The sequence below is a fragment of the Diadema setosum genome, chromosome 19 (genome assembly GCF_964275005.1).
Source record: "Diadema setosum chromosome 19, eeDiaSeto1, whole genome shotgun sequence".
Taxonomy (NCBI): Eukaryota; Metazoa; Echinodermata; class Echinoidea; order Diadematoida; family Diadematidae; genus Diadema; species Diadema setosum.
The window spans coordinates 23,556,343-23,700,521 of NC_092703.1; the positions used below are offsets into that span (position 1 = coordinate 23,556,343).

Here is a 144,179-nt window from a genome sequence, read left to right on the forward strand (position 1 = left end):
ACGCAATTAGAAGACACTATAAAAGCTTACAAAAGACACTTATCACGATCTATGCGTGTATATTCAAGAGTGTTGATCATCAATTAGCCCCAACTTTGATGAGAGCGTCATAAAGGCCTAATGATTTTTGAAGTTGCGACGAAATGTCTGCAATGTCAATTAACATCAAAGAAAGTGTATAGGCTCGAGATCATCAATTGAAAACAGCAAACAAAATGAGGAAATAGACTGTTCGTGCTTACGTGGACCCTTTATGGTCATAGACAAGAATATAGCATGGATATTGGCATTAAATACACATCTATGTCTTTATGCCCAAAATTACAGGGGCGCCCGTGTCCCCTTTCATTTTTCTTCTTATTTCTTTAACAAAAAATAAAGGGGGCGCGCACCTGGAGCATCCCCCCCCCCCACCCCCCACTGTCATTGCGACAGCTCCGTGGATGCTCTGTACAACCAGGGAGGTGAGACTCACCTCCCTGGTACAACTGTTACAGGCATGTGCCGCGATACATTTCCTAGGCGTTATTTCCGCAGGGCCACACTGACTTCCGTGTTTTGATGTTATTTTTAGTCAATTACGTCATGAATAAGTGTCGTGTTCAGTTTTACGACTACTAGTACACTCAACACTGCGATCATGACGCACAGGCAACGTACAGCAGTGCTACAACTAGGTAGCTAGCTGGAAGTGGACGGACGGACTACAGCTTGCGTGTTCGGTGTCTGCTTGCTTCTTGCAAAGAACATTCAACCGAGAACTGTGTATACCGGGTACATGTTTCGAATGATTTCCAAGTAAGTATATAATAGTAAGCGGTGCTTGGAGGGTGTGGGTACCCATGAGGCAGCTGTTCAGCTGTGTACTAATATTTATAGGCAATTTGTACCAACTGGCCCTAGCTAGCTGGAATCTCGCTCCACCACAGTGCAGTGGTAAATGGCACTGGTCGCCGGCCGTGACCGGACTGCAACGACGCGGGGCCTACGTTGGAAGACAGCCCCAGCCCTGATCACACCTCAGTGCATGCATGGAGCACAACCCCAGAGACGAGAGTCGAGTCCCAGGTCTAACCATAACTATGTTACTTGTTCAATCACTGTGATACTGACTGATCACATAACCCAGCTCATGAGCTAACGAGGTTTACAACGAACGGTTCGGTTCTGCTTTTACAATTAAATCCCACAACTGATACTCACAGAGCAGCTGGTGCACAGTGCAGTGAGTGGAGTGTGTACATTATGACAGTATTAACGTGTTCAATTTGTGGTCATCGGGATGATGTCATTCCCGAAAGGGGAAACTTCAGGGTATAGCTCTTGCGTTAGTGTTGATGCTCAGCTAAACCAATACACAGTCAATAGACAGGCAAGCCTGGGTACAAGTCGTATTCTGTGCTTGTGAGCAGGTAGTGCATACTCTAGTATGTTTTTGATGATGAATGTCTAGTAGGCCCTAGTATACGAGACATACTACGTGCCGTGCTGTGTAAGCATAAAGTCTAAAGACATTTTGTTGGACATTTCACCGAAACTACCATATTTCGTATATAAAATGGCGAAGACCATCCTACAAATCATGCTGGACAGATTCAAGTCTTGTGTAGCTGTGATTATGAATGCTCTGTCCAGTGTTGCATCTGAATGTATGGTAAACTTTACCGGTATTACATGCTGGACAAATTCATGACCTTATGAATTTAATGTTTGTGATCTATAAATTCTGAACATGGTCTTGGAAATATTATCATCTGTGAGATTGATTTCATGTCTTCTCCCATTCAGTTATTTATTTGTTTTATTGATTAATCTATTTTCACACTCACAGTAAACTTTAAAAATAGACCTCTCGAGTCTCATCTACAAAAGTTTGTTCATCTTGCTGTTGTCATGATTCAGTTTGCTATAGACATTAAGAAAATTGTAGACCTCAATAGACATGGAAAGCAACGAAATTTTACTCCAGCAGTGAAATGGAGATATAAGCTCAAAATGGGCTCTTATTCCATGTTTGATCCAAGCCTTGGTAATGTTTGGGTGTGATAAATTCACACAACTTTCTCTGAATTCTTGGCAGTGTGACATTGTCCAGACAAATCTGTCAAGCATGCAATGTATTTTATAATTTATTTGTGAATTTCTGTTCAGAAAAGTTGCATACTACATAGACCTTAGTTAGTTACAATGTATATCAATGAGTTGTGTATGGGGAGGAGAATAACATTGAGTTATGATGACCACAGTTGTACTGACTATTGCAAACTGCAATGAATTGTGATTTGCTGAGAGAGTTGTTGTCTTTCCTGTTCACATCTTTGTGTTTTCTCGTGCTTGCACCATCTTGACAGTCACATGACACCTGAGAAATCCGGAACGTCTTGTGACAGAAGCGACAATGGAGGTGTTCCACAAGTGCCAGTTTGTGCTGGATTTCGACGCCAGCAGGGTGAGCTACAAAGTGCGCCAGGGGCTGAAGAACAAGATTTTGCAGGATGGCGGAACGATAGGCTACACAGTATCACGGAAGGTAATGATAATGTTACTAGCCACTTACAGTATAGCGCACAAGTCCACCTTTCGGTGCTCAATTATGGCGCTTCAATAAAAACACATGTACAATGTACAATACACAAGAGAGCAGGGGAAAAATAACAGACAAACAGACAAGCAAACAAAGAACACAATTCTCCTTTACATAGTAGATTACAGTTATGTGTATGTACCATAAATGGTTAATGCAAGAGGAACAAATACATTTTCAGTTTGGATATGAATGAAAGTTCTGTGAATGAAAGTTGATGTAATGAGTATTGTAGATGGTGTCAAGGTACAGTGAGAATTAAGTTCACTTCGAATGGCAGCAAGCAATTTGCCATTGCTCCATCAAGTGTGGAGTCAAGTTTTGTATTGTTTGTTTGTTTTAATTATTTGACTCTTATCCCATCGGTTCTTTTTATCAGAATTGTAAGTAACTCAGTGATATTGTAAAAGTGTAGAATCCATAAACTGCTAGGGTGGTCCATGAATTAAGGGTTTCAGCATGTCGCTGCAACGTGCTCAAATTCTTGTGCAACATCCTCAAAAAGCCAGCAACATGTTGTACAACATCCTCAAAAATTTACAACAAGCTCAAAATAAAATGTATTCAAACATGTGGAAAACATGTGCAAAATACTGTATAAGAAGCATCAAACTGCCTGGTACTTTGATATTTATGTGCAAGACATGAGAGAGAACATTGAATGTAAGCAACACAAACAGAAATAAGCTGTGAAATATTGTGTACTACTGTACTCGCTTGTGAAGTGTACTCTGTGCACATACAATTTGTGCAATATTCTCAGATTCTGAGCTTGCAACGTGCTCACCCTGACGAGCTCACGTGGACCACCCTGAACTGCTGCAGTAAACATCCTGCAGGTTTAACACCATGGGCTCTTGAGTGTAGAATCAACACCACTGCCCTGTTTTGTTTTGTTTTTTGTTTTTTCACGTTTTTAATATAATACCTATATGTCAAAGAAACCACATTTTTTTTTCACATTTTTGATATAATATATGTCAAAGAAACCACAGTACTAACAGAGCTAGTAAACTAGGCCATGCTTCAAAGCCACAGAGCCCATTCAAGGTCATTTTAAAAACATATCACTGGTTTCCTGTGTGGTTTTCTCTCAACATTCAACACAACTCATCTCGTTAATCTCGTTAATCTCCACAAAAATGATGATTTAAAAATGTACGTACAAATTACCTCCAGGGTGAAGTGTCAATTAGATATTTGTGGAGAGTGTACTATGATCTGTGCCAAACAAGAATATATGCATGCACAATATTGCACATCTTTTTAAAAGCCAATAAGTATGTAAGTTGCCAAACAGAAACCAGCAAGATTTCCATAAAGTTTAGCATTTAAAGCCCCCTCCCCCCCCCCAAAAAAAAAAAAAAAAAAAAAAAAATCCTGTTTGCCTTTCTACCACCAACACCCCAATAAATATGATCCATAGAAATCAAGTGATAAAGTGATTTAGATAGTTATCTTTGATACGAGCACAGGTCTTTATCACTCATGGTTGCCTCGTTCCACAAGTGAATCATTGCACAATGATTCCAAAGTTTCCCAATCTGTTGATTTTGTGAATAAAGCCATCACTCGTTAAATTATCAGAGGCTTCTGTGTTACATATAAATGCCAGTTTTCTTAGTCTGCCTTGATCCGCAAGTTCCTGGGAGTTTAGAAATGTGGGAAACAACAAAAGGTATCCATCATTTATAATATTTCCCTGGCCTGCAAGGCCAAAGGGCTAGGGAGGGAGTCATGTAAGAATACAAAGAAAATGTATAACTTTTTTGGCTTCTTTCTTTCTTTCTTTCTTCTTCCTTTTCTATTTTTCCCCATAGCGCTTCTTAAAGAGACATTTCATGTTATAATGTGCTGTATAGATATTGTGAATTATTAATTATTAATCTCTTTCTCTCACTGGTGGCAGAACTGTAAGAGTGCAGTTTGGTGAATGCCCAACATGTTTGTCTTTTTTGGTTTTGATTGATTGAATTAGTTTATTGTCCACATTGGAATTTTTTAAATCAAAAGAAAGACAAAGACAAAAAAGAAAGAAAAACAAAGACATTATCCACAGTGGAATTGAAACTGAAACATACTGACATTCAATATGGAACACCATCACGGCTTGATGCATTAAACCAACATTTACGGTATATTATTATGGCATTGGCTATTAGTATTGTACATGTGCGATTTTTGTACAATAATCTGGCCTATCACAATGTTCATCAATATTATTCTATATGAAGGTATAGACCGATTCGGGTTCGTTGAGGGCAGCAGACAATTTGTTGGAACTGGGCGCAGCCATTAGCTCAAACTGCGGTGTCCCAGCCTACCCCCCTCCTCTCCCCCACCTCTGGGCAACATGTTTATCGCGCACTAAGCAAGCATTCGCGCACTCAGTACGAGACGCCTTTTGGCTAAAACAACCATGCATCAGTTTTTCATTCCGTGCACGTGCTAATGTAGGGAGGGGGGTGGGGGTGGGGGTCGGCCGGGACACCGCAGTAATGGCGCTGCCCATGCCGATAATACACAAACCGCCTCACAGAATCGGTCAATAGGAAATATAAATAAATAGTAAAGGTTTATATCCCACCATAGAACAAAAAACAGAGGTTAATAGTTTCACAAGTATAAGCCAGCAGAGCCAAAGAATTGAACATACAAAGTATTCCCACATAAAAGGATTTGAAATGCGATCAGAAAAGGTCATAGGGCTCTGCTAATTTTGTGGAACACTGACAACCTCCATTAACCCGTTCCATACTGAATTCTGAAATCCCGGACTTAATACACAGGCCACCAGGTTCCCGCAGGAAACAGGTTATATTTCAGAATTTAAAACTCTATTGTTGTAGACTTCCAGCATCAAAAGTTGCAGAATCCGCCCCCCCCCCTCGACGTTTCGCGCTATAATTCTGTAACGCGAGAAGGCCTCGTCGCGAGGCTTCTTGACTTTCTTCATTCAAGTCTCGCGCAACTTTTGAGACCAAATTTGCAACGTCCGCGCATACTTTTGCGAAGCCACGCCCATTTTTGTAATGGAATGTCGCCCCAAAATGGGCACAATTTTGTGATTTTGTGTACATTTCCTATGCAAAACAGTGCTCTGTCATGAAAGGCATAAAAACCTGATTATTTTTACAATTAATCACTTTCATTGATTAATTTTGTGCTAATTATGGTAGAAAAGTGGTCAGTGACAATTTCCAATGAAAAACCAAAGAAAAAACAAAAGTTGAAAAACAAAGAAATACATAAGAAATTCTGAAAACAATAAAATACATAAGAATTGAAATGAGTTTTGGAAGTTTTCGTGATGTATAATTGTTGAATATGCTAAAACAGATTTACAGATCAAAAGTTAGACTCTCAATGCTTTTAATTAGGCTAAAATATCACCTTGAGCTTAATTTGCATAATTAATTAATTAAAATTAGAAATTGATTGTTTCAAAAAATCTTATGACACAATCTTGTAGATTATGACGCGGGTCTCACGCATGCAAAATTTCATCGCGATCGCACCTGCGATGGCCGAGATCTCAGGGGGGGGCGGAATCCATCCCCCTCCGGCCTGAGCATAGCCAAAAAAGCCCGGCCCCTTTAGGGTTAAAAGCATGACCCTTTAAACTTGTGACAGTCCAAAGTAGACATTTGTACAGCATCACTACCAACAAAAGAAAACACTGGCACTTACATGAATTTATTGTGCGCTACTTCCTCAGCTAAATCACATCACAAGTCACAAGTCATTGCTTTATTCAAGTGTAAAATTTAAACAAAGTGGAAACCGATTTATTCTATTCATTAGGCTATTGTAACATCATTGTTCTGTTATTTTGTAGTGTATGTCATCAATACAAAAATGTTTTCCCAACAGTAAGCATATATTGTAAAACCAGAAACATTTGTGGCATGAAACTTTCGCGGATCGCTACTGGCACCCAATGCATTGTGTAGACAAACACTCTAACGTGCATTTTGCTTTTGCAAATCTTGGCTCCTTGCAAAATTTGTTAAAGTTTTATGTATGCAAATATATCTGGTTTCACAGTGGACTTAACAAAATATTCTGCCCATTGGGAAACACAATAAATGTTCCACTATCATGTGGTCTTGTTTATCCAACCCCTGACTGGTATTTTACAAACCCTGCACTTCAGTTGATGTTATTACAAATGTACCATATGGTTTACATATAATATTATACATATATCTTCATGTATTTTGTGTTCCAGACTACCCACATGGTTATCGATGAGGGTTCCAAGGCCAGCTTCAGCTACAAAACTCGCAAGGCCCAGAAACTCAACATCCCCATCGTAGGGTTGTCGTACATCGATGACTGCCTGTCATCCTCGAGGCTCCTTAACCCAGCCTCGTACCTCATCGTGGATACACAGGCCCAGGCCGGCTTTGGACTCGGCAAGATCGTTGGTGAGCATGCTGGAAGTGCCTTTACAAATACAGTCCGACCTCTCCTATCCGTCCTCCTTTTACCTGGATCTCTCTATTATCCGGATGTGATCTCGGCGACATCTTTATTTATTTTTTTTTTTTTCATTCTCATAATTACGGGGGAAAGGGGGATTCCAAACTCAAACACAATTCCTGCACAAACTCACATGAATTACATGTTATTCTCAACAAAATGAACATACACTCACATCTAATTTTTCATCTAAATGACATGCATTCAGACATTCATGATCTAATTTTCGGCTAAATAACATGCTTTCAGACATTCACTACTCTCAAGTTAGCGCAAGAACGTGGACAGAAAACTTTTCATCATCAGGGCACGGCACAGGTGACCGTTTTTCGGCAGCTGCGTGTATTAAACATTGGGCCTCCCATATCCGGCCAAATCCGTATCCAAATTAGTGCCGGTCCCGACTTGTCCGGATATAAGAGATCGGACTGTACAGTATTCAGTCACAAATGGCCCCTTTACATCATGGCTCCTACAGTACTTTGAACAATTTACATCGGTTGTGGTTACCATGACTACAGCAGCTGGACCATGGCTAATCACCAGTGATAATTTGAGCTGTTGCCATGGAAATTATATATCAATTTCTAAAGCACAGAACCTACATTGTAGATGTACTTGTACCGTAAGAACTCCTGATAACTGCATATTATTGTCACATAATGATACAAAAATGGCAAACATTCATATTGGTGTACCCCTGAGGGGCATTTCATGAAGTGTTTGATCAGATATTTTTTCTGACAAACTGTTATAAGCTACTTGAAATCCTTGCATCTGATTGGCTGAGAGCAAATTTGTCGGACAAAACCCTTGTGCCATGCCATATTACAGCTGCTCTCTGGTGCTTTCTTTGCCCAAGTTTCGAACCTTTGATAATGACAGTGGATGAGCTGTAACCAAGTCTGAAATCCTCGGCCAGTTGTTTTGGAAGTTTTGTTGACACACTTGACTCATTTACAAATACATTGTACAATGTATCTTGCTATTGCCCTGTCAGAGTGCTTCAGAATACCTTTCAGAAAGTTGCAAACTGTTAATGCATCACTATGACACTTTGAAAAAAAAAAATAACAACAACAACAACCCTTAGCAGACCCAACCCCCTTGTGTATTGATGTACGTAGCGAAATTTTCTTCTTTCATCCAGGCATTGGACAGAAGAAGGACCGTAAGACTGTGATTAGGAAGAGGGCGTTACATGTGGATCTCTTTTCTGTCAAGTAAGTCTTACCAGGCAAACTGGATGAGGTTTGTTCTTCTGGGTAAATAATGAGATACGGTCATGAGAGTATTACAGTGTAGATACCCAGGAGCACTGGGATCACTGCAGTGCTGGTGACATGAAATTTGCTCCTGCAACACTTGCTCTGGTCTTATCTTCTCCAAGGACGTGGAGGTAGAATTAGGGTTGTGATAGGGTTTTAGGTTTAGTTTGATGTGAGGAGTAGTTAGGGTTAGAGTGTATGTTCATGTTTATTCATAGAATTTATGTTTGGCGGAGCATGCAAATATTTCTTGTGAGCAATTGTCGCAGGAGCAAACATGAAATTGCTATACTGGGCTACAGTCTTATGAATATTTTTGTTTCTTTGTTTTGTTTCAATTTGTTTGAACAAATAGATTGTTTGAATAGCCATATTGTAGTATATTGAACAGTACATCAGTGTAAGCGTATTTGATAGCTTTGAGCATTAGCCACTGCAGTGCAGAGCTACAGTTTAATCATTTAATTTTTTGTAAAAGGTTTTTCATTGTTTGCCATATGGTGGAATATTAAAGAGTCGTGTGTTAACATAATGCTGGATAGTTTCAGGTTTCATCATGTTACATATTAACCCTTTACATGCTGTGTTTTAATATTCACTCTCAATGGAGCGCCATGTTCTTCATTTTTCATGTTCAGCCCTCGGTTTTTTCTTCTCATCAGCTTACAGCACATTTAAGTAAAACTGCTTACCTGGTCTGTCTGAGTCATGCTCATGGAGCTAGCTTTGTGCGATTAAGGTCTTGTGCCTAAAACTTTGTGCACGGTTGCTCTCACAATGGAATTGCTAAGATATGCAAAGTCTTTCTCTTCACAGATAGAGTATGTGACTTAATCACTTTTCAGGGGGTTTGCCAAGACAAATATGCTATCCTCATGATTTGAAACCTGCAACTTCCTACAATAACGAAAATGATACTACACAGTATGTACTACTACTAATGATGATGATGATAATAGTATTAATAATAACAACAGTAATAATAATTGATAACATTAAGCACTTAATACTGGTATTTCTAAATGCATTAATAGAAAACAAAGAATTTAAATTAAGATACAGTATATTATTATCAATATTGTGATATATTATATACAGCGTACAGTGTATATTTTTTATACACATATACAACTGTATACATATAACACAAAACATAACTGTATAAGGCACAACTGTACTTCTTCAGCTGCCTTCTTTGATCACTGAGTATATTGAGTATATTTATACCATAGATCGTTTTATCATACTTTTCATATTTCTTACCTTGTAGAGTCTATCCTTGGAATTCAGGGGAATCCCCAAATTTTCCAGGAGAAGGAGGCTATCATCTGGCCAGGAGTGTTCTCCTGGATGTAAGTATTTTTTTAACCCCTTCAGGACTGGCTTCTTCAAATAGTTATGGACATTGCAAACAGATACGGTGTTGATAGTAATGTGTGTGTTAACCTCTACCACTACCTACCAATCGCTCTTTTAAAGTAGGATGAAACCCAGTTATTGTGTGCATTTTGAGTGAATGTAGAATAGTAGTAGAACACATCAACAAAATATGAGGAAATCAGAAAATCCATTAAAAAGGTATGAATTGTTAAAGTGTTTTCTGCTGGCATTGCTGGATGAGAAGATTCCTACAGTTCATAATGTCACTGCGGGACAACGGTGTGAATGACGTATAAAGAGAATTCCACAAAATTTCATTTTATGAAAAATACACATTTCCTTGACTTGTTCCTGGCATATGTTAAGGGTAACATAATTCCCCTGCTTTCTGAAAGAACTATGTCAGTTGCTCTATTATAATGCTGGAAAAGTAAAAATATGTTTAGTTTTCTTTGTATTATTGTCCAGGTGTGACATCACAAAATGTTCTCATCCAGAGGTGCGGCACAAATACTTCAAAAAACTTTTCAGTGGATTGTAAAATTAAGTTTTCTCAAACGTAGCTGATGTGTTCTATTCATATTGCTTCATTCACTCAATCTACAAATATCTTTTTTTTGGATTTCATTCTCGTTCAAGCACTTACAGGTGTAAAGCTTCCATGATGAAAAAGGGTTTGGGTTAAATGTGAAGGTTACTGTATCCATAGCACTTTCACTTGTGTGATCTTAGCCAAAATCAGTAACGCATTGAAGAAATCCTGACTTAGTGGATGCCATCCTCAAAGTACAATATATGTGCAACTCTTTAGCATGCACCATACATCATTATGACACATTTTCGTATCTCCCCTTTTCTTTCTTCAACAGTCAATCAAAGATGAGAAGAGTGGTAGGCGCATCTTCTACCAGCTTGAGTTGCATGCCGCTGAGAAGAAGGTTGGAGAAAGAAGTGAGGATGAACCAGACTCTGCCTGCCGGTTCAGAGTGTTCTCTCACTATGGGGATGTCAGTGAGCTGAAGGTATGGTATTTCTATAGTCTTATGTTTGTTTGCTTGTTGTTGTTGTTGGGGGGGGGGGGGAGGGGGGCAGTAGGCCTCCTCTTTTTGTGGTTTTATGCTGTTTTGATGGCCCTTGCCTTAAAGTTACATGTAAAATGTTTGAGAAGCTTGCGCAATGCAGCCATGTTTGTGCATTTGCTTGATTGTGGAGATTGTAGAGAAGATGATAAATCAATCAGTCAGTCAATAGATAGATAGATACATACATACATAAATAGATAGAGATAGTTACCATATATGAAATACCAAAACATTGGCCAAAATTCATGCGACACCCCATCAGGAGTTAGCCAAAAAACTGAATTGAAACAGGTTAGTTCCCAATGCCACTCTCTTCATCAGTTGCTGGGGGGCGTATTTTCACATCTGCACATCTTCTCTTTCTCTCCCTCAATCTCCAAACATTTTTTTACATCATCACTCAGATGAGCTGTTGATGATATATTCAGTCATGATAGTGGCTTTGAAATGACATTTTGGAATATCTGGTATTTGTTTTGTTTTGTTTTGTTTCTGTTAAATAACAGAATGACGAGAGCGGGGTCCGAGAGTGCCGCTACCTGAAGACGAGCGCCGAGGCGGTGGATGTTTTTCGCCAACTGTACGAGCAGCGGATCAAGCCCCCATGGAAGATGAAGAGGTGCAAGCAGGTTTTCTCCCGGTGGATCGGATCGCCAACTTTCAGGAGGGTGAGTCATCGGTGTGGCGTCCCAAAGATTTGGGGCTCCCGTTCCTCTCGCAAGGGGATACAAAAATAGTTTTCCAGTTTGCAGGAACAATAAAAGGTATAATTTACCATTTACAGATAAAACAAAAACCCAGCATTAGTGCTTCAGAATAGTTCTAAAATGTGAGTTAGGGATATAAACAACCAGTGTAAAAATTTGAATCAGTATAATCGCAGTTGGGTATTGTTAAATATGCAAAATGTGAACAATAGTTATGATTTTAAGATAAAAAGGGTTACAGACTAAACTGTCTACAGTTATGGTTTAATTAGAAAAATAGTGATATCTCCTTATATTTTAGGCTTTATTGCAAAATGCTATATGGTAGGTTGTTTTGTGCTACAACTGACCTACACATATGTATCAAAAGTGATATCTTAAACTTTCTTAAAATCACTGCTCCCAAAGGTAAACAGGACCTTTAAACAGTACTTGCAAAGTGTAATTCTACACACTCCTCAAGTTGGCTTTTGTAGACAAAGTAAAAAATAGATGGAACATTAGAGGTATCTGAAAAATGCCATGTAGAGTAAGAAAATTATAGTAAGTTACAATGTCATGTTTAAGTGTTATTAGGAGCAACCACATGTGCAAACTAAATTAGAAGAGGTGATGTCTTCATTTCACATTTGATATTGTTCACAAAAGTGTTATAAAAATCATGTGCATGGTCGATAATTTGGCGACTTCAACCCCTTTCCCCCTAAAAGACGTCTCTTTTTTAATATCAGCATTCACAAGACTACCATACAGCTTCTCTTTGTTAATTGTAAAGAAAATGTGAGTGAAGATTTGGGCACAGATCATAGGGAGGCGTGAGAATATTGTATAAAGATTATATGAATTTTCTGACTTACCAAACAAAAATAATATTTGTACAATGTGCTGAACATCTTGCTACCATAGTATTTTTTTTTTTCATTACATCTAAATTTGTTAAAAGATGTCAATTTGTGGGAATTTACAAAATGATCTTTCATTTCTGATTTGACTTTACAAGAATTCTATGGGACTGATCACAGGCTGAAGGGAAAATTGTGTTTTTGGGGAAAAAAAACTATAACATCAGGGAAATGCGACACCGAGCAATCTTTTGATATCCTTTTATATGCGCCTAGACCAAGTTTGAGGCTGGATCCCTGGGAAGCGAGAAACTGGAGCCAGAAGTGTGCGCGATGGTGGAGCAAATCTGGCAGGAGGCGGTCGGTCAGCTGACGGAGATCCTGGCAGGCCCCATGGAGAGGGTCTCCCTGGAAAAGGTGGGTGGTCAGAATGGGGGGCAAAGAGTTGTCGGTCAGCCCACGAGCTTAGGCCTCTCCTTTACAGCCGTCGTGGTCTAGTGTGATATGGCTATTTCCATAAAATAGGAACCCATTGGCTGTGTTTGGTGTCCCTGCATTTATATCAATGTTTTATTCACTACAATGCTACTAATTTGAGTTTCCTTAGGTAGTATGTGTGCACTGTGTTTCATAATGTCCGTATACAAGTTTTGGGGCACGGAAAAAATTATAATTGGCTTGCCACGAGCAAGAAGTATGGTTGTTGCATTAGGTTTTTCCTAATGTCGGCGTGACATTTTTTACATTAAATTTTAATACATTGTTTGTGTATTTAAAAGTCCTTTTTTTTAATTTATTTTTATTGGAAGTAATGTCTATCAACAATTGTTTAAAATGCTATGCAACTTTTCCACAAATCGGGTGCTAATTTGCTTTCCAAAATATTGGACTTTTAGCCTCACGACGTAAGCGTTGGTGTCCCCGTCCTCACGTATGATAGGTATTGCTTTGGTGAAATATTACTAAGCAAAAACATGTTTTTTGCCGGCAAATATTTCATTTTTTAGCATTAATGAACGAAAATGTAATTTTCATCACATTTTTTTTGTATAATAAGTACAATACATCGTAATTTCTTGAGTTTCTTGGATGACGCGTTCATATTGTGTCCCTTCGATATCCTAACGTCGGTCACGAGTTTATTACTCCGCCAAGCACACTCCCAATAAATTCATGAACGAAATGTACCCTACGTCATATCTCAGGCCCGATCTACGTCATATATCAGGCTCGATGAAAGTAGATCTTTTCAGCGCGCTACAAACCACGATGTGTACTCTGTGTCCCTCCCTAACGTCGGTGGCACTTTCACTGCAAATTACGCCGGAATCATCATCGAGCTCTCAAAAGTAATGTAAGCACGATTTTCTGTAGATTTTAAACATTATGATTATGAATTTTTATTGTTTCGATTATTACGAAAAGCGTAAAATATCGGGACAGTTTTGTGCTCGGTGGTGAAACCTTCACACATGCAATGTTGCTGTTAATGGGAAACCATATTCACCGTGTCCCCGCTAACGAAGTACGAGTATTGACGATGAAAACACTCCGTCTTTCATTGTAGCGGCATAATTTTGCAAGCAACACCTGTCGCAATTACTACTTGCAAATACCGTATCGTTTCATATCCAATATTATGCTTAGATTGCCGTAATCAACATGGTAATACTAGTCATTTGTGGAGCACTGTACACCCAACGTTAGCATGACGACGGGGACGCCTTGAAGTGCAGTGTCCCTTATGCGTCGTGCCGCGTTAGTCCCACATGTGTTAAATGGTGTATTGTGTATGTGAGTTCGTATTTTCAAGTCTTAACTTGCGATATTGGCGGTAATTTTCTGCACTTGAAAATGATAAATCTGACCATCAAAGTGTCATAGGAGATTCAGAAATAATATTTGTGTTTTTAAGTGGATTTAAAGAGGGATACTTGGTCAAAAAGTGGCAAATTTAGCAGCTGGAAACATAGCTATGTGACCCATTCAGTCACAGAATAATCCCCTGAACTCTGGGGTTGGAAGATGGCAGGCGTGGTGTCCAGTTCCCTGGCTGGGGTAGTGGTTTTATGAAGAACTTTGTTACTAAATATTTCCCAAGTAGTGTACTCTATCTAATAAATTCTGATTAGGTAGGCCTAACCATTTCAAAGATTTTGAATAAGATAAGTGTAATATTCTAAGCAAGTTTGGGTGAAAGTGAAATGGAGAATAGACACTAAAACTTTAGTTTATGCTGGTCTACATTTTCCTTTTTTTTTTTTGTTTTGAAGTACCGGGTTTGGGAATCAATTATGCATTCCTAAGAGGATAATATATTTGAGACTACCATGAAGTTTTAAATGTCCAGAAATTAACTCTTGGTTGCATAGGCAGTGATCCGGTGTGGTGTTACCTTACCCACCCCCATAGGCGGCGGAAGCGGGGGGGGATGGGGGGGGGGGGTTGCGTCCCCCCCAAATTTTTTTGGGTGATAAAAATTTTTTTGGGTGATAAAAATTTTTTTATTGAAACCCCCAACAGACAACAATCGGGGGCAATTTTTTTTTCCTGGATCCCCCTCTTAATTTTGGTTGATAACCTTTTTTTTTTGCTTGTCAAATTTTTTTCCGCCGCGTCCCCCCCTAAATTTTTTTGCTTCCGCCGCCAATGCCCACCCCCTCATGGGAGGGGGTTATCCCCCTTGATTTTTTGAGCTTAATTTTCCAGAATTTGCCAGCACTTTTGATAAATTTTACAGACACTGAAAATGTACTGAACACTTTTCTTTATAAACACTTGAACATTTTTGTCTGGAAACATATATAGCTGAAATTATGTTATGATACCAAAAGTTTAGGGTTATTTCTAGAACACTTCATTAACACTTAAACAAATTTAATATGAAATCATAACCACTACCAATCCCTTTATACTTCATTTTTATTTAACTATTCACTTACCGTATTTACAGGGATGAGATTTCTCCGTGGATTTTGAGTCTGGGATTTTTTTTTTTTTTTTTTCCGCTCCCTCAGACAAGTGTTTCCTCTTTTTTGAAATTTCTGTTTCACACCTGATATTTTTTAAAATTATGCTTTAAACCATATTACGATTTATGAAGTCAATTCTTTTTCATTTAACAGGGTTCACTATTGAAGATGGCTCGCCAATTCAAAGAGAGAGGGGTGGCCTGCAGAGGCGAAGCAAAAAGGTCACCACGCAAAGGCAAAAGGTCACCGTGCAAAAGCAAAGTGAAAGAAACTAAAAAAAAAATCAAACTGCCCTTTGCTCTCCGCATTCGATGCCAAAATCGAGAGGATAGTGGTCAATCAAGTGGGGCCAGTCAGACAAAGAGAAAAAGTAGAAGTGCCAGTACAAGTTGGAGACATAAACTGAAGCAAAATGACCCCCAAAAATACCAAAAAGTGCAACAAAGTGGAAAGTTGTACAGCCAGATGTACCGCCTAAACATGGCATTGGCCGAAAAGACTTTAAGAAAAAGAAACCTCAAATCAGAGGAAAGAGAAGAAGCTGAAGAGTGGCTAGAGAAAAAGAAGAAGTACAATGAGAAAAGTAGAATCCGCCAGCGAAGATTTGCTGAGAAAAAGAAAAAAGAAAGGGAAGAGAACAAGAACAAGCCACACATTCCTGTGACGAGGAAACAAGCTGATAAAAAAAAAAGAGTATGAAAGAAACAAAAAACGGAAGCAGCGTGAAGCATACTCAGTCGAAAGACATGAAGCAGTTAAAGCGAGGAGAAGAGAATTATACGCACAGAAGCGGCAATGTGAAAAAGATGTCATCTTACAGGAAAGAGAAAAGAAATTAAAAGCTGACGAGGAGCACCTTAGGGCAATGGAAGCGGAGATAAGAGAGAGAGAAAGGCAACTCCAACTGCATGAAAGAGATGGAGACATAGAGGCAAGAAAACGCCAAATGAAAGAATTTAAAGATGCTGAAGGGAACGATGTACGATCAAACCCAGCTAGACGACAGAGCTTGAAAAGGGCATTACATGCTTTACCCAGCAAGACATCACACTTTGTTGGTACTGTTGTTGACATTCTTAACAAAGCTTCTCCTACAAAACAAGCAGCCTTTACAGGAGCAGGTGTAAAACTTACCAAAACAGCGAGGAGACAGCCTAATCTTGAAGAGGTAGTCACTAAAGGACTGTCATCAAGGCTCAAAGAAGAAAAGAAAAGTCGGAAAATTCTAGCATCGACGCTTCACCTCATGAAAAAATACCGTCTGCAAAGACAGGCCTGTAAGCGGTTTGGTGTAAACAAGAAATTGATAAACAAGAAATTGTCAAAGCAAGGAAGGCCAAAGGTCAACTTGGAAACCGTAAAGCAGGTTCATGAGTTTTATGAAGTTAACTCGTCAGAAATGCCAGACAAGCGACTTGTAAGCAAAAAAACCAGAAAGCCTAGACGCATTATTGATACCTCCATTGCCATTTTACATGAACAATACAACAAGACCTATCCAGATCAACAAGTGTGCTCTTCCAGTTTCTATGCACTCAGACCTAAACATGTAAGCACCAAGAGACAGGCAAAATATCATGGCTGTCTTTGCGAATACTGCGAAAATCTGCAACTAAAATTGGAGGTACTAGCCAACGTGAAATTGAGAACAGTGTATGACGTTGCTAATGCAACTCTCTGTCCAAAGCCAAGTGCATCAGCATTTCATAGGCCAACCTGTTTGGAAAGAAAGTGTGGCAACTGTGGTATCCACAAACTGGACGATATATTTCATGACAAAGAGCCACATGAGGAAGTTGAATGGAAAGTTTGGAAAATGGTCAACCATACCTGTCACACCAAATCAAACAAGACAAAAGAAGTGAAGAAGCGTTCGCTTGTCACCGAGAAGGGCACTGTAGCTGATCTCATAAAGCAGCTTAAGGATGAAGCCAATGACATTGCTGTACATCTGTTCAATAAAGACTGGCAGCAACAGCAGTTCTCAAAACTGAAGACAAACCTACCAGAAGGAGCAGTGCTGAGCATTGTAGATTTCTCAGAAAATTACAAATGCGGTTTCCAGAGAGAAGTGCAAACTGCATACTATGCCCAAAATTCAGCTACTTTGCACCCAATGGTGAACTACTACAGGTGCGAGACTTGCCGTGAAGTTGTGCAAGAATCTTGCATTGTAATCAGTGATGACCTTCGGCATGATTATCATTTAGTGCATGCCATGCAAGCAAAAGTCTGTAAACACCTAGCAGAAAAGAGAGGGCTGAATATCAAAGTTATGTACAGATACTCCGATGGTTGTGCTAGCCAGTACAAATCGAAAGGACCTTTCTCAGATGTGAGTTACTTCACAGAAGATTTTGGCTTCCCAGTCATCCACAACTACTTCGGCAGCAGACATGGTAAAGGCCCGAGCGATGGAGAGGGTGCGGTCGTGAAATCTCAAGCGTCAACAGCAGTTCTAACTAGCAAGGTAGTAATCAGTGATGCAAAAGCGCTGTATGAGTTTTCCAAGAAGCATCTAGACAAGCAAAGCGAAGGCGGCCAATGTTGCAAGAAATTTCTGCGCACATCATTCTTTGTTTCACATGCAGAGGTTAATAGAGACAGGGAAAACAGATCTACAAAGTTGGTGAAAGGTTCAAGAAAGCTACACTGTGTTAAGACCGTGGAGAGTGGAGTAATTTCAACTCGAAATTTAACTTGTGTGTGTGACACCTGTCTACTTGGCCATGGAAACTGCAGAAACAATACCTATGTCGAGAACTGGAAGAAGGTGGACCTGAGAGCTGCAAATAAGCAAGGTAGGGGTCAGGGCCAGTATTCTGAAACTTTAAAAAAATATATACATCTGCATCACTAAAAATGTTATTAGCAGATGAGATTGTCATGTTTTCCTAGGTTGCATAATGAATCCCAGTATACAGTATCTACAATTGTTTTATCTATATGTCACATTTTTTTTGTAAGTTTCAGCATATGGGCCTAGAATGTTTCATGAAGATATTTGCATGATGATTACTTAAATCACCCTGACCATGGTCTCATTTGAGGCTAGAAATTACTGCAGTTTGATTCAGATTTGACTCTTGCAGAGATTAAATCATGTCAATCCCATCTATACATTTAGGGAACAGATTCTCAAAGAGATCCTGTCACCTGAAAATTCCATTTGGGAGTTTAAAGAACACCTACAGCTATCTCATATTTTATAAGCAACATGTCATTCACTACAAACCCATGTAATGTCATCCCTCACAGGTATGAGACTGAGAGCAAATACCACTGCAGCCCCAGCTGACCCAACCAGTGACGTTCTCACAGCTGTTGTCCCAGATGATGTCACAGAAACACTAGAACCCCCCACAGCTGTTGTCTTACATGGTGCCGGTACGCCTGCCACAGCACATAGAGATGATCCCCCTGATACTATGAACATGACAGAACCACAGAGCTCTGATGATAGTGAGAGGTAAAACATCTATCATGTTGGGAAATATTTGGCCTGAAGGCGTATGAAAGTATCTATGTTTATCACAACAGGTAAAAACAAGAAATGGATATTTGTTGAATGTGCTGTACAATAATATTCATCTTGAAATTTAAAGCTCTTCATCAACACTAACATTTATTGATCTGGATATTTCAGAAATGTCCCATTTAAAATATTTATTTCATGTCTTCTATCATGAGATCTAAGTAAATTCATTTGCAATATTAATCTTGGGATATTTTCTTTTTTTTTTCTTTATGCATTACAGGTACAAAGTTAATACCTATGTTGCAGTGCGTTTTGAAGTATGTGGCAAGAAGACGGATAGTACCAAAGGATTGGTTTACATGGCATTGGTAAGTTTGCTGGCTTGGTTTGTGGGTATTCTCTTACTCTTCTCTGATTGTAATTTTAAACATTCGGTATTTCAAGAAAAACAAGTCAGAGCATTGAGGAAAGTAAACTGATACTTGCTGTACCAAGCTGTACACATATGCATTGTACTTGTGTTTCACATCATGTGGATAAACTATGTACCTTTGCAGTAGATTTACCCGTTATCTGAGACATCACCAAGTGGTACAGTGGAACCTCATTATAAAGAGGTCGGATATAACAAATCCCTCTTATAACAAGGTAATTTTGTTGGTCCCAGCTCTTCTTTGTTTTTTGCTTTTTACCCTGATGTAATGAGAAACCTATATAACAAGGTAATTTTCATGGTCCAAGGACCTCGTTGCAAAGAGGTTCCTCTGTATTGCATTTCTTACCTGTATAATTTACATTGTACTTGATTTTGTGCTTGATTTTTACAGATAACTGCTGTTAGAGGTGATGTCGTACAAGTCAAATTCCTGAAACGTACAACCGACGGTTTATACAGCTTCTCGCCGGAGCCAGAGGCTGCTCATCCGAAGTCAGACATAGTGGGAAAGCTGCCAGTACCAGTTATGCATCCTGTTGGCAGAAAATTTTTGTATGAATTTGATCAAACAGTGCTGTCAACCTTATCAGGAAAATATGGACTGGAGTAAATTGGACAAGTGGTGCACTGTACTATACTGAGAAGAACAAATTCTTCCAACATTTTATTTCTTGCATTTGCAGGCTGCTAGACCATCTGCCATAACACGCTCATATCGAGCAAGCATACACTGCACAGAATTTTTATTTCCAGGAGCAGTGACTGTTGATACTTTTTGCTTACATACTGGACTGTAGGTAGAATGGTTGCAACCTCAGCAATAAACGTGTAGGCCTCAGGTTTCAATTGGTGTGGCGTCAGAGTTTGTCATCTCATTCATTTTGCAAAAGCAACAGCAATAGGGACCTGAAAATGACATGTTAAGGCCGGGCCACACTAAGCGGTTTCATGCGACGCAATGCAACTGGACGTTTCCATGCCATTGTTTCAGTGTGACATGGCAGTTTTCCCTCGTTGCAATGCAGTTTTGTCGCGTTGGACCTCGGTGCAGACGATAGAACATGTTCTCTCGCAGTTGTCTGCCGTTGCGTCAGACAGGCAAACCGTCCAGCTGCGTTGGGTCACGTCGCGGCAGCTCAGTGTGGCCTGGCCATTACAAGGTCCCCCTCCCCTTGCTTTTACAAGTTATGTTAACAAGGTTCCACTGCATAAGTGTCTCATAATTGTGAATCAAAGGTACTGGGTAAGAGTTTAGGAGGGTAGAATCACTCTTACCCAGTACCTTTAAATTGTGGCAAGAACAGTTGCCCCACGACCAGCACTTTGCCTTGAACTAATAATAAACTTGTTTAAATGTATAATTTGCCATATTTTGAAGTTACTTCCAGGGTTGGTTCAATTACATTTTTAGTTACTTCCAATTATTTTTGGATTTTCCTGAATTAAATATTTTCCCTTTCATTTGCACACAATTACAGTAATTGCAATCGAATTTGAAAAAGTAATTAATCACACGAAAAATGAAATTGAACCCAACCCTGACTGTTTCTCTTTGAGAAGTGTTACAAGTTCAATTTTCTTATCAGAAAGAATCTACCTCATTTCTAAAGTGCCCTACTAATGTTGTGGAGATAGGCATCGTGCTCGTTTCGATCCCTTCCTTGATTAGTATGAGGCAGTTTACATCCAGGATCTTCCGTGAAAGTTCACTAAATGGTCTGTAAACATTCACAGAACAGCATGCGTGCTGTCGTCAGGTGGGAAATGTAAACCTTCAGCCTCAACACAACTTGTAAAACAACTTGTTAGTGAGAAACTATAAGGAATAACAACTTTTTCGTAAGAAGCTATAAATTAGAATTCAAACAAAATCATACTGAAAATGTATGTAAATTCAATTGAACAAATGTGGAAACAGCACATGCATAGTTTGTGTTGAATTCTATGGAGTACTGCAGGCTGAGCAAAATAAAACATTATGTGATGCTTGGAGGCCTCCTTTCGTCTTTGGTAGACACTTCATAGGTTCCTGGTAAGAATGAGTAATGTGGAACATTTGGTGTTAAGGCAATTTTTATGTAGTTTGTACATTGTTGGTAAATTTAAGAGTTCATTAAAGGGAGTGCATGGGGAGCTGGAAGTGAGAGTATGCCCATGTCGTAGCTGCCATCTTGTGCACCTGGCGAGTTTAGTCTCCTTTTTGCCCCAACCCCATGGAATGACCCAGATCTTAGATTTTTGAGATTTTTAAGAATTTGAATTTAAGAATTTGACAATTTTGAGAATTTGAAGATTTAAATATTTGGTGTCCTCCCAGAAGTTTGGAACCTCATTGTAGGTGACTTTGAGAGTGTTTCTATTGTTGAAAGTGTATCTCAATGAGTAGAATGTAAGTTTAAACTAAACATGATACTTATCACTCACTTGTAATCATTATTTTGGGCTTGTGGTCACTATGTAATTGTGGCAAGAACAGTTGCCCCACGACCAGCACTTTGCCTTGAACTAATAATACATTTGTTTAAATGTATAATTTGCCATATTTTGAAGTTACTTCCAGGGTTGGTTCAATTACATTTTTAGTTACTTCCAATTATTTTTGGATTTTCCTGAATTAAATATTTTCCCTTTCATTTGCACACAATTACAGTAATTGCAATCGAATTTGAAAAAGTAATTAATCACACGAAAAATGAAATTGAACCCAACCCTGACTGTTTCTCTTTGAGAAGTGTTACAAGTTCAATTTTCTTATCAGAAAGAATCTACCTCATTTCTAAAGTGCCCTACTAATGTTGTGGAGATAGGCATCGTGCTCGTTTCGATCCCTTCCTTGATTAGTATGAGGCAGTTTACATCCAGGATCTTCCGTGAAAGTTCACTAAATGGTCTGTAAACATTCACAGAACAGCATGCGTGCTGTCGTCAGGTGGGAAATGTAAACCTTCAGCCTCAACACAACTTGTAAAACAACTTGTTAGTGAGAAACTATAAGGAATAACAACTTTTTCGTAAGAAGCTATAAATTAGAATTCAAACAAAATCATACTGAAAAGGTACGTAAATTCAATTGAACAAATGTGGAAACAGCACATGCATAGTTTGTGTTGAATTCTATGGAGTACTGCAGGCTGAGCAAAATAAAACAATATGTGATGCTTGGAGGCCTCCTTTCGTCTTTGGTAGACACTTCATAGGTTCCTGGTAAGAATGAGTAATGTGGAACATTTGGTGTTAAGGCAATTTTTATGTAGTTTGTACATTGTTGGTAAATTTAAGAGTTCATTAAAGGGAGTGCATGGGGAGCTGGAAGTGAGAGTATGCCCATGTCGTAGCTGCTATCTTGTGCACCTGGCGAGTTTAGTCTCCTTTTTGCCCCAACCCCATGGAATGACCCAGATCTTAGATTTTTGAGATTTTTAAGAATTTGAATTTAAGAATTTGACAATTTTGAGAATTTGAAGATTTAAATATTTGGTGTCCTCCCAGAAGTTTGGAACCTCATTGTATGTGACTTTGAGAGTGTTTCTATTGTTGAAAGTGTATCTCAATGAGTAGAATGTAAGTTTAAACTAAACATGATACTTATCACTCACTTGTAATCACCATTTTGGGCTTGTGGTCACTATGTAAGGGGGACACCATTTTTGGTGTCCCCCTTACGCGTGAAATTAGAATTACATCTTCGGGCAATAAAAATCAGGAATTTTATCTGACTTTGAGTAAGGAAGAGTGTTTCTATTGTTGAAAGTGTATCTCAATGAGTAGAGTGTAAGTTTAAACTAAACATGAATGATACTTATTACTCACTTGTAATCACCATTTCGAGCTTGTGGTCACTATGTAAGGGGGACACCATTTTTTGGTGTCCCCCTTACGCGTGAAATTAGAATGACATTTTCGGGCAATAAACATTTGTTGTGTATTTTTGCATGCAATTGTTTAAGAAGAAGATTCAGTGCTTCATATATTGTGTTTGAGATTAAATTATTCTTAAGAGTGGCAAGAATTGTTATGTCCACAGAGTTTCTTCTACCATATGTCTCAAAATTTCAAATTTTACAGTATAATGGGTAAGCTGTTGAGATTTTTTATTTTTTTTGTATTGAAATGATCCAAACAAAAAGTTGTTCAATGTGAAATGGCATCAAAAACAGACATGAAAACAGAAAAAAAAATTAGAAATGTATACCTCTTGAAACCAGTCTGACACATAAACACCTTGGGTTTGGTGTCCCCCTTACACGTGAAATCTGTTAGGAGCGTGCATGTTTTGGACCAGCCCCACTTTGATGAATTGTACAAAATGGTGAGAATTTTGTTATTTTCCAAAAATTAAGCTATATAGGAAATAAAAAATAATACTTTGATGAATTAATAAATGAATCTAGAATTTGACCCCTATGTCACACATTGAGGTCCTATTTTATGGAAATAGCCATATTAACTATTCTAAATCCACAAACAGGACTTCTGACTTGTTTCATGATGATGTTTGAATGATTACACTAGCTGTTTGCTTGTGTTTGTTTTGTTTTGTTTTTTATTTAGAATAACAATCTTTTACTGAAATTGGGTGAATGGTAACAGATCGCATGTCAATGAACTCTGATCTACGTTCCTCAAAGTATACTCCTGAAGCCTATCAAGCTGCTCTTTTTCCTTCTCTCTTTTTTTCCTGTCTACTTCTTTATTCACTTTGAGGACACAACTGCATTGTCCAGAAAGTGCAAAAAAAGACTGTAACACTTGCTATTTTGGTGAACAACAAAAAGCACAGATATGAGAAGAAAAAGTGTTACAAATTGAGAATACACTGCGAGAGAGAATTGTTTCAATCAAGAGTTGCAATACCAGGGCAGAAAATTACCAACGAGTTGTGCAGAATTGGGCAAATACAGATTGTAACAAAAACAGTCTGTACAGTCAGTAATCATTCCTTGAACATGGAAACTAAGGTCATTACCACAACTTTTGTACATCTTGTATGTGTGTAGCTTGTTATTATAAATTTTCATTTTATATTTTTTTATAATAAATGGAAATACAGGGAAGCAGTTGCTACCTTTGTTTTTTATTATGAAAGCCCAAAAGTTAGTCACTCCAGAGCTGCGTGGATAGATTCTAAATACATGTCATTCTTGGGTTGTCTAACCTCACTGAAGTCAATAAAATGATTTTCTGTTTGTTTTGTTTGATTCCTGTAAGGTTGAGAAAGGAGAATCTTTGTTGCTACAGCTGAGGGAGTGTCTTGACAAGAAGAGTTCCAGCAAGCAGATTGAGGAGCTCAGTCAGGAATACTACTCCCAGATCCCTCACAAGAAACAGCTGGGCATCAAGACTAAGCAGGATATCACTAGAGAGCAAGGGATATGTCAGGTAAAGCCAGAGATGATTAAACCCCCCCCCCCCCCCCCCACATCCAGCTTTACATGTCTCCTTGGTCCGGTCTGACAGTAGGCATTCAACATAAAGTGTTTGATATTGTGGGTGTGGATGAAAGACGATGAGCAAAACAACTGTGCAAGGTGGTTCCATGACATTTGCTCCTGCAACAATGCTCCCGTAAAATATTTGCACACTAGGCCAAACATTAATTCTACCCCACAAACATAACCCTTATTCTAACCCTAATCCTGATCCTCACACTCGCATCCATCTAAACCTAAAACCCTATCACAACCCTAACCCTAACCTTCAGTCCTTGGAGAAAATAAGACTAGAGCAGTTGTCACAGGAACAGATGTTGTGTCACCATGCAAGAAATGAGAGGAATGATTAATAGGAGTTAGCATACTAGTGTGACAGTGTCAGATATTGATCCACTTATTCTTTTATGGTATATACTCTTTGGGAACTCTTAAGAAAGAACAAACTCAAAGTGAGGGAAATTGTTTAAGCGTACACAGTTTACAAGTGCATCTATCATATACATATTTATACAGCTTGTGCAATATTTTGCATCATACCTGAGACAAGTAACTATTCTATCCTGATACTCAATGAAACCACTCTGAATTTGCAGTCAATAGTGATTATTTACATGTATCATAGACCCCAAATAGGCTTTTGAAGTCATTATGGATATATGCATCATCTGTCTTCAAAGCTTTGCAATGCCCTAATGCATTCCATGTGCAGTATCTGTGAGGGGGACATGATTTACTTGCCATGGACACATTATTTCATGATTGAAGAGCAGAGTGTGTACCGTACATGCGAAATATTTAGCGATTCCACAAACATTCCAAACATTGCTACTTCAGGCAAACTGATGCATTACATGTATCGTCGCTGGGGTGACAAGACCTTGTATCTGCAATTTTGGTGAAAATGACTTTTTTGGATTAATAGTCAAATAATGGGTTAAGTGATGTCCTGTCCAAATCCAAACTGTCTTACTCCAAAAATGAAGCCACCATGGCATGTCAAAGGAAAGGCTATCCCATTCGATATAGTGCTTTGGCTGCCATGTTTTTTGGCTCTCCTGAACATTTGACATTTTGTAGATACAAGGTCTTGTCGCCCCAGCGACGGTATGTTACTTTGGAAACGAGTGTAATGCCTAACCAACTGAGAAAAAAGAAAGGTAATTTGTACCTATGAGGAAACTCCGAACTGGCTTATTTGAAATCTATGACTTCATGAGACAGTGTCTTGTTGAGTCACCTCTGTACTTTCTTTTAAGGACAACTGGTTTAATTGGTGTGTGAGAAAGACTTCCAAAGTAACCCCCCCCCCCATAACTTAAACTCAAGGTATATCCGTCAGTCATATAAATCTTGTCCTCTTGCTCACCATTCAAACGTCCAGTTGATTCGAGACATCCGCAGCGTGAGCGAGGCCACTGACTGGTCAGTTCGGGGGAGGATCGAGGCCAAATACCGCACCCTCAGATGTCACATGGAGCTGTTGGGGGAGGGCTCCCCGGAGAGGACTGACGTCGTCGAGCACATAGAGGGCAGCCTTGCAGGGTAAGCGATGTGCTTGGGAAAGGAAACTGATTTTGATTCTCTGCCGTGATCATTTCACAAGAAGTACACCATATACAGTGGACTCCCATTATAACGAAGTCCTTGGGACCAGTAGTTTTTCTTTCATTATATCGAAATTGCACTGTACATACACGTGTGCAGTTTCCCATGCTAAGCCTTGTTTATGACATCAGCTTCCAGCTGCCGGGCGCCTTGCCCGAGCAGAGCATGCGCTTTAGTGCTCTTATTTACAGTGCTTATTTACATCTCACATATGTGCAGCTTGAACTCCCAAGTTCATTGACCTTATATGCAAAAAAAAAAAGAAGAAAAGATCCTTAGCATCGCTACAAAAATTTAATCATCTGTTCCTTGTGTATTATCGACTTTTCTTGCAAGATTCATTCAAGTCAGTCCCAACTTTTTGAGAAATTTTGCCCACAGGTAGACAGACAAACTAACAAACAAACAAACCAACCAATGCTGGTACAAACATAACCTCCTTATGTAGAGGTAATATTAATAAGAATCAGTTAACATCAAGTTCTCTTTGTAGCTTTGAATTTATCCTGTCAGATTATGGATATTACTTTGTGGATGCCAATGATGTTGATAACACAGAGAGATTTTAATAAGCTTGAAAGCTTTGACATGGACATATTGTATTTGTATAATATACAGGAACCAGTCCATAACTGTGAGGAAGGTGTTTGCTATCAGCCGATTTGTGGAAGATGCAAACTTTGCCCGTCACCTTGGCAACCAGAAGCTCCTCTTCCACGCCTCCAAACCGTCCAGCTTCCTGGGAATCCTTTCCAGGTGTGGTTTGCCTGTCTGGATTCAGACAATACCTTAATGTTTGAATGGTGGTGATGGTGATGATGGTGGTGATGATGAGGATGATGAGGATGATGATGAGGATGATAATAATGTAATAATGGTAATGGTAATGGTAATGACAGCTTCTGTGTTATTAGTGATGATAATGTTGATGACTGTAGTGATGATAAAAGTGATGGTGGTATTGTGATGGTGATGATCGTGGTGTTTAGTGATGAGGATGATGATGGTGATTGTGTTACTGATGATATGGATGGTGATGGTAATAGCGATGATGATTATGATGGTGGTAGTGGTGATGATTGTGATTGTGGGCTTACAGTGGTAGTGATAGGGGTGAAGGTGATGGTGATTGTGGTGGTGTTGGTTGTGGTAATGACTGTGGTGCATATGATGATGATGGTGGTGGTGGTAGTGGCTATGGTAATGATAGACCTGCTGATGGTGGTGACAGTGATGAATGTCGTACTGATGTTGGTGATGTAGTGATGTTGGTGGCATTGTCATGAATGTGATGATGGTAGTGGTATTGATTATTATGGTGATAATGACATCACATTTCTTTCTGCTGTCCATGGTAAGAGAAACAAAAATGTGTCTGCTTTACATGATATCACCCCAATTTCTAACACATAATATTCCAGTTACTTCCTTTGTCTAAGAGTTACCCCTCTTGAAGGGAGCTACCTGCCATGATTACTAGAATCTTAATCTAGCAAGGACTGTGTGATATGATTTTGTACATCAAATCACCTATCTGTTTGGATTATATGAAGAGATAATTTAAAAATTTCCTAAAGGACAAAAAAAAAAAAAATGAAAATAGGACAGTTCAGTGTGGTTTCTAGTCAAGCTGAAATAAAAAAAAATGAAAAAGAAGTGCACATGTGGTTTGCTGTTTAGGGGATAGAATTTGTTACAAAGATGTGGCCTTCATACACATTTGTGTTCATCCTGTGCAAAGGAACAGTGTGATGAAATTTGCTTTCGCTTGGTATTCGCGGTTACAGAGGACTCCTGATGCCCAGGATTGTGGTCGATGACCTCGGGGGAGGAAGAACTGATGCGGGAATGCTGGGACATGGCATCTACTTTGCTGACAGTGCCAGGTAAGGGACTTTTCAGGCCAGTGAATGGAAATTTGCGGTGAGCGTGACTTTGGTACCACCACACGCTGAAGTATACATTATGCAGTGCATGTGATGTATATAGTTGCCCCATGACATATTATTTGGAGTCAATACAATGAAAAGTAGTCTGATCAAACAGTCCTGAAACATAAAGGTGTTTTAGAAATGGAATTTCTGTCGGGCAAGTAATGTAAGTCATCGAACAGTATGACCTTCCTAGATATTAATCAGACCATGCGTAAGGATGACTATTAGCACTTAAAAAGACATGCACTTAGCATCTTCATTGCATCCACAAATTTTTTCTAGAAAAACATATTATATGTTTACTTTCAGTATGTCTGCTCAAGTAGATCCTCAATGTCAATGTTCATAGAACTATGGCAGACTGAGAGATAATGATGCCTCCCTCTTCACCCTCTGCAGAGGAAATGTTTACTTTAGACCTCCCAATCATTCTAAATTTGGAGGAAAGAATCTGGATTTTGACCATTCCAAGCTCTTGTTTCAATAGGAATTTCCTACACTGTAAAAGTGGAAATTTTTGCAGCATTGAAATATTCACGCATTTCGCGCAACCAGAAACAAGCATGATGATAAAAGCAAGCAAATATTCTTGCTTCCTGTATGTTGCAGTAGCTTGTGTCTTGATTCCACAGAATTGAAAACATGCAAAACTAATCTTACTTGGCCGAGCGAGAAAGATTACTCATACGAAAATATCCACTTTTACAGTATTTCTTGATGATTTTACTACCCACATTTATGGAAACTGCTCTCTCTATTTCCCTCTTCTGAGCCAAATTATCCCTGTTTTTTAGTCAGAAAGGCTTGAAGGTCTGTTATGTGAATTATTCTTGCAACAAAGTCAAATTGCAATGATTTTATACTCATTAACAAGATATTAGAATAATGTAAACAGTTCATAATTCAATTGTAAATTCATACCGTAAAGATGCATTTGTATTGGTCACCAAAAGACAACTAATGCGAAGACCTGTATTATATGCCATTGTGAAATGATGATGTGGAGTCAACCTTTGACCCATAACTGCCCCCGTTATCTGTCCCTACCTGCAGCACCAGTGGCAAGTATGCGGCCAGGAGTGGTCTCAGCCACACCCGTTTCATGGTCCTGTGCGACGTGGCCCTCGGCAGGACCATGGCTGTCACCAGGTACCAGCCTGACCTGACGTGCCCTCCGGAGGGCTTCGACAGCGTCCAGGGAGTCGGGGCAAGGCAGGGCGACGCCCAGTCAGATTTTGGCGTAAGTGGAGAAGTCAGATACTTGGTATTAGGAGTAATACCAAACGAGAAAAGAGCCATGCTGTCATAGAAACTTTGGACTGTGGATGTTTGTATTAACTCTCTAGCCTGTAAACTACCTGCAAGCCATCCCTTTTCAAAAATCACTGACCTTTCTCACAGCTGCTCTCATGTGTGTGTGGACATGTCTGTGTGTGTTCATGTGGGGTGAAGTGTTTGAAAATGAGTTTGTTTCTCAGTCTGTTTCATGCTATCCTTTCCCACCAATTTCCTACTAAAAGAGATAATTTTTAAAAAAATTATTTAAAAAATATATATATACATAAATGTTAACACATAATCTTGAATGAAAGAAAACACACCTTTTCGCTGTTTTACTGACATTTCCGAGTATACAGCAAAATCCAAATGACATTTGTCTTTTGGTTAGTGTTCCAATTGTTAAGCTTTGTATTTGAGATAACTGGTCTAAAACATAATGGGATGACCATTATATCATCGTGAAATGAGATAAACTGGATGACATACTCCTAGAGTAGTATGTGACTCCTCTCCCAAATTTAATAAAATGTGCCATTTATCCAATCCATTCTTTTGTACTCCACAGGACAATGAATTCACCATCTACAATGTGGACCAACAAAGACTGCGTTACCTTGTGGAGTTCTCTCTCCCAGAGGATGAGCTGGAGGGCATCCCTCATCTTCCGCCTCCTCTGATGCCCGAACCTGTTCCCATGGAAACCACGGATGACTACACTTCACCCCCGTCAACAGCTGCACCTGTTGGTAAGTGGTGCAGCCATATGAGGTTGCCATTTGAAAGTTCACTTGACGTAAGATGTGACGTTTGATAACATGTTCATGCACTGTACTGTAAAACATTTTGGCGGCATGAAATTTTCGCAAATTGGAGTCGACGGCCTTTTTCGCAGCATGAAATTTTTCGCGAAGTGCTTCCTGGCATTCAATGCATATGGTGTAGACAAGAGCGTTAGTGTGCATTTTAATTTCGCGAATCTTGGCTCTCGCGAAATTTGTGAAATTAAAATGCACGCATACATTCCTCGGTTTACAGTAATCAAGAATTCTTGCATGTGGAATCAGTGGCATAGAAATTTCTGTCTTGACTATAACAAGTGATGCATGCTCAATCAGGCATTAATCTAGTCTGGATACACTCCAGATTGGGAGTGATCCCTCATGCAATTTTTTTTTTTTCACCTTGAACTCTGGCTTCAGTGAAAATACAACTACGCTTTAGAGGCCAATTTGTAGGCATGCACCATGCATGTAATGTAGTTTAGTGAAATGTAAATCATACACCAACTGTAGAATGTATGTAGATCGCAGCACGAGAATGAATCCCACTCAGAAGGCCATGTTCTAATTTTTTTTTTGCAGATCTGACGGATGTAATGGCGGTCCCGAACCCCAACGACAAAGTGACCACTGGACTACAGACAAAGGGTAACAAGCCCATCCCCCTGAAGAAGGTCTTTGTCAAGGCCAAAATGATGGACCTGGCTGCTCAGGTATGAAAACTTCAATCTATGAAAAGGTCATAAGGTTAGAGAAATAGAGACACGCAAACGCTGCTCATTGTTCACAGTGTATTCAAGGTACTGTAAAACACGATATTTTTGCGGCATGAAATTTTCGCTAATTGGAGCCGACAGCCTTTTTCGCAGCATGAAATTTTCGCATACAGTCTAGACAAGAACTTTTTACACGCATTTTAATTTCATGAATCTTGGCTCTCGCGAAATTTGCGAAACTAAGATACACACGAACATTCCTCGTTTTACAGTAGTCCTCGCCATTTTTTTAGGAGTTGCACTTGTGGTAGAGGTATTAAGACTGAAAGACTCTAAAATAAAATAAAAAAAATGTTTCTGACTTGTATCCTGTAACTAAGTTATTCTATTAACTTGGTCATCCTCCACAATCTCCTGTGATTGTTTTGCATCGTGGCCACCAATTGCACCATTGGCCTTATTGTCCCGCATGTCATACATGTATGTAGTCAGATGGAGTGTTGGGAATGTACTTGTTATGTACGATAGTAGTAGAGGCAATATATGGAATTATGCACAATTTTGCAATATGTCATAAAATGAAAAGAAATTACATAGATAGGCAAATGAAGTGCTATTACGATGTTCCATCTGCATGTATTGTAGTATATGATAAAATGAACAGGGAGTGCTAGTAATCTGCATATTTGTATAATGGTTTTACCAGTATGTTTTATTGCTCACTGATATACAACATGTCAATGACACCTATTTTCAAAATAGAAAAAAAAAATCATATATTTGCCTGCCTTCAGTATGAAGAGTTTCATGAATTGAGGAAAAATTGATTTGTGGCATTTATTGAATCCATACCTTAGGTGGTGATTCTACAGGAGTATGACAATGTCAACAGGGTGCCCATCGAGGCCAAGTACGTCTTTCCCCTGGAGGACTCAGCAGCGGTCTGCGGCTTTGAGGCCTTCATCGCTGACAAGCACATCGTCGGCAAGGTGAAGGAGAAGGAGAAGGCGCACAAGGAATACCGGGAGGCCATTAGCAAGGGACACGGAGCATATCTTATGGATGAGGAGGCGCCGGTGAGACCCCCACGGGAGATAGAAAATTACATGGATGGATAGATGAATAGCGAAAAAGATCTGTAGATAGAGATAGATGGATGGATAGATAGATAGATAGAGATCAGCAAGGGACATGGGGCATACCTGATGGCGGGGGAGATAAGGAAGGAGAGAGAATTTGTAGAAGGTGGTAGAACAAAATAGATAGATGGATGGGTATATAGAGATGGAGAGATGGATGGATGGACAGATATCAGTAAGGGACACAGGGCGTACCTGATGGACGATGAGGCGCTGGTGAGACCCCCGTGGGAGATAGAAAATGAGATGGATGGATAACTGGAAAGATAGATAAAGAGATAGATGGATAGGGAGAGAGAGAGTTAGATGGATGGGTATACAGAGAGATAGAAGGATGAATAGATAGATATCAGCAAGGAACACAGAGCGTACCTGATGGACGAGGAGGAGCCATTGAGACCCCATGGGAGATAAGGAGGGAGAGAGAATTGTAGAAGGTAATAGAAAAGGGATTGATGGATGGGTATGTAGAGAGATAGAGAGATAGATTGATATACTGATGTTTGTGATGAATGAATAAAATTGGATCTTTTACGTGCATGGATTGTGACTCTCCCATACATGGGATCGCTCTCTCTTATGCCCTATCAGAGGGAAGAGTGTTTTTGCCTCCTACTAGAGGAGACAACATAATTGCACACAACATTGCTCAACCAGACTCACTTAGCTTTAGACCTAAGCCATTTTATTGCAAAGTAGATACACTACCAACACAACTGAGCCACCTCCCCACCCAATGTTGTTAAAAAATGTTATTTCCCCTCACTCTTTTAATCTAGGACGTATTCACTGTCAGCGTCGGGAACCTCCCTCCCAAGGTTTCCGTCGTCATCAAGATCACGTACGTTGTCGAGCTGTCAGTAGAGGGCGACAAAATTGCCTTCAACATTCCCGGAAGTGTCGCACCGTGGCGCAAGGACTCGGCAATGGCTGAAGAGACACAGAAGCATGTTACTACTCTGAAGATCAAAGATTCTTCTCCGATGTGAGTTAATTATCACAATGAGAATATATTGCCCCCTGCAATCACAAGCATTGCTTAGCATGTTAGGTACTAGGTTACTATGATATTATGTACTGTACGAGCTGAAATTTTTGCGTACAGATATTTTCGCAAATTGCTACTAGGAGGACATTTTCATGTGTTGTTAATTTCGCGGTTACGAGGTCTAACTGTACTTATCCTATTCGCACGCTGTTATTTTCGCGTGTTGTTATTTTCGCGGTTCAAAGGCGATTCGCGAAATTCGCGAAAATAAAACCACCGCGAAAATTTCAGCTCGTACAGTATGCTGCTCCTTCTTTTCCAGTTATTTCCTATGAGGTGGTATGCTATGAATACAAGTCATTATGTTGACTAGTGCACACTGTGTATTTCTTTTTATGGGCCAGTCAGAGTATATGTCCTTCAAAGGACTGAATACTCTTATGAAATATACATGTAGTCTTTAGGTGGATTGCCGCAGGCGATATTATTACAGTATCCCCTGTAGAATTAATTCTTAGAGCAGTTGCATAATGGAGAGGTTCACAGAGTGATAATTTTCCCCAGAATGCATAAACATTTTTTGTATTATACTGCAGACAGCATAAAGGGGAAATATGCAGAAATAATGCAAACAATATTGCAACAGTTTATACACTTTAGTTGTGAAATGTCCTATGCAATGTACAAATCAGTCTTTCTTGCAGAGAGGTTAAAGATTCAGTGTTTGTAAACTTAGCATCAGCTAGAATTTGATTAAGAGGTAAGTTTAATGATACAGTGTACTCTATAAACACAGCAAATTTTGTAATTTCCAGGGCAATATGTAGTGTGAGCATTGATAATCTGTTTCTCCAAGCCCCAATTGACATGATTATGTTTCTCTGTGGATGGTCCAATGGTGACAATTGTTGCCATGATAAGGAAAGGTAATGAAATGTCATGTCTGTTTTATTTTGTGGTAAATGTCAAACTATTGTCAAAAGAGATAATAGAAATAGGAGCAGCACATATGTCAGAGAGAAAAGATGGAGTACAAAGATGAATGTTTGAATTATAATCATCTGCTCATTCCCCCAGATTCTTTTCTGTGGACGTTTCCATGGAGATGGCAGCAGACATCACATCCATTGAATCTCCAACACATCCGCTGAAAATCAAGGTAAACTTGAAAGACAAAAGTATGAAAAGCTGAAACATGCTCTTACATTTCTGAATACCTGAAAGAAAATATTTCTTTTTTTTTTGTAGTACAATGTAAACTGATTGCTCTATTACAATTCAATAGTAAACGAGGCTGTTCTCTACCACAATACAATGCACCACAAACTTCCGATGACGTACGACCCTCACTTCTACAGTCGCTGCGAGCGAGCTTATTCACTCGATTGTGAATCCCGTGTGCTGTCAGTGCGTAGCGTTTAGCGTGTGTACTACTGCTCATCCATACCACTTGTGCAGTGTATGTTCATGTGTGTACACAAGGTCCTTGTGTATGATACACACAGATCTACGCTGTTGCCGTATCATCGCGATCAAGTGTGCATTCGTTTCGCCTGTGTAATAGATCTAGATATTAATTTTGTGTTACGATATTGATCTGCATTTACCCTGCATTTTGTGGTGAGCGGTATCATCATCATAAAAAATCATGTCAGGTCCACCTGGATATGCTTCCCGGTGACATGACATTTGCTCTTATGATAATTGCTCTTGTCTAATTTTCTCCAAGGACTTAGGGTTAGGATTAGGGTTGTGATAGGGTTTTAGGTTTAGTTTGATGTTAGGTTAGGATTATGTTTATGTTTGCAGGCAAAATTCATGTTTGGCGTAGCGTGCCAACATTTCATGGGAGAACTTGTCGCAGGAGCAGATGTCATGGAACAAAGAAGAGAGTTAAAGGAGGATGACAGAGCTGCCACTGCTGCTGCTGCTGCTGGGCTCAAAGGTGATCAGCGGGTTGACGATCGCCTACTAGCCACGGTGCCCGATGCAAGGCTGGCCAGCATTGGCTGGTGCGAGTTGGAGTGTGGCAACTGTCCAGTAATGACAACGGCCAGAGAATGCATATGTTGCACGAAAATTGGCTTCTGACAAAGTTTGCAACCCAATGGAGGCACCATTGATGAGGACTTCTACAGTTGTGTTGCATGTACAGGTATTCCAAGTAGCAAGAAGGTACATGTACATGCCAAGGGGCAGACCTGGGCCCCGTTTCATAAAAAGTTGATATGATAACAACTCTTGCTGGAATGTCAATTGTCATGGTAATGACAAGAATGGAGCTTCCTGATTGGCTGTTGCTATGGGAAGTTGTCATTCCCGAAAGAGTTGACATCCGAACATCTTTTATGAAACGGGGACAAGGTGATCATAACAGAGAACAGAAGAGTTTGACAGCAAGTACTGGGTAAGTTAGTCATTTTTTTTTTTTCTAAATAGACTTGCAATAACATTTTACAAGTGATATGATCTGTTTCTATGTTATTGAAAGTGAAAATTTTTGAAATTGATTCTCCATTTCATGAAAATCAAAAATATACAAGTCAACGTAATTGCAACAAATTTCATGTGATTGATTTCTCTTCTGAGTGTAACTACAGAGTTGTATCCATAGTGTAGCTGGCAACCCTGCCTCTTGCAGGGCACTACATGTATATGAGTCAAAGTCTTTATGTTACCAGTGGTGCCATAATTGTTTGTATACGTGCATGCTTCAGACTTTGTAGGATGCTGGTTATATCACACAATCTACAAATTGTAAATTAGCATTTGTAATCTACATCTTGCTTTACACTACATTCATGTACTTTGTTGATTGGTTCATGATCTTCTGGAGTCAAAACTCACATGAAACAGCAAGTATGCAAGACACATGATGCATGTATTGCTTCAAGTAGAAGAGCATGGTTTATTCATGTATTCTGTGTTACAGTTTTGGATAACTGTTCTTTTCAAATGCCAAGACACATTTATCTCATACGGTACATCTAAGAACTGAGCTTACATCACAATTTTGCTGCTTGTTTTATATGTTAAATCAATTCCTCTTCAATTGATAGGAATGAATATAATAATACACGTAGATGGACACAGTCCACATTTTAATTAAAAAGATATTGTTACATGTATGTACAACCTTCATGACCTTCTGTAGTCAAAGGTCACTTTGTCGAGGTGCATAGATCAGCGAGGCACACAACTTGTGCATCATTTTCATCAGCAGAGCATGGTTTATAGCCTGTGGTACAGTCTAAATTGCTCACATCAGCTGCAAGGTGGCACATACCTCCATGAAAAGAACAGTTGTTTAGCCAAGCGAAAATCACAGCAAGTTACGTAACATACATTCACTTGGAAATCAGTGGTACAGTTGACTTTTCACAGAAATGCATGTAGTATAAACTAGATAAAGACACATAGATTCCTGAACAAACTTTTGGCACAATTGCACAGTATACGATGTACTTCTTTGAAAATGGCAAGGAAAAACATTTTGGGAAAATATGCATACTCCAAATCTCTACCCATGACCACAGGTTTCACACATACTACAGCAAGCTTGCCTTTATTCATGACCTCACAGCATTCTCACTTTCAAAGAATAACACAAATGGAATGTATTTGTCATAGTTTGAGCATGCAAGCAGATAGCATATGGGAAAGAGATGCACATTTTTTTTACAAGACATGCATAAGGTCATGCTTGATTAAAGGATTTCTCACAGATTCAAAAGGAAGATTGTTTTAACCTTATTCAATCATTGATGATTCTGTTAAAGTTAATGTTCTCAGATTTAAAAAACAAACAAAACATAGAACCATACAAGGGTACCTAGACACATAGAAAAAAGGAAGATCTCAAAGTCACAGTAATGTTTCTTTATGAGACATTACAAATGAGCATGTACTGGTCCATACATTTTTTACTACTCGTACACAAAGCCGCAAGAATGGCAATGAGGAACAGAGACAATGTCATACATAGTATATAGTGTATTTTCAAACCTGCCAGCAATGCCAGAAAAATCCAGACTGACCTTGATGCTTGAGCCACTTGGAGCAAGAAGTGGCTAATGGGAGTTTAATCTTGAAAATTGCCATGTCCTTCAGGTCCCTGTATATTAAAGGACAAGTCCACCTTCATATACGTAAGGATTGAGAGAATGCAGCAATATCAGTAGAACTCATCAGTGTAAGTTTGAGCAAAATTGGACAGTCTGTTCAAAAGTTATGAATTTTTGAAGTTTCAGTGCCGCTATGGCTGGATGAGAAGACTACCACAGCTTGTGATGTCTTGTGCGTAGAACGATATGAGAAAAGTATAAAGAAAATTCAACATACAACAGTTGTATTTTCACTTTTCTCACATAATAATCAATAATGGAGCACTTGACTTGCCTCTTTCAGAAGGCAGGAGAATATCATTACCCTTAACATATGTCAGTAGCAAGTCGAGGGAATGTGTACTTCTTTCCAAAAAATGAAATTTTTTGGAATTCTCTTAATATTTTCTTTATATCATTCTACGCATGTGACATTATGCACTGTAGTAGGCTTTTCGTCCAGCAGTGATTGTGCAGAAACTTTAAAAATTGTACATTTTGAATGGAATGTCTGATTTTCCTCAAAATTTCATTGAAGTTTATTACTAATTACTGCATTCACTCAATCCTTACGTATATGAAGGTGGACTTGCCATTTAAAAGACATCCAGAGGTCTCCCAGTACACCCTCTATGGTAAATCTCTCGAGGCTTTCCTAGCAGTGAAATACCTACGCGTAGGAGTCAAACTTTTTCTTCAGACCTCGGCTGGAACAATTGACAGCATCTCCAACAAAGCAAACACTATCCTTGCATTTCTTTACAGAAACCTTAGGATCTCCCTCATTTCACTCAAGACCATAGCCGATCATTCTCTCGCAAGACCACTCCTGTAATGTATGTAGCTACTGTCTGGGACCCGTATAAAGAGAGGGACATCCACAAAAATCGAGATGATCCAAAGGAGAGCTCCGAGAATTGTCCTCAATAGCTATCCTAACACCTCATCTGTGACAGACGTGATACATGAACTCCAGTGGCATTTTCTTCAGCAAAGGAGAGAAGTCTTTCATCTTGTCCTGTCCTTCAAAATGCACCACAACCTTGTAGAATTCAGGACTACACCCTACAGTACATCAGATCAGTCCATAAAGCAACCAAACTTGTTCTTGATTACGGCTACAACCTGCGAATCTCTAGAAATTAGCTTCATAGCCTATGAAATGCAGTCCTCCTTCCTACGCACTGTATTATTCTTCAAGCTTGAGGAACTTTGAGATTTTCTGTCCTTCGCTTTGCACAGTGCTTCGATAACCATTACAAATTCAAAAGCTTTGGCCTATAATATCGCAGAGTTAATTGCACCATTATCACTGGGCTTGGGCACTGATGATGGAGGGACAAATTCATCGAGTGACTGGGAGGTAGAGCCAGATGCAGTCATTGGCCAGGGAAGACATCGAAGCTTGTGTCTTGGGATGTTCCACAGTCCAGAATGGCTGCAAATGCAGATATACAATATACTACAATGTAACATCACTTGCACAATGTACAGTACATGCATAATATGTATGTTCAATGTTATAAAGCTATCAAACAACGAACATCATTGATTAATTTTGACATGTATAGGTGACTCCTATTACAACGAAGTCAGCGGGACTGGCAGTTTTCTTTCATGATCATTCATGTATACATGATTGACAGGCGACTCCCGTTAAAGCGAAGTCATTGGAACCGGCAGTTTAATTTTGTTTTACAGTGGACTCCTGTTATAACAAAGTGCTCAGGACCAGCAGTTTTCTTTCGTGATATGGAAATTTTGTTAATACCAAACAAATAAACAATAGACATACATAGAGTGGATAATGTTGCAGCCTGAATTTTTACTTTGTTGTAACAGGAATTTCGTTATAATCGTGTTTGTTATAACGGGAGTGCACTGTATCAAAATTTCACTAAAGCCCCTTTGGAGGACAAACCCATAGAAATGCAGCTGCAAGGAATATCTATGATGTTGAATGACAATGTATGCATATGATGAAGTGTGATACACAGACACACGCAAAATCAGTTTATATCAAAGAGCAACACCATGACTCACCTCAATTTCTGCAGTCTGGGTGACAGGTGGTGCTGTGTAGGTACAGACATAGGCCCAGTGGAAGACTCAGTCCCCAAAATTATTGCATGACGGGGAGGATCAGGCACCGTTTCCTCTGTAGTTTCTTCCTGAAGGTAACAATGTATATGGAGGCCCAATAAGTAGGCGAATTTAAGCGGGATACAAATCTCAATCTCAAGATTTGCATCTTGATCTGATGATTTTTGCATGTGTGAACACAAAAATCCAAACTGCATATTGTGATCGGCATTGCAATGACCATTTGAAAGCTGGAGCAAATAATCTTGGATTTTGTATTCCATAATTCAAAACGCACATCACAACAGTTCGCACACCACAGTACTGTGGCGCGCACAAACGTAGTAGGGGCACGGGTACGCACTGATCATGAAGAGCACTGCGTGCGTGTATACTCTTTGGTCATGATGCGTAGTTCGTTGGCAAATCATTACGATCAGCAATTAGCTGGATATTTCTGTCCATGTGAACGTTTGCAAAAAATTTTAAGATTTGGATCATGATCTTTATCCCGCTAATTTTACTGTGTGAATGCAGCTAATGAGTGAGAGATATACTTTCACGATCAGAAAGAAACAAAACAAAGCATATACATATGACTAGCTGGGGGTAAAAAAACAAAAAACAAGAAATCGTCTTATACAAAACCGTATGTCATAAGGGAAATAGGAAGAATATATTCAACTCTAAAATAATGTGTTTTAATCTACACTAAACAAGTTTATTTTAAACTACTGTAAAAGTAGATATTTTTGCTTGAATAATTCTTTTTTTTTACGCTGGGCCGATTAAGAAGAGTTTCACATGTTTTTAATTCCATGGACTCAAAACATCAACTACTGGAACATAATATGACAAGCAAAAATATTTGCCTGCTTTTACTTAGTCTTTCGCACGAGCTTCTGGTTGTGCGAAATCCCCAAAAATTTCAACACGGTGAAAATTTTACGCTTTTACAGTACTGTAGTATGTTGTTACTAAGTACCAGCGAGAAACTTGTGAATATATAATATTGTTACCTGTATATCACCAATACCCATCTCCATCAAGGGAAAGACATCTGGTGTATCAGAGAGTACCGATGGTCAAATGGTGGAGGAATGGTCTCATCTGGTTCTGGAATCTGACTGCTTCCATCGTAGTATTCAATTTCAGTCAGAGTTGCAGCATGCCTAAATGCACGATAGAGTGTTTGGGTTTGGGTTGCACTGTCTACCATTTCAGGTCCATTTTGCTGAATGGAAACAATAAGATGTGATATTCGAATAACACACTGCAGCTATTACTGGAATAAGCCTCTCATACTTCTGATTCGATCTGGAAGGAATATTCCCATATATCCCTATATGCACTCCTTTATTCCCTAGTATTCAAATCTCATAGACACACTCACAATTTGTGCAGTTCTAAGGACACTCTTCCTTTACAAATTCCAACATGTAAAACAAAAGTAACACTGGGAGACAGAGCATTTGCCTGTGCGGCTCCCAAACTCTGGAATGATCTAGCATTACAAGTCCGGAAATCCCCAACCGTAGCAGTTTTTAAATCACGGCTAAAAACACATCTTTTCATTTAATTGTTCATTATTATCAAGCACATCAGAAGCTTTTGCAGCACATAAGAATATATGTCTATGTATGTCTATAGGTTTTGCGCTTTATGAATCGATATATTATTATTATTATTATTTGCCAACGTAAATTTATATATACGTTATCTATATAATTTAATATAAACACAAATATATTTGGCAAATAGGAATTCCATCTACATATGAATGAATCAATCATATTTGAAAGGAATTGTGTATTTACTTACTGTTTTTAGAACATTTTAACGTGAAAAATTTAAAAAGTTATTAGGCAAAAACTGAAAACAGAACTTTCATGATCACAGCACAACACAATACCGTACCTTTCAAATTGTGTTTACTTGTACACATAGTAATCTTGAGACTATTCAAAAGGAACTCTGGCACTATTATAACTGGCAAAATAAGCACTCAACAAAAAAATGTTGCATGATCAGTTACATCGGTGCAGGAGTATGAACTGGCCCCACGTCAATACTAAAAAGTTACATGATCTGATATACCTTTCTCCTAGGCTTTCTTCTTGAGTTTTCATCTGGAGCGAAGGACTTTCTCTTTTTATATGGTCTGGTAGTAATAGTGACAAACTGAAATAGAAACCAAGAGAGCACAAAATTTTATTAACTATGGCATTACAATCTGTATGCCCACCTTTAAAATAAAAAATGAAGAAATTGATTATAATCAAGTCAAAGCACTGGACACTACCGGGTATAGAATTTATCATTTAGAGTGTGAGTCAAAATCATTAATTTTCACACTTTCATTTGAAAAACACACTGGAAAATTAAAACCTGACAGTAAAAAGAGCAATATTGCAGCAGAATTAATATTAAGACTTACACTTGTTGCACGGTGCAGACCAAGGTGAAAGTATACAAGTAATTTGAATTGTAGACATTCTCAAGAGTTTAACATAAACTCCTTGAATTGGGAGGTAGGGACGAATTTAGAAAATATATCTACAAGTATATCACAAATGATCAAGTAAATTCACATCAATCAACTTTGCCATGTGTGATACTTAACGGTTATCAAGCAAGCTCTGATTTCTTTTTTTTTTTTCCTGACCCGACATGGTTCTGGAATGGCGAGTGGTTCTGAAGGCTGTTGACAGTGTTGTACATCTGGATCTTGTCCAGGAGAAGAGGTCATTGGCAAGCCCAGAATGCCTGACACATCCATATCTCCAGAGTCATCTCTTGATGTGGTCGGGAGATTTGCATGGCATGTTGATGGGGTATCACAAAATGCCCTCTGCAGGATCTACACATTTAAGAGTGAAAAAAAGTGATAAAAGGAATCTGTCATAAGGCTAAGCCCCTTGACTACTGGTGTTCAGTGCAGGGTTGGACAAGCAGCAGCAGCAGCTAGAAATCAATGATTCACAGCAAGTTGAATGAATTCCATTGAGAAATAAGATCTTATGGCACAGATAACCACACATAGAGAGAGAGAAAGAGAGAGACAGACAGACAGACGGATCACAAACACATATACATTTCTCAACCAACTTCTGTCAATCTGCTATAATCATTGATGTTTCATGCCAGAGTTGAGCTACACTATACTTGAAGGATATACGTGTATCGCATCAGTCATACATTGTACTTGCCAACTATACCGCTTTTGGGAGTACCCTGTTTTAACGAGAAATTTCTGTTGCTTTTAATAGACATCGATTGTGAAGCAGAGCAAGACTTTATTCAAATTCATGAAATTCTTCCGTCGAGATGCTTTCATTGCAACTGGTTGACAAATTGCCCTGCATCGACGTAAATATTCATATTCATATTTATATATTTATATTTACGTCGATGCAGGGCAATTTGTCAACCAGTTGCAATGAGAGCAAGACTTTCTCTCCCCATTGTCCCCCTTCTCCCATGACTTCTCTTATTTTTTCCTTCCCCGCTAGAAATGAACAAGATGAGCAGGAAACATTTAAGCATTTTAACATAATGTTTACATTTCCTGTCACAAAGCTGCTTACAGCGGATTTTTTTTTTTGTACCCCTTTTTCCTGTAAATGAATTACCAACACTTTTCAGTACAATGTGTTTTCAAAAGACATCATTCATTGGTATCTCAGTGGACAGAGTGGTTAGATGATTAACATCTACGTACTGGAGCAGTTTTTATTAAAAACAAAATTATATGCTTACAAGACTCAAACAGTATATTATGATTTGCCTCATGAAGCAACTATGCAAATTGTAATACTTGTTGTCATTCGATCATACTGAATGAGGACATGTTAATTCGATTCTGGTCTTGCATGATTGTGACAATTCCTATACGAAAAGTCCAGGCAATGTTCATCATTTCAAATCATGTAGTTAATTTACATTGAGAGCTCCATGTTTAGATTTGTGGAATTAATTCTCGCTATCGCCAATGATGTAAAAAACTCCTGTGCACGCTGAAGAGCTCTGTCACAGGTGCACTGTGGGATTCCTCAGTCCCTTGTTCGCTTCCGGTTGTCTCACGCGAGTCGCAGTTCCCATATGATTCAATGGAGTTCTTTGTCTGCTTTTCCAGTGTTAGCCCTTTTTTTCATGGCTATAATTAAGCTTAAAAGAGCAGGCAACCAGCTTTGAACACTATCTATAGGAATGCATGCATGGGAGCTAATCGATTACCATGTTTTTACAAGAATGAGTAGGAGGTTCACACATTATTTAGAAATGTAGCAGTGCAATTCCATTACAATACCACCTGTGTAGAATTTTTTTTTTTTTTTTTTTTTTGTTCTGCCTTCTTGTGCCCCCCATGATTTCTTCTGGTGAAGTTGCTGTGTCATCATCCTTCGTGTTCACTGTGATTTGTAACACGTCATTCACATATTATGAAAACATTCTTATTCCTTACCCCAAGTACTATAAATTCTGAAACTCTGTACCCAGCATTCTTATATTTTATAACCAACTTGTATTTGTTCAAATGTAAAGGTGAAAATAAGTAGGAGCTAGTATTCAGGATTTTTGAAAGTAAAATCGACTGATGTTTATAACTCCGGGCAAACCAAATAATAGCTTATGGTACTTGGAGTCAAGCTGGAGGAAAAAGAAGAAATCCAGTACTAAGGAATCTTCATCAAGAAAGATGTCCGATGGAATTAAACAATCCCAACACGCCTCTTCTACAGCAACGAGTACCTTTAATTTCATTATGAGGACTTTTCACCACTGCTCCCCCTCTGTTAAGGACAAATTGTATACTTCTTTTGTCTAACCACACTATTAAATTGGAATATGCTAAGAAATCCTGGGATCCATATACAGTTTAAAAAAAAAAACAACAACAACAACAACATCCATGTATTAGAAAAGGTGCAAAGACAGGCAGCAAGATTTGTATCCAATTCATACTGGAGGGATATATTACACTTGTGTGACACATCCTCTGATAGGACAGACAAGAGGCACATTGACTCACATGCCTGTACAAGATCCTCCATGGTCACCTGGACATACAGTACAGTAGCATACTCAGAATTGAGTTCACAAGATAAAGAAGGGGACATACCAAGCAGTTTGTGATGGATCAAACTTCATCTTAAATGTCTACAAGTTTCTTCTTTTTTTTTCCACGCACTGTAAAAGCATGAACAATTTGGCTCCATCTCCTATTATTTTCCCAAAATGATCCTCCCAAGTTTGAACATGCCCTTTTTTGAGGACCCGTCCTTCTCATCCTTTTTCTTAAAGTCCACCCTCTATGCAACCTCGCAGGCAGGAGTTGTTTGGGAGGTCTACTCATCCAAGATCCAAGATCTACCAGTCTCCTCATGTTGATGATCATTGAAATTTAAAAATGGGACCTCAGGGCCGCCGTGGCTGGAGCCATTTTGCTTCTCAAAGTTCACATTTTTCCCGGGCCCCGTCTTATAAAGCCTTCAAATCAATCACAAGTCCCCAAATCAATCGCAACTTGCATTGCAGCTCTCACAAAACTTGTGATTGATTTCTATCACAAGTCTTCAGGCCCGGGCGCCCCTGCTCTAGAACTTGGTGCTAATGGTGGGCCAGTGAACCCCACCCCTCATATAGTCATACATAAGTAGATAATCTACACACACTCTGTTGAACAAACTAATGTAGAAACAATCAAGATGGCACAAATGTAGAAGTTCAACAACAAATGTGGAAATTGCCCACAATTGTAGAAAACGTAAACATCAACCACTAGATTTCTATATTAATGTAGAAATTTTCAACCACATACAATGAAAAATGTTAATGAACAGTGCAAATTAATGCTTTTCTCGTCCTGTGAATTGAATATTTCTAATTCTATGTTATTATTAGTGGAGGTTTCTACACTACCAACGCTACTGGGAATAGATATAATAGGCATTGTGTCCATTTGTGGGCGATTTCCTACATTTAATACCGGTACAGTAATAGATGTAACGCGTTTACTTACACTTGTTACAGTGTGTAAGTAGGCCCTATTTACATCAGCGGGCATTTCTACATTTACGAGCGTTTCTACATTGTGGGTTTAAAACTCCCTCTCTGGCTCTGCTTGTACGTAGCTTCGCTCCCTCGCCTGCATTTCACGGCTTTCTCAAATCGAAATGTTGATATATGTGCATTCAATTATGACTATTAAACAACTCAAGAGAAGTCTAGTTCTATACAGCGTGTATTAATATTACGTAATGGAGCGCGAGCACGCACTACTAGATAACCCAAACTCAGAGCGAAACCACTGCCAACCCGCAGCCCGCGGCCCCGGGTCGGTGCGGTATAGGCGACAAACAAGCTGGCTGCTACTTGTACTCTCGCTGGTATCGAAAATCGAACAGCGACGCGAAGTTAGTGGCCGTACGTACTCTACGCGGCAATATTTTTCAAATATGTAAAGAATTTGGATTAAAATGTAGCTGGACGTACCCTCCCCTTCTTCCTTTCTCCTGTTCTTCTCTTGCTTTTCTTTGTCGATTGGCTGTTTTCTGTAGGTTTCCGAATAAATATGGTCGGGACCGCACCGGGCTTGAGAAGTTTTTTCGTGGGCTCATATCCCATCACACGCGCACGAATGTCCTCTTGAAAGCATTGCGGCTCAAAGTGGTCTTGGCACACCACCCGATTGCGATTGAATTTATATGTTTTCACATCAAATTTATCCGTGCCGATGTTACGTAGCCATTTTGCACACCGTTCCCTTTCTATGGGTTGGGTATCTGAAAGAAGCTCTTTTTCTTGCCTTTTACATGCGTATTCGTACACCCAAACGCTTGACACATCGGCATGATTATAGTATGTCCGCATTTCCGCAATCCAATCGTAGCATAGCAAGTCGAGTACAATGTGTACGCACGTGTAAAACGTTCGAGTATAAACAAGAACGTGAACAACGAAGCTAGTTGTGCAAGTAGAAGAGACACGATGAGCTATTATTTCTCGCGCGCAGTGAGGGTCATACGTCACAGAGAGATATGGAGGTATGCATCACGTACTAAGTATCGTATGCATTCACAGAAGGTGATCCCCCGTTGCTGACAAACGAGGGAACGAAAGGCCTATCTTGCATAGTCTAGTCACAGGAAATGTGATTTCTTTTTGTTTTTGTACATGTATAGCGGCTGGATGGAATTAGTATTCCGCTTAATTATTAAGTTATTTGGTCTGGAAAAAAAAGAAAGATTAATACAGGTGTAATACGTTTCTCATTAATCAGGTCAAGAGGAAGCCAGGGCGCACCAGGTGCGCGCCCCCTCTTTATTTTTTGTTAAACTAAAAAAAAAAAAAAAAAAAAAAAAAAAGGAAAAGAAAAATAAAAGGGGGCGCATATGCGCCCCCGTTTTATTTTTGTTAAGGCGCCTCGGGCCCTCGATCCCCTTTACGGAATTCCTGGATTCACCCCTAGCTGTTTCTATTTTATGTCAGGAGATCTGAGAGATTAGATCCTACCTCAGAGCTATGTCAATTTTTTCAGCTCGACAATACCGCTTCGCAAATGCTATATTTTAATAGAAACTGACGTTTACATAAATTAAGTTGCTATATGTATTAAAATGTAGCCAGTAGCAAGAAACTACCTACACGATGTATTTTTATGCCTCCACTGCGAAGTGTCGCCGGAGGCATTATAGTTTCGGGTTGTCCGTCCGTCTGTCCGTCCTTCCATCCATGGGGCATGATCATTTTTGTGGACAGCATAGCAACAAAATCGTTTGAGGTATAAAACTTGGCATATGTATCTATGAGTGGGTGAAGTTGTGCCTATCAACTTTTTGGTGCACATGCCCAAGGTCAAAAGTCTATAAAGGTCATGGTAAAAGTTAAATGCTCGAAATTTCACTAATGATTTCCCCATAAATAATCTATGCAATGCCTGAAGGTATTTTCTTGAAACTTAGTGCATACATGAACTACCAACGAAATATTCTCCAGAGAGTTGTGTTGAGAGGTCAACGGTCAAATAAGGTCAAGTGAAAATGTTAAAATGTACAATTTTTTTTCTCCATATCTCAAATGGTTCAAGGTATATTAATGGAACTTAGTTTACATATATGTATAGCTAACTGGCAGTAATTATCTAGGTAATTTAGGGGTCAAAGGTCAGGGTCAAAGGTCAAGGTCACCTCGAAATTTCACCATTTTCCTGATATTTATGCAATTCCTTCAGGATTTTTCTGAAAACTTTGTGTATAATGTAGGCTACCTAGGTACCCAATAGAGAATCTCTGGGTATCTTTTTTTTTTTGTGCAATAAGGTCAGAGGTCAAGTGAAAGTGCTAAATTTCACTCGCATCTACTTCCTTAAACTTATAAAACTTGAGGGTCAAAAGTCAAGGCAAAATCCTAAAATCTCCAAATACGTGTACCTGCACTCTTAGACAATCACCATTCATCCAATTGAACCTAGTTCAAGGGAAATGAACATTCAACACATTTGTTATGTGAAACTGTCATCACACATTGTCAAGACATTGTACTATAGACCTATTACGAGAAGCATGCATTATATGACGGAGGCATACCAGTCACCATGGCGACATTTCTTGTTTTTGTGTGTGCATCCACATGATGTGTCACACTGGAGGCATTAAATTTTCGGGTTATCCGCTTGTCCGTCCATCCTTCCGTCCATCGATCTCCGTTCATAAGCTAATCATTTTTTTTTTTTTTGGACATGCAGCACTATCGCACACTTAAAAACCATATTCAGGTATCATAATGAAACTTTGCAACAGTATGTATGTGATATGAATGAACAAAGTTGTGTCTCTCAACTCTAGGGTTCACATGCTTAGGGGCAAAGGTCAAGGTCAAATCCTCAAAATGTCATTATTTTCCCCATATCTATGCAATGCCTGAAGATATTTTCTTAAAACTCATGCATGAATTACGGTACCGGTACCAGATAAAGATTCTCTGATGAAAGTTTGGGACCATGATGAACCGCCAAAGGCCGAAGTTCAAGGGTCGAGTGAAAATGCTAAAATTTCACTTTTTCTCCATGATTTTGAAAATGGTTCAAGGTTTCTTCATGAACTTGGTACATATGTATGTATACTGCTTGGCAGTGATGCTTTTGGGAATTTTGGGGGTCATGGGTCAAAGGTCAAGGTCAAATCCTCACAATGTCACCATTTTCCTCTATATGGAATGCCTGAAGGTATTCTCTTGAAACTTAGTGAATATTTATGCATGTAGGGGCTTATGCCTGACAGTGATTCTCTTGGGAATTTCAGGGTCATATGGGGTCACCAAACGTCAAGGATCAAAGGCCCGTTTTAATTGCTCAGATTTTATATTTTTAATGCTGAAATTACACTTTTTCTCCATACTTTTGAGATTAGTCAATACATAAACTTTTTAAAGGTTCATAAGTCAAATAAAAATCCTCAAATCCCCAAATACCTGCTCTCTTTATTGCCATTCATCCAATCAAACCTAGTGCAAGGAAAGTGAACACTCAACACATTTGTGACGAACATGATGTTTTTTATTTTTGGCCAATTATGTGAAACTGTATAAATCGTCACACATTGTCGAGACGTACATGACTATGGACCTACTGGGAGAACCATGTGTTATCGCAGAGGCATACCAGTGTCACCATAGCAACATTTCTAGTTTGAGTGTAGTTTGTATGGTTTTTTTTTTTTTTTTATGTGAGTCACAGTGAAGAAATCATTGTATATCTGAAGTTATTTGCCCAAAATTAACTTCCTACCATGCCCTCCCCTTTTTCAAAAACTGACTCACTCATGCACACCTGTCCCAATAATGGTTCCTTCCCACAGCAAACATCTACCAAGGCAGTGGTCTGCTTGCCCAAGGACTGTACCACTCTCAGGGAGGGGTTTCAGCTGCTTGTAGGTGTGGCGGATATCCACATGCCCCGCATGTGGGTGGAGCGGGATCCTAAGGATAGTTCAAGCCAGGTGAGCCTGTCAAACCATCACCAACTCACACAGGGCTTGTCTTTTGTATATGTACAGTGCACTCCCATTATAACGAACATGGCTACAACTAATTTAGGCACCAACATTATTTGCTGTATTCTCGTAGGATCTGTTGTTGTTGAATTGTTGGGTTATGAAAAAAAAGTTATATTATGAAAGAAAACTGCCTAACCTGAGGACTTAGTTGTATCGGGAGTTGACTGTAGAGGCTGGAGCTTTAATATATTGATCAATTCCTACAGACAGCAAATCAAAAGATTCACTCCATAGACTAGTACAAATGAAATGCAAAGGGAAAACTGTAACGATGCTGTTTCAAAATTGTTTATGATTTGGGTACATTTAACGCATCAGTGAGTAGATAACTCAGTGGTTTTGGATTAATTTTGTTCTGCATTCATTGTTTGGAAGAAATAGTTTACCCATCTGTATCAAATAAATAAAATTCCACTCAGTTCAAACAGAATCACTTGAAAAGAGATCATAACGTGTTGGCAACTGTAGATCTGGCATCATATTCTTCTTCAAGGTGTTTACCCTTGTCATGTCCCTCCAGGCTTGCATGCTGACATTCTACCCGGACTTTGAGTCGACCAGTCTGGAGAAGCCAGAGATCATACTGTTGCTGGACTGTTCCAATTCCATGAAGGAGGGGCCGCTCAAACAAGCCAAACAGATTCTTCTTTTAGCTCTCCACCACATGCCAGATGACTACCTTTTCAATGTTGTCACTTTTGGGACAGGTAAATGTATATATATATATATGCAACTTTTTTGGCCCATTTTGCAGTTCTGCACATTAATTGCCTTAAATAAAAAAGAAATCAGGGGAGGGCGATATTCCTTGTGTTGACACAGTTTGTGAGTCCAAAGCCAGTTCAGCGTGCTTGGGGACCCTTCATTTTGCAACTGGCTGCCTATGATTTCAACAGAGAAGATCCATCTGTAGATTACACAATAAAAATTATTCAACATCTTTACCTGCCTCTGCTGGGGTCCATTTCATGAAGTCATCACAAAAAAGTATTTTCATATAAATCTCAAAATAGCCAAAGTTGCTCACAGGCTATGAGAGATTTTCAATCAGAAGTAAAATCCACTTCATGAAGAATCTCGTAAGTGCGTCTTTTGAGTAAAAAGTCTCTTGTAAGACTTTAGTGGAAGTGACCCCTTGGGCAGCGTGCACATTACAACCTTATCAATATTCTGCTTTGGTTTGAAAGGGTTAATTACATGCTAGGTTCTACATCAACACTTCACTCCATTCTGTAAAAGTTTAAAGGATATGTCCACCTTCATAAACATGTCTATTGATAGACTGCAGCAATATTAGTAGATCACATTGGTGAAAGCTTGAGTAAAATATTACAAAAAATGTTCAAAAGGTATGAATTTTTGAAGTTTTAGTTCCGGGATCACTGGATGTGAAGACTATTACTGCTTGTGATGTCATATGTGTAGAAGGATAGTAAGAAAATGTAACAAAAATAAACATATTTTCACTTTTCTCTCATGATAAAAGAGCACATGACTTGCCTCTCTCAGAAGGCAGGGGGAGTAATATTACCCTTGCTACCTTTATAATGTATGTCAGTTACAAGCTAGGGAATGGGAACTTTTTTCATGAAATGAAAATTATTGTAATTCTCTTTATATTTTTGCTATAAATGAAAGAAAGAGATTATTCAAAGGGGTGAAGGTTCGGGTGTGAGGAATTTCGTCAATTTGTAGAGTGAGAAAAATTAAAGAATCTCACACCTGAACTTTACTATTGTTCAGTATACTTGAGGCCCCCAAGTTATGTTTAAAACAGATGTTAACAAAAGAAGAAGCAGCCTCCAAACCAAACCAGTCTGTAGCCTACTGTTAAAGTGGAAATTTTCGCAGTGTTGAAATTTTCATGCATTTCGCGCAACCAGAAACCAGCGTGAAAGTAAAAGCACTTGAATGTTCTTGTTTGCCATATATGTTCCAGTAGTTGGTGTCTTGATTTCACAGAATTAAAAACACACAAAACTCTTCTAACCCCACCGAGCATGAAAAATTAGTCATGCGAAAATCACTTTTACAGTATGTAGGTGCCTCTACTTAGTATCTATGTATTCATATGCAATTTGACATTTTTTTTTACACAAGGTTTTGAGGAACTCTTTCCAAACAGCCAGGCCAAGACAGATGCCACGGTTCAAGCTGCCACAACCTTCATCAATGATGCCCAGGCTGTCCAGGGCAACACGGATGCCTGGCGCCCTCTGCAAACATACTTCCTCCTGCGCTCTGACAACGGACTCCAGAACATTTTCCTGGTGTCGGACGGTCACATCAACAGTGAGGGCAGCACGTTGAATGCCATCGCTCAGAATAACCAACATTGTCGTGTCTTCACGTTCGGTGTCAGGTATGTATTCCCACGTCCCATGCTCCCATTTTAAAGGAGTGTTTGTAATGATCGACGGTACAAAAGTGTAGCTGGAACTGCAGTTGCTATGGTAATGACTTACCGGTAATAATACTCACATCTACTTGTTGGCTGAGTGGATGCTGCTAGATAAGTTTGATATATTGGGCCATTTTGAGTGCACCATTTACTGGCATCTATGGCCTTTGTTGTTGCTGTCGTGCATTAAATGATGATTCTCATTATCACCCTCATCTATGAATAATCATTCACAACTCAGTACTGGGCAATATTGTATTGCTGTCCTGTGTAATTTTGTTTTCTTTTTTGCCGATAAATCTCATTTGTTATGCACGCACCTTGATTTTGTACTCAGTAGACATCCTAATGCAAGTAGAGCACTTCAGGTATTGGCTGCAGGTGTTCACAATTGTCATAAACTACAAATATAATCAGATGGTTGAATGAATAGATTAATGAGTGAATAGATAGATAGGCCTACATTACATGGATACTTTGACAGGGGGATGAATTGAATAGACAAGTACATAAAGTGAAAAAATGATCGGATACATGGTAATTAGCTTTATTGTTTGAGAACAATCAATGTTGTTAGAAGGACTTCCACTGGTGATTGAATGACGTAAATGATTATAAAGAGTATTAGGAGGAAGATTCTTGTACAATGCTGATGTGGTGATGATGGTGACGTGGTGATGATGGTGATGTTGATGATGATGATGACAGTGATCTTGACAGTTATAATGATACCGGTAATGGCACTCATTTCGTTCACAATTGTTTTTGCTTTCCTTCAGTGCGAGTGCCAACAAGCACCTCCTGAAGGCCATGGCCCGGGTGGGTTGTGGCGCCTTTGAGTTCTTCGACTCCAGCGCAAAGTCTCGATGGGAGAAGAAGGTAAGGGTGTGGCCCTTGTGGTAAGGGTGTGGCCCTTGTCTTACCACTGGGTGTGGCCCTTGTCTTACCACTGTGTGTTTTGATTTTTACCTCCATCAACGGAGGAGGTTATGTTTTCATCAGCATTTGTTGGTTGGTTGGTTGGTTGGTTGGTTAGTTGGTGGGTTGGTTGGTTGGTTGGTTGGTTGGTTGGTTGGTTGGTTGGTTGGTTGGTTGGTTGATGGGTTGGTAGGTGGGTTGGTTGATGGGTTGGTAGGTGGGTTGGTTGGTTGGTTGGTGGTTTGGTTGGTTGGTTGGTTGGCAAAATAACTCAAAAAGTTGAGAATGGATTTGGTTGAAATTTGCAGGAAAGGTTGAGATTGACACAAGAGAGCAGATAATTGAATTTTGGTAGTGATCCAGGAATTTTCATGGATTTTTATGAAGGATTTTTGTGACATTTTGGCAGCTAGGGTCAATAAACTTGGTAGTTCAAGGTGCACATTTTGAGGTGTTCATACGCGCACGATACGCGCACTAAAGTTGTGTGCTCTATTTTCTGCTAAGGCAAGGCATGTGGTGTAGCTTGGCAACAAAAGGCTTCTATATTGGAAAATCAGGTGACTTTCAGCTTGCATACATATGGGTGGAAATCACTGATCTTATGGAAGAAGCTGTAATGAGTGTCATATTTGTATTTTTATACCCCCGCCAAACGAAGTTTGAAGGGGGTATATAGGAATCAGCGGACGGTCGGGCGGTCGGGCGGTCGGTCGGGCGGTCCGTTGCAAATCCTGCGTCGCGAACTACTTCCTCAGTTTTCAACCGATTCCCATAAAACTTGGCACAGATGTGTGCCTTGGGTTGTAGATGTGCAAGACGTATTTTTTGACAGTACCCAAAAGTACGTTGCCATGGTAACGGCATATTATGGGCAAAAATGGGTACAAATCTTGCGTCGCGAACTCCTCCCACAGTTTTTGATCAATTTTTATGAAATTAGGTACAGATGTTCATCTGAATATGTTAATGTGCAAGACACATATTTCCGCAGTGGCAAAAAGTGCGTTGCCATGGTAACGGCATGTTATTGGTAAAATATAGGGCAAAATGCTTCATGGCAAAACTGCTTCATCAGTGTTCTTCCAATTCTCATGGAATTCATATTGAATGTTTGTCTTAGGATATAGGTCAGCATGACACATTTCTTGACAGTGACAAAAAGTATGTTGCCATGGTAACAGCTCACATATTATGAGCCAAAATGATGGAAAATTTTGTGTTGCAAACTACTTCCTCAGTTTTTGCCCAATTTCCATGAAACTTGGTACAGATGTGTGCCTTTGGTTGTAGATGTGCAAGACGCATTTTTCGACAGTACCCGAAAGTACGTTGCCATGGTAGCGGCATATTAATGGCAGAAGATCAAGGAAAGATCTTGCAGATTTAACTACTTCCTCAGTTTTTTGACCAAAGCTTATGAAATGTTGTTTTGACCAAAGCTTATGAAATGTTGTTTGGCGGGGGTATAACCAGTCGCTGTACCGACATTTCTAGTTGATTTTTGATGATATCGCTATTAAAAAATTGCAAATAATGCCGTACAGAGAATAAATTCATCAAATCAAATCAAATCAAACAGGTGAAGTCCCAGCTGAGCAGGGCCCGACAGCCCTCCGTCTCGACCCTCCACGTGGAGTGGAAGCAGTTTGACGAGAACCCGGAACCTCCCGTCCAGGCGCCCAGGCAGCTCACGGCACTCTTCAGCGGTTCCAGGCTGGTGGTCTACGGCTTTGTGCAGCACTGCACTCAGGTAAGATGAAGTTGTAGCATTATCTCGCTGGTAATGCATGAGTTAGTTAGCCAATAGTGCACCATAAATTTTATGGTGTCTTTGTACAGTAAACCTGTCTTAATGACCACCTGTCTATAGCAGCCACCTGCTGTATACAGCCACTAAAGACAATTCCCTCCGAGAGAAAAAGCATGTTAAAGAGCCACAGAATTTTCGTGGCATGAAATTTTCACAAATTCAAGCCGATGGCCTTCTTCCTGGCATGAAATTTTCTTGAGTTGCCTCTAATGGTCATTGCGTATAGTGTAGACAAGAACTTTTACATGCATTTTAATTTCGCGAGTCTTGACTCTCGCGGAATTTGTGAAATTAAAGTGCACGCGAACATTCCTCGTTTTACAGAATCTATAGCGGTCACCTGACTATAACGGCCACATATTTTGTCTCCCTTTGGTGGCCACACTTTAGACAGGTTTGACCTTTTTCCCACTTTTAGTGATTGGACTGATACTTAGAAAGCTATACAACTTGCCAAGAAGCTGCCTCCAGTAACAGAAATAAATGAATGTCACCGCCAAAGCAGGGAATCACTACATTTGTGTTGTGAGAAGGATACTGTAAAACATGATATATTCGCGGCACGAAATTTTCGCGAATTGGAGCCGACGGCCTTTTTCGTGGCAAGAAATTTTCGCGAATTGCCTCTTGCGTTCTATGCATATAGTGTACATAAGAAATTTCGCGTGCATTTTAATTTTGCGAATCTTGGCTCTCGCGAAATTCGCGAAATTAAAATGCACGCGAACATTTCTCGTTTTACAGTAGTACATAAATATTTCTCATTTTGTCACCATGGTTCATGATTACTTTAATCAGCAGCTCGCTGAAATTGTCTCAGAAGTCCTGATTCATAGAGTATCATGCTTGTATTAAAGTGTGCGGTATTTTCAGAAGACAATATTGTGTATTGGAAGATGACATTGATGCTGAGAGTGATTCTGTGATCTCTGTGTGCAGTGTTGTTGGTGTATATGTTATGAATATCAATCAATGGTAGATGTTGACACACTATGAATGTTATCTGCTATAATGTGAAGTAACATTTAAAATAGGGGCCTACGGTGTATAATGATGGTGATTGTAATTACTGTAATCATTGATTACTATAATGATGATAATGATGATTAACCCTAAAGGGGCCGGGCTTTTTTGGCTATGCTCAGACCGGGGGGGGGATGGATTCCACCCCCCGAGATCTCAGCCATCAGTGGTGCGATCGCGATGAAATTTTGCACGCATGAGACCCACGTCATAATCTACAAGATTGTGTCATAAGATTTTTTGAAACAATCAATTTTTTATTTTAATTAATTAATTATGCAAATTAAGCTCAAGATCATATTTTAGCCTAATTAAAAGCATTGAGAGTCTAATTTTTGATCTTTGTATCTGTTTTAGCATATTCAACAATTATACATCACAAAAAGTTCCAAAACTCATTTCAATTCTTATGTATTTTATTGTTTTCAGAATTTCTTATGTATTTCCTTGTTTTTCAACTTTTGTTTTTTCTTTGTTTTTTCATTGGAAATTGTCACTGACCATTTTTCTACCATAATTAGCACAAAATTAATAAATGAAAGTGATTAATTGTAAAAATAATCAGGTTTTTATGACTTTCATGACAGAGCACTGTTTTCCATAGGAAATGTACACAAAATCACAAAATTGTGCCCGTTTTGGGGCGACATTCCGTTACAAAAATGGGCGTGGCTTCGCAAAAGTATGCACGGACATTGCAAATTTGGTCTCAAAAGTTGCGCGAGACTTGAACAAATAAAGTCAAGAAGCCTCGCAACGAGGCCTTCTCCCGTTACAGAATTATAGCGCGAAACGTCAAGGGGGGGGGGCGGAATCCGCCCCCCCCCCCCCCCCGGCCCTTTTAGGGTTAAGATGATAATAAGAGTATTATTCATTCAGATGATAATAAGAAGAATGTTATTTATTCAGATGATAATAAGAAGAATGTTATTTATTCAAATGATAATAAGAAGAATATTGTTTATTCTGATTACATAATAACGATGGTTAATTCGTTATCACCAGTGTAGTGAGTGTCATCAATGTGATCACTTTCATCATCATTACTCAACAATCCACCATTGATTACAAAGATCTGCTATTGCGTAGTTTGCAGGCACAAACCCTAGTTGGTCGTAAAGGAGTCTGCACCAAGACTACTACTACATGCACCATCCAGGCACTTGCAGCCTCTCCCAGCAAGGAGAAGCTACACAACACGAGGCCTGTGGGACAGTGCCAGGTAGGGTGGTGCATGGAGTAGTCTTGGTGTAGACTCCTTTACGACCAACAAGGGTTTGTGCCTGCAAACTAGCTATTGCCCGTAGTGCCCATTTTGAATGTTCTTCCGGACTGCATCCGATCTCTCCCCAGGCGTGCTTAAAGGCCACCATCAACGGAGAGGAGGTGTCAACTCTCGTCTCTACACCGGACTTGTGTATCACCACAGGACAGGTGAATTTTTGGTAGCCCCTCATGTGGTGTTGAAAGAATTATATCGTCGCTGGGGTGACATGACCTTGTATCTACAAAATGTCAAATGTTCAGGAGAGCAAAAATCATGGCAGCCAAAGCGCTATATCAAATGGAATAGCCTTTCCTTTGACATGCCATGATGGCTTCATTTTGGGGGTGGGACGGCTAGAATTCGGACAGGACATCACTTCACAAAACTGATTATCTGATCAATAATCCCCCCCCCCCAAAAAAAAAAAAAGAAGTAATTTTCATCAAAATTTGAGATACACGGTCTTGTCATCCCAGTGATGATATAGTTTTGCTTGAGATGGGGAACTCATATTTTAACTTTGTGTGAGAAAGTGGGAAACCAGTTATGAAATGTGAAAGAGCATACAATGCTAAGAGCAAGTCAAAGTCTGTTTTACAAAAGTTGGTTTTGAAATGGCTGAGATATCCCAAAACAAAGTGGTCCTAATGAAATGGTGGGACCCACCCTTTGTTAGGACCACTTTGTTTTACTTTTTGAGGGGATATCTCAGCCATTTCATAACTAATGTTCATCAAATAAACTTTGAATATCTCTTATTACTGGGTTCTCGTTATCTCACAAAAAGTTAAAATCTGCATCCCCATCTCAACCAAAACTATACCATTTTTTTAAAGGGACTATGCAATGTAAATGCATGCTGACTTGTATTGATTCATTATACCATGGTCATCACCTTTAAAGTTTGTGGCCAAAAGAATATTATCTAGTTGTGTGTAATGTATTTTATAATAGTTTCGTCTTTCGTCAACTCGTACAACAATATTTTAGTTCACAGTCTTTCGTTTATTTGTTTCACTGTGAGATAAATCAGTACAGAATATTTTCTTGTGCAGTGTACTCCCATTATAATGAAGTCCTCGGGACCTGCGGTTTTCTTTCTTTATATCGAAATTTCATTATAACTGAACAAATAAACCATAAAAATACGTAGAGTGGATAATCTTGCGGCCTGAATTTTTACTTCGTTGTAACCAGACATTTGTTATAACCGTATTCGTTATAACGGGAATGCACTGTATGTGACAAAGGTCCACTATGCTGACCAGCTCTTGTTTGACGAGAAGGCACTGATGAGGGCATACACTAGTCTGTAACAAAAACAGAAATGCAGATTTGTTAGATTAAAAGCTGTTTTTGTGTGATATTCATGAAATGAAAAAGGTGAGCCCTCTGCTTCTGTTATGCAAATTGGCAATGCAGATCGTCCATCGACTAACTGCGCGTGCAGTGATCCGTGACTGGGAGGAAGGCACGCTGGACCCGGACAAAACCCACCACGAGGCCAAGAAGGAGGAACAGAAGCCGTACATCATCGACCTGAGCAAGCAGTACTCCATCGTCACACAACTCACCAGCTTCGTGGCCGTAGAGGAGAGAGAAAAGGTGCAAGTATTTTGTTTTTCCTGGCGGGGTCACTCATGGTATCGACAGGGAATAATTTTCAAACTCAAAATTGGACTAGCAATTTCTGCTGATGAAAAATATCTTCAATGATATCCTGTACACTACTATGTAAGAAAACTGCTGCACAAAAGTTAGTTTGTATAGCAGTGGTGTAAAAATGCATAGCAAATTGTGATGCGATACCAGGAAAATTATTCCCTTATCGATGTCAGCAAGCTTTAGATCTGCGATGCTGATGCTATGACTTCGCAGCCTCTTGGGTTGGATAATGGAAACAGCTACATCGCGCATGTGCAGAACACCAGCTTTTGCCTAATTAGCATTAGCTTAGCATTCGCGTCGCAGATCTTAAGCTCGCTGTTGTTTCCATGACTGGGACAGCTCAGGATACATGTATGTCTAAGCATGTTTAGATTAAAAAGAGTCGGTTGTCAGGTATTAATATGGTCCTCTGATTGAGTTGCTCCTGGTCCACTGGCCACCGCTGTACATTTGAAAAAAAAAAAAACTATGACTAGCTCAGTCATGTACTGTGTGAAATGTGGTTAATGGGTGCTATTTATGGTTTTTTAATGTACCCTGGTGGGCAGTGACTGAAGATGGATTCAATAGGACTGTATCTATTTCCCCATGCATCTGACTCTGTCAGCGGAGATGTCTATGCCCAGATGTGGCAGTCTGTGTTTGGGGATGAGCCTCACCAGTACACTTGTTTTCACCACCCTTCCCCTGGTTAATTTGGAAGGTTCATTATTTATACTTGCCTTCTAAATGTATTTCATTATACAGATTTAAGAACTTCTGGAATAACAGACCATATTCCTTTTCAGATTAATGAACCTTTAGAACAAAGAAACTGTGAATAATGATGCAAATATTATAGTATTAACAGCGGGCTAATTTTGCTACAACACGCATATCCCATTGGCACATGCTGAAGTATACTCTGGACTCGTCCTCAAAGGGTTAAGACACCCTTTTTCATTTTCTCATTAATGAACATCTAGGTGAAAGGAAATTTGTGTGTTTCGAAATAACAAACCTGATTTCATTTTCGTATTAGCAAACCTTCGGAATAACGAACATCACCCTTTTCTCCTCCCCAGGGTGAGGACTTGGCCAAGAAGGGTGGGGTCGACGTCTTGAAGCTAGCGGAGAAAGAGGACGTTGACCTCCTGCCGTACATCGACTGGCAGAAAATGGTCACCCCAGACGGCGAGGCTGCAGAGGAGGTGAGTTGGTCGGCACTCCTGTTCCTTTGCTTTGCCTAGAGTGGTCCATGCCAACTTGAACTGGCAACCAAGAGTGGCGCTCAAGTGGTTGCCACCAATCAGTGTTTGTCTACACTGTAGCTTGCATGGTTGACCCAATGTCTCTTCCCTGTGATATATAATACAGTCAAACCTGCATTAGCGGCCACCTCTCTATATAGCGGTCACTGAAAAATCCCTCCAAGAAAAAAACTGTGTTAAAGACCCTGTGTATAGCATTCACCTGTCTAGCGTGGCCAGCGGCCACAAATTTTGTTTCCCACGGTAGATTTTTTTAACCTGTCTATAGCGGCCACAGACCAGATGGAGCCTTAGTTGAGCTGATAATTCAGCGTGTTTTTCTGCTTAGCAGCTGTGCTAGTCATTTATTGGCAACATTCAGTAATCACCATTGTTGCAGTCATCACTCATTCAGTCATAATAATACACTAGTGTTTAGCTTTCTTCACGACTGTACACATGCTATACTGTGCAACAATTTAAACACCGGCACATGTGTGCATACTGTACATGTAAGTATACAGAAGTATACAACAGTGATACATGTACATGTAGGCAATACACACAAAGTTGGATAACCTGTCTATAGCAGCCACCTGTCAATAACAGCCACTCTTTTGGTTTCCCTTGGGTGGCCACTACATTGTATAGATAGGTTTGACTGTACCACCAAATTGGGCATGAAATTCTAGTGTAGAATAATGCACTTTTGCGCCACGCTGGATCTTGAATGTATTTCTCAGTGCTTCCAAGTTTTAGATGTCAAGAGTGCATGATGTGTATCAGTTTGGATGGATTTTGCGGAGATATGAAATCTTTTCCAGGGTTGACATGCAACGTATTTCACATTTCAGGCGCATTACAACAGTTTGCTTTACATTTCTTACTATCATGTCCAAGGAGATACTGTGAATATTGTGATGTAGACACATTAATAGATTCCCTCTCCTAATTCCTAATTTCCTGCCATCTGATAGTTTATCTATCCTTTGTCCACTCTTTCATAATGGAATAGATTAGATTAAGTATATTTGACTTATCAGCCAGTTGTGACATTGAACTGTACAACAACAAAAAATGAGAACAACTAACAAGAAAAGGAATATCAAAAGAGTACAGGTACATGTGTGTTCAGAGATAAACAGTGGAATGATGAAAAATTAGCCCATTGGTGCTGGGAACATCAGCACCAATGCCTGATACCCCAACCTTGACCTAGCATTTTTTTTAACTCTGAAAATACACAAATATTTGTACTTGTTTATTTTTACCTGACATAATATGTGTCTTTAGTGACACATTCATTTTATTTCACTAGTAGGTCCACTAATAAACCCATGCAGTGTTTTCCTGGTGCCTGATTAGCTATCCCCTCGTTCATATTGTGATCATTGCCCTTGGACCAACCGCAATACTCTCCATATCTCACCCCCTTTCACCCGAGACCACAGCCCATCCTCCGCTCCCACCACAACACACACACACACACACACACACACACACACACACACACACACACATTTAAAAAAGACGTTCCAGGGCCCCTGATATTTGACGCTCCTAAATCTGTCAAGATCGCTACACTGTACAACTGCATCATTTTGAAATCAACTTGAGTAATCTGTGGCTTAGTCTCCCCTCCCACAAGAAGTTGCTTTAATGATTTGGTGGAAATGGCTCAGTTGCGCTCACATAACGGGGCAAATCCAGGAATTCTTAAAACGGTGAGGGAAGGCACCAACAAATGTTTCTGGTGCCACTTCTGGGTTTCATTGGCTGACAAGGAAAAAACATACTTCAGCGCTTAATTTTGTCTGTTTCTTGGGCCACTTCAAGTTTCATCAGCTAACACACACACACACAAAAACAATTTTCTGCTCCCACTACAATCTGCCGACAAATATGCTATCTTCACATTTCAATCTTTTCCTTTTTATCTATTATGTTTTTAACAAAAAAAAAAAAAGATACGCGCATACATAAGCTCACCAAAGAGCTTTTGTCCTGTACTGGAAATTCCAGCATTTTGTGCAAGTTCTTTGTTCCTCGTGTCCGACCATAGGTGGATCCCAAGAAGAAAGTCCAGGACCTCCTGGACAAGGCCAAGACAGAGAGCACGTTCTCCGTCCTGCGAACAGAGGAGTTCTTGGTCCAAGCCTACGACCAAGCCAGGGAACATCTTCCAGCCATGACGGAACTGTTCATCAAGGTAAGGATGCTAGGTCAGTGGTAACTGACCTAGTTAGTCAATGGTAATTTCTCTTCCACTTGAGATGTATCCAGATGGGAAATTTCCTTCTGTGAATGCATGTGCGTGTGTGTGGTTTTTTTTTTTGGGGGGGGGGGGGGGAGTGAGGGGGAGTAGGATGGGGGGGCCTACAATTTTCATCAAAGACGCTGAACTGAAAAGACGGGAAAGTGCGCGCTAATCCTACACGAAACAAATGGACAGCACACGGTCCTCAAGCGTATTACGCACATCACCTGAGATGCGCTGTCATTGAAGTTGTTGTTGTTGTTGACTATCAAGTGTCTTTGATAGTTTTTAGATCGTTTTGTTGCCAAATTTTTACCTCCACAAAATAATCCTTATTACTTTAAAATCTCATTCTTCAAAATTATCCCCTGAATCAAACAAAAAAAACTGCAACTATAATTTTTAAATCTTTTTAAAGATTATAAAAATACAGCTATCTTTGGAATGATGTTTCTAGGTGTACTGAGTTTGTACTTAGCTCTCTTTTGTATCATCATGAAGGGTAGCCATTTTGTTTTGTTTCCATTAGTATCACGCGCCTTCCTATGTTCCTCTATTTAACTGTCTTTGATGTACATCTGAAGAGAAGATGAATTTTCATGAGATTTTCTGTGGATACAATCATTCTCAGGCGACTGCAGCACTGTATGACTTCTTGAAGGACACAAAGCAAGAGACAGACAGGGCGAAAAGGATTTTGCGTCGCTTAAAGTTTCGTCAACTAGATCTGGAATGTCTGGGTGAGTATCCCTCCCCAACAACAGAGGTCATATTTCGGTTCTACACAAAATATCAAAAAATCTTGCATTTGGGTGAAGGATTTCAGAAGTCTGTCTTTATGGAATATTGAGCAAAGAAAATGGGATTCCATCGGGATTCGAACCTGAGACCTCCGGATTGCTAGCCCGGTGCTCTACCAACTGAACTGTAGAAAGCCCTAGTTCAGTGTTCGTCCCAGAAACCCTTAATTCTCAATGCTCGAATGGTCAGAAGCTATATCAGTGTGTTTGTGTGTGACACACACGTACACACTTGAACCCGGCATAAACCCGAAGGATAATTCAACTTGGGGATAAATGCGAGGGATCACCGAAGTGATGCAGCTTTTGAGTATGTAACAAACGCAACCAGAAAAAAACTGACCAGAAATAAATATTTTTTATTAGTGGAAAATTGAGCAAAGAAAATGGGATTTAAGTCTGTCTTTGATCACATTTTTTAATGCCTTGATCACAGGAGGGCAGGCAGATCAAAGTGGATTAAAGCAGATTAAAGTAGATTAAAGCAGGAGGCGCTTCACAGTCCTTTTTCGGACTCTGACATTCTCAAGCAAAAATACTTCTATCGCTTTTTTTCTCGCTTCTTCTTTCTCATCAATTATCTCCTATCTCCTCTTCCAACAGTCCTTTTTTCAGGACTTCCACATGGTGAACCGCAAACCCAATATCCAATATCAACACCACCATGCAAAACCTCCTCCTTCAAAGATCATCTAAAGATAATATATAAAAGAGTCTAGAATCTAGACTAACAGCAGACCAAACAGGAGGTAGGTCGATCAGAATGAAGAGTGACAGGCAATATTGGCACTTTTGTCATTGTGTAGGGTTTTTTGACAAACTCAAAGAGCAACAATCTACAACAAAGCCTGACAAATTTGCACATCATCTACCCATTGCCATGGGAACATATAAACTACACCCTCTGTATGTGTTCAACATGAATTACATGTATATTATTAATGTTATGAATGCATTTGCAGTGGCATGTTTCAGCGATATGTATCCCAACCTTCTACGTCACATGATGTTGTACTACAAAGTTGGAACTTTTGCATTTCGATATACACTGTACAGTGGCGTATCCAGAGGGGGGCGCACCAGGCGCGCACCCTGTGTATCGTTTGTTAAAAGAAATGCAAAGAAACGAATGGGGACATGCGCCCCCCTTTCCATTTATGGAATTCCTAGATCCGCCCCTGATATGTGTGCATGGTTCCCATCCTTGTACTGAATTTTTCCTTTATACACAGATGGTGATTCTTTGACATTGTATGAACGGCTATCTGATGAGGTGAGTGAGCCCACTTTTGTGGCAGCTTTCCTACGCTCTTATTTTTCCTCTTCTGTATACCTGAAGAGTTCTGGAGGCACTAGAGTTTCAGGATTTTGTGTTCACCAATCACAAATATCATAACAATTTAAAAACTCTTTGAAATGGGTTTCTCTTGGCTGTTAGTCCAGGTTTCCATTTCTTAAAAGTGGTTATGGTACCAGCTCTTCCTAGAAAAGCAACTTCTCTTAACAACAGCCATTCGGGAAGCGGTGTTCTTGTACTTTCCAACTTAACACTTGCCATTTCAGTGAGAGTTGGTGTCATAGCAATTTCTTATGAGATGGGGTCGAGGTATTGTACATGAGGTGTAAATGTGAAGATTAGAATTGGCCCTTGTTTTAAATATTTTCCACTGTCCAAGTTTTACTGATCATGTGTACAAAACAGTCATTTGACTATTTACACAAAACTTTATAGTGCCATTCTAGTCTAAATGCTTTCCTGCTCATTCCTTTTAAAATTTCATGATGCTCACCTCATTGGGGCATTTCCAAGAACATTTTCATAAGTGCTTGTTGCAAGAATTTTAAAAGAGCAGACACTGAATCACAATAATGGAAATCCTCACCAATCTGACTTAAAGGACAAGTTCACCTTCATAGACATGTGGGTTGAGTGCATGAAGCAATATTAGTAGAACACATCAGTGGGAGTTTCAGGGGAATTGGACAACCCGTTCGAAAGTTATTAGATTTTGAAGTTTCTCCTCACTCAAGGCTGGATGAGAAGATAACTGTAGCTTGTGATGTCACGTGAGTACAACAATATAAAGAAAGAATAAAGGAAATTTAACATAATTTCACTTTTCTTGCATAACAAAAGAACACTTGACTTCTCTCTTTCAGAAGCCAGGGGGAATAGTATTACCCTTAACATATGTCAGTAACAAGTCGAGGAAATGTGCACTTTATTAAGAAAATTGAAGTTTTGTGAAATTCTCTTTTGATTTTTGATTTTTTTTTTTTGGTAGCGTTGTACGCATATGACATCATACACTGTAGTAGTCTTCTCATCCAGCAGTGACTGTGCAGATACTTTCAAAATTCATAACTTTTAAACAGATTGTTTGATGTGATTTCTCTGATGTGTTCTACTAATATTGTTGCATTCACTCAATCCACATGAATAGAACAATTTTCATTTTTTTTTTCTCTTGTGAGCACACTTGGGAACTGTCAAGTAACTATAACAGGTAGCCAACCGACAAAAGAATCCTGCACGAGTAGGAATTAAACTGAATCAAATAATTCTGCAATTAAAGTTTGTATTTAGAGCTGAGCTGGAGGAGCTAATCATGGCCGCTGGAACGTAACAGACAAAAATCCTATCTATACTGTGTGCACTTGTTACTCGATCAGCAGACTTGCTTCAAACAGGTCAAATGAATGCCTTGTCAATGTAGGTGGGAATATACACGTACTGTGTATTTGCTGGCTACTTGTTACACTGATGCAGTGTATACATACATACAGCCTGTGTACAAAACATTTAAACAGTGAATGTTAAATGTATACACAGTATATAGATGATACCTTGCCATAGGCTCAAGAGTTTGATCATGTCCGGAATAAAAAAAAAAAGAAATGTCTCCAGCATTTCTCTGGGAACCCTTACAAATAGCTAACTAATAAATTGGCTCGATATACTCTGGTTTGACACTCTTGGGAGTTTGGTGATATAAAGGCAATTGATTTGTATGAATACGACAGTAGAAATAGTCAATAGATCAGGGGTCATTCTACACTGGTTAGAAATGTCATTTTCTAGGATAGTGTTAGCTAGGAATTTGTCATTTTGGAAGAAGGATAGAAATGATTTGAATTCTTAGATAGAAGATACCTGTCAAGGTCAGAGATCACACAGCTTTAGCTGAAAATGCACATTTCCGTCTAAAACTTAAACATAAAAAGTCCAAAATGGTGTCATTTAGTAAATTGATAGAATATATTTCTGTTGTGTAGAGCAAATTTGGAGGTCAATCTTCAAGGCTGAGATTAATAAACTTCATTGAAATGTACAGTGACTTCATTGGAAAGCAGCGACATCTTAGACTGTATGCTGCACTCGAGATGCTTTTTTTTTTCTGAAAACCATAGAATATTGCTCCCACAGATTACTTATTTACTGTTTCTTTGTTGTACCTTTCAGCATGCACGAATGTTTGAGGGAATGCAACCTGTAAGGAGCATGCTTTGTGGGTCTGCTGCTGTTGGAGCCTCATCACAGCCACTGCTACAAAGATTTGGTGCTGCACCACTACGTGCCTCATATAAAAGCAGTACTGTGCCACGCCCATTTTTTTGTGCTGCACCACCAGCGGGTGCCCTACCTATGCATGGAAGCCTACCTCTGCCACCACCAGGTACCCCACCCATGCGCAAGAGCCGCGCACCACCACCTCTACCGGGTGCCCCACTCATGTCTAAAAGTGTACCACAACTAGAGCCACTGGGTGCCCCACTCATGGCTGCAAGCCTACCACCACCACCACCAACTGGTGCCCTGCCATTGTCTTGTACCCTACCACCACCACCACCACCGCTGGGTGCCCCACCCATGGCTGCAAGCCTACCACCACCACCGCCACCTGGTGCCATACCCATGCCTGTAGGCCTACCACCACCACCGCCACCATCGGCACATGGTGCCCAACAACCACTCATAGCCATGTCTCTTGGTTTAAACCTATCCAAGTTAAGTGCATCCTCTGGTGCTCCAAAGCTGCATGCCAAAGCAACATACGGTGCTGGACATCCACCATGGGCAGCATCACAAGTACCGCAACAGCAGTCTCTAATGTATTCAGGTGCCCCACCTCCTCCTCCTCCTCCTCCTGCTCCTCTTCCTGGAGCACATGGGCCAGTGCGAGACTCCGTACGTAAGGTGCATGATGACTTGTTAGTTCCCATCAGAGGATTAACATCCCTCCGGCGAACTTCATCAAGCTACTCGCCAACTTCGCCAAGCTACTCGCCAACTTCACCAAGCTATGAACCAACTTCACCAAGCTATGAACCAACTATAAGCTATGATCCAGCTGCACCCACTGAATTCCACTCACTGGAAAAAAGGATTACTCTTCACTCGGAAGCACTAGGCAAGGTAGAATTACATGTAAAAGCAAAGAAGTCTCAGGAAAAAAGACTGTCAGCTTTTGCCCAACCACAAAAGGTTAGTTCAGAATCATGTCCTAACGTGTCAGTTGCTGTGTATGGTGCCCTACATGCAAGAGATCCTGCTTGCCCTACTCAGATTGTCTATGGAGATGTTGACAGTAGTGATGAATTGGGTGATGCTGGTAGTGGTAGTGGTGTTGAGGGCTCTCTGGGAGTCAGGAATGGAAGGAGCATGGTGCATGGTGATGAGAATGAGAGATGTGAGGATAGTGTGAAGTGCGAGCTTGTATCTGACAAATCCAAGTCAAAGATTAGGATTATTAGTCGTGAACCAAATACTGAGGAGCTAGTGTGTATCAGCCAACAAAAGTCTGGGGACAGTGCTTTGTCATTAGGTGAGGGACAGGGAGACTTATCGACAAGTCGTATTGCGGCTGATGGGCTTTGTATGAGGCCTACAATGGCGAGAATGGATAAAACTGCCTTGCTGCTAAAGCCAGAGACTGATGACCTTTTGCAACCAATGTCTCTTCAACAGACCACAGATGCCGATCTCAGTGAACCTCAAAGGTCAATTTCTGAGGGGCAAATGGTGGACGCAGATAAATCAAATACCAATCAGAATAGGGAGTTTATTGGATCGACTGGGACATTTGTAGAAGCATCTCATCAACAGCAGCAACAGCAGCAACAGCTGCAACGAGGACAAGCCCTAAGCCTGGCCCACGGATCAGCATATGATGTAAGTGGTCTCTTTGGCACAACCACGACAAAGGTCTCTCTGTTCTCTGGGTCACCTGCAATGTCACTGGTAGCTGCTGACAGTCAAGCTGGATGCCTATCATTGGAGCCTGTTGAATGTAGCAGCAGCAATTGGTCAGTGTCACAACAGCAAGGCTTCAAAGTGGAGAAAACAATGCCCCGTAATACAAATGGGGAAGCAATTAAAGAAACAGAGATATGTGTGGGAAAACCTGTGGAAGCTGAGGTTGCATTGATACATGTACCTCTTGGAGAATTTACAGGAGCTGATGGGACAGGTGATCTGAAGAACCAAGATGTCACAGCCCTGCTTCGAGCAAACAATGCAGAATCGCACGGAATTGTCACTGACTCAGCACAACACAACAGAGCAAGCAGCATTGTATTTGGTTCCAAACCAAGCAATTTTGGGTCTGAGCCTGCCAGTCAAACTAGATTTGGATCCAAAACAACTGGTCTTGAGATAGAGGCAAGCTGTCAAAAACTATTTGGAATTGAACGGAGTAGTGTGGGACCAATGCCTAACTGTCAAACTGGATTTGAATCTGTGCCAAGTAGTTCGGAGTCTAGGCCAGAGGCAATCAGTGAAAAATTCTTTGAATCCAACCAAACAACTTTTGGATCAGAAGCAAGTAGTCAGAATTTATTAGGATCAAAACCAACAACATTGGAGTCAGAGCCAAACACCCAGAATTTACTCGGAATCAAACCAACAACTTCTAGATCAGAGACAAGCAGTCAGAATTTATTTGGATCCAAACCAACAACGTCTGGGTCAGAGAGAAGCAGACAGAATCTATTTGGATCCAAATCAACTGGTTTTGGGTCAGACGCACAGAGTCAGAAGGTATTTGGATCAAAACCAACCACTTTTGGGTCAGAGGCAAACAGTCAGAATTTATTTGGATCCAAGCCGACAACGTTTGGGTCAGATGCAAGCAGTCAGAATCTATTTGGAACCAAACCAGCAGCTTTTGGGTCAGAGACAAACACTCAGAATCTGTTTGGATCCAAACCAACCCCTTTTGGGTCAGAGCAAGGCACTCAGAATCTATTTGGATCCAAACCAACAATTTCTTGGTCAGAAGCAAGCAATCAGAATGTATTTGGAGCCAAACCAACAGCTTTTGGGTCAGAAGTAAGCAATCAGAATATATTTGGAGCCAAAGTGACAGCTTTTGGGTCTGAGACAAACACTCAGAATCTATTTGGATCCAAACCAACAATTTTTGGGTCAGAAGCAAGCAATCAGAATCTATTTGGATCCAAACCAACAACTTTGCAGTTAGGAGCAAGCAATCAGAATGTATTTGGAGCCAAACCAACAGCTTTTGGGTCAGAGACAAACACTCAGAATCTATTTGCATCCAAACCAACAACTTTTGGGTCAGAAGTGAGCAGTCAGAATGTATTTGGAGCCAAAGCAACAGCTTTTGGGCCAGAAGTAAGCAATCAGAATGTATTTGGAGCCAAAGTGACAGCTTTTGGGTCTGAGAAAAACAGTCAGAATCCATTTGGATCCAAACCAACAGCTTTTGGGTCAGAAGCAAGCAATCAGAATCTATTTGGATCCAAACCAACAACTTTGCAGTTAGGAGCAAGCAATCAGAATGTATTTGGAGCCAAACCAACAGCTTTTGGGTCAGAAGTGAGCAATCAGAATGTATTTGGAGCCAAAGCGACAGCTTTTGGGTCTGAGACAAACACTCAGAATCTATTTGGATCCAAACCAACAACTTTTGGGTCAGAAGGAAGCAATCAGAATGTATTTGGAGCCAAACCAACAGCTTTTGGGTCAGAAGGAAGCAATCAGACTGTATTTGGATCCAAACCAGCAGCTTTTGGATCAGAGACAAGCACTCAGAATCTATTTGGATCCAAACCAACAACTTTTGGGTCAGAAGCAAGCAATCAGAATGTATTTGGATCCAATCCAACAACTTTTAGGTCTGAAACAAGTACTCAGAATCTATTTGGATCCAAACCAAAAGCTTTTGAGTCAGAAGTAAGCAATCAGAACGTTTTTGGAGGCAAACCAACAGCTTTTGGGTCTGAGACAAACACTCAGAATCTATTTGGATCCAAACCAACAACTTTTGGGTCAGAAGCAAGCGATCAGAATGTATTTGGAGCCAAACCAACAGCTTTTGCGTCAGAGCCGAACTCTCAGAATGTATTTGCATCCAAACCAACAACTTTTGGGTTAGAAGTGAGCAATCAGAATGTATTTGAAGCCAAAGCGACAGCTTTTGGGTCAGAGACAAGCACTCAGAGTCTATTTGCATCCAAACCAACAACTTTTGGGTCAGAAGGAAGCAATCAGAATGTATTTGGAGCCAAACCAACAGCTTTTGGGTCAGAAGGAAGCAATCAGACTGTATTTGGATCCAAACCAACAGCTTTTGGATCAGAGACAAGCACTCAGAATCTATTTGGATCCAAACCAACAACTTTTGGGTCAGAAGCAAGCAATCAGAATGTATTTGGATCCAAACCAAAAGCTTTTGAGTCAGAAGTAAGCAATCAGAACGTTTTTGGAGGCAAACCAACAGCTTTTGGGTCTGAGACAAACACTCAGAATCTATTTGGATCCAAACCAACAAATTTTGGGTCAGAGACAAACACTCAGAATCTATTTGGATCCAAACCAACAACTTTAGAGTCAGAAATAAGCAATCGGAATGTTTTTGGAGGCAAACCAACAGCTTTCGGGTCAGAGACAAGCACTCAGAATCTATTTGGAGCCAAACCAACCCCTTTTGGGTCAGAGACAAACACTAAGAATCTATTTGGAGCCAAACCAACAACTTTCGGGTCAGAGACAAACACTCAGAATCTATTTGGAGCCAAACAGACAAATTTTGGGTCAGAAGCAAGCAATCAGAATGTATTTTTAGCCAAACCAACAGCTTTTGGGTCTGAGACAAACACTCAGAATCTATTTGGAGCCAAACCAACAACTTTGGGATCTGAGACAAACTCTCAGAATCTATTTGGATCCAAACCAACCCCTTTTGGGTCAGAGACAAACACTCAGAATCTATTTGGAGCTAAACCAACAACTTTTGGGTCTGAGACAAACACTCAGAATCTATTTGGATCCAAACCAACAATTTTTGGGTCAGAAACAAGCAGTCAAAATGTATTTGGAGCCAAACCAACAACTTTTGGGTCTGAAACAAGCAGTCAGAATCCATTTGGATCCAAACCAACAACTTTTTGGTCAGAAGCAAGTAATCAGAATGTATTTGGAGCCAAACCAACAACTTTTGGGTCTGAAACAAGCACTCAGAATCTGTTTGGATCCAAACCAACAACTTTTGGGTCAGAAGTAAGCAATCAGAATGTATTTGGAGCCAAACCAACAAATTTTGGGTCAGAAGTAAGCAATCAAAATGTATTTGGAGCCAAACCAACAACTTTTGGGTCTGAAACAAGCACTCAGAATCCATTTGGATCCAAACCAACAACTTTTTGGTCAGAAGCAAGTAATCAGAATGTATTTGGAGCCAAACCAACAACTTTTGGGTCTGAAACAAGCACTCAGTATCTGTTTGGATCCAAACCAACAACTTTTTGGTCAGAAGTAAGCAATCATAATGTATTTGGAGCCAAACCAACAACTTTTGGGTCAGAAGTAAGCAATCAGAATGTATTTGGAGCCAAGCCAACAACTTCTGGATCAGAATCAAGCAATCAGAATGTATTTGGAGCCAACCCAACAACTGGATTTGGGTCTCAGCCAAGTAGTTTTGCATTTGGGCCTAGCAGTACAAATTCATTTGGATATAAATTTATAGATTCAACTTCTCAACCTGGCTGTCAAACTGCCCTTTCTTTTAAACCTCACCATCATTGGCAGGAGCAAAGCAATCATGCTATATTTGGGTTTAAGCATAGCAGTCCGAATGTATTTCCATCTAAACCAACTGGGTTTCTATCCCAACCTGACGGTCAAACTGAATTAAGCAGTCCGACTGCATTCAGGTTCAAGCCAAGTGGATTAAAGCCAGCTGGATCCCTGTTCCGTTCTGGATTTGAGGGGAATTCAGTGAGCCAGTCTTTGTTTGGGTCTCCAGGAGGTTCTTTCTCTCTGTTTGGAGCTCAGCTAGATAGGCCATCAAGCTTAGACAACCATCTAGGCCAACCTATACGATACAACTGTGAGAGAAATCCTCAGACAGGATTTCAGCCAGGGTCTGCACCAAATCAGCAGCTTTCATTTGGGTTTCAGACGTGTTTGTGTGGTCGTAGTGGATCTTGGTTGCAGCCACATAAGACTCCAAGACTAGGAAGATTGTCAACTCCGTTTGTAGATCGCTGTATGCCATCACAGCATCCTGTTGATGCGGGGCTGTCTGGATTTGGATTTCCCCTATGGCAGGAACCTCAAAACTCATTTGAAAACATCAATCAACAGGTAGAGTCATCGACAGGCACTGAACCCAGATCTGACGAAACTGGCAGTCCTACAGACGTTCCATGTAGCTATGAGGAGCAACGGCTGTTCTACTTGTCCAGGAGAGGCCCTCCAGTCTCAGCAACAGCCGTCCCATCACCTTGGGGGTCCAGTTTTGGAGGACCAAATAAACGTGAGCAGGTAGAGTCATTGTCAGGTGCTGAACCCAGATCTGACAAAACTGACGATCTTGCAGACCTTCCATACAGCTATGAGGAGCAACGGCTGTTCTACTTGTCGAAAAGTGACCCTCGCGTCTCAGCAGCATCCATCCCGTCACCCTGGGGGTCCAGTTTTGGAGGACCTCTTGGTAAACATGAGCAGACGACCAAAGTTGCCAGCAGCAACACTGAGACAGGAGGTGTCAACACTCTGTTCTCCACTGGGTGTGTTTTTCCCAAGGTGCTCAAGGATCAAGCTTGTCAGACCACGTTTGAGGTCAATCCCATCCACAAACATGAACCCACAGGATCTGCTTCAAACAGCAGTGCCAGGACTTGTAAGACTGGTAAACTTGCAGCGTCACAGGTAAAAGCACATCAGGGAATATGCATGGCTGTTTTTTGGTTTGGTTTGGTTTGCGTGCATGGAATTCACACAGTTAGACTTTCAAGACATAATTTATCTTCCTTCATCATTCAAATGGGATATGCTCACTTCTGCTTATTTCCACTCATAGGAATCCATGATTCCATGTGCACGTTATTCATAATGGCATACAATGGCATGGCATGGCATTGTACTGAAGATGTTCCGCATGTAAATACATGGGAAAACTTCAGGTACAACATGTGGGAAATGAATGCCTTGAATAATTTCAGGATGTTTTTGACTGGCTGTGCTTGAACACATGCACTAAACGGCTTGTTTCTCTTCATCCCATAACAATCACTACTAACATTTGATTCTAACCTTACCATGACAGTGCAAATTACATGTGTATATACCCTGTACATATATGGGGAGAGAGAGAGAGATAAGTCATACAAACATATTTATATTCTTGTGATTATTCTTGATTAAATAGAACACCGTAGGCCTAAATTCAAGACACTTTTTTGGTTATGTGACTATCGATGAAAAATGAATTTGACTGAATTTCACTATGAAGTCTACAAGCGATCTGGCAACCCTGGCCGTTTGGCAGCTAGATGAAAAATGCGTGCAGTTATCAAGCACTGAGCTGCAAGCTATTCTGTCCTATTCTCGATGAGAAAAACACCAAAAGATAATCCATACACTCACAATTTATTTTCCTTTTTTGTGGCCAAATGGGCCCAAACATATAATTTCTGATAAAGTGGCCATCCAACATCTATATTTGGTGGCCCGGGCCACCTGGCTGCTGCAAATGTTGAACCTTGTACATGAGTATATGCACATGCATATATACATGCATACAAAAAGGAGTGCATATGACAATAAAGTTCAAAATCAGTGTCTGTTTGCATATAAATGTGTACACACATACATACACACACACACATTCTTACACACACAAACTTATTTTTCGGTATTTCATCATACATGCACTACTATTTGTAGAAGTGGTTAAGTCCTACAGTGTTCCATTACACTGTGTCCACCGATAGATCTTTCTTCCAATTTAGATGCTTTTACAGATCACAGTGTTTTTAAATCTTTGCGACATGCCAGTCTCTTTGTTGTCTCTCCAACGCCCCCCCCCCATTTATAATTCAGGAAAAAGGAAAGACTGCTCTCAGGGCAGAGCTCTCAGCCCCTCGCATGGCACGTAGATCTGCACCAAGGGTGAGTACACTTCTCAAATATATGATTGTACGGTCTGTCTAGGCATACAAAATCCCCACACCATATTCCCATATCCCCCTATATGAAAGTTGATTCCAACTGATAAAGATGATGAATTGGTCATAATTTACATTTTTGTCACACACTATGCTTGAGCCCTGGGGTGTCGACTGGCAAATTTTCCTTCTTTTGTGAGTTACGACCATAGAAGTATCAACATATATATTGTAACAAAAGAGGTTGAGGAAGAAGCACTACCTACTCCGTGTGTGCAACTGAGCTGTGCAAATTTAAGAAGCCACATGCCATCTTAATCCGGGCAAATAGTCGCGCTCTGCAAAGATTCGCCACACTCAGTATGTTGTAGCATGGCATATTGAGCTCTTATCACAAGCCACAGCTTCCAGTCCATCTGTACTTCTCTCCCAAATTCTGTTTTCTCTATGCACACCCTCATAGCTCTCAATCCATTTTCCAACACGACTAAATAAATCACCCTTGCCCCCACCAAATTCATCCAGTCTTGTTATGCAGGTCCAACTCACTGGCCACTCTACTCCCTGAGACTTCCTCACAGAGCCCCCTAGATTCCTAATTTCATTTTTCTAAAACCCTCCTCCCACACCCTCTGTCCCGCTCGGTCCACCATCATTGGCTTTGCATACAGTGAAGACACAAATTCTGGACTATTTAGGCATTCAAATTTCCCTGAACATGCAGGCCTACTTTTTCTTACATTTTTGATTGAACCCATTTCTAGAACATTGCACCCAAAGTTTGCATGAAGTCGTAGAATTTCAATCCTAGAAATGCAAATCCTTAGTGTGAGAGGAGGGATACCCACTCTCCCGGGCTTGGTTGCTTCGCTTCCTCACACATATTCTCCAAATTTTGCCTACTCCCCCGCCCCCCCCCCCCCCCCTTGAAAATGGATCAACATTTCTTGTTCCCATTCATATATAGGTCGTGTACCCCCTCTCTTTGGAAAACATTCCACCAACTCTGCTATAGTATGTAAAAGGAAACAAATGCCTTGATTATTAAACTCGAGTGTGTTTTTTACTGGTTGTGTTTGACAGCATGTTTTCTCTTCTGACAATAACAGTCACCACTAACATTTGTTTCTTTCCTTTACTGTGACAGTGCAAATTACAATCTTGGCATTCAAAAGTTTTTGCTTTTGTTTTTCTTGTGTGTATGGCTCAAATTACCAAGTCCTTTGGACTGACAGTTTTCCTCTGTTCTATCAAAAATTTGTTGATGTAGCCAAGCAGTTAATTATATGAAGACATACAGATGATCCTTTAGGGCCCTGAATATTCTCTTTGTTTTAACAGGAATTTCATTGTAACTGTCTTCGCTGTAATGGAAGCACAGTGCAAAAGTCCTTTCAATGAAGTCACTGTGATTATTTCTAAGCATTTACTCATCACATATAGACATTGATGGAAGTGTTTTAAGTAAGATATATACCAATATCCAATTAAGTGGTAAAAAAAATGTAAAAAAATTGTTACTTAAAGTGTATCTTTGCCCCAAAAATTATTTTTGATATGTGAAAGAGACACATTTCAGTAGTCCATTGCACCAACTTTCAGAGAAAAGGGGTCGTTAATTAATGAAATAATGCATCTGAAAATTTCTCAACACAATGGGTCTGGGCGGCAAGACTACAGCAAACCCTATTGTTTGCAGTGGGTTACGGAACCACAGCGGTTCCTGAATCTCCCAGACACAGTGTGTTTGGAAACTTTGAGATGCAATATTTCACTAATTAATGACCCATTTTCTCTGAAAGATGGTGCAATGGATTACTGAAATGTGTCTCTTTCACATTATCCAAAATAATTTTTGGCCAAAGATACACTTTAAATTTTATTGGTACTAAGCAGGGTTCACGCTTTACTTCCCGATTATTGAGCAAGCACTGTAATAGCCGTCTTGATGAAAGTCATTGTAATCTGATTAATCAATACTTAATAGAGAGAAATTCTTAAATTCATATTTGTTTGAAGCTTTCTAATGTATCTTTCTTTCATGTTATTTTTCCTTCTGTCAACCAATGGGCAAATCTCTACATGAATTAAAGACGGGTGGCGTGATGGGGTCTTCTCAGGTAAGGTCCTCCCTGTGTAGTAATACAAATCTTGATAGCATGCTTGTTGTGGTGTGGATAATGAAAATAATAATGATAATTATAATAATAATAATAGTAGTAGTAATAATAACAATGATAATAATAATAATAATAATAATAATAATAATAATAATAATAATAAACCCAGTCCAAAATAAAAAGAGACTTTCCGAAACAGTCTACAAAAAAGCACTCAATTTTGGGAAAAATTTGTTCAAAATTGATCCATCAATGTGCAAAAAATGGCATTTTCTACTGAAAATGATGCTCCCAGGTTCGCTAGAAAGCGAACCCTGGCTGCCCTGCCAGGTTCGCCAAAAAGCGAACCTGACTGCTGGGTTTGCCAAAAAGCGAACCTGACTGCTGGGTTTGCCAAAAAGCGAACCTGGCTGCAAGGTTTGCCAAAAAGCGAACTTGGCCACCAGGTTCGCCAAAAAGCAAACCTGGCCGCCAGGTTCGCCAAAAAGCGAACCTGGCTGCAAGGTTCGCCAAAAAGCGAACTTGGCCACCAGGTTCGCCAAAAAGCAAACCTGGCCGCCAGGTTCGCCAAAAAGCGAACCTGGCTGCAAGGTTCGCCAAAAAGCGAACTTGGCCGCCAGGTTCGCCAAAAAGCGAACCTGGCCGCCAGGTTCGCCAAAAAGCGAACCTGGCCGCCAGGTTCGCCAAAAAGCGAACCTGACTGCCAGGTTCGCCAAAAAGCGAACCTGACTGCAAGGTTTGCCAAAAAGCGAACCTGGCCACCAGGTTCGCCAAAAAGCGAACCTTGCCGCAAGGTTCGCCAAAAAGCAAACCTGACTGCCAGGTTCGCCAAAAAGCGAACCTGACTGCCGGGTTTGCCAAAAAGCAAACCTGGCCGCCAGGTTCGCCAAAAAGCGAACCTGGCCGCCAGGTTCGCCAAAAAGCGAACCTGACCGCCAGGTTCGCCAAAAAGCGAACCTGGCCGCCAGGTTCGCCAAAAAGCGAACCTGGCCGCCAGGTTTGCCAAAAAGCGAACCTGGCCGCCAGGTTCGCCAAAAAGCGAACCTGACTGCCAGGTTCGCCAAAAAGCGAACCTGACCAACAGGTTTGACAAAAAGCGAACCTGGCCGCCAGGTTCACCAAAAAGCGAACCTGACTGCCAGGTTCGCCAAAAAGCGAACCTGGCAGCCAGGTTCGCCGAAAAGCGAACCTAGCCGCCAGGTTTGCCAAAAAGCGAACCTGGCATACATCACAAAATTCTTTTCAAACAATACAAAATGTTAGGTGCATTTTGATCTCCAAAAGGCTATTCTAATTGTTTTCATCATATTTTCCTGCAGTAAATGTGAAATTATCACTCTTGGTTTTGTGTATGAAGAGTTTAGATAAGTGAACAAACATTTGTCAGTGACAATCAATTTTACCTGTGTAATTACTCTGTACTAATCGTTAATTTCAGCCCATTGGGCCATGTATGTCTGTAACAAAAAAAAACATGTTTTTTTTAAGTTTTACAAATTAAGCACTCAGTAAAGAAGAACACACTAATTAAATGCAAAGCAAGGTCATAACCCTCTTCCGAAACACTCATAAAGAAACTTCTGCTCTGTAATAATTAAGTAGTCAATTATTGTTAAAAAGTGTACATCTGTAACAGACACATATAGTGTGACTGTATGTGAGCTTTACAATTTCATGAGGATTGATTTGTTGATTTTATTTTCTGATGTTTATATGTGATTTAATTGAAAGGTAGCATGGAACATCTTGATAACTACGATTAAGTTGGAATACTTGTTAATCAAACTAATTAGCAGTGTTTGTTTGTTTTGTTTGTTTGTTGTTGTTTTGTAAATCGCATTGCACACATATTCAAAATTTCCGAGAAAGACCTAAAGTATATGGAAATGCTAAATTGCATAGATCTCTCATCTTTTGGCCACGGTGTATCAGGAGACAGAGAGTAAAACAAAGAGCATTGTTACTGTGTCAGATGAGCTATACAACACAAGCAAAACATCTATACATGTAGATCTATATTATGGAGCATATCTTGATTAGGATTAAACAAAAAATACCTTTAACTACCCACAATCCATGTGGTTTCAGATGTACCCATACCCAGATGAAGCCAAGTCTTCCTTGATACAAAAGTAGAAGGAAACTATCAATGCAGATAATGATAAAGTGGCTTTTTGTCATGGTAAGGGTGCACAACGAAAGTGTGTTCTCAGTGGATGGACAAGATAGTGAGTACTGCAAAAAAAAAAAAAAAAAAAAGAGCAGCTTGGAGATACATGACATATGTGTAAAATGGGCGGGCAGCTATCTTGTACATCAACCCCACAAACAACCTATGAGGTAGAAATACTAAGAATCCCACAAAAGATGTGATTACTAAAGGAAATGATATCAACTGAGAGAGAAGTTGGATTCAAAGGCACCCCTATTTGCAAATAGCTGTACCTGTACCAAATGCTCACACAGTCATTAGGCCTACTAGTATATAAGGAGCATAATGTGAGTATCAAAAGTACCATTGAATGCTTTAGAATACAGGAAAGTCCAATTAGACAGGTTTCAGATCTATGATTCCATTGTCAGTCTAGATGAGAAACCTGAAGATGACACGTCAGTGAATGATAAACTTGATGTAAATGTTGGGGATTTAGTGTTTTAGATGAATATCACATGGAAACATTTCCTGGTGAGGTTCTTTAAATAGGGGCACTAAGGGCAGGAATCTCAGGATCAATGTCAAGCATCCTGCAAGTGGTCACCAGATCACCAGATCAAATATTTTCCTTCAAAAAAAACAAACAAAGCAAAAAAAACCACAAAAAAAAACCACTGCCAGAAAAATCACACTACAAACAGTTGATGGCAGTCGTGGTCAGTTTACACGTAGCTGGAGTCTGGGACTCGCATTCAAACTCTTTGCTCTGTAAATTATGTCCTTCATCCATTAATATCTCAATCATTCCATGTTACACTATTTTTAATACCCCCCCCCCAAAAAAAAAAGTGAAATTATTACTTCAATTTTAACCATACAAACCAGTATAATTTTGTTTTTAACATGCTGAGAAATAGAAGATTTTTGGAATACTCACAATTCATAGAGCAAGGGACACCATGATGTGTTTTCAAAATCCACATTTTCAAAATCCACATTAAGATTATTATTCTGGTGATCATGATAGTTTACTGTCAATTTGTTTTTATGTACAAATGTATCTATTTTTTTATTTATTTCAAAACTTTGATCAGGTATAGAGTCTACAATTCAGATATGTTTGAAAGGATTTTGTTTGAAATGCTTGCAAAATATAGTAGGCCTACACCATCAATTTTTCATGTGTGGCGCAAACCATTTCTGCACTGCTTTGTGTGTACTGCATACATGAGCAATGGATCCCTAGATACTTATATGGTGGCATTAATTAAATCTGATTCCAATATTGAATTAATTTCTTTTCTACAAATTAATATTCTAGACAATAATGTGTTTGTCAAAATGAAATAGGCTACAACATGACCAACTGACAAGCTAATTTACCATGAAAGGATATTTCTTTGGATAATGTAATCATCCTGTTGCTCAGTGAAGCATGAACTGTATGCAAGGTGATGATTTGGGGAAGGTTTTTGCAGATTGCAGTAAAAAAATGTGATTGTCATCTCAAATTATTAAGATTAAGACCCTACAGCATGAGAAGTCACTGAATTCTGGTAAAGGGATCTTAAAATAAATCCATCAAAATAATAAAATTAATAACGATTTCAAAACGTACGTCTGTAATGGAAATTTTGTACGTCTGTAAAATACTGTACGTCCGTAACACAAAAAGGGTGTAATTAATTGCTAATTTTAAAAAAAAAAAATCTTAATTTCTGCACTTTTGGGTTGTTTAACATCTAATTGAAATGAAAAGAATGAATTTCCTGAAAAGTACCCCACAATTCACAGAGTTTTCCACTTTACATTCCAATGTCAGAAATTTCAACTCATGCGAGTACATCTGTAACGGCCCGATTTTCATCATCAAATATCAAGGTCAAAGTATTGATCATATTGAATATAATTTTGTGATCACTTTACCTTCGAGATGGATGTTAGAAATTAGAAGTATCAAATCTTGTGAATGAAATCAAGTCTAGTTGTTAGAGCTTTTTAAAGTGTACGAAATGTACGTTTGTAATTATGGAATTGCCCGTAAAAGACAATGAAAACAAGAGAGAAAGAGATAGATGGCATTTCTCAGCTCAAACACAAACTTTGATGCACTACAGATTGAAAAGTAGTGACATTACTCCAATTTTTTTTAATGTATCAACAGAAAATATACTTCTGCTGATTTTTGAAGCCTGATACGCAGTTTTACCGCTGTGATGTGTCTCCTTAAAATGAAGAAAATGAAAGGAAGGTAGGATTCCCTCCACAGGCTCACGTGTTATGAAGCTTGCGGTTTCATTACTAAAATGGCCGCCGTTGGGCTCCATGTGAGGCCCCATGGCGTACTACATCCATTTTTGTGCGAAATCGCGAGAGTATACGCCCTCCTAGCCTAGCTACAATGTATGTATACTATTTGCTATGAATTAATAAACGAAACTTTTCTGGAAGACGTTTATCACAGGGCTTTGGAAACGACTTTTGATAGTGGGTATGCATGGAAAGCCTTTTTGTAATTCGCGGAAAGATGATAAACGCAGCCTTTAGGCCTATGCTTCTCCTATATTTTCTATATCGCACCTGAGAACTGGATTGTATTCGGCTATTGATAGATAGCCCCGCTTGTGGTGTGTGTGTGAGTGTGTGAACATACATACATGTAATTATCCATACATGGCCTTGCACATGCAAATGCTAGGCTTTGCATTATGCGTAACAAGTTTGAATATTTTGCACACTACACAGCATGCACATGAAGTGGAACATTATCATTTAATGCAATTTACGTGTAATGGTAAAGCAAGAACTGTAACTACCGGTACACAATCAATGTAATATTTTGCAACAACATTCCCGCATGCATATTGATCAGAAGAAAGCTATAGAAAGTTATAGGGCCAGTACCAGGTATCGCACAAACATTTAATACGTACAGTCCAAATAACGTCATTGACAAACACAAGTAAGTCAAATGCTCACAACTCAAAAAAGGATATAGTTCTGGACACTCAATCAAAATGTTTATGCACAGCTCCTAATCATTGCATGATCGCCATCCAGTACACCACTGGCCACATCCTGTGAAGTGAACAGTTTACAAGAGAATATTGGATAGACTTACAGTTGTACAAACTACTATGAAATCCATTTAACAATATTTGTGAGTCAGGACACCGCTCTCTTATCACAGTCGTCATCTTATGGCGAGTGCTCTTCTTCAAATGGCCATGTTCACGTTGAGCAACATATACATGCTGGTTTCAGAGGATTTATATTGTGGGGATAGAAAGTGTGGAACGATGTCTGGCCTATGTCCATCAGTGCAGGGGTCAGAAAAGGTCAAGACCTAGCCAACTGCCAAATCCGCAGAGGGTTCAGTGAGTGGAATGTGATAATTCAGACACACTAGCACAGTGCCTGCACTACATTGTAGCTGTACAGTTCTCATTGCAGTGTGTCTGCAAACCAAGGCCATAGACAATGTTTTGGTGGGACAAAGCCACTTGTATGAAATATATCAAACTAACAATCCCACCTCATCCCTGCTCGTGGATATACAGTTCTGTATCATACACTTGAACATTAAAGGGGATGGCTAGTAACTGTTCAGTGGGAATCAGTGGGAATGCTGGGGGATGATCAAGGATTGCAACAATCACCCCTCAGCATTCCCACTGATTCCCACTGATCAGTTTGGTAAGAGTAGCCATCCCCTGTAAGTATGCATTTCAGTTAATTGAAACAGGTTTGTTTAGTATTAGTTCATGTGTTTGCTTGTTTTGGTGATCATGGCGATCATGGAAATTTATACACGTCATAACCCAAACACAACTGAAACGTGTTTATTTTTTGTGGGCTTGTTTTTGGAGATGGCCTGTGTTCATGGATATTTGACAGAACTACATAATCATACCCAATTTAAGGATAATTGTGAAGATAAAGGCAATTTTTATTTTGATATTTTACATAGAGATAAACATGGTTTTGCTATTGTCCTGTCGCAAATATAACTTTAATTCCCAGTAATTGGTCCTTTTTAAACCTGGTTAAACCCACTTGTGATGTTACTCTATTCCAAATATCAGGATACTCTTTTGCATTTATGCATATGTCAGTGTGCTTTCACTGAACAGGCAGGTCGCGGGCACAGTGCGGCTTGCTGTGGCGAAATTAGTAGTCCCAGAATACTGTATGGTGTCTTCAAGGAGACAAATTGAAAACAGCATCCATATCCATTATCGGCCTGCAATAAACATATGCCTTGTATCAGAACATTGTTTGGGCAATATGCTTTTGGTGAAAAATGATTTAAATATTTCAAAAAAATAATGGTTTGGGTAACTAACAGGAGAATAAATTGGAATTATGAGAATGGTGCAAATTGTACACTACTAGGGTACAAAATGAGTGCTGAATTCACAAATATTATGAAGGCACTAGCATTCAAAATGGGGATCCCAATTGTTTAAACAATGCAGCAAAGATGTGTCGTGTCCAAGATCCAATTCGTATTGGAATTCATGAATGACTAATAACTGTTATGGAGATACATTTAATGTTTTTACCCTCAGGCTGACCTGAAAATCATGATTCAAAGTGGACGGAGGGGCTAATATTCATTATAGACATTGCTTCTGAAAGCTTTGTTTACAAGAGGAGATTCCTAAAGTATCTGTTTGCCTATACTTATTCGTAATCTGTATTTTCTGACATCAGTCTTAACGTTTTTCTGTGTGCGTGTGTTTCTTTTACTTTCACCATTCTGCTTTCCTAAGTTGTGTGTTTGTACTCCTTATAGCGTCTCCGTTTGTTGCAACTTCAATTTTTCTTGATACTGAAATTTAATAGCATTGACTTGATTCTTTGTCATTATTTGATAGCTAACAAGAATTTGAACGTCTACAGTGTAAAAAAAAAAATCATAGTAAATGAAAAGCTGTTCTTGGTTTTTATTTTCGGGCGATTAGCTTCCAATCTGTGTGGATGTAGCTCTTTCTTTTTCTTTCCTTGCTGTCTATCTTAGCTTACCCATCATTTTCTTTGTCCATTCCTATCTCATCTTAGGTTGATTCTGATTTCAGTTCGATGAAGCAATTTGGAGACTGAAGTTGTTTTTTTTTTACATAATAGTCATCAATGGTACCATTTAATGGAATTGTTCAAAAAACAGATAAACGCACCAATTTTCTATCTTACTGACAAGAGTTCATTTTTCTTTTCATATCTTTGAGGTAAGGCAATGTCTGCACGGAGTTATACACCTTGAGCTATACCTTGTTAATCTTTATCCTTTTCCCTATGATATGTCATTCTGTCTCATTATGTTTTATATTATCTTGTCAGTTTCCCACTGTTCCTCCCCTTATGTTATTTACAGTATTGTTTTATTTCATCTCATCTTCCATCTTTCTTATTTCATTTCATCTTCCATCTTTCCTCCCCTTTAATCCTCTGTCAATCATCATTTTCCCTTTTTATGATTCCATCATCTTCTCTTCTTATTCTTTGTTAAGTGTTATTTCTCTCTGTATATCAATTTGAACGGTTTTCATCCCGTGATATGGGCTCTTTTCGATGAGTCCCCTTGAAGACACGCGTATAAAGCTTTTATGGGCTAATTTTGCCCCAGCTAGCCACATCGCACCTGTGATCTGATTGTTTAGCAAAAGCCTGTTTGGAATACGAGAAGTACAGAGGTTACACTCTCGAAAGATATGTTCGTACAGGGTGGGGCGTGACTCAAAAAAAAAAAAAAAGGCCTAACCAGTTTCCCATGGTCAGTTTCTGCAATATTTGTTATCAGTACATTAGATGCGCCATTCTCTACGAAAAACGATACCAAGAATGATCGTCAATTTTGGTCGAGTAGTTTTTGTTTTATGCTACAAATCATACTGTGGAAGGAAGCCCCACCGCCATGCTTATCTACCGATGAACGCCATGGTGGGGCTGAATTCACGAGTAGGTTTAGGCCTATAAAGCAGGCGAGTCGCCGTAGTATTAGTACAGACACGCAGTGGTGGTGGGGCTATCGTGAAATAGGCCCCACCGCAGTGCGCGTGCACCGTACCCGTGTGTTTATAGCAAGCAAAGGGTTGGTCCTAGGGTTTAGGGTTAGGTAGGGTTGTATTTATGGTTAAATTGGCCGTAAAATTAGTCGAGGGACATATTAGGAAGTCATTTTCGCCGCATTCACGAGTATTGACTATGGAAGGCAGCCCCACCGCCGTGCTTACCTACCGATGAACACCACACGGTGGGGCTGAATTCACGAGTATTTAAACAGGCGAGTCGCCGTAGTATTAGTACAGACACGCAGTGGTGGGGCCTATTTCACGAGTTTGCCGAAAATTATGGATATCCAAGCGTACCACAGTTGTAATCTGTATTATTGGCAGTATTAAATCTGATACAATTCATTAAATATTCTTTTGTCTAAAGGCTTAGCCAATGACAATAGTGCAGCGCCTGCTATGCGCTCGCTAGCTCGCTCCCCCGCCAGCGCTAGCCGCCGGCCGGCTGTCGCTGTGCTGCACTAGCATATAGCCTTGCTAGCTCGCTGGCTATCAACCAGACAATCAATATCGACGACTCCGTTCTTAGACGTCATCACAATTTAGAAGTGATAGTGCCAAAGTATAGAAAGTTTTCCAAAACCGAGGAAATTGCATCCATTATGTTAACAAATGTAGAACAAAATTCAGAACAGTAAAAAAACCCGCACGACCATAGAATTACTTAGAATTTAACATTTAATATTATTACATCATTAAGAAAAAAATGTCCAAACCATTTTATTAGGTCTTTAATGTCAGGCCTTGTTTGATATTTTGTATCATATTATAATGCATGTAGTGTTTTGTTCTTGTTTGTATGTTATGTGTTTTCTTCAATAAAAACATTGAAAAAAAAAAGAAAAAAAGTTTTACTAATCAGACTGCAATCAAATACCCTTTCTTGGGTGGCCGGAAGCAGCATACTTTGCATTCGATGACCTGACCTTACCCAAAGACTCCAACCCCAAGCACCTTCTGATCTGGAGATTCTCCCGCCCGAAACCCCTAACAAACGGGAGACTCCAAGTTGATGTGTGCGAAGCGCGAAGTTCCTAGGGTTTTAGATGTTCTCTGGTGCTATCTAAGGCTTATTTTTATGCCTCCGCCACGAAGTGTCGCCGGAGGCATTATGTTTTCGGGTTGTCCGTCCGTCCGTCCGTCCGTCCTTTCCGTCCGTCCGTCCGTCCTTTCGTCCGTCCGTCCGTCCGTAATCAATTTTGTGGACAGCGTATCTAAAAAACTGTGAGAGGTATCCTAATTAAACTTGGCATGTATATGTATGAGTGGGTGAAGTTGTGCCTATCAACTTTTGGGTGCACACGCTTGAGGTCAAAGGTCAAAAGGTCAAGGTCAAATGCTCAGAATTATACTATTTCCCCTATATCTCTGCAATGCCTGGAGGTATTTTCTTGAAACTTGGTGTATACATGAACTATCAAATAAAGATTCCCCAGAGAGAGTTTTGGGTCATGAGGTCAAAGGTCAAGGGTCAAAGGTCAAGTGAAAATGTTAAAATTTCACTTTTTTCTCCATATCTCACAGATTTTTCAAGGTATCTTCATGTAACTTAGTATATATGCATGCACTGACTGGCAGTGATCAATTTAGGGGTCACGGGTCAAAGGTCATGGGTCAAAGGTCAAGGTCCACTCATCAAAATGCCATTATTTCCCTCTTATCTATGCAATGCCAGCAGGATTTTTTCTTGAAACTTAGTGTATGCATTTATTACCCAATACAGATTCTCTGGGAAGTTTCTTGTCAAAAGTCAAAGGCCAAAAGGTCAAAGGTCAAGTGAAAGTGTTAAATTTCACTTCTGCTTTAAACTTATAAAAGGGTCAAAAGTTGGGTACAAATCCCCAGATACCTGCACTCTTATTAGACAGTATAGCCATTAATCCAAATAAACCTAGTTCAAGGAAAGCGAACATTCAATGCATGTGTGACAAACCTGTCATTTTAATATTTTGCCAGTAATGTGAAACTGTCATCACACATTGTCAAGACATTGTGCTTTAGACCTATTTTGAAAACCATGCATTATGGCGGAGGCATACCAGTCGCCATAGCGACATTTCTAGTTTCAACATACGATAGCAATATGTAAGAAATCCTTTCCACCGGGAGACACAGAGCCAGGGCGGGAGAAATCAAATCTCAGTCGGGAGAAGGGGAGATTTTGCGAAAATGGGCTTTCAGCGGGAGATCTCCAGTCGAAAACGGGAGGGTATGGAGTCTCTGCTTACCCAACCCTTTGTATATTAGGCCATGTTATTCATGAAAAGTAGGTAACGCGACCACCTGACACGAATATGATCACCTAATGAAACGATGTAAAGCCTTATAATTGAGGTTTGTTGAAGTCAAGGGTAAATCAAGAAAATATTAATTTCAATTTTAGGGCATAACAATATCACAATGCCAAAACAGTTTAGAACTCTGCTATTAAAGGAAAAAGGGGTAACTGAAAAAATTTTAGCAACTTAAGTATGGAACCTGTTAACAATATTCTTAATCAGGGGTCCTAAGTCAAAACTTGTTATCCGTGACATTAACTACCACATTTCTGTGACAAATTTGTTCTGCGCCAATCCAATCATGTAAGGATTTCATTACAACAGCTATAATAGCAATTTGGCACTCATAACAAGTTTCATGAAAAGGGCCCTGGACACTATACTTTCTCAATGCAGGAAGTTGTATGTTCACAATGAGTGCAGAGATGCCAAGTTCAAAAAACTTTTATGACTCGGCGTCTCGGCGCTCGCGCGCATGCGCACGCGAACGAGGAGGGTGTCCCACTCCCACGGTAGGGAGCTTTTTTAAATTATTAGCTTTTAATGATGCGATCTGGTGCATTTAATAGTGACTATTTTTTACTAATTTTGAAAGGCAAAAGGGAAATATACCTTCAATTGCAACTATCACTTTAATCCTTTGAGCTATGCTCCTTATTTTTGGCCCAAATTGCAGACTTCACCAGATGCGTGAGAAAAATGGGTGCCATGCGTGAGATCGTGAGACAGACCCTAAATGCTACGCAGAATGCGTGAGATTTGGTAGCTCTGTGAGTGTCCAGTGTATGCTGTATTGTGGGGAAAGTATTTAACTTTTGCCCCTGTACAGTTCAGGGGTCAAAAAGAATGTCACCTTGATAAGACTTGGCCAAAACATTCACCAGACTCATGGTCAGGGGAGAGTAAAGTAACATTAGCCCACTGTATCTGCACTTTGCTGTGTGCACCATACACTCTGTGTGCCACCAAGTTTGGTTGTCTTAAAGGGACCCTTAACTTTTGCAAATACATTCATTCTGGCATAGGCCTGTACAAACATTATTGTTCTGTCACCACAGCCAGATTAGTGAGATCCCTAGGGCTTACAATTAATCAATTACATGGCAGTATAGCTAAATTGGATGAAAAGGATGAGGACCTCATATCAAGGTGACTTAAAAAAAAACCAGCTTTTTATAAAATAATACCAGACGTTCTAGACATAAAAAAAGAAAAAAAAATCATGGGTACACCCCATCATCTTTGCACTTTTCGTTTGAATAATTCTTAACACAAACGCAAAACACACAAACACACACACACACACAAAAAAAAAAAAAACAACAAAAAACTTTAAAGAAATTGAAAACACTCGGATCGATGTATAGGTCTGCCTCTCCACCTGAAAACTTCATAAATAACTTTTTTTAAAAAGGTGCCCATTTGCATAAATTGAGATTCTATTCCCCTCGGGATGGATGCTACCTGCCAAGTTTGGTGATCGAACTACGTTGTATCAGTCATGGGGTTTTCAAGAAGAAAATGAAAGTACAAAATTAACGCATGACGCACATCACACACCGGACAAAGAGCACACGCAAAAGCTCAATTGAGCCTTCAGCTCAGGTGAGCTATAAAAAGGATGTCAAAAAGTACAGATTATGAATATCAAGTATGGGTTTCCTCCTGTTATCAATGTCTGCAGATGCAATGTAGCCCCTCTGTTCACTTTCTATGTCAATGTGAAGGTAATTGATCTCCATAGCAAATGTATGAGTCTGTATGTTGCTTGAACAAGGATCCCAATTTCATTTGTGATCTTATAGTCCTCATCAAATGCTAATGAATTTTCATTCATTAATTGAGTATTTATCTTAATGCACTAGTATACTTTTGCACCATTCCTTTTGAATTTCTGATTTCTCCTGTTTACGTAATACCCCGCTCATTATTCTTTGAACGGATGAATTAAATATCTACTACCAAAATCATGGGCCTTCAGGGTACTGCCAAAGCAGTGTTATTGCTGTGTAGGCCTACATGCCATAAGATCGTTGCACTACCATTAATCATGGATATGGATGCTGTTTCAATGTGCTTTCTTGAAGACACCATACAGCTTTTTTGTATGCTCCAAGCAAGCTGCATCACTGATCTTATAAGAGATCAGTTGCCGCACCATGAATGACACACCCACGGCCCAACTGTTAAGCTTACGCCTGAGCAAAAGAGTATCCTGATATTTGTATGTCTATATACGTAAGAAGTAGGTTTTTAGAGGCAGCTTCTAGGACAATAAAGAAACCATGCAGCTCACTATAATTCTTATTAAGCTTCTAGCATTCACATGTAAATTATCAAAATCATCTAAATTGCCTTAAAGGACAAGTCCACCTTCATATACATAAGGATTGAGAGAATGCAGCAATATTAGTAGAACACATCAGTGAAAGTTTGAGGAAAATTGGACAATCCGTTCAAAAGTTATGAATATTTTAAGTATCTGCGCAGTCACTGCTGGAAGAGAAGACTACTACAGTGTATGATGTCACATGCGTACAACTACACATAAGGAAAATAAAAAGAGAATTTCATAAAACTTTACTTTTTGAATAAAGTGCACATTTCTTCGACTTGCTACTGACGTATGTTAAGGGTAACATTATTCCCCCTGCCTTCTGAAAGAGAGAAGTCGAGTGTTCTTTTGTTATGCAAGAAAAATGGAAATATGTTGAATTGTCTTCTTTCTTTATATCGTTGTACTCATGTGACATCACAAGCTATAGTAGTCTTTTCATCCAGCCGTGACTGAGCAGAAACTTCAAAAATTCATAACTTTTGAACGGATTGTCCGATTTTGCTCAAACTCTCACTGATGTGTTCTACTAATATTTCTGCATTCACTCAACCCACATGTCTATGAAGGTGAACTTGTCCTTTAACTTCACAATCAACATAAAACTGGGTATGTTACTGTGGAGTTCTGTCAAATTTCCATGATCGCCATGATCGCCAAAACAAGCAAACACATGAACAAACAAATACTAAACAAACCTGTTTCAATTAACTGAAATGCATACTTACAGGGGATAGCCTGTATTACCAAACTGATCAGTGGGAATCAGTGGGAATGCTGAGGGGTGATTGTTGCAATCCTTGTGGGATTCTTTTATGAGTATATTATATATCTATTGTTGAATGAAAATTATTTGCCTCAGAATGATCTCATATTCAAGTAATGTGCAGTATATGCCCCGTCACTGTCAGGCATGCTTACCTGGAAACATTGAACTGCACATTACTTGAATAATAATTATATGAGACCATTAATTCTCAAGCAAATAATTTTCACACAACAATAGATACCGGTATATAAAGTACTCTATCCCACAAGGATTGGAACAATCATCCCCCAGCATTCCCACTGAACAGTTGCTAGCACTCATTTTGGTCCTTTCTCACTCTAAAACTTCATTTCATTTGCATGCATTTCTATTGATATCACTCATTTTGACTCCTAAATTATAGCATTGGCCTATGGGAGTCTCACTCTCAACTATAGTTTCCAATTATGGCAGCCCTGTACTAGCCATCCCCTTTTATAATGTTCATGTGTATGATATATTCACAAGCAGGGATGAGGTGGGATTGTTAGTTTAATACATCTCATACAAGTGGCTTCCCACCAAAACATTATCAATAACCTTGGTTTGCACACACGCTGCCATGAGAACTGTATAGCTACAGTGTATGTGTAGTGCAGGCACTGTGCTAGTGTGTCTGAATTATCACATTCCACTCACTGAACCCTCTGGGGATTTGGCAGTTGGCTAGGTCTTGACCTTTTCTGACCCCTGCACTGATGGACATAGGCCAGACATCGTTCCACACTTTCCATCCCCACAATATAAATCCTCTGAAACCAGCATGTATATGTTGCTCATCGTGAACATGGCCATTTGAAGAAGAGGACTCGCCATAAGATGACGACTGTGATAAGAGAGCGGTGTCCTGACTCACAAATATTGTTTAACGGATTTCATAGTACGTACACGATGTAGTTTGTACAACTGTAAGTCTATCCCATATTCTCTTGTAAACTGTTTACTTCACAGGATGAGGCCAGTGGTGCACTGGATGGTGATCATGCAATGATTAGGAGCTGTGAATAAACATTTCGATTGAGTGTCCAGAACTACTGTATATCCTTTTATGAGTTGTGAGCATTTGACTTACTTGCGTTTGTCAATTTGACATTTGGACTTCATCAAATGTTTGTGCGATACCTGGTACTGGCCCTATAACTTTATATAGCTTTCTTCTGATCAATATGCATGCGGGAATGTTGTTGCAAAATATTACATTGATTGTGTACCGGTAGTTACAGTTCTTGCTTTACCATTACACGTAAATTGCATTTAATGATAATGTTCCACTTCATGTGTATGCTGTGTAGTGTGCAAAATATTCAAACTTGTTACGCAGAATGCAAAGCCTAGCACATACAAACTTTGCATACATGTGCACGTCAGGGCTGCCAACTCTCATGCATTGAGGTCCTTTCTCACTCGATCTAAAACTTATTTCATTTCCATGCATTTCTATTGATCTCACGCATTTTGACTCCTAATAGCATTGGCCTATGGGAGTCTCACTCTCAACTACAGTGTAGTTTCCAGTGTTGACAGCCCTGGCATGTATGGATAATTACATGTATGTATGTTCACACACTCACACACCACATGCTGGGCTATATATCTATCAATACTAATAGCCGAATACAATCCAGTTCTCAGGTGCGATGTAGAAAATATAGGAGAAGCATAGGCCTAAAGGCTGCATTTATCATCTTTCTGCGAATTACAAAATTACAAAAGGCTTAATTTCCATGCACACCCACTATCAAAAGTTGTTTTTTAATATGTGTGCAATGCAATCTACAAAAAACAAAACAAACAAACAAACACTGCTAATTAGTTTAATTAACAAGTATTCCAACCTAATCGTAGTTATCGAGATGTTCCATGCTACCTTTCAATTAAATTACAAATAAACATCAGAAAATAAAATCAACAAATCAATCCTCATGAAATTATAAAGCTCACATACAGTCACACTATATGTGTCTGTTACAGATGTACACTTTTTAACAATAATTGACTACTTAATTATTACAGAGCAGAAGTTTCTTTATGAGTGTTTCGGAAGAGGGTTATGAGCCTGCTTTGCATTCAATTAGTATGTTCTTCTTTACTGAGTGCTTAATTTGTAAAACTTAAAAAAAAAACATGTTTTTTGTTTTGTTTTGTTACGGACATACATGGCCCAATGGGCTGAAATTAACAATTAGTACAGAGTAATTACACAGGTAAAATTGATTGTCACTGACAAATGTTTGTGCACTTATCTAAACTCTTCAAACACAAAACCAAGAGTGGTAATTTCACATTTACTGAAGGAAAATATAATGAAAACAATTAGATAGCAATTAGATAGGCTCATCAAAATGCTCCTAATATTTTCTCTTCTTTGAAAAGGATTTTGTGATGTATGCCAGGTTCGCTTTTTGGCAAACCTGGCAGCCAGGTTTACTTTCTGGCAAACCTGGCAGCCAGGTTTACTTTCTGGCAAACCTGGCAGCCATGTTCGCTTCTTGGCAAACCTGGCAGTCAGGTTCGCTTTTTGGCGAACCTTGCAGCCAGGTTCGCTTTTTGGCGAACCTTGCAGCCAGGTTCGCTTTTTGGCGAACCTGGCGGCCAGGTTCGCTTTTTGGCGAACCTGGCAGTCAGGTTCGCTTTTTGGCGAACCTTGCAGCCAGGTTCGCTTTTTGGCGAACCTGGCGGCCAGGTTCGCTTTTTGGCAAACCTGGCGGTCAGGTTCGCTTTTTGGCAAACCTGGCGGTCAGGTTCGCTTTTTGGCGAACCTGGCGGCCAGGTTCGCTTTCTGGCAAACCTTGCAGCCAGGTTCGCTTTTTGGCGAACCTGGCGGTCAGGTTCGCTTTTTGGCAAACCTTGCAGCCAGGTTCGCTTTTTGGCGAACCTGGCGGCCAGGTTCGCTTTCTGGCAAACCTTGCAGCCAGGTTCGCTGTTTGGCGAACCTGGCGGCCAGGTTCGCTTTTTGGTGAACCTGGCAGTCAGGTTCGCTTTTTGGCGAACCTTGCAGCCATGTTCGCTTTTTGGCAAACCTTGCAGCCAGGTTCGCTTTTTGGCGAACCTGGCAGTCAGGTTCGCTTTTTGGCGAACCTTGCAGCCAGGTTCGCTTTTTGGCGAACCTGGCGGCAAGGTTCGCTTTTTGGCGAACCTGGCGGCCAGGTTCGCTTTCTGGCAAACCTTGCAGCCAGGATCGCTTTTTGGCGAACCTGGCGGCCAGGTTCGCTTTTTGGCAAACCTTGCAGCCAGGTTCGCTTTTTGGCGAACCTGGCGGCCTGGTTCGCTTTTTGGCGAACCTGGCGGTCAGGTTCGCTTTTTGGCGAACCTGGCGGTCAGGTTCGCTTTCTGGCAAACCTTGCAGCCAGGTTCGCTTTTTGGCGAACCTGGCGGTCAGGTTCGCTTTTTGGCGAACCTTGCAGCCAGGTTCGCTTTTTGGCGAACCTGGCGGCCAGGTTCGCTTTTTGGCGAACCTGGCGGCCAGGTTCGCTTTCTGGCAAACCTTGCAGCCAGGTTCGCTTTTTGGCGAACCTGGCGGCCAGGTTCGCTTTTTGGCGAACCTGGCGGCCAAGTTCGCTTTTTGGCAAACCTTGCAGCCAGGTTCGCTTTTTGGCGAACCTGGCGGTCAGGTTCGCTTTTTGGCGAACCTTGCAGCCAGGTTCGCTTTTTGGCGAACCTGGCGGCCAGGTTCGCTTTTTGGCGAACCTGGGAGCATTATTTTCAGTAGCAAAAGCCATTTTTTGCACATTGATGGATCAATTTGTAACAAATTTTTCCCAAAATCGAGTGCTTTTTTGTAGACTGTTTTGGAAAGTCTCTTTTTATTTTGGACTGGGTTAATAATAATAATAATAATAATAATAATAATAATAATAATAATCATTATGATAATAATTATAATAATTATAATGATAAAGAGAGACTCTTACAAAGTGCTCATTCTACCTAAAAAGATACTCATGGCACTGTAGAACAGAGTACATATGTATCTTATTACAACTACATTACACACTACCCGGCTCTTAGCAACATTTTTTTTTAATGCCCCCAGTCTTTTGTCTTTGTCCGCAGCTCCAAGTTATTTAACGATACCGTTATAGCACTTTTTTTGTAAACACGGCGAACAGTCTCGCTTAAGCGATACTAAAGTATTTATGTGGTTCGATAGTTTGTTCTTAATACTGATTTTGCACTGGTACAATTTAAGTTGGTCGAGATAAACATGTCCGTTCTCCGTATAATTTCACGCCTATAAATTCGGGAACCTACAGTTTTTACAAGCATCATTGCTTTTATGTAGGCCCCATCATATTTCTGACATTGATTTGTGATATCCTCAGATGATAATGACCATTTATATTTGTGGTAATGTTTGTCTTTTTCTTTCAAACATATATGGTTGTATAACCCTCAAACATATATGGTTGTATATATTTTGTATTTTTGTTTTATTGTCAATCATTTTGTAATCCCATCACTGAGGAAGTGGAAATATGAAATAAACTTGAACTTGAACTTGAACTGAGTATCACAGAAGCTATAAGAACAATAAGCAAACAAGCAATATAGGTACATACAGTTGTATATACATACAGGTACAATGTAAACAATTGTCAATTTAAATTCAAAAGGTAGGTCTTGAGATTCTTTTTAAAAGCATCAATAGAAGATGCTTGTCGAAGATATTTTGGAAGGCTATTCCAAAATTTTGGGCCCATGTATGAAAAAGCACAATCCCCCAACTATGCTTGATTTGAGGTACCAGGTACCTTTAATTTTTTGCAAGTTCAATGAACGGAGATTTGGTTGTTGGTGAAGATGAAGAGTATTTCGAAGGTACAAATAGGCAGGGGCAAATTTGTGCAAAGTACGGTAGACAAGAAGAAGAATCTTGAAGTTAATACATTTTTCTACAGGGAGCCAGTGTAGGGACCAAAGTATTGGGGTAGTATGTGTTGTTTTCTTTGTGAAAGTAAGTAATCTAATCACAATTCTGAAGACGTTGCAGTTTACGGAGTCCTTTTTGCGGAAGGCTGCAAAACAGAGAATTGAAGAAAAGTACAAAACAAACTCCACACAAAGTAATTCTTGCCTTTGCAGTGAAAGAGCATTGTACACAAATCTTGAAAGTAACAATAAGGAGATACCAGTGTGAGAGGCATGACTACTGAGTGCCTCATAAACAGTATACTGTATGTCCAAAAAAAAATTACAATGGGACCCTTAGCAATAATAACTTTAAAAATAGTGAATCAATCCAAATACAACTTCAGGGTACGAAACTATAACTTGTTGCCCACATCTTAGAGAAAACCCCATTTGATTTGCTTCAGGGGTCAAAGAGAAATGAGGAATTTTGCAGAGTATGTCAGGAATCTCTTCCCTCCAAGTTCTTTCTATTGTGTTCACACACAAGAGCATCCAAGGGCTAAACTTGGAAGAATCAGACTCATGACATGCTTTACAACAATCAACATTTCTCTGTGACCGCTTAAAAGGGCATTGTACCAGTTTTTTATTTTTCTATATGTTGTTCTTTTAATTCTAAAAGACCCAGAGGTGCAACCAGAATCAAAATTTCATAACGATTTAGCCCGTAACTTCATGTTGAAAATGGAACTTTTTTGGCGAGAATTATGCTAATGAGCTGACGAGCCCGGATGATGTGATGTTACAGGTGCCAAATATATCTTTGATCACAAGCCCTCGCATACGCGTGCGTTAAATTGTGCCGAGTAGCAGACGACGCTTAGGCCCAATTTAGCTAGCAGGCGGCACTTGTGTACTGTCCTATCCATGCCGCTGTCTCAAATTTCGCTGAACCAAATCGCACCAAAATTACAGGATATACTTCTAAGCATATTTCAAAATACTGCATTATATTTGAACGAAATCGGTAATCGAGAAGTATCAATATTGACGCCGACTTTCAAGTTGTCACAAAAAAAAACTCACTCTTCGCGAGAGATCTTGGTAAACACGACATGCACAATCTAGAGCTGAAGTTAGCCGACTAGTACTGTGCGAACGGGGAATTTACGCGGGAACTGAACTAAAAAATGTCATGATTTTGGCGATTTGTGTGATTTATGAACTTTATTTTTCATTCAACTGAGCTCAAATAATTTATAAATTGATTTTTTGCTCCCCATTACTTGAAAGATTTGTCTCATGATATTAGATGGCTAACTTCAGTCTGTGCGTGCGCAGGCCGTAGGGCTACTACGCCGCGATCACTCTTGTTTAGTCCTACAGAGCAGATTGTTTTTAGCGACGACAGGAAAGTCGACAACGTCACTTATGCTTCCCGACTTGCGATTTGGTTCCAATGAGCGTGAGCAAGTGGACATGAGTCATAAAATATTTCTTGTGATTTTGGTGCAATTTGGTAAGTGAATTTTGAGATATCTACATGGATACGGAAGTACTCTAGCACTATGCCTAGCATTACACCAGTGCTTGGATCGCGAAGCGGCGGCACTGTTTGTATCTACGTGGTCAGGCCACTCTTCCGAGGTATGGGTCCTACTAAAACTAAACTAGATCTAGATCTAATCCTTGGTGTTAATACGACCACCATGAGATTTATCTCAACTACAAAAACATTGAAAATCCATAAAGCAGATACATTACCTGCAAAATTCAGCACAGAAACAACAGGGCCTGCTGGACAAGGGCCTAGATCTAGCGGCAACGCTAGACCTTGGAGTCTGGACTTTGGTCTGAACTTTCTTCAAGTTCTGGCAGCAGGAGTATGTATTGCATACTAAACGTTTTATTTACGCTGTGCCTATTGAGCGCTGTGCACGTACAGCTGTCGACGGGGTGGCGAGTAGAATCTTCTCGGTCCTTGACTGCTCACTAGTCCTAGTCCTAGTTCTAGTCTAGAGTCTATATGTACTGGGTGCTGTTTTCTTCTAACTAGGCGTAAACCGTGATTGCCGTTGACTATTTTTTGGATTTAGATTTTAAGAATCACTCAGTCCTCATCTTTGTTAGATAGTTTGAACTGTGATGTCGAACCATTATCGCTTATCATCAATGCATAGGTGTAACGTTACTTACACACAGTTTTCTATGGGCAGCACGTTCAGACAATGATGCCAATTTCATTTTGCATATCTGGAATATTCCCCACGAATTTTATCTAAATAAAAATCTTTTGAAGAGATTCCTTCTAAAAATTAATAGATATTGTTTAACATTTTTATTTCAGCTCCATATTGCAATTTTACTAAATACAGTTTTTGCAGTACTTCGTGTGAGATTTCATCAGTAAATTGACATGTGTAGTTCGTTTTGCTAAAGTCGGAGGTTGGCACCTGTGACGTATGCCAAATTGTGTGGATCGTTCCTTGGCTTGCTCGTTTTCATTTTTTTCAAAAAATCATTACAGGCTTATCCTGGGTTTTAGAATCCTCTCTTTCCAGTTGTAGGCATCAAAAATGTAGATTAGAATTATCAGACAAGTAGAAAATGTCAGTACAGGTTTTTTTTAACCAAATTGAATGGGGTTTTCTACAAAAAAGACCCTGAAGTACCATTTAGACAATTTAATCATATTGGGTATTATCAATGCGAAATTCTGATTGTAATTTTTTTGGGACATACTGTAGAGCCTACACTGGCCTACATAACATTATGTCTCTTGGGACGCAAAGAATTCTCATTACTTTGCTCGAAGAGCACAGGACACAAACAGTATGCAGTTTATATGGGTGCAAGTCTACACAGCTTTCCTATTGTATAACACAGGATTCTCTATTCTGTCTGACAGTGCACTATAGCAAAAGTAGCGGTAATGAATGGCGCATGTCTATTTGACCATTCACAAATCTTGCTATAAATACACCATTCACTGTGTAGATGTAAATATATGTATTGATATATATACATCACAGGTTATAATCATGTGTTCATTACCATATGTACAGATTACTGTAAAAGTGGATATTTTGCGCAACTAATATTTTTGCGCTTGGCCGGATGAGAAGAGTTTCGCATGTTTTTAATTCCGCAGAATCAAGACACTAAGTACAGGAACAAACGGCAAGCAAAAATATTCAAGTGCTTTTATTTTCGCGCTAGTTTGTGGTTGCGCGAAATGCGCGAAAATTTCAACACCGCAAATATGTCCACTTTTACAGTATATATGCTTTACAAATGCGTACAATTGTACCTGCAATTAGCCCAAGTGCATTTTCATTGTTCAGACAAAAACTTTTGCATGCATTTTACTGTCATGAGTCTTGGCTCCTTGGGCAGGAAAATTTCTAGTTTTACTCTACATACATAAATATGCATAAATGTATACACACAAAAATGTGCACTGATTTTGAGCTATTGTGTGTGTTGTCAAATGTGATCGAACAAAAAGTTGCAAGCAGTGATTTTGTGTGAGGACTGAAAATAGGTGAATTTGGTCAACCAAATCAATCTTGAGTTTTTCATATTTTCTGAAAGAACAAATCTTCTACATTATGTTAAAGTTTAGGATCATTAAACAAACAGGAACTAGTGTTTTCAGCAGTTTTTCTCAAACACTTTTTGGTGGAATAGTATGATTAGGTGTTTCTCATAGAACCCTCTCTTAACTTTCAACTCCAATAACTTTGGAAAGAGTGATGCTACAGTTTTGAAACTTGGCATAATTAATCATTTACAGAATGTGCTAATGAAGCATGCTCAATTTCAGCTTAATCTGATTATCCCTTCATTGTTGTTGCTCCGATGGTCAATATCCTGTTTTTAGTTCCATTCATCCCACAGCTAGCGTGGCTTAGTACAGATAAAGCGCTTGAATAGACCCTGCACTACGGAACCTGTTTTCTCAGTTCACACTTTTCCAGAGTGTGTCCTTTCTTTCCAATATTTAAATAGGTTAAGAGAGTCCATTTGAATTTAGTTATATCTCATTTTAAAGCTTAGAGTCTACTCTTTTAGAATCTGCCCTGAACTAAAAATCCATGTCTGGCGGCTTTCTGTTGGTTTTGTGATGCAGTGTCACAAATGCAGCTACTGTTGTATTGAATAGATATCGTTGATGCGGGCCTTGTGTTGATAACATGTATCCACCAGTAGATGGCACTTCCAATTGAGATGCTTATTGCAGATCACAGTTTCTTTTACCTCTACAACCAGCACTATCATTCTTCACCTTTTATTTCCCTCTGATGTCCAATGCAGACTAAAGACAAGGCTGTTCCCCTAGACTGCAGCTTCAAACGAGCTGAACCTGTGGCATTTGCATCAGATTCTATGAATGCAGTAAGACGGTCTTACTTATATGGTCTATGTAGACAAATATTGTTAATCCTTTTTTTTTTTTTTTTTGCTTGCCAGTTATTCAAAACCCTGTAGCCACACCAAAAATGTGCAGTAAACCTTTTTTTTTTTTTTTTTTTTTTTTGCTTGTCAGCCACTTAACCATTGAATTATGTGTGTATGTTTGTTTGTTTGTTTGTTTGTTTGTGTTTTGGCTTATCAGCTGATTACACCTGGAAGTGGCACTAGGAAGGCCCCACTTTTCAAAAATGCAGCGCTGGCCCTGGAACACATCACATTATGTCGTGAAACAATACTAATATGCAGTGATCAACTCGTCAACGACACAGTTTTAATATGAAAGAGCCGCAACAAATTTTTATTCTTCAAGCTTGATGATTCATTGATGATAAGAAACTATTTTGACAGTTATGTCACAGAATGCATTGGATGCCCCCTTCATGATGCACAGGGGTGTAGAGATAGGAAGATACAAAATATAAAATGGTTTGTATGTGCATGTGAGTACATGTATATATATCACAGACAGACAGACAGACAGACAGACAGATAGATAGATAGATAAAATAGATAGAGAGAGAGATACATATATATATATAGATATATATATGCTTACAATGAATAGGTAAGTGCATGTGATGACATAACTCGAAGTTAGTGTGTGTGTGTGTATACTGTATAAAACATGTGTGCATATTGTATTGTAGAAACATACATTTGGAGCTGTGTTGTCATTTTCACTGCACATTGTAGAAATGTATGATTAATTCAGACATTGTATTGAAACCAGTGTATTCATTTGCTAATAGACTGTACCTTTGATTTGGATGCATCCACAGATCACCGTTAGTGTAATTTTGGCAACCTGCACCATCTCTCTTTATCATTTCCTCTCCAATTTCCATATAGAATGTAGTCAAAGATCGTGATAGGAGCTTCAAGCCACCTGCGTCCATGCGGTTTACAACAAGTGCGAGGGTGAGACAGTTCACATGATTATATGGTCCATGTAGGCAGATACAGCTGTACCTATACTCCCCATAGCAAGATGTCTAAAGGTTGATTCCAACTGATGAAGATGATATGGTCGTGAATTATGTTTTCATGGCCCATGGTTGAGCCCTGATGTGCTCTGGCAAGTTTTCCATCTTCCAGAGTATGTAAATTCAGATCTAAGTAGCTCCGACAGCTGTCTCGAGTGTACCATTACAATCATGACACTCAGATGGCTGTGAAATCATATCATTTGCCCCATTTTTATCAGGTTTTCCAGATTGTGCTGCTTTTTTTTTTTTATTGTCATTGGTTTCGTCAAAAACGAATCGCTACATCTTTGCCAAATTCTCGTTTGCAGCCGAATTCATTTCTGTATGGCAGATCATGCTGAAGACGAAGAAGGCATTAACCTTTTGAGGACGAGTCTCCAGTATACTCGGGCAGGGGTCTATTGGAAACTCTTATTGTACCAAAATCAGCCCGTCCTCAATGGGTCAAGTGCCAATTGTAGTAGAGATGTCTCGTTGGATGCAGGAGAAGTGGTGGGAGTCAATGTAGGTGGAACTTTGAGTGACAAACTCCCAAAACTTTGTTAGCTGCTCCAACAAGGAGGAAATAGTTTTTTTTTTCTGTGTGTGTGTGTGCACATGCCATAATGATGATTGATTCTCTTTGAAGTGATATGATGTGCTCTTCAAATATGTGTGCTGTGATGTGCTTTTCTGTGTTGTTGACAACATTTTACGCTGGCACTCATGAAACCCCTAAGATTTGCTTCACAGGATTATCACACTGGCACTCACAAAAAAGCATGAGAGTTACTTCACATGAACTGTGCATGGATGTTTATTTGATTCAATATCACACTCTTGCCATGTACAGTAGTGTAAAAGTGGACATTTTCGGGCATTTTTTCGCAATCAAAAGCTAGCGCAAAAATTAAAGCACACAAATATTTTTGCATGCCAAATGTTCGGTAGTTAATATCTGGAATCCGAGGAATTAAAAACACGTGAAATCCATCTTAACCCACCAACTGCTAAAAAAAATTGCTCGTGCAAAAATATCCACTTTTACAGTATACCCATAATTATATTACCCTCCCAAGGATTACAGTTTGCTGCCAAAGTCATCATATAGAACATACATGAAGATTCAGTTAATGCATGTTAGGGAAAGCATTCCTAGGCAACTAATTATGTTATATTAGATAGCAATGAATGGGATACCAGGGAACATTGGCCCAAACGAGTGCAATATTTCCTGGTATTCCTTGAATTATGATGAAAGCCGTCCAAAATGATTATTGCCATCTACATTTGTATAACCGTTACCTGGAGGAATAAACTGAAAAAACAAATAGGAATTCTTCTACTAGACTTTGAAGTCATCTCTGCACTGTACTTGCATATGTAGCAAGGTGTTTGTGCGCTTAAATTGTGGAAATTAGAATTCATGCACTCGGTACAAACAGCAAGCCTTCATGCACCCAAAAAGTGCTTGTGCAACAGATGCATGCTCACTTGTCTCTTTTTGAAATATGAAAAGAAATTTTGAATTGAATTGAATTGAATGTAAGAGCTACTTCTCCCTTGCTCTCTATCTCTTTTATCTGTCTATTTCTCTCTCTCTCTAGCTCTCTTTCAGTCTTGCAATTTATCTATCTATCTCTTTCCATTTACAATTTTATGTATTTTTTCATAATTATACCAGTTACCTGTCTTTCTATCAACCTATCCCCATTTTAATTTCTGTGGTAACAATGCAAAAATTGATATGAACAAATTTTTCTCTTTGGTTCACAAATGGTATGTACATCATAGGAAACACTTTCATGTACGCTTGTAATACAATAAATGAATATTGGTGTTTTGATTTTGCAGCAGAGCAGAAAGGAGGAGGAGGAGGAGACAGAAGATCTATTGGGCCTCAGCTTTGGGTTCATGGACGATGAACCCGTGGCCGATGGATCCGTGGCAAATGAACTCGTGTCAGATGAACCGATTGCATTAATCAGAACAGTGAGGATTTTTTCTTTATTTCTTATGGTCTCGGTTATCAGTAACTTTACAGCAGCAATATTAATGCAGTAGTTTTTGGTGTGTCTTGTGAGAGATATAATCTGAAGAAACGATACGCACTTAGTCTGTTGGGGCCTGGGAATGGGTGATGACTCCTCTCTTAACATACATTTGTCATGAACTGTGAGCATTCACTGGTGTAACATGATTCAAAATCTAGAGAATGAGTGTACAATGTGAATGAATACAATGCATACAATACAATGAATGAATGTACATGTATACAGTGAAACATACAATCACACATTATATAGATGATGACTGGCGGGGGAGGGAACATACAGAATGTTCCACCCGAAGGGTTTGAAATGCTGTTGAGGGAGGTTATAAGTCCCGAGACGAAGTCGAGGGACTTACAGCCTCCCGAAATAGCATTTCAAACCCTGAGGGTGGAACGTTTGGTACATGTTCCCGACAACAAAAGTCATCATCTGTTATATTATATGGGTTAGTCAAATACGTGAACGTCAACCACCAACAAAGATCGTAGAGATTCAGTGTACTTACGCGTAGCTAGCGTAGCCCGACCAGACGCTGTTAATACGCAGTGCGCTACACAGCGACTGGGCTGTGTATAGTTACATCGTACGATCTTTGCAACCACCAGCATGCATAACGCATGCAGAGCACAATGCACTCGATCACTCGCTCGCGCAGAGCCAAATTCATTGTGCGCGCGTGGGTGGCCGGTCCTAGGCCTTCTGTCATTTGTTACGTGCAAATGTTCTCCCATGGGAGAACATTACCAAGAATGTTCGCCCATGGGCAAACATAACGAATGTACCTCCATCACATGACTCTGTTTAGCCAATCACTAACCGGTATTTGATTAACCCATTTAATATATGTATATACATACAATGTACTTACATACCTCTTCCCATATTCAGTCAAACCTGTCTATTTATAGCGGCCACCCAATGGAGGTGAAACATTAAGTGGTTATTATAGACAGGTGGCTGCTATAGACAGAGGGTTTTTTAACATGACTTTTCTCTTGGCAGAATTTTATCTGCATTATACAAACATAAACACTCTGATACATGCATAGCACATACACATGTAAATGTGTATTCATACAATGTATATCAACAGATCGATGGTGTTTTACAGATTTTGTAGGCATCCCCTCCATTTAAAGATATTCTACAAAATCATTTTGTGAGCATCTCTGTTAATTGTCATATCCTTTCCCTACAGACAGCATATAATCTGTATCTTTTCAGACATATTCAACAGTGTAGTTGTTATGCAGTGAATGAATGTTTATATCAAGTGTCATATGTGTGTATCTACACAATGTACAATGTAGGTGTGTACATGTATGATATATGCGAGCGTAGTAGATTGATTGTTATGAGATAACTGCATTTTGAAGAAATGCTTTCATGTACACTGGTAATACAACAAATGAATATTGGTGTTTTGATTTTGCAGAAGAGCAGAAAGGTAGCGGAGGTGAGACAAGATATATCCGGCCTCAGCTTTGGCTCTGTTGGGTTCGTGGCTCGTGAACCAATTGCCTCAAGCAGACCAGTGAGGATTTCGTCTTTATTTCTTAAGGTCTCAATTATCAGAAACTTTCCAATAGCAATGCAGCAGTTATTGGTGTGACTTGTGCGAGATATACTCTAGATTAAACAATATGCACCAAGCCTGTTGGGGCCTAGAAATGTGGATGACCCCCCTCTGGTGTAACATGATTCAAAGTCTAGAAAATGAGTTTCATTTAAACGTACATGCATACAGTCATTATACACTGTACAAATCTACATACATGGTACAATGTGTACCTCTTTGTATACACAGTCAAACCTGTCTATAACGGCCACCCAATGGAGGTGAAACATTAAGTGATTATTATGGGCAGGTAGCTGCTGTAGATAAAGGGTTTTTAACATTACTTTTTTTCTCTTGGCATTTTTTATCAGTGGCCATATACGACAGGTGGCCACTATAGACAGATGGCTGCAAAGGCAGATTTGACTGTACACATACAAGTGTACACACACACACCTACATTGTACCATGTACTCAGGTATCTGCATCATATGAACATACACACTCTGATGCATATAGACACATTGCACACATGCATAAATGCATGCACATAGTTACATAACATTTTATATCTCAGTTGAAAAAAACACTGAAACAAAAAGACTGGAAAACAGTCCAACTCCTGGTGGTGAATGAAACATGAAGAAAGTGAGGATGGCAGTTGCATTCTTCCGTTGTCAGGATAAATAAAAAAAAAAAAAATGTGGAATGGATCTGTCTCTAAGATATCAGAAACTCGGAAAACTGTTGATAGCAACTTGTGACAAACCTGTCATTTTAATATTTTGCCAATTATGTGAAACTGTCATCACACATTGTCAAGACATTGTACTATAGACCTATTAGGAGAATCATGCATTATGGCAGAGGCATACCAGTCGTCATAGCGACATTTCTAGTTAATTATTGTATCACTGTATCACATTTTTTTTCCTTCTTCTTTTTGTTACTGTTTTGGTTTTGCATTGTCCTTATGCTATTGTGTTTTCTCCCATTACTTGCATAAATAGAACAAGTTTGCTTTTCTAAACCCACCCATATAAAGCCATATAAATGCAATTGTTATTGTTATTATTATTAGTATTACTAATTTTTTATATGGTGAAATGCCTCTTGGTTTTGCAGCTCAAGAAGAAAACGACGACAGTCAGTCCTGATGAGAGTGATGATGACTATGGTTTTTGTCTAGATGAAGCAGCAGCAGAAGAGGTGAGGGTGTATTTAGGTGGAGCTTGCAATAACAAATATGCCCGTAAGCTGTCAAAAGGATAGCATCATGTAAGTTGAGATGGGGATTCAGATTTTAACTTTTTGTGAGATAATTGGGAACCACTTGCATGAAATATAACAGAGCTTGCCATTCTAAGAGGAATTCAAAATTTATTTGATGAAAAAAGGTTTTGAAACAGCTGAGATATCCAGAAACAAAGAGAGGCGATTGAAAAGTGGGACACACCTTTTATTAGGACCACTTTATTTTGCTTTGTTCTTGGATACCTCAACCATTTCCAAGCCAATTTTCTTGAAATAAAGTTTGAATTCCTCCTAGAATTGTATGCTCTGTAATATCTCTTATAAGTGGTTTCTAATAACAGTATCTGAAAAAAACTTAAAGCTGAATCCTCATCTCAAACAAAATTATATACATGTACCATGCCTTTAAGTACTTGAGAGTTGATAAATTCTCTTTCTTTGAAACAGAGTTTTAAAATACACTGTACAGGCATCTCTGGTTATGCTTCCTGCGAATCAGTTGTAATTTGCAATATTTTCCCTTAATGCTGAGAAATTATTAATACTGACACTCATCAAAACCCTGAAAATAACACTGATTATTAAACACGAACAGCACACCCCATTCCAGTAAGACTTGTAGGCTTATAGTGTACATCACACCTGTACTGTATGTGGTTTGCTTTACAGAGGTACAGTGTATCTCAAAAGCATACCATTGCTACATCTCTATGCTCACCCAACTTTGGCCTCCTTAATTCCAAAATGTACAACATCCTGAGGCATACAAGCTTTTGCCCATGCTGGTTCCACCAAAATAAATCTGTAATTCGAGAAAACCGGCTTCAAAGTTTTTCTTCGAATGCAATCATGATCACGGGGAGGTAAGACAGTTTTCGCCTCTTGACAATAGAAGGTATGCTCTTAGCAACCTCCGGTATTTTCATTCAAGCTTAGCGCCAGAGATTCATACGCATGACCAATAAGTGACCATGCAGGATGTAACGCACTGACCAATGAGATCACTCCCTCATTGCTGGGGGCCGAGTTTATCTGCGGCGCTAAATCCAAATCTTCAGACACATTTCTGCTCCGTTTAAGCTCGGAAAATCATGGCCCAGAAAAATACGAATTTCTTGCCTTTCCTTTGATCATTTAGCTCCAGATTTTTGGCAGATGATAGATGAAACATTAGATTAAAAAATCATGTCAAAAACAGAATGTCAGTGGTTTTGACCGATTCTGATGATCTGACTTCAAACTTGTTTGTCTTGCTTCACGAATCAGCGTCTTTTCGATTCTTTTGAGATGGCAGGTCACAATTAGACTATGACATGCCATTAAGATTACTGTACCACAATGAAATTGTGTCAAGAGTAAGTTGGCCTTCAAGGGAAAACAACCCTGAAAATTCTTTACTTTATGTAAATGGAAGCAAGAAAACAAAAAATTGACAAACAGGACAGTGAAAGTTTGAGCAAATTTTGATCAAGACTATGATAGTTTTGATTTTTTTTTCTCTTTTTGAAGCTGTGATCAAACACAAATTAGCAATTCTCTGAGATTACATATGAACTCCAAACCATATATTCTCTGTGCTCCATAAAAAATCAAATAAATGAATACAAAGAAATAATTTTCTAATGCAGAAAATTTCCAATCATGCACCCCTATGCGATTGCTGAGAATATGTATCTACAACTCCTGCATAAAAAAAGAAAATATTATAAACGTCAGACATCAGTAACAGAAAAAAATAATGGAATTCTGAATACATGGAAAGTAGGAAGAACCCAAATGCTATATCACAGAGTAGTCAATTTCTGTTATTTGATCACACCTTCAAAATTCCATTACTTCTTATTTTTGATGGGATTTCGGTCAAACTTTCAATACCCAGTTCCTCTCATTTGTCTGCATTAATCGAACAAACGTGATGGATGTTTAGGATAGATTTTCCCTTTAACTGTCATATGAGCCAATCAGTAAAGGCACCCTGCCCTGCCCCTCCCCCCCCCCCCCCCCCTGATTGTGTTTTTGTATGAAGCAAACTCCCTGTGACATCAGGGCATTTTTTTTACATCATAATTTGTTTTTGTCGAGCCCTCCGTAGGCCCCCATTTCTCTAGGAAGGCGACCATGGCAATCTGTGGCGATTTAACAAATCGTGGCGCGATTGCCGTCCGTCTCCATTTTTGGCCTCCGAGGCAATTACACTACGGTTTCTCCACGCTCAACTGGACATTTTCCGCGACCATTCTGCCGCACAAATTTTTTTGACCGCGCCGCTCACTGACTTTTTACTTTCAAGTCTTGCACATCCTATGACACCATTTTCACAAAAATCGGACATACAGCTACGATGCTGCACGACCTTTTATACATGCTTGTCAGAACAAAAATGGCTCAAAAACATGATTTTGTGTACAAAGTCTATGCAAATAGAGTTTTCTCACCTTTTCACAAAGATGTGATTATTTTCACTTTCAATCACTGAATAAATTAGTTTTAGAATAATTGTGCTTAAAATAGGTTCTGTAATAAATTTTGTTTGAAAAAATGGCAAAAAAGTCGAAAAACAGAGAATACATAAGAAATTCATGAAAACAATAGAATACCTAAGAAATTAAATTTGATACCAGTTTTTTTTTCTCAAGTACATTGTTTCGAATGCTACAAGGAATAATGTCACCAAAATTTAGGATGCCGTTAGCTTCATTTTCTGAATTATTAGAGCAAGATTTATTATTTCACACATATTTATTATTATAAGATATAAAAAATGATTTTTTTTTTCTTTTAATAGTTTAATTGGTGGATTACGTTACAAGTATTAATGTATGTGCCAATTTTTAGGGCGATTGTGCAATCAATGGGGGGAGTTGAATCACTCTCCTCCGGCCACAGAACAGGCCAAAAGCCTAGCCTGGTTAGGGTTAATGCTGAGAAATTATTAATACTGACACTCATAAAAAACCTGAGAACAACACTGATGAACACAAACAGCACACCCCATCCCAGTAACACTTGTATAGTGTACATCACACCTTTACTGTATGTGGTTTGCTTTACAAAGGTACAGGGTATCTCAAAAGCATACCTCTGCTAGATCTCTATGCTCACCCAACTTTGGCCTTCTTACATGTAATTCCAAAATTTACAACATCCTGGGGCATACAAGCTTTTGCCCATGCGGGTTCCACCTTATAAAATAACTTACTTTCAGTTCAGAAGAATAAATTGCCCTCCATCAGATTCCTTCCAAAGAGGTCTAAAATTGTCACTTTTTATGTCTTTTTTTTATTGTCTATGTTTTCGTTTCTGTATTTTCTGCCATTCTCATAACCTTTCCCTCCGAGTCTAGAACACCCCACGAAGTGGATTTTATTCATTATGAATCATATCAGTTATTACTGTGATCTCCCCAAAGGAGGGAAGTTATGTGTATAACGTTATCTTTGGTATTGGTTGGTTGGTTTGTTTGTTTGGTTTTTGTTTTTGTTTTTTTGTTTACAAAATAACTCAAAAAGTTGTTAACGGAATTGACATAAACTTGCAGGGAAAAAATGATGATGGCACAAGGAACAGATGTTAAATTTTGGCAGTGATCTGGGGATTTTAATGGATTTTTGAAGGCTTTTTGTAATCCTTTGGCATGTACTGGTGTACATTTTCTCTGTTCTTTTAAACCCTAGATGCCGAGAATGCAGGCAAGAAAAGAGCCTGCCCCAGCTAGAGAGGCATTGCTCGAAGAAAGTGAAGAAAAGCAGGTGAGAGAGTTTGCAGGACTGGTGCTGTTCAATTATTTTAGTCAAATACGACCAAAACAGATACTGTAAAAGTGGAAATTTTCGCGGTGTTCAAATTTTCGCGCATTTCGCGCAACCAGAAACTAGCGCAAAAATAAAAGCACGCGAATATTTTTGCTTGCCATACGTGCCTGTGCGTGATGTCTTGATTCCGCGGAATTAAAAACACGTGAAACTCTTCCGACCCGGCCAAGCGCGAAAAATTAGTCACGCGAAAATATCCACTTTTACAGTACCTGAAGGTTGATGATTCCAGGGAATGAGGATGACATGATCGCCGCATGTTCGCTTCCTTCCACATTTTTGTTGTGACGTAGAAAGAATGTTTTTTTTTTTACTTTTGTGGTTCTGAAGAGAACTGGGCCAAAGTGATTGGAAGCTGTTTTAAAGGGTGTGTACAGTTCTGGTCGAGGTGAGGATTTAGCTTTTAACGTTTTGCAAGATATTCAGAAACTACTCGATGAGATGTCAAAGAGCATGCAATTCTAAGGGGTATCAAAAGTTTATTTGATGAAAATCGGTTTTGAAATGGCCGAGATATCCAAGAACAATATGAAACAAAGAGATCCTAATAAAGGCATGGCCTGTTGCCTTTTATTTCATTTTGCCTCTGACGAAGATTCTGCTAGGATTGAAAGCTCGGGCCCCTTTTGACGCCTTTTATTATCATCACTTTTTTGGATATCTCGGCCATTTGAAAACCAATTTTCATCAAATAAACGTTGAATCCTTCCTAAAATTACATGCTCTTTCGTATTTCGTAAAAGGTTTCTCATTATCTCACTTAGGAATGTTCAAAACATGAATCCCCACCTCAACCAGTACTGTACAGTCCCTTTAACCTGTCACCAGAAGAAAAGAGTAACATATGGAGATACAGGGCTGTATGGACTGATATAGGGCCTGTGGGGGCAGAGTCTACCCACGGTGTGCAACAGCAGAAGTATACACGGCCAGCGCCACATTTTCAAAAGGGGGGCACATCCAGGTTTCATGAGATTACAAGCAAAAAAAAAACAAACAAAGGCCTTCTTGTGTCCCTTCTCGGTTTCTTCAGCTGACAAGCAAAAAGAAAAGAAAAAAAAAAGGTCTTCAGTGCATCTTTCTCATTCCAAACTTCCAAGTTTCTTCAGCTGACAAGCAAAAAAAAAAAAAAAAAAGCCTTCAGCTAAAAAACAAACGCCTGCAAAAAAGTGGGGGGGGGGCCTGAGAGGTGTGACATTTTGTTGGTTTTGTGATGCATGTTCTCATATACAGCGGATGCTATACTTTCTCTCAAATGACAGGAAATTATCTTTGTGTCCTTATTTTATCAGAATTGTCTGGATATGCTGCTTGTCATTTCCAGGTGACACAACATTTGCTCCTTCCACAGTTACTCCTGCCTTACTTTCCTCAGGGACTTAGGGCTAGAGTTGCGATAGGGTATTAGATTCCGTTTGATGTAATAATAATAATAATAATAAGGTCTTATTTACCCAGGGTAGCCTCTTCAGTGTCGCCACTGCTCTACCAGAGGGCCCTGCTATTATTATTACCCTAGCGTTGCCAGGTACCCATTTATACACCTGGGTCGAGAGGGACACAGTGGGTAAAAACATCTTGTCCAAGGACGTAAGCGCTGGGCGGGATTCGAACTCGGGTCTTCCGATTGGGAGTCGGGAGTCTTATCCACTATGCCACAGCGCCCCCAAATGTGAGGATTAGGATTAGGGTTAGGCTTTTGTTTTATGGGTAGAATTTATGTCTGCATTAGCGTGCAAGTATGTTTCATGGGAGTAATTGTCACAGGAGCAAATGTCATGGAACCATCATTTCTACGGGATATTTTGAAAAGTGAACTGCTTTGTTTTGAACATCAACATTTTGTATGATTTAATCTGCTCTCTCTGTGTGTTGCAGCTTGGGAAAAAGAAGATGAAGAAGAAGAAGGCAGTAAGTCCTGTTTATTATGGAGAAGCTTATTCATTATCAGTAGACCTTTATTTCTGTGCAGACAAGGTGAGAATAGATGAAGCCTGCAATGGGTGAACTTCCCTTTAAAGTCGGTAGCTACTCCAACTTAGGAAAGCTCTCTTCCTGTGAAACAGATTAATTTTTGCTTTAAAAGCGTCCTTGGTAGTGCTTTCCACAAATGCTGTGATTTACTCGTCTAAAGTACAGTGTAGGAGCTGTAGTTTGATTTGCTTTGTCAAGAAAATGTCTCACTGGCACTCTTAACCCTAATGCTCTCAGAGTATATTCAAACCTTTCATTACTGAGGGGGGCATTATGCCCCCCCCCCCCCCCCTTAAGATTGCGGGCGCAGATTGTGCGATTGCAATGAAGATTAGCAGGCAAGTTACTCATGATGCAATCTAAAGGGCTGTACAGGTAAATTTCACTGAATCTTTCCATTTTAATTTGTATTAATTAGTTATGCTAATTTAAGCATTGAATTAGAGTTTGGCTGTAAATCACTGAATAAAACCCTAAGCTTCATTTCTTTTTGGTTTTTTATTTTGTTTGGAAACTGTTGAGAATTCTGATAGAATGCACATCGAAAAAAAAGAAACAGCATTGGTATCAATTTACATTTTTTATGTATTGTATTTCTAAACTTTTTCATGTATTTCTTTATTTTTCCACCTTTCATCATTTTGTCAATGGCAATTGTTGGTGACACTTTTTCAATGATAAACAGCCTGCTATTCATTTTAATCAGCAAAAGTCAAAATAATGACATGTATTTCATAGTAGATATAGTAGATACATGTACATGTACATGTAGATGGATGGATAGAAAGATATACAGTATACAGTAGGTAGAATGGCGGATGAAGAGATATTACAGTGGACAGTAAAGAGATATTTCGATGGATGAATTAAAATATAATACATAAAAAATGTAAATTGATACCGATGTTGGTTTGTTTTTTTTTTGTCTCGCCCACCGGAGGTGAAAGCGAGACTAAGGGATCCAAATGGCGTCCGTCCGTCGTCCCTCGTCCGTCCGTCGTCCGTCCGTCGTCCCTCGTCCGTCACAAATGTTAAAGTTTACCTGCAAGACTCTCTTATGATGCATAACTTGGCAACTGTTACAGCAATGGCAGTCACACTTGGGTGATAGAAGCACTAGGGGTATCTTCATGTTATGGTGTTGTCAGAGGTCATGTGATGATGTCAAAGGTTATTTGAGGTCATATATTAAAGAGTATGTGCAAGACTCTTTTTCTATGTTAAAGTTTACCTGCAAGACTCTCTTTTGACAAATAACTTCACATAAGTTGCTTAGATTACAACCTAACTTGGGTCATAGATGCACTGGGGGTACCTTCATGTTATGGTGCCGTTGGAGGTCACAGGATAAGGTCAAAGGTCATTTGAGGTCATACGTTAAAGTTTACTTGCAAGACTCTCTTATCACATGTAACTCGACACATGTTGCTACAATGGCAATCAAACTTGGGTGATGGATGCACTGGGGGTACCTTCATGTTATGGTGCCGTAAGAGGTCACATGATAAGGTCAAAGGTCATTTGAGGTCATACGTTAAAGTTTACTTGCAAGACTCTCTTATCGCACGTAACTCAGCACATGTTGCTACAATGGCAATCAAACTTGGGTGATGGTAGATGTCTCTTGGGAAGTTGAAGGTAACCACAAGCTCAAAGGTTACAGACAGGGGTCAACAAATTTTTAGGGCCCAATGTTAAGTTTTTAGGGCGCATTTCGTTTATGGCTCATAACTTTTGATCCCTTTGTCTGTTTGTGACCAAACTTGGATGGAAGATGTCCCTTGGGGAGGTGAAGGTCGTCACAAGGTCAAAGGTCACAGACAGGGGTCAACAAACTTTTAGGGCCCAATGTTATGTTTTTAGGGCGCGTTTTGATTGTGGCTCATAACTTTTGATCCCTATGTCCGTTTGTGACCAAACTTGGACGGTAGATGTCCCTTGGGGAGTTACAGGTCATCACAAGGTCAAAGGTCACAGAAAGGGGTCAACAAATTTTTAGGGCCCAATGTTAAGTTTTTATAGCGCGTTTTGATTATGGCTCATTGCTTTTGATCCCTTTGTCCGTTTGTGACCAAACTTGGATGGTAAATGTCCCTTAGGGTGTTGAAGGTCACCACACGGTCAAAGGTCATAAGCAGGTCAATTAACTTCTTGGAGTTATAAAAAATATTAATTCCTTGTATGCGAATGGGCGAGACACAATTTGGCGATTGCCTTGTTTTTTTGATGTGCATTCTATCAGAATTCCCAACAGTCTCCAGACAAAATAAAAAACCGAAAAGAAATGTAGCGTAGGGTTTTATTCAATGATAAAGCCAAGTCTAATTTCATGCATAGATTAGCATAATTAATTAATACATACAGACATACAGACAGGCAGACAAGCCCAACAGTGAAGACTGCTTGAGAGAGTGGGAAAGAAGGGCGAGACAAACAGATGATTATCGTGTATACTCGAAACCAAAAACACAAATTCAAGTTGATGAATTTTTCTTGCGTCGTGTTCGTTTTTATTGCAACTGACTGACGTCGATGTAGGGCAATTTGTCAATCAGTTGCAACAAAAATGTGAATGTTGATGTTTTGTTATGCAGTTGAGCAATATGCTAGAGGATTTAGATGACAGAGCAGATGCTTTGCTGCAGGGTCGGTCTCGATGGGGCGCGGTTCAAGTTCAAGAACAGAGCGGCTATGTAGAAAATTTGGTATGGATATCATATGTACAGTATGTCCCAAAAAAATTACAATCAAATTTTCACATTGACAACACCCAATATGATTAAACTGTCTAAAAAAAAATCTTAAAATCTTAAAAAGCTCTATTTTGCAGAAAATCCCATTCAATTTGGTTAAGCGGTCACAGAGAAATGTGAAAAGATGTAAAGCATGTCATGAGTCTGATTCTTGGCACTTTGATGCTTTTGTGTGTGAATACAATAGACAGAACTTGGAGGGAAGAGAATCTTGACATCCTCTTCATACAAAATTCCTCATATCTCTTTGACCACTGAAGCAAATCGAATGGGGTTTTCTCTAAGATGTGGCCAATGAGTTATAGTTTCTTACCCTGAATTTGTATTTGGATTGATTCACTATTTTTAAAGATATTATTGCAGAGGGTCCAGTTGTAATTTTTTTTTTTGGACATACGGTACAGTGAATATATTTTTTCTTGTGTTTGTTTTTAATCTGAAACGTACCAGTTGTATTTTGTTCATGTGTGTATAAACATATACAGCTGTATGGGTATATGTATATATATATATATATATATATATATATATATATATACATGTACATATGTGTATATATATATATATATATATATACTGCATCATCAGAAACAAAATAGAACAAAGTTCATGCTGTATTCGCCAAGAGTTTACTTCGGCACACAAATTTTCGAGTGATTCACTCTCTCTCGTGTAATCAGACATACCTACATTCCCGCAGTGATCTGTTTTCTATGCACATCTAATTTATACACCCATTATTTTCTTTTTTTACATCAGTGACAATCAAAATTCCAACCAAAATTGAAAGGGAAAAAATGGCACTATATTGATGTTCTGCTGCATTTGTCTGTTCATGAGTCTGCCATAGCTATGTCTGTTGTCATGGTAACTAATTGCCCTCCGAGTAGTTACGCACACCAGTCAAACTTCGATTGTTCATGAAAATTGTGTGTGTTTTGCACTTGTGTGCACATGGTGTATAGTGAGGCATTAAGTTTCCAAACCACTGTAAGCACTTTGTCTACTGTAGTTTAACTGAGCTCAGAACAGCTCAGGACGCCATGGATACCACCAATTTCTTTTTTTTTTAACATTGCATTAGCTCACCTGTGCCGAAGGCACACCAAACTTAGTAGATAGCAAGCCAAGGGGGATTGGATCTCAATTTGCTCATGATGGGCACCATGCCCCACCTGAGGGGCCCCCAGGGGACACAGGGCCCCCCTCCCCCAATTAAGGGATCTTTAAAAATCTTGTTCTTCCCTGAAACCAGAAGCGATAGAGCTATGTTGATATGAGGCCCGTTCACACACAAGGGAAAAAGTGCGATTTAAAAATCGATTTTCTTATCACGATCAAAATTTCGAAATTTTTTCCAGTGTAGACAGAAAAAATCTCACTAATTACCGCGATCCTTATCGCGATCCAACTCGCACTATTAGTGCGGTTTTTCAGAATAATCGCGATTATTTTGCCAAGCGTCGTGTGTGTGAGCGCGATCGAGATTCGGAAATCGGTATTTTTAATCCCATCGTTCGTAGCGCGTGCGAAACTCTACTGGGACTGCGGGGTCAGTCTTCGGTCATGCAAGATTCGCGCATGCGCAGTTTGGCCACTGATCGTTCTTTCCTTGCTGCGAAGTGCGGTTTTTCCCTGTGTATGAACGGTCGAAAAAAAAAGTCGAAATTTGGATCGCGATTGAAATTTCGATTTTCGTTGTTTGTGAACGGGCCTATAATGAGTTAGTACCATGATTGTAGTTTCAAGTTTGTTTGTGGCGGAATCAGGGATGCCCCCCTTGGCACCCTGGGGAGGGGTCCAAATGCAGGCCTACATTGTTAATTTTCATCTTCTTCTTGAAAAACCGTGATGAATTTCCACTAAACTTGGCAAGTACAGTAGCATTCCTAAGGGGATAAGATCTCAAAGGCCCGAATTCCCGAAGGTGGTACAAATGAAACCATGGTTTAAACCATGGACAAAAACCATGGAGCGCCAAGTGTCGCAAGGAATATTTCGTTACAAAATTGGTCATTTCGTTGACAAAATGACTGTTTCGTTGACGAAATTATCATTTCGACGATGAAATGTTCATTTAGTTACAAAATGTTGTCATTTTGTTACAAAATAATCATTTCCTCGATGAAATGACTGATTTTGTATCGAAATATTCAATGCGACACTTGGCGCTCCATGGTTTTTGTCCATGGTTTAAACCATGATTTCATTTGCACCACCTTTGTGAATTCGGGCCAAAGTGTTTGAATGGGCACGATGCTTTCCTTGGGGGCCCCAGGAGGCCCATACCTCCCAAATTAAGGAATAACCAATACTATTCTTCTCTAGAAGCAGAAGTGATACGAGCTCTAAAGGCATTATTTACCATTTGCAGATGAAACAAAAACCCTGCTTTAGTGCTTCAAATAGTACTAAAATAGGAGTTAGGGATAGAAACAACCAATGTGAAAATGTTTCTCAAACGAGTGTAATCAATGTTAAGTATTGTTGAATATATGAAATGTGAACAATACAACTGAAATGTTTTGTATACTAAAGTGTCTACAGTTATGGTTTATGGAGTAAGATAGTGATATCTTCTTATGCGTGTACATAGGTTTTGTGTTGTTTGAAGGTTTGCATGGTGAAGTTAATTAGGAAGAAAGATTTGCGGTGACACCATGTGTATGTAGTCCTTAACCGGATCGTAGTTTGGAAGAAGAGCTTAGAAAGAGGAGAAACGAAGAGGGAAGCGGCATATGGGGGTTGTGAGGAGGGCAAAAAGTGAAGAGTGGGAGACAGTAATGGGCTGGAAGTTGAAGTTGCACTAGTGGAGACAGTAGAGAAAGGAACACAGAGAGTGGTAAGGAAGAATAGTGTGAGAATCAAGTAAGATGTTCGGACATCGTTAGAAGGGGAAAGATGAAATAGAAGGGAAGAGGAAGAGGAAGGAGTTGAATGTTGGAGAATGATGGAGATAGGGGAGAGCAGTGAAGATTCATGAAACCAAGAGGAGAACGAAGTCGGCGAACAGTGTGGCTATGGAATGCGAATGAATGGAGAAAGGACGATTAACAGAAATAAGGAGGGGTAAGTAGAGGAGAGGTGAGAATATGCGGAGAGAAGGGAGAGAGAGAGAGAGAGAGAGGGGGGGGGGGCAATGAAAAGAAGAAGAAAAGAACAAATTGAAATTCAAGACGTGAATTAGAGGGAGCTAGTGTAGATCCTAGAATTAAATGCTGCTGCGGAAAAGAAAAATAAATGGAGAGGAAATTGATGACAGTTAAATCCTGAAAAGGTTCCTGTGGGAGAAATGCAAAAATGAGAAATTAAAATAAGGTTAAAGTGTAGACCTGAGGAGAGAAGACAAGAGAAATAACCTGTAAAGAAATGTGTAAATTAAAACTAGTGGTCCTGAAAAGGACTGTTGGGTTGTATGGAAGGAAGTTCCTCGGTTCTCCTAGTTATTCTTATAACTAGACTTCTTGTTCTACTTTCACTAGCTGTGTACCTTTACTCAGTGTTTCATTTCTCTTTCCTCTCTCTCTCTCTCTCTTACACTTTTGTCTGTTTCTACACTACTTATCTTTTCTTTTCTTTCTGTTCTGTTCTCTTCTTTCTTCTTTTCTTTTTATTTCTTCCTTCCATACAACCCAACGGTCCTTTTCAGGACCCCTAGTTTTAATTTACACATTTCTTTACAGGTTATTTCTCTTGTCTTCTCTCCTCAGGTCTACACTTTAACCTTATTTTAATTTCTCATTTTTGCATTTCTCCCACAGGAACCTTTTCAGGATTTAACTGTCATCAATTTCCTCTCCATTTATTTTTCTTTTCCGCAGCAGCATTTAATTCTAGGATCTCCACTAGCTCCCTCTAATTTACGTCTTGAATTTCAATTTGTTCTTTTCTTCTTCTTTTCATTGCCCCCCCCCCTCTCTCTCTCTCTCTCTCTCTCTCCCTTCTCTCCGCATATTCTCACCTCTCCTCTACTTACCCCTCCTTATTTCTGTTAATCGTCCTTTCTCCATTCATTCGCATTCCATAGCCACACTGTTCGCCGACTTCGTTCTCCTCTTGGTTTCATGAATCTTCACTGCTCTCCCCTATCTCCATGATTCTCCAACATTCAACTCCTTCCTCTTCCTCTTCCCTTCTATTTCATCTTTCCCCTTCTAACGATGTCCGAACATCTTACTTGATTCTCACACTATTCTTCCTTACCACTCTCTGTGTTCCTTTCTCTACTGTCTCCACTATAGTGCAACTTCAACTTCCAGCCCATTACTGTCTCCCACTCTTCACTTTTTGCCCTCCTCACAACCCCCATATGCCGCTTCCCTCTTCGTTTCTCCTCTTTCTAAGCTCTTCTTCCAAACTACGATCCGGTTAAGGACTACATATACATAGGTTTTATTGTACAATTTTTGTGTGGTAGGATGTTTTGTGATACAACTGACCTACATGTACACATACAATGTATGCATCAAACGTGATGACTCGAACATCTTTTAAATCACTGATCCCAGTGGTAAGAAGTACCTTTAAGTTTTGGTTGTTTTTTTAAGTGCAAAGTCAAAACTTTGTAAGTACAGTGTACTTGGTAGGTATTTTTACCAGTGCGATGGAATATGCAAATGGACACCATGTCCCCAGCTCCCAAATAAAGCAGCCCACCTCCCACCCCTCCCCCCCCCCCCCAAGTTTACAATGTTCTTGGGTAAAAGTCGAGACCCCCGGGTCTCTTGTTTGAATAGTCTTATACCCCGTTTATACTAACGAAAAAGGGGGTTTTGAAACCCCCTGTAGCTGCTTCGAGCAGGCTTTCAGCTCAGTATAAACTGACAGAATTCAGAAAAGGCGATCCGATCGGGTCGGGCCGGGTCGAGTTCTGAAACCTCCTACGGAGGGAGGTTTCAGAACCCGCTATAGCAGGCTCGAGGAGGTTCGACTGCAGTATAAACGCAAATGGGGTTCGAGAAGCCGGAGGTAATTGCTGAAGGTCATCACCTGCTTACATAAACAACCCTGACATCTCAACCAATCCCCGCTGCAGAAAGCATTTCAACTGGCACACTGTCACTCAAAAGCCCACGCCATAAATCAGAGGGGAGGAGAAGGTTGGGCCTGCTAGGGCCTGCTAGGGTCTGCTTTTGGTGAGCAGTATAAACAGACAAGAGGCTGCTTTTTCAGAGTGGGTTTTCGAACCTCCTCGAGCAGGCTCTGAAACCCGCTAGCAGTATAAATGGGGTATTAAGGGCTTTTTACACTTGTGTTTCTTAACCCCGGACTTTCTCTGACCCAGGACTATCGTTAGTCCCGTACCAATTTTTCCAGCTTTTTACACTCGCCAATTAGTCCCGTACTATCTCTTGTCCGGGGCTAAGGAGAAAACTGACCTTTTTACACTCGTATTTCTTAGCCCCGGACTTTCCAAACCACATGAATATTCATAATTACGCTGTGTACTGTACACGTACACGCACGCATCGGCAGCACTTGATTACCTCGTTTCTGATTGGTCATTGAGGGTCGGACTTCGTCTCCGTCGCTTAGCCCAGGATTATTTTTTTGTTCTGTTTACACTCACTTGCTTGGCACCGCTTTTGCGGTGCTAGCACCGCAATTGCGGTGCTAACCCCTGCTATTTTGCAGGGCCAGATAGTACCGTACTATCGGTTGGGCTAGCCCACTTTGGCAAAAACGAGTGTAAACAGAAAGTGGGCTAAGGATAGTCCCGTACCAACGGTGGGGCTAAGGCCCCCCCCCCCCCCCCCCCCTTAGCCCCACCGTTGGTCCGGGGCTGAGCAAAATTTTACAAGTGTAAAAAGCCCTTTAGATTCTTTCTTTTTCCGGCTCTGTCCATTCACATGATTTAACCTAACATGATTTATGATATGGTATGATTATGTTCTTTATTTTTCTATCTGTATGGCTACTCGTAGTATTCTTTTTAGTTTAGTCAGCTTGTCTTGTTGTTGTTTGTGGCAAATATTATGTTTATTCTCGTGGTGTGAATGTTATCTTTTGATCCATTGTTTGTTTTGTATCATATTGTGTTGCTTTATATGCTGTAAACTCATATACAGACTCACTGAAAAATAGCCCTGAATCTGATAGTGTTTTTTTTTAATTGTTGATTGAAACAAAACAAACAAACAAACAAATTCAACCTCAAATGTTCGATCAAAAAAATAAGATTTGTCTTCAGTCTCCTCTGCCAATTAAGATCAGCTTCAAGTTTACACTGAGATGGTGACTGTTTCAAAACCATTTGTGATAGCATAGGCACAATTTAAAGTTTATAATTTCCTCAAGTGTAACAATCTGAGTGTTGAAAATTTTGATGTGCTATGTACGGTCATAATATTGGTGTTCGCAGTGTTTTGCAAGTGTCAGCATAGAGTGTATCACTCTACCAACATTGCCCATGGTATCGCATTAGTTTGTTGAATTTCCCATGTGCTGTTCGTATGTGGAAGAGTTTTGTGTATGGTCGTTTTTTGACAACTGTCATGAATTGGATGTGGCAAGAAATAACTTTTTTTGTTTGTGTGTGTCCACCAGGATGACGATATTGATTCCATGGAGTTAGAATGTGTTGGAGATGTGAGCGCATACAAGGCAGCAGGCCTCCTTCCCACCGACTCAGAGGTAAGGGACAAAAAATTCCCCGCCGCAAAAATGTTCTCGTTCTTCCCCCCCACTCAAAGTTATCACATGGTCCCCGCACCTGTACTTGTTATGATGATAGGGCTTTTTCTGTTATTTCTCCATCTCTTCGGAGCAAACTCCCTCTCTATATTCGTAATGCTGAAAGTGTTGATAAGTGTAAAGCATTGCTGAAAACTTATCTATTTACTCAGTCCTAATTTTTGTTGTTGTTGTTATATCATATGCACATAATGCTTTGTTTATTACCAATATAAAGTAATAATAATAATAATAATAATAATAATAATAATAATAATAATTATTATTATTATTATTATTATTATTATTATTATTATTATTATTATTATTATTATTATTATTATTATTATTATTATTATTATTATTATTATCATCATCATCATCATCATTTTTATTATTATGAAGACTAAGATACATTGTAGTTATGATTTTTTATGCCTCCGCCACGAAGTGGTGCCGGAGGCATTATGTTTTCGGGTTGTCCGTCCGTCCGTAATGAATTTTGTGGACAGGGTAACTACCAAAACCTTTTGAGGTATCCTAATGAAACTTGGCATGTATGTGTATTAGGGGGTGAAGTTGTGCCTATCAACTTTTGGGTGCACATGCTCAAGGTCAAAGGTCAAAAGGTCAAGGTCAAATGCTTAAAATTTTACTATTTCCCCCATATCTATGCCATGCCTGAAGATATTTTCTTGAAACTTAGTGTATGCATGTATTACTCAATCAAGATTCTCTAGTGAAAGTTTGGGATCATGCGGTCAAAGGTCAAAGGTCAAAAGGTCAAGTAAAAAATGTGAAATTTAACTTTTTTCTCCGTATCTTGGAAATAGTTCAAGGTATCTTCATGGAACATAGTATACAATGTATATGCATGTACTGACTGGCAGTGATTAGCTAGGGAATTTGGGGTTCATGGGGTCAAAGGTCAGGGGTCAAAGGTCAAGGGCAACACTTCAAAATTTTACTATTTCCCTCATATTTGTGCAATGCCAGCAGGATTTTTTTTTTAACTTGGTGTATGCATTTTTAACCTGATAGTGATTCTCTAGAAAGTTTTGTTTTTGTTTTTGTTTTTTGTTTTTTTTGCCAAAAAGGTCAAAAGGTCAAAGATCAAGTGAAAGTGCTGAACTTACTTCTTCCTCCATATCTCGGAAGTGGCTCAAGTTATCATGAAACTTAGTACATATTTATGCATGTTCTGCCTGACAGTAATTCTCTTATGAGTTTTAGGGTCAATGGCCAGATGAAAATGGTAACAATTTGCTATTCAATACAGAAATTGCATTTTTTCTCCATACCTTGAAACTTACTCAAGGCATAAACTTATGAAAGGGTCAAAGTCAAGTTAAAGTCCTTCAATCCCCAAATACATGCTCTCCTATTCGTCCAATTAAACCTATGTCAAGGAAGGTGAACATTCAACACTTTTGTGACAAACATGTCATTTTGATATTTTGCCAGTTTTGTGAAAATGTAATCACACATTGTCCACATGTACTATAGACCTATTAGGAGAATCATGCATTATGGCGGAGGCATACCAGTCGCCATAGCGACATTTCTAGTTTTCTTTTTGAAGCTGTGATCAGACACAAATTTACAATTCTCTGAGATCGCATATGAACTCCCAACCATTTGATCTTTTGGCTCCATAAAAAATCAAATAAATGAATAAAAAGAAATCATTTTCTAATGCAATAAATTTCCTATCATACATGTACATGCACCACAATACAATTGCTGAGAATATGTACAGTTGTATCTTTGAACTCTTGAGATGCCCTCACCTTCTAGAGTAATTCACACATTTTACAAGCTATGCTTTTCTTGTGAATTTCTCTTTTCCATGTAAAGTTATAGATTAAGATTGTATTGCTTACTTGTTTATTTATCCAAACCAGAGTTGATATCATTATAATTGTATTCATGTTTTGTTGAAAATTACGTTATTGAAAGTTTCTTTTGATGTTATGTACTCATGTAATACTTTGTATTACTTTATATGGAAATAAAATGATTTGAATTCCTCTGAATTTGAATTGAAATTGAAATTGAATTGAACTCCCTCATGCAAAAAAAATCCCAAAGAAAAATCACATATTGGTGACAGGAATAAAAAAAAATTGAATTCTGAATACATGGAAAGTAGGAAGAGCCCAAATGCTATATCACAGAGTAGTCAATTTCTGTTATTTGGTCACACCTTCAAAATTCCATTACTTCTTATTTCTTATGGGATTTCGGTCATACTTTCAATACCCATTTCCTCTCGTTTGTCTGCATTAATCGAACAAACTTGATGCAGGTTTAAGGATAGATTTTCCCTTTAACTGTCGTATGAGCCTATCAGTAAAGGCACCCTGCTCTGTTTTTTTATGCCTCCACCACGAAGTGGTGCCGGAGGCATTATGTTTTCGGGTTGTCCGTCCGTCCGTCCGTCCGTCCTTCCGTCCGTCCGTAATGAATTTTGTGGACAGGGTAACTACCAAAACCTTTTGAAGTATCCTAATGAAACTTGGCATGTATGTGTATTAGGGGGTGAAATTGCGCCTATCAACTTTTGGGTGCACATGCTCAAGGTCAAAGGTCAAAAGGTCAAGGTCAAATGCTTAAAATTTTACCATTTCCCCCATATCTATGCCATGCCTGAAGATATTTTCTTGAAACTTAGTGTATACATGTATTACTCAATCAAGATTCTCTAGTGAAAGTTTGGGATCAATAATAATAACAATAATAATAATAATAATAATAATAATAATAATAATAATAATAATAATAATTATAATAATAATGATAATAATAACAATAACAATAATTATTATTATTATTTCTATTATTATTATTATTATTATCATCATCATCATCATTTTTATTATTATGAAGACTAAGATACATTGTAGTTATGATTTTTTTTCTTTTTGAAGCTGTGATCAGACACAAATTTACAATTCTCTGAGATCACATATGAACTCCCAACCATTTGATCTTTTGGCTCCATAAAAAATCAAATAAATGAATAAAAAGAAATCATTTCCTAATGCAATAAATTTCCTATCATACATGTACATGCACCACAATACAATTGCTGAGAATATGTACAGTTGTATCTTTGAACTCTTGAGATGCCCTCACCTTCTAGAGTAATTCACACATTTTACAAGCTATGCTTTTCTTGTGAATTTCTCTTTTCCATGTAAAGTTATAGATTAAGATTGTATTGCTTACTTGTTTATTTATCCAAACCAGAGTTGATATCATCATAATTGTATTCATGTTATGTTGAAAATTACGTATTTGAAAGTTTCTTTTGATGTTATGTACTCATGTAATACTTTGTATTACTTTATATGGAAATAAAATGATTTGAATTCCTCTGAATTTGAATTGAAATTGAAATTGAATTGAACTCCCTCATGCAAAAAAAAATCCCAAAGAAAAATCACACATTGGTGACAGGAATAAAAAAAATTGAATTCTGAATACATGGAAAGTAGGAAGAGCCCAAATGCTATATCACAGAGTAGTCAATTTCTGTTATTTGGTCACACCTTCAAAATTCCATTACTTCTTATTTCTTATGGGATTTCGGTCATACTTTCAATACCCATTTCCTCTCGTTTGTCTGCATTAATCGAACAAACTTGATGCAGGTTTAAGGATAGATTTTCCCTTTAACTGTCGTATGAGCCTATCAGTAAAGGCACCCTGCTCTGTTTTTTTTTATCACAATTTGTTTTACTTAGTTTGTTTTTTTCTCAGTCTCACATACTGTATACTCATATTATACCCCCGCCAAACGAAGTTTGAAGGGGGTATATAGGAATCAGCGGACGGTCGGGCGGACGGTCGGGCGGACGGTCCGTTGCAAATCTTGCGTCGCGAACTACTTCCTCAGTTTTCAACCGATTCCCATAAAACTTGGCACAGATGTGTGCCTTGGGTTGTAGATGTGCAAGATGTATTTTTTGACAGTACCCAAAAGTACGTTGCCATGGTAACGGCATATTATGGGCAAAAATGGGTACAAATCTTGCGTCGGGAACTCCTCCCACAGTTTTTGATCAATTTTTATGAAATTAGGTACAGATGTTCATCTGAATATGTTAATGTGCAAGACACATATTTCCGCAGTGGCAAAAAGTGCGTTGCCATGGTAACGGCATGTTATTGGTAAAATATAGGGCAAAATGCTTCATGGCAAAACTGCTTCATCAGTGTTCTTCCAATTCTCATGGAATTCATATTGAATGTTTGTCTTAGGATATAGGTCAGCATGACACATTTCTTGACAGTGACAAAAAGTATGTTGCCATGGTAACAGCTCACATATTATGAGCCAAAATGATGGAAAATTTTGTGTTGCAAACTACTTCCTCAGTTTTTGCCCAATTTCCGTGAAACTTGGTACAGATGTGTGCCTTTGGTTGTAGATGTGCAAGACGCATTTTTTGACAGTACCCGAAAGTACGTTGCGATGGTAACGGCATATTAATGGCAGAAGATCAAGGAAAGATCTTGCGGATTTAACTACTTCCTCAGTTTTTTGACCAAAGCTTATGAAATGTGGCACACACCTTGATCTTGGTGGGAAGATGTGGAAGACATATTTTTCGGACGTGTCGGAAGCTGCATTGCCACGGTAACGGCATATAAATGGCAGAAGATCAAGGAAAGATCTTGCGGATTGAACTACTTTCTCTGTATTCGACTGAAGCTCATGAAATGTGGCACACACATTGGTCTTGGTGGGAAGATGTGCAAGACATATTTTTTGGACGTGTCGGAAGCTGCGTTGCCATGGTAATGGCATATTAATGGCGGAAGATCAAGGAAAGATCTTGTGGATTGAACTACTTCCTCAGTTTTTGACAAAAGCTTATGAAATGTGGCACACACAATAGTCTTGGTGGGAAGATGTGCAAGACATATTTTTTGGACGTGTCGGAAGCTGCGTTGCCATGGTAACGGCATTTAAATGGCAGAAGATCAAGGAAAGATCATTCCTTGGGTAAGACTGTCGTCACGGGGCGGGGGTATTAATCACCTTCAGTGATATTTCTAGTTATGTCTGATATGTACATGTAACCTATGACCCTTTTGTAATTCTAACCCAATGATACCTCCAGGAGAGTTCGTCTGAAGAATGTGAAGTCTTGTTTGATGGAGATGATGACTCGTCTGAAGAAGATTATGACGGTGAAGCTGAAGAAGAGGGTGTACGTGGTCTTGGTTCGATGGTAAATCTTTTAATTTGTTTTTGGTTTTTTGGGTGATTTGTTAAAGGCATAATTTACCATTTTGCAGATGAAACAAAAAAAGTCGGCTTTTGTGCTTCAAAATAGTAACAAAACGTGAGTTAGGGATAGAAACAAGCAATGGAAAAATTTGAATCGGTATAATATACAAAATGCTAACAATGCGAGCAATTCTAGGTGATATAGATTTTTCTCAAATATTTGGGCACAAACATAACTTATCTGGTAAGGAGGCCATGCAAAAACACATTTCCGGTACTCACTTTTTACACCAAGAACTAGTCTTAAGAAAGTTTTTGTTTTGTTTTTTTGTTTTTTTATGCCTCCGCCACGAAGTGGTGCCGGAGGCATATGTTTTCGGGTTTTCCCTCCGTCCGTCCGTCCGTCCGTCCGTCCGTCCGTCCTTCCGTCTGTCCATCCGTCCGTCCTTCCATCCGTCCGTAATGAATTTTGTGGACAGGGTAACTACCAAAACCTTTTGAGGTATCCTAATGAAACTTGGCATGTATGTGTATTAGGGGGTGAAGTTGTGCCTATCAACTTTTGGGTGCACATGCTCAAGGTCAAAGGTCAAAAGGTCAAGGTCAAATGCTTAAAATTTTACCATTTCCCCCATATCTATGCCATGCCTGAAGATATTTTCTTGAAACTTAGTGTATACATGTATTACTCAATCAAGATTCTCTAGTGAAAGTTTGGGATCATGCGGTCAAAGGTCAAAAGGTCAAGTAAAAAATGTGAAACTTAACTTTTTTCTCCGTATCTTGGAAATAGTTCAAGGTATCTTCGTGGAACATAGTATATATGCATGTACTGACTGGCAGTGATTAGCTAGGGAATTTGGGGTTCATGGGGTCAAAGGTCAGGGGTCAAAGGTCAAGGCAACACTTCAAAATTTTACTATTTCCCTCATATTTGTGCAATGCCAGCAGGATTTTTTTTTTAACTTGGTGTATGCATTTTTAACCTGATAGTGATTCTGTAGAAAGTTTTGTTTTTGTTTTTGTTTTTTGTTTTTTTGCCAAAAAGGTCAAAAGGTCAAAGATCAAGTGAAAGTGCTGAACTTACTTCTTCCTCCATACCTCGGAAGTGGCTCAAGTTATCATGAAACTTAGTACATATTTATGCATGTTCTGCCTGACAGTAATTCTCTTATGAGTTTTAAGGTCAATGGCCAGATGAAAATGGTAACAATTTACTATTCAATACAGAAATTGCATTTTTTCTCCATACCTTGAAACTTACTCAAGGCATAAACTTATGAAAGGGTCAAAGTCAAGTTAAAGTCCTTCAATCCCCAAATACGTGCTCTCCTATTCGTCCAATTAAATCTATGTCAAGGAAGGTGAACATTCAACACTTTTGTGACAAACATGTCATTTTGATATTTTGCCAGTTTTGTGAAAATGTAATCACACATTGTCCACATATACTATAGACCTACTAGTATTAGGAGAATCATGCATTATGGCGGAGGCATACCAGTCGCCATTGCGACATTTCTAGTTTTTAATCACAATTTGTTTTACTTAGTTTGTTTTTTTTCTCAGTCTCACATACCGTATACTCTTATTATGTCTGATATGTAACTTATGACCCTTTTGTAATTCTAACCCAATGATACCTCCAGGAGAGTTCGTCTGAAGAATGTGAAGTCTTGACTGATGGAGATGATGACTCATCTGAAGAAGATGATGACGGTGAAGCTGAAGAAGAGGGTGTACGTGGTCTTGGTTCGATGGTAAATCTTTTAATTTGTTTTTGGTTTTTTGGGTGATTTGTTAAAGGCATAATTTACCATTTTGCAGATGAAACAAAAAAAGTCGGCTTTTGTGCTTCAAAATAGTAACAAAACGTGAGTTAGGGATAGAAACAAGCAATGGAAAAATTTGAATCGGTATAATATACAAAATGCTAACAATGCGAGCAATTCTAGGTGATATAGATTTTTCTCAAATATTTGGGCACAAACATAACTTATCTGGTAAGGAGGCCATGCAAAAACGCATTTCCGGTACTCACTTTTTACACCAAGAACTAGTCTTAAGAAAGTTTTTGGTTTTTTTTTTTGGTTTTTTTTTTATGCCTCCGCCACGAAGTGGTGCCGGAGGCATTATGTTTTCGGGTTTTCCGTCCGTCTCTCCTTCCGTCCGTCCGTCCGTCCGTCCCGTCCGTCCTTCCGTCCGTCCGTAATGAATTTTGTGGACAAGGTAACTATCGAAACCTGTTGAGGTATCCTAATGAAACTTGGCATGTATGTGTATTAGGGGGTGAAGTTGTGCCTATCAACTTTTGGGTGCACATGCACAAGGTCAAAGGTCAAAAGGTCAAGGTCAAGGTCAAATATATAAAATTTCACTATTTCCACCATATCTAGTGAATGCCTGAAGATATTTTCTTGAAACGTACTGTATACATGTATTACCCAATTAAGATTCTCTGGTGAAAGTTTGGGTCATGAGGTCAAAGGTCAAAGGTCAAAAGGTCAGGGTCAAATACATAAAATTTTACTATTTCCACCATATCTATTGAATGCCTGAAGAGATTTTCTTGAAACTTAGTGTATACATGTATTACCCAATTAAGATTCTCTGGTGAAAGTTTGGGTCATAAGGTCAAAGGTCAAAAGGTCAGGGTCAAATACATAAAATTTCACTGTTTCCACCATTTATCTATTGAATGCCTGAAGAGATTTTCTTGAAACTTGGTGTATACATGTATTACCCAATTAAGATTCTCTGGTGAAAGTTTGGGTCATGAGGTCAAAGTTCAAAGGTCAAAAGGTCAAGTAAAAATATTAAAACTTCTTTTTTTTCTCCGTACCTTGGAAAATTGTTCAAGGTATCTTCATGGAACATAGTATATACATGTACTGACTGGAAGTGATTATCTAGAGAATGTAGGGTTCATGGGGTCAAAGGTCAGGAGTCAAAGGTCAAGTGCAAGACTTCAAAATTTTACTATTACCCTCATATTTATGCAATGCCAGCAGGGTTATTTTTTTACACTTGGTGTATGCGTGTGTAACCTAATAGAAATTCTCTCTTTGCCTCAAAGGTCAAAGATCAAGTGAAAGTGCTGAACTAACTTTTTCCTCCATATCTCGGAAGTGGCTCAAGTTACCTTGAAACTTAGTACATATTATGCATGTTCTACCTGAAAGTAATTATCTTATGAATTTTAGGGTCAAGGGCCAGATGAAAATGGTAACAATTTACTATTCAATTCAGAAATTGCACTTTTTCTCCACACCTGTACCTTGAAAATTACTCAATGCCTAAATGTATGAATGGGTCAAAGTCAAGTTAAAGTCCTTAAATCCCTAGATACATGCTCTCCTATTCATCCAATTAAACCTACGTCAAGGAAGGTGAACATTCAACACATTTGTGACAAACTTGTCATTCCAATATTTTACCAATTTTGTGAAAATGTAATCACACAGTGTCCACATGTACTATCTAGACCTATTGGGAAAATCATGCATTATGGCGGAGGCATACCAGTCGCCAAAGCGACATTTCTAGTTTTTTTTTTGTTTTGTTTTTTTTTTGGGGGGGGGGAGAAAAATGGAATTTGATGTTTAGAGCTAGTGTTCACTCTGTATTTGTAGTATACTACTGACACCCAAATAAACATGCAGGCACTGTTCAGTACACATATCATGCAAATATTGTGCATTCGTTTTCTTCTGATTTTTGTTTCATGATGAAAGAAAGTCTTTCACCGGAAACATAAAAGTGTAAGTTAAAAGAAAGATGGTCTATTTCAATTCCATTTATTCATATTCTAATTAATTTACAACTGTGACAAATATGCGAGCAGTTGGCATTACACACACTATCATAACGTAGTCATTACCATCACAGATCTGAAGCTCGCAATTGTTGCTATCAATACAACATCTAATTCAAATGTGACTGATGATAGCAGTGATCTGATGATGATCGTGATGATTCATAATGATGCTAAATGAAACTATTAAATCATAATAGTAATCATATTGGTAAGAGACAGATGGAAACTAAAAGGAGGAAGATTATGAAAGTTGCAACAGTAATATACAAATAATGAATGTTTATGAGTGCAATGGACAGAATATTTAATTAGGTGAGAAATGACATGATCCATTCAACAAGGCGCAACCAAGTTGAACGGATCAACATTTCATCTTTGACAGAATGAAATATTCTGTCCATTGCACGAATCAAAAACATTTATTATTTGTTTTTTTATAATGTCTAAAATAGATCCTTGTCATTTGATTGTTTTTATTTAAAAACGAGAGAATCTGAGATTGAGAGAGTGCTCACTGAGCGTTTTACGCTAGTGCGATCGCATACACACACTGCAAATGCGAGCATTTTACATGCGTAGTGTGCCGGGCTTTTGACGTGTGTGCAGTGGAGCAAATCGTATGAATTCGAAATTGCACGGTAAATGGAGCCTCAATTGCACGGATGATGACGTCCAAGTGAAATGGTACGAATGATCAATGTCATACAACCAATCAAATGACAAGGATCTATTTAGGCATTATATAGTACTTTACAGTAAGCCGTGATATATTATTGTGATTTTAAAGTGAGGCAGTCCTCACGAATTTCAAAAAATTATGTTGTTGTTGGTACCTCCAATGAACTACTTTCACCAAAAACAAACTTTCAAATCATCAAATAAGCTCGTGTATTTTGATTGAAGAAGTGTGAATCTGCATGGTGAATATGCTAATGAGCAAGTCTTGGCAGAGAGTCAGACGTCACTGAGGCACAACTCTTCCCAGCCGTGTTCTACTCGTCATGCGAACGCTCCTTAGTTAGTTATAAATTCATGTTTACTATTTATTTTTATATTAATTTTATATATATAGATAAGCTTGAAATATTTTGTTTGAAATAATAAAACCACATATTGTCACATTTTATGACAAAATCAGAGATGATCATTTTGAACACTTCAATTGGTTTTCTGAGGCACAGCTGTCAACTTAGCGAGTTGGGCATCAATGATGTTGCACCTTTTTGCAGGCTCTTACACGATCGCTTGCAGGAATTATTTTTTTTAAATCGCGTACAGAGACAGTGTTTGCTTTCCACGTGTATAAATTGCTGAAAGGTAATATTTTTTACTCTTCTTAATTATCATACAGTGAACATTCTCAGGACTGCCTCCCTTTAATGATCTAAGTGTGTGGATGATACCAGTGATTGACCATGTAGGGGTCATCATCAACCACAGCTCTTTTATTTTGATTGGTGTAGGGCATGGGTTTTCAGCATGCCCAGTCTATAGGGATCGAACTTTCCTTCAGCCCTTAGAGGTTCACATCTCCGTACAGATATCTCCCTCTCACACTCTGTCATGATTTTTTTTCACTTTCATTTCTGTGTGGTCGCCGACAGATGTTCAAACGGCGTGGTATTAAGTCATCACGCGCAAGACGCTCAAGATCACGTTCACGTTCACGTTCCCGTTCCCGTTCCCGTTCCCGTTCGCGCAGGATGTCGAGTTCAACCAAAAGTGAGGATGAAACAGGTCAGTCGCCACTCATTTGCTTTCTGGAGCTCATTCATTGATTCATACTCTTTTGACTTGCATGTATGAATTGAAAATGCCTATTCTTATTGTGCATCACAAAACCAACAAAAAGTTGCACGCACTGATTTTGTGTTAGGACTGAAAATAGGTGAAATGAGTCAACCCAGCCAATCTTGAGTTTTCGTATTTTCTGAAAGAGTGAGCAAGTCTTCTTTTACGTTATACTAAGATTTGGGATCATAAAATGAACAGGAAATTGTGTTTTTAGCAGTTTTTCTCGAACTCCTTTTGGTAGAATAGACTAAAGTGTGATTAGGTGTATCTGATAGAGTCCTCTTTTCATTTCATAAAAATCCTGTCCATACTCTTCAATTTTAATTCCAATAACTTTGGAAAGAATCATTCTACTGCTTTGAAAGCCGGCATTAATCATCTACATAATGTGTTAATTAAGCATGCTCAATTTCAGCTTAATCTGATAATTCCTTCGTTGTTGTTTGCACCAGTTTTTTTTTTTTCCATTAATCGCACAGCTAGCACAGTATGGTAAAGATTAAGCGCTTGAATAGACCTTGTACTTCAGAGCCTCTTTTCTCACTTCACACTTTCCAGAGTGTGGGCTTTCTTTCTAATATTATTATAGGTTAGGAGAGTCCATTTGAATTGAGTTATACATCTCAGAATCTGCCCTGTACTAGAAATCCATGTATGGTGACTTTTTGATGGTTTTGTGATGCAGGGTCACATAAAGTTACAAAGTAACACTGCTGTATTAACCATTTTCTTCAATGTCAAAGTTATTTTTGTGTTGAGGAGATGACATGTGACCCTTTGTTATGTACCCTGACGTCTCCAAGCCCTAACTTTCATCTTTCATCGCATGCATTTTATTTTCATGAATCTTAGCTCCTCGTGAAAATCGCAAAAGTTTTGTACATTCAAAAATTTTTGGTTTTACTGTAGTCATCTATTTTTTTCTTCTAAGGTGTGAATATAGTGTATTGCCTTAGTTGTGCATCGTCATCGCTATTGTTTTTGCTCGTTTGGCTCTTTTCATCTCAGACTTCCTGTGTAAGACATGCTCCTCGAGGGCAGAGGTGATGATGTGGGTCCTGGCCCTGGCGACGGGCCGCATCCCCGACTCCTTCCCCGGGATGGAAGCGGAGGAGCTGGCAGGTCTCAAGGCGGCCGTGAACACCTACATCTCCACCCTCCAGCCCTACAGCGTTCCCGTCATCGTCAATCCCGTTTCCCTCCCCAAACGCAAATCCGTCAAGCTACTCCTGAAAGGTCTCAATAATTTGGTAGGTTGATCACTTGCACACTTGATAGCTAGCTTCATGTGGCAGATTTGGTACAGGTAAAGCCAAAGTGGGCATAAATCACCAGACATCTGTCTTGACTGTGCAAAAGGGAGCAAGGGGCAAGCACCAAAAGGACTACTGTATACGCTGTTTTTTTTTTTCGCATACAGACATTTTCGCGAATGAAGAAGTCATAGACATTTTTGCAAGATGTTGTTTTCACGAATTGATGCCGATGCTAACGTAAATGCACTAATACCCTAGTGCATAATTGAGACATTTTTGTGTGTTGTTAAATTCGCGATCCAATTCTGTGACTCGCAAAATTTGCAAAAATAACAGCTTATACATTACTTCTCATACAAGAGCAAAATCATTGACATTGTCTTTTTTTTATACCCCCGCCAAACGAAGTTTGAAGGGGGTATATAGGAATCAGCGGACGGTCGGGCGGTCGGGCGGTCGGTCGGGCGGTCGGTCCGTTGCAAACTTTGCGTCGCGAACTACTTCCTCAGTTTTCAACCGATTCCCATAAAACTTGGCACAGATGTGTGCCTTGGGTTGTAGATGTGCAAGACGTATTTTTTGACAGTACCCAAAAGTACGTTGCCATGGTAACGGCATATTATGGGCAAAAATGGGTACAAATCTTGCGTCGCGAACTCCTCCCACAGTTTTTGATCAATTTTTATGAAATTAGGTACAGATGTTCATCTGAATATGTTAATGTGCAAGACACATATTTCCGCAGTGGCAAAAAGTGCGTTGCCATGGTAACGGCATGTTATTGGTAAAATATAGGGCAAAATGCTTCATGGCAAAACTGCTTCATCAGTGTTCTTCCAATTCTCGTGGAATTCATATTGAATGTTTGTCTTAGGATATAGGTCAGCATGACACATTTCTTGACAGTTACAAAAAGTATGTTGCCATGGTAACACGCTCACATATTATGAGCCAAAATGATGGAAAATTTTGTGTTGCAAACTACTTCCTCAGTTTTTGCCCAATTTCCATCAAACTTGGTACAGATGTGTGCCTTTGGTTGTAGATGTGCAAGACGCATTTTTCGACAGTACCCGAAAGTACGTTGCCATGGTAACGGCATATTAATGGCAGAAGATCAAGGAAAGATCTTGCGGATTTAACTACTTCCTCAGTTTTTTGACCAAAGCTTATGAAATGTTGTTTGGCGGGGGTATAACCAGTCGCTGTAGCGACATTTCTAGTTTTTCATTAGCATCATCACCATGTAATAGCATCTTAACCTGTTGAGGACGGTGTGATTTTGCTATGTACGTGCATTTCCCAGAGACCCCTGCCCGAGTATACAGGTGTACTCCGGACTCGTCCTCAACGGGGCAACTTAGATATCTTTAAGTGGGATGAATGTTTCTGTTTTTCATTTGGCCTCATAGTAGAAAGTGGTTAGTCTGATGTAAAAGCTGATTAGCTTTCCCTTGGATAGTTTTCCTTTTTTTTTCTCTCCCTCTTAAAGAGCAATTCTTCTACACAATTCTCAGCTTGTATAAGAAGTTATTTTTGCAAGGGTTTAATTTTTGTGAATTTTGCGAAAAACTGCTTGACCACGAATTTAACAACATATGAAAATGTCAAAATGCACTAGGGTAATGGTGCTCTTATGATAGCCTTGGTGTCTATTTGTGAAAAACAACATCTCGCAAATATGTCTGTGCAATGACCATTTGCAAAAATATCTGTACGCAAAAATAACAGCTTACATGTATACAGTAGTTACATAGTACGTGTAGGTAGGTTAGGAAAGTCCATTTGTGGTGACTTGTTACTTTCTAGACCAAACCAATTGATATATGTTTCTCTGCTTCTCTTTCAAAGGTTAACATGGAGGAAGAGTTTCCTGTCATGCTCCCAAGCGATTTTGAGGAGGATATCATTACAGCAGCCACTGACACCTCCTTGGAAAGCGTAAGTTGCGCGTTGAACGTAAACGTCAGTATTTTCACACAAATAATTTTTCGCACTGAGCAGCTCAAAAACGTATTCGCGGGGTCTTGAATTTGAGCTGCCCTATTGTCAACCCGTTCAAAATGTTCAGAGATAAGTGCAAAGATGTTTTTACAGATGTTAGATTCACGCTAGCCAATGGTAGCACATGAAATGGACAAAAATTCATTTACCACAAAAATTTTCGTGTTAACAGTTACAGTTTTCTATTTGCGAGCTTGTTTCATGTCATTTCCTCAAGGAATTTGAGAGAAATTTCCCCATTGGAGAATTCAAAAAAAAAAAAAAAAAAAAAAAAAAACCTTTTTTGTTGGGGAAGGGAATCTTTTAATGAAACACAAGAGAGCAGTGAATGTCTGGGAGAGAGACCCCTCTCCTCAATGGCCCTGGTAGAGTAGAACCAGATGAACCAAGGTGCTTACGCCGAGGGCCTCTTAAAGGGGATGGCTAGTAACTGATCAGTGGGAATCAGTGGGAATGCTGGAGGATGATTGTTCCAATCCTTGTGGGATTCATTTAAGAGTACATTATATATCTATTGTTGTGTGAAAATTATTTGCTTCAGAATGGTCTCATATTCAAGTAATGTGCAGTTTAATGTTTCCAGGTTAGCGTGCCTGGTCAGTGACGGGGCATTAATCTGCACATTACTTGAATATGAGACCGTTCTGAAGCAAATGATTTTCACACAACAGTAGATATATAATGTACTCTTAAATGAATCCCACAAGGATTGGAACAATCATCCCTCAGCATTCCCACTGATCGGTTACTGGCCATCCCCTTTAACATCTTGATGAATATTCTGATCCAGTTTTGGTCGGTGAAAGTCATCCTATCAGCACAAGCTACAATTGTACTGCAAACGTATATTTATGAGTTTTGATGCAATTGCCTCATACTGATGCAGACTAATGGAAAGATGCTGTTGTTGAACCGTGACTTTCTTCGATGTGGTATGAAATGCTTGATAAATGGTGTGTCAACTAGGCAAGAAATGTCATAAGAGAAATTGATTATGTACGGGCAGCATTGATGTTTGTGAATGTTCTTGGGTGCAATATCGTTCTTGTAGTGATATTTTTGCTGGTTGTGATATCTTTACTTTCGTGTGCCCTGATCTACATGTTGTCTCCATTTATTTCTTCTTCTTCTTCATCTTCTTTTTCATTTTTTTGTAACATGTACGGTGAAGTGTATCCCTTTTAAATGTTCATTCTGATTTTGTTTCATGTCTGTACTGTTTATGATATGCATCCTGTAATCTTTACCTTGCCAAATAAATAATAGTAATAATAATAATGATATTAATGCATGAAGTATTACCTGTAATGGGCTTGGCTGAGTGAAGGTTTATTTCTTTCGTTGGCAGGAGATTGACAATGAACTCAAGCTTTTCCGGCATGTGCATCCGGCAAAATTCTTTGCATTCATCAAGAATGCCGGCATTTATTCACTGGGTAAGTTTACAGATTCTACCTTTGTAGCTCGCTGGATCAGAAGTCTTAAAGGGATGGTATAGTTTTCAATTCAATTCAACTCCAATGAAATTTTATTTCCAATGACACATGTTTGTTACCAATACAAATTAAAAGAAAACAAAAAGTACAATGTGTTACAAAAAAAAATGCATACATCATGAAACTAATTATTCAAAATAATTGTGTTTATGGAAAAAGGGACCCACGTAAAAGACAAGGTTGTGGGAGTGTGGACCACTCAATAAATCAAACTTACAATAGAATAAATGCAAAGGTTTTGGCTGAGACGGTGCATTCAGATTTTAACTTTTTGTGAGGTAATTAGAAACCACTTATGAAAAATGAAAGAGTATACAATTCTATGAGGAAATAAAGTTTATATGATGAAAATTGGTTTTTAAATGGAATGGCTTAGATATCCAAAAACAAAATAAAACAAAGTCATCTGCATAGAAGATGAGTCCCACATTTTATTAGGACCTCTTTGTTTTTGGATATCTCAGCCAATTCAAAACCAATTTTCATCAAGTAAACTTTGAATTCCTCTTAGAATTGTATGCACTTACATATTTCATTAGATCTTTCTCATTATCTCACAAAAAAAAAAGTTGGAAACCTGAAGCCCCATCTCAACCAAAACTATACCATCCCTTTAAGTGAACCAATGCGATCATTCATCATTCGGAGTCATTCATCATCATGTATTTCTTATTTCTTGCTCTGTCTGTCACAAAGCATGTGTAATAATTCTCAGCAAAGTTTATAATCAACTGTGTGGTAGCCTATGATTATCAATGTTGGCATCAGTACAAGAATTGAAGTATTCCATTTTTTTCCCCATCCGTTCAAAATATGGAATAATTGTGAATATTTCTGTCATTAGAAGAAATTTAGTACACTTTGTGTGTCCAAGCCATTTTGGTTCAAATTCTCTGATCAGATCTTGCTTAGTCGCTAGCATGTCTGCCTCCCAATCCAAATGACCCCAGATTCGACTCCCCCGAGTGTGGCTGAGCAGTGATGAGCGTAATCGTGCTGTCCCTTCTAGTGCTAAGAGGCAAAACACTCTGTCCCTCAAATAGGACATTAAATGAAGGTCCTGTGTGTGAGAAAGTCACAACCCATGCACGTAAAAGATCACACTTCATTCATTCATCGCAAAGAGCAGGGTGCATAACCCAATGAAGTGGTCCTGTCTCTCATCCAACTGGACCCCATGGAAGACCAGCTTAGTGTAAATATCCAGCCATCTTCTCAGATGGAAAATCAAACAAACAAACAAACAAACAAATGAGCAAACAAACAAGCCAGAATTCTTCCCCTGCTCTCTTTCATAAAGGACTCAAGATGGCTCTCAAGATCATCATCATCCTCGTCGTTGCCGTGGTAATCGCTGCCGCCGAGAGGCTGTGGGTGCAGGACATCCCCACCAAGCTGAAGGACTTTGTCCAGCAGGACACCCACGTGGTCAGGGAACTGGACATTGCACGGACCAGCTCCTGGATGGAGGTGGCTGAGCTCTTGATTGAAGGTGACCTATGGAAGTGAGATACAGATGTAAAAGATTGATTGTTCCCCCTTCCCTTCGACTTATTGAAGACTCGACGGGAGTATACTCGGGAAGGTGTCTATGGGAAGCATGGGTTATAGCAACATCAACTCATCAAAGAATTATACATGTATTTCTAACCATGTTTTTGTATGTGCATTTTAGATTTAGGCGCTCTCTGTTTTGCATTGATGCGAGGAACACGTCACAGAATTATATTTGTAATCATGTTTTGTTTGTGCATCTGTAGATAAGCATTCTGTGTTTTGCAGTTATGCCAAAAATAAGTCGACGAATTATATTTCTAATCATGTTTTTGTCTGTGCATTTCTAGATATAGGCAGTAGTTGTTTACAATGATGCCATGAATAAGTCAGAATCTAAGTCAGATAGATATCTAACCATGTTCTTTTATAATACTATATGCATCTTTAGATATTTCTATGCATTGTTTGCCAGTGATGCCAATAATAAGTTAAAGAATTATACTTCTAACCATGTTTTTGTCTGTGCAGTTTTATATACAGGCATTCTATTTTTTGCAGTGATGCTAGGAATAAGTCACAGAATTATATTTTTAATCGTGTTTTGTATGTGCATCTGGAGATTTATGCATTCTTTGTTTTTGCAGTGATCCCGAGAATAAGTCAAAGAATTATATTTCTATACACGTTTTTGTATTACTGTGCATTTTTAGATGTAGACATCTTTTTTTTTTCTTGCAAGGATGCTAAGAATAAGTCATAAAATTATATTTCTAATCATGTTATTTTATGTGCAACTGTAGATTTATGGATTCTTTGTTTTGCAATGATGCGATTGATAATTCAAAGAATTAGGTTAACCATCTAACCCAAATTTTAGTCAAAAAATTAGTTCATTTTCTGATCATGGTTTTGTATGTGTATTTGTAGATGTACATTGTAGCCATTCTTTCATTGGCAGTGATGCCAGTGAATAGAAATACCTGATTTTTTATGGTATTTATGTTTGTACCACCTTCAGAATAGACATAAATGAAGTAATAGAAAAAAACAAAACCCTGTATTAGAGGCATTAATGTACTTCTGTAGGTGGCTAATGTTTCACATTGAAGAATTTGGATGCCATAAAACACATTTGTGCCCGTACTTGCTAGATGACAAGAAGATGATGTTTTTTTTTTTTCAAAATTCCAAAAAGAAAGGACCCCTCCCCCAAAAAAGGAGAGAGAGAGAGAGAGAAGAAGAAGAAAGAGAGATTTTAATAATTCTGTATGCATCTGCAACTTTAGAAATCTTCCATGATGTTACAAAATTTATTTCAATATTACCACAATTTGCAAAGAAATTTTGATCCCAGAACATGCAGCAACTCATGTTAATCATTTGGCCTTTGCCAAAATCAGATCCAATGCTTGCCTTCTCTTAGCTCTTTGGCAATTGAATGTTGTTTGCATGTGTTTCACGTAGAAGAATATTCATGTTAATCACATGCTACTGTATATCATTCCAGAACATGTAAATAACGTAGATTCTAGTCAGCAGGAGCTTGTGTTGAGTCATCCAGATCTAGCCATGTACAGCAGCTTAAACTTCTAAAACGTCTAAAATATTTTTATTGTGGTATTTTCATATTGATTACTGAGTGGCTGACGTTGGAGTAGAATGCGTATCTAGCCAAAGGATGTTGTTATAATGTATCAAAACTTTAAATATATATATATATATATATATATATATATATATATATATATACATACATATGTATATTTATCTTCTTCTTTTCTTTTTTGGGGGTCTTTTTTACCTTTACAGCAAACTCACATTATCACAAAGTTCTTGGGACCCACAATTGTTTTTCCTTGTATTAAAATGTTGTTATATGCAAATGATTAAGTATGTAATATATAGTTTTGGGACCTTAATTTTGACTTTGTTGTATCAAGAATTTCTGTATATCCATTTTCATCATAACGGGAGTACACTGTACTAATTATCCCAAGGAGAGCTTGAAGATTTAAATCCTATTAAAATAATTGTACGCAGTATACAGTATGCATGCAGTAGGAGATCTTCCGTACATCTCTAGAGATATATATAAACATAATAATATGCTTATGTGTGATGAAAAGGTGTTGTTACTTATAGGAAATAAGAATAACAGATATGTATTTAATGATTAGTTACTTCTTACTCGGTACTTGTCGTAGTAGTTCCAATTGAAACTGCAGCCCCTTAGAAGCTTGCAGGTTAGAACATGAACAATGTCAAATTGTATGTTTTACATCAATTGTATGTGTACATATGAATGTTTTGCTCTTCACATGTGTATTACTGTGATAGTGGCAGTAATTTGTTTTTCCTTTTTATCTATTGAGAAGAAAAAAAAGTAGTTCTCTCTTCATTGACTCCCCTCCTGTGGACAAAAGTAGAAAAGCCAACAATTTTTTTTGTTTTTGTTTGTTGTTGAAGTTGTTGTTGTTGTTGCTGTCGAGAATTATGTCCTTGACAATTTCCGGACGGCAACCATCATGTCTAAAATAGCCTATTTGTGTAGCCATATCATACCACATTTTATGGTATGGGAATGGAACCATTTCAATTGGAGATGAACATTAAGAATATTGACATTTTTCATGTACAACTGAACATGTGCTTTCTGTGGAGGTGATATGATAAGATGAAGGCAGAGACTCCAACTCTCCCGTTTTCGACGGGAGATCTCCCGCCGAAAGCCCATTTTTGCACGATCTCCCGTTCTCCCGTTTGAGATTTGATCTCTCCCGCCCCCTAGCTCATGTCTCCCGGTGGAAAGGATTTCTTACTTATTTCTATCGTATATGTTGAAAGAATAAGCCTTAGATAGCACCAGAGAACATCTAAAACCCTAGGAACTTCGCGCTTCGCACACATCAACTTGGAGTCTCCCGTTTGCTAGGGGTTTCGGGCGGGAGAATCTCCAGATCAGAAGGTGCTTGGGGTTGGAGTCTCTGTGAAGGTACTATCTAGAAGACTGGAAGTAGCACAGAACCTTGCATAATGAACTTGCAATCCTACTCTAATCTGTATGAATATTGCTATTATATCGTGCATTGTCAAATTATGACCTTTTTACCTTGTTTTTACTAGTGTGTACACAGGCTAGCAAGCACAGTGGATGTCAACGACATGTACAGTCAACCTTGCCTAAGCAGAAACTATTTGGACTGAAGAAGTGTATGTGTAGCTTTGACTCTAGAGAAAATTTTACTCATGAGGGATTAAAATCAATAGCATATAAAGACAGGAGGACTTGAAGAGACCTTTGACGTGGATGATTATTCGACTTATGCGAGGTAGACTTAGATGATTATTTGACCTGTGCGAGGTGGACGTAACCAAGGTTGAATGTAGAAATTTTTTGATACATAGATAGGCATGCATCTCCCTTTCAAAGATAGACAGGAAGTCACTAATCATGGTCAAGGACTGATGGATGATATCGACGTTGCTTAGATGATGTGTGTGGTTTAGCCCTCCCGCTTTATACTATCAGAGCAAAAAGTGAAAGTGCGCTGTGAAATTTGCTGCTGTGCCGCTTCATTAGTTGCCATGGTGATATTATATCTAAAGTCAATCCACCGTCATGGTCTCTGGTTTGTTTGTAGTTCTGTTGTCATTGTTGTCGGTCTGCGGTAGGCTGGAGGAGTCGGCTTTTGACTGCAAGATCTCTGTCGACAAGGAGCAGAATTTAGCTTCAGATACATCGTATTATCCACATTTCATATAACCACAGGAGAATTGTTTAATGTATAGAGCATTCATCCAACAGTGCACTCTCATATTCCCTAAATGAGAAAAATACAGTGAAGATATGCAGAACCTTTTTCCCCTTTGCATCATGATTATTAACCAATTATGAAACAATCAAAGGCAGGACATGACTTGTTTGTGAGGGGTTTTTTTTTTTTTGTACACGAAAATAACTCATAATCTAGATTTTGTGTTTGGAGTAGAATTACAACAAAAATATTTGTTGTAAATGTTCACTGTTTGTGCTCATCCATCATGGCAAATAAAAGTTTGTGACGAGACTTTTTAAGTATTCTCGGTGTTATGCAGGAATGGGTCATGTCAATCAGGAACAATAAAGGATGAAGACCGCTCTTAGTGTAACATGTACTTATTACTTTTCATGTAGGAATATAGACATCAGCATACATTTAGCTCTTTCCCTACAGCAGCATTATGTCTTTCAATTTTTATAGCGATAAATCTTCTTTTTTTTTCAGACGCATGCAAAGTTCATGAATTGCGATCACAGTTGATGTATTTTTGTGTTGTTGCATAGCAAAAGAATGTGAGTAGCACCTTGTTTATCAGATGCTGAGATGAAAAAAAAAAATGTTTTATACCATCATATGTTTGGTGGATATCATGTTCCTACATTATGTTATTCAGAGTGTATTTCTTGAATAAAGTACATTTCATATCTCGCTAGTAACTCGAAAGTCTAGTATGATTCTCAAAATCAGAAATTTTGCCTCTCTGTGATATAACGTGCATACATAGTCTGGTCTTGGAAGATGAGTGAACGCTTGATTGAGTGTATGTGTGTATTGGATGATGATGATGATGATGAAGTCGTGTATAGCGCCGGTATCCGCCAAGTCAGGCGATGTGTTTGTGTGTTTGCATGCTTTCTGAAATATCAAAAATGTGTGATAGTTAAATCTATACAATACATGAATTATCAACCAAAGTGTAAATATATATACATACATATAAATATATATACATACATATAAATATATGTATATATATATATATATATATATATATATATTATTACGGAATGAGGGAAATCCTGGTGGGGCAACATGTCACACATTCTGACACCGAAACAAATCACCACCACTAATCAAACTTAAAGGTCCCATTTACCTTTGGGAGCAGTGATTTAAAAAATGTTCAAGATATCACATTTGATGCATATTGGTAGGTCTGTTGTATCGCAAAACATCTTACCTTTTAAAGATATTTGCAATAAAGCATAAAATAAAGGAGATATCAGTATTTTTCTCCATAAACCATACCTGTAGATGGTTTAGTCTGGAATCATTTTTACTGTAAACTCTTGTTCACATTTTGTATATTTAACAATACTTCCGATTGTACTGATTCAGTTTTATACAGAGGTTGTTTCTATCCCTAACTCACATTTTAGAACTGTTTTATAGCGCTAATACTGGGTTTCTGTTTCATCTGCGAATGGTAAAATCATGCCTTTAAAATAATGAAATTTTTATTCTTCCCTCGCTTCCTCAGATGGCATGGTCCCAGCCTCGAGACAACTTGACTTCCAAGGTGGGCCGAACAGGCCACACCCACTTTGTACCTACATGCATATTCATAACAATGTATATATATATATATATATATGTATATATATATATATATATATATATATATATATATATATATATATATATATACATATACATATATATATATACATATACATATATATATATATACACATATACATACATATATATATAGATAGATAGATAGATAGATATAGATATATATATATATATATATATATATATATATATATATACTGTATACATCCAGCAAAGACAGCAGTAACTAAGTTATTTCACAGAATTATCAACAGTGTGCATTCTTCTTCTTTTTTTTTTAACTGGCCTTCAGTTTGATGAATTGAGACTAATCGTGAATGCCAAATGCAAAACTACTCGAGTACAGAATTCGATGGAAGAGGGGAAAAAAAAAAAGGATCTAGGGCAATTACCCCGGACCCTAACCTTGGCCCTAATCCTGATCCTATCCGTAACCCAAACTCTTAACCATAAACCTAACCCTAACCCTACTGATTCAGTTTTATACAGTGGATTTTTTCTATCCCTAACTCACATTTTAGAACTGTTTTATAGCACTAGTACTGGGTTTCTGTTTCATCTGTGAGTAATGAAAACTTTATTCTTCCCTCGCTTCCTCAGATGGCATGGTCCCAGCCTCGAGACAACTTGACTTCCAAGGTGGGCCGAACAGGCCACACCCACTTTGTACCTACATGCATATTCATAACAATATATATATATATATATATATATATATATATATATATATATATATATATATATATATATATATATATACTGTATACATCCAGCAAAGACAGCAGTAACTAAGTTATTTCACAAAATTATCAACAGTGTGCATTCTTTTTTTTTAACTGGCCTTCAGTTTGATGAATTGAGACTAATCGTGAATGCCAAATGCAAAACTACTCGAGTACAGAATTTGATGGAAGAGGGGGAAAAAAAACAGGATCTAGGGCAATTACCCCGGACCCTAATCTTGGCCCTAATCCTGATCCTATCCGTAACCCAAACTCTTAACCTTAAACCTAATCCTGACCCTAATCTTTACTCTAACCTTAGCATTAACCAGTATTTAGCCGGAGGGTAATTGCCCTTTGGGGGTAATTGCCCGGATACGAAAAAAAAAAAGCTTTATATATACACAAATTTGATACAAAGTCAATTGAACAAAGTGCTTGAGAACAGTATCATTTGAATATAACAATTGAAAAAGGGCGGTAATTATTTCACATAATATATTATGCGACATGTTTCCATGACAATGCAAAATGAAGAAGAGCGGGGAATATTATATCACTTTATCCATACGCAAACTAAATATCACATGTACCTCCCGTTCAAGAGACAAATAAAACAACTCTAAATGAAGAGTTTGTTTGCAAAAACCGATAAGTCCATATTTGTCAA

General features: G+C 39.1%; 3 protein-coding genes and 1 long non-coding RNA gene across 4 annotated transcripts; all 4 read left to right on the forward strand.

Annotated features, from left to right (window-relative positions):
• The first annotated feature begins 685 nt into the window (after window positions 1-685).
• LOC140242355 (protein mono-ADP-ribosyltransferase PARP4-like) lies at window positions 686-63,420 on the forward strand. The gene is made up of 28 exons (XM_072322090.1): window positions 686-798; window positions 2,352-2,530; window positions 6,816-7,014; window positions 8,220-8,292; window positions 9,608-9,689; window positions 10,587-10,739; window positions 11,306-11,467; window positions 12,625-12,765; window positions 24,443-24,613; window positions 26,048-26,208; window positions 26,890-27,027; window positions 28,059-28,157; window positions 29,259-29,445; window positions 30,052-30,232; window positions 30,848-30,978; window positions 31,839-32,057; window positions 32,900-33,105; window positions 34,186-34,267; window positions 49,151-49,291; window positions 49,869-50,055; window positions 51,449-51,710; window positions 52,529-52,628; window positions 54,250-54,420; window positions 56,857-56,937; window positions 58,193-58,375; window positions 59,503-59,628; window positions 61,730-61,876; window positions 63,328-63,420. Exons 2-28 carry the CDS (start codon window positions 2,399-2,401, stop codon window positions 63,418-63,420), a joined length of 4,008 nt encoding a protein of 1,335 aa, XP_072178191.1. The 5' UTR covers window positions 686-798; window positions 2,352-2,398.
• LOC140242523 (uncharacterized) lies at window positions 16,023-21,652 on the forward strand. Its single transcript, XM_072322260.1, has 4 exons — window positions 16,023-18,121; window positions 18,579-18,789; window positions 19,079-19,166; window positions 19,626-21,652. The coding sequence occupies exons 1-4, from the start codon at window positions 16,186-16,188 to the stop codon at window positions 19,842-19,844; spliced, it is 2,454 nt and encodes an 817-aa protein (XP_072178361.1). The 5' UTR covers window positions 16,023-16,185; the 3' UTR covers window positions 19,845-21,652.
• A 3,307-nt stretch (window positions 63,421-66,727) lies between the features above and the next one.
• Window positions 66,728-76,262, forward strand: LOC140242524 (uncharacterized). Its single transcript, XR_011902139.1, has 3 exons — window positions 66,728-67,210; window positions 74,078-74,146; window positions 76,236-76,262. It is a non-coding gene; the product is annotated as an uncharacterized lncRNA (long non-coding RNA).
• A 12,050-nt stretch (window positions 76,263-88,312) lies between these two features.
• On the forward strand, window positions 88,313-139,060 carry LOC140242356 (uncharacterized). Its single transcript, XM_072322092.1, has 17 exons — window positions 88,313-88,375; window positions 99,082-99,162; window positions 100,090-100,158; window positions 102,060-102,197; window positions 103,695-103,793; window positions 104,943-105,026; window positions 108,746-108,820; window positions 110,762-110,860; window positions 113,452-113,562; window positions 120,157-120,243; window positions 125,415-125,484; window positions 127,214-127,284; window positions 130,946-131,078; window positions 132,144-132,385; window positions 134,243-134,332; window positions 135,744-135,831; window positions 137,192-139,060. Exons 1-17 carry the CDS (start codon window positions 88,313-88,315, stop codon window positions 137,398-137,400), a joined length of 1,809 nt encoding a protein of 602 aa, XP_072178193.1. The 3' UTR covers window positions 137,401-139,060.
• The last annotated feature ends 5,119 nt before the right edge of the window (window positions 139,061-144,179 follow it).

What these genes read in the sequence shown, in the direction of transcription:
- LOC140242355 (XM_072322090.1), top strand. Translation starts at nt 2,399, where the DNA reads ATGGAGGTGTTCCACAAGTGCCAGTTTGTGCTGGATTTCGACGCCAGC. An exon ending in TGATGGACCTGGCTGCTCAG is followed by an intron (nt 30,979 to 31,838) that starts GTATGAAAACTT and finishes TCCATACCTTAG; the next exon opens with GTGGTGATTCTACAGGAGTA. An exon ending in AGTCTCGATGGGAGAAGAAG is followed by an intron (nt 52,629 to 54,249) that starts GTAAGGGTGTGG and finishes CAAATCAAACAG; the next exon opens with GTGAAGTCCCAGCTGAGCAG.
- LOC140242356 (XM_072322092.1), top strand. Translation starts at nt 88,313, where the DNA reads ATGACGCACATCACACACCGGACAAAGAGCACACGCAAAAGCTCAATT. An exon ending in GCGGCTATGTAGAAAATTTG is followed by an intron (nt 113,563 to 120,156) that starts GTATGGATATCA and finishes TGTGTCCACCAG; the next exon opens with GATGACGATATTGATTCCAT. An exon ending in TGCCGGCATTTATTCACTGG is followed by an intron (nt 135,832 to 137,191) that starts GTAAGTTTACAG and finishes TCTTTCATAAAG; the next exon opens with GACTCAAGATGGCTCTCAAG.
- LOC140242523 (XM_072322260.1), top strand. Translation starts at nt 16,186, where the DNA reads ATGGAAGCGGAGATAAGAGAGAGAGAAAGGCAACTCCAACTGCATGAA. An exon ending in AGCTCTGATGATAGTGAGAG is followed by an intron (nt 18,790 to 19,078) that starts GTAAAACATCTA and finishes TATGCATTACAG; the next exon opens with GTACAAAGTTAATACCTATG. An exon ending in GATTGGTTTACATGGCATTG is followed by an intron (nt 19,167 to 19,625) that starts GTAAGTTTGCTG and finishes TGATTTTTACAG; the next exon opens with ATAACTGCTGTTAGAGGTGA.